This window comes from Cibotium barometz, chromosome 15 (assembly GCF_041138505.1).
Source record: "Cibotium barometz isolate CiBa-2024 chromosome 15, ASM4113850v1, whole genome shotgun sequence".
NCBI classification, from domain to species: Eukaryota; Viridiplantae; Streptophyta; class Polypodiopsida; order Cyatheales; family Cibotiaceae; genus Cibotium; species Cibotium barometz.
Genome location: NC_141060.1, coordinates 18,780,027 through 18,924,205, shown reverse-complemented (window position 1 = coordinate 18,924,205; position 144,179 = coordinate 18,780,027). Strand labels below are relative to the sequence as shown.

General features: G+C 43.5%; 3 protein-coding genes and 1 pseudogene across 5 annotated transcripts; all 4 read left to right on the top strand.

The window, feature by feature from the left end:
• Positions 1-41,244: 41,244 nt before the first annotated feature.
• LOC147631025 (uncharacterized) lies at positions 41,245-101,114 on the top strand. Of its 3 annotated transcripts, XM_086809357.1 has the most exons (14): positions 41,245-41,386; positions 41,888-41,973; positions 42,210-42,334; positions 42,587-42,659; positions 81,432-81,489; positions 81,608-81,747; positions 81,827-81,926; positions 99,027-99,098; positions 99,236-99,352; positions 99,444-99,799; positions 99,888-99,969; positions 100,063-100,254; positions 100,338-100,388; positions 100,709-101,114. In XM_086809357.1, exons 2-13 carry the CDS (start codon positions 41,924-41,926, stop codon positions 100,341-100,343), a joined length of 1,371 nt encoding a protein of 456 aa, XP_086665483.1. In that variant the 5' UTR covers positions 41,245-41,386; positions 41,888-41,923; the 3' UTR covers positions 100,344-100,388; positions 100,709-101,114. The 3 variants fall into 3 exon arrangements, with proteins under 3 accessions (XP_086665483.1, XP_086665482.1, XP_086665484.1); XM_086809356.1 differs by lacking the exon at positions 100,709-101,114 and having other exon boundaries at positions 100,338-100,551; XM_086809358.1 differs by lacking the exons at positions 41,888-41,973; positions 100,709-101,114 and having other exon boundaries at positions 41,294-41,386; positions 100,338-100,551.
• On the top strand, positions 47,082-50,652 carry LOC147631027 (uncharacterized; annotated as a pseudogene).
• Positions 77,249-80,631, top strand: LOC147631026 (uncharacterized). The gene is made up of 2 exons (XM_086809017.1): positions 77,249-78,113; positions 78,221-80,631. Exons 1-2 carry the CDS (start codon positions 77,934-77,936, stop codon positions 78,683-78,685), a joined length of 645 nt encoding a protein of 214 aa, XP_086665143.1. The 5' UTR covers positions 77,249-77,933; the 3' UTR covers positions 78,686-80,631.
• Positions 101,115-139,923: 38,809 nt separating the features above from the next.
• LOC147631024 (bidirectional sugar transporter SWEET5-like) lies at positions 139,924-142,030 on the top strand. The gene is made up of 6 exons (XM_086809132.1): positions 139,924-139,972; positions 140,344-140,380; positions 140,642-140,858; positions 141,035-141,196; positions 141,339-141,458; positions 141,650-142,030. The coding sequence occupies exons 1-6, from the start codon at positions 139,924-139,926 to the stop codon at positions 142,028-142,030; spliced, it is 966 nt and encodes a 321-aa protein (XP_086665258.1).
• Positions 142,031-144,179: the final 2,149 nt, after the last annotated feature.

The window sequence follows — 144,179 nt, the reverse complement described above, 5'->3', positions numbered from 1 at the left end:
CTCTAGCTAGGGAGAGCCCTTACGACGACTAGTGAGCACCTTCCCTTTTTTACTTTGCAACAATGACTTTGGATGCACTATGCTTCTATGACTGTAGTTGACCATTTGGGTCATCTATTTTGCTTTTGTGTGCTTTTGTTTATTTTGGCATTTGCAATGGACTCTGGATATGTATCTTTGGCATTTTTTGGGCCTTGCCTTGTTATGTTATGTGACCTTGGTTTTTAAAAGCATCTCTGTCTCTTTTTTGCCTTCTCATGCAGTGTGCATATTAGTTTAAGCTAGTGCATCTTCCATGCATTGATGATTACTTATTTCATCTTTTTTTTAAAGTACTTTGAAAGTGTATTCTAAGGCTATGGCTAGACAAATGATGGGGGATGCAAGATATGAGTAGCGGAGTCGAGACTGTCATCGACAAACAATCCATATTTGTGGATGATGAGTGTAGCTCTGAGTAGTATTGTGTGGCAATGTAGCTTTTGTGTTTGAGAGTGTTCTTTTGTCTCCGTTGTTTTGCACGTTGTAACCTGTATGAACTAAATTCTCTCTCTCTCTCTCTCTCTCTCTCTCTCTCTCTCTCTCTCTCTCTCTCTCTCTCTCTCTCTCTCTCTCTCTCTCTCTCTCTCTCTCAAACACACACACACACACACACACACACACACACACATAAAAGTCTGGCAATCATTTTTATATGAGATACAATCGGCCAAATGGAATGTACACTCTGTTTAAAATGACGGGGTTTGCTTAGACTCTGTCTCACTTCATTCCCACCCACTCGTTGTTTGGTATGCCTCGATATACATGAATCACCAAGGTGAAAGCAAGATCCACTAATATCTAACCCAATCAGAATCACCAAAAGCATATAGCTGAATATCACCTCGCTTAGTATACATAAAGCCAAGGGACTGAGTGCCATGTAGTAGTAAGTATTTGGATACTTGCTTCTAGTAGCCTACCAATGCTTATTTTTGAGACTGTGAATAAACCTACTCAACTGGGAGACCCCAAATTGAATGTCAGGTCTTGTATTACACAAATAGATGAGGCATCTAATAGCTTGATAAGTGATGCATCAAATGGTTCACCTACATCCTGGAGAGTAAGCCTAGCACTTGTCTCTATACTGGTGTAGCAAAACAGGCTTACAATCTTCAACAAACCCAAATTTTTCATCTCAAATGACACATGTAATTCATCCTTGAAGTCTAAAATCTTTTCCTCTCATTAGGGTCTATAAAAAGTAACATGTTATCAATACATAAAATGATGACCAAAAAACAATCTTTACTTCTCTTTACATAGAGGGTACTCTCAGTTGGATTGTTTAAAAACCATTTGCAACCAAGTATGCATTTATCTTCTCATACAATCATGCTATGGGAGCTTGCTTAAGGCCATATAAAGCTTTTCTTAACCTACATACTTTAGATTCCCACAACTTCTCAACAAAACCATGAGGTTGAGATACGTACACCCCGTCATGTAAGTCACCATTTAAGAAGGGAGTCTTGATATCCATTCCAACCATGATGCGCTACTAATGTAATAATACATCTAATTATAGTCATATGAGATGTGGGTGTAAAGGTCTCATCATAATCTATGCCCTTCTCCTGCACATAACCCTTTACAACAAGCCTGACCTTATAATGGTCACAACACTACCATCGACTTTACGCTTAAGTTTATAAACCCACTTTGTACCAATGGCCTTTTTACCATAAGGCAAATCTGCTAAATACTAAGTTGTACTCATCTTACATGCATCTAATGATCATTTTCCTATGCTTTCTGGCAATGAGAGCATATACTAGCAATGAGAGCATGATCCATAAAAGAATAAGATGCATGATCAGAACCTGCACGTGTCATGCTAGGTAAAGGAGTAGCTAATTTGCTATCCCACAATGTCAGCGCTAGACATTTTGGCATACTCTTGGATGTCTATCATTTCCTCATCCACTCCATCATCCACATAATTGCCTCATTAATAGGCTGATCTGTGTGCTAAAATTCAAGTTGGTTTTCAACCAGTATGGACTAATTTATAGCACCTTTTTGAGCATTCATTTACTCCACATATGGCCAGCATTGTACAAAGGTACAAGTGTATCAAAGATGTGTGAGCATACATTTTGTTGTATCAAAGATGTGTGAGCATACATTTTGTTGTTTTTTACATAAAAGCATGGATTGAACTCAGTTCTCAACAAAGACATCTATACTCGCCAAATTCACTTTGTAGTTGAATGGTAGACTCTATACCCTTTGCTTTCTGAGCTGTACCACAAAAATGAATTTACTGCCTTATCATTTAGCTTATTGTGTTGTTGCGCAAGCATAAGAGCATACGCAAGATAACTAAAAACATGCGAATGAGCCACAAAGGGCTTTCTGCCATTCCAAACTTCATAAGGGGTAATTATCTACAAGACCTTGATGGGGAATCTATTTAGCACATAAGTGGCACATAGGAGATAATTATCTACAAGGCCTTGATGGAGAATTTGTTTAGCACATAAGTGGCACACATAACTGCCTCCAACCAAAAAACATGAGATAAATCTTGGCTACCCAGCATTGTACAAAGGTAGAAGTGTATCAAAGATGTGTGAGCATACATTTTGTTGTTTTTTACACAAAAACATGGTTTGAACTTAGTTCTCAACAAAGACAACACCTCACCAAAATTCACTTTGTAGTCAGATGGTAGAGTCTATACCCTTTGCTTTCTGAGCTGTGTCCCACAAAAAATGCATTTTACTGCCTTATCATCTAGCTTATTGTGTTGTTGCTCAGGCATAAGAGCATAAGCAAGATAACTAAAAACATGCAAACGAGCCACAAAGGGCTTTCTGCCATTCCAAGCTTCATAAGGGGTAATTATCTACAAGACCTTGATGGGGCACATAAGTGGCACATAGGAGATAATTATCTACAAGGCCTTGGTGGATAATTTGTTTAGCACATAAGTGGCACACATAATTGCCTCCAACCAAAAAACATGAGACAAATCTTAGCCTTTTACCATGCAATGTGCCCTCTCCATGAAAGATATGTTCTTTCTCTCAACCACACCATTTTGCTGAGGTGTATAAGGTATTGTGTATTGATGTTTTATGCCTCTTTCAGCCATATATACATAAAACGCCTTTGACATATACTCCTCCCCTTCATCTTTACAAAGGGTTCCAACTTTATATGCACATACATTTTCAGCCATAGAAACAAAGATCTAAAGGATATAAAAACCTCTAACTTTATCTTTGGATACTCCCAGGTGTGCATGTTAATAAAATTCATAAAGTAGAGATGCCCCCAATCAATGGTGTCCTCATAGGCCCACATACATCTTTTTGTATAAATTGTAATTTTTGGATAGTCCTAATTGATCCATATTTTAGGAATGATACTCATTGCATGTTGCCTAAAATACACCCCTCACATACATGTTTGGCAGGGGCCTCAAGCTTTTTAACTCTGACACCATCTCTTGTATTTTAAGGTGCAACAAACTGCCAAATTTCAAGTGACCAAAGCAAGCATGCCATAGCAGTTTTGCCAATATTTCTCTTCTTACAAGAGTACTATAGCCTTCTCATCAAAATTAAGGGCATTGGGGTTACCCTTCATCATAAGCTTAAGTGTAGATACAAAACATTGGCGTGAATTCGATAAAGCTATGAGAAAAATAGTAAGGCTAGGCCTCATCAATACATGCTAGCTACTCCCTAGAGATATTTAATCCTTGTGAGGAACTCATCCATTACATCTCCCTTATTAATATGCTTAGACTCTAACTACTTATGCGAGTAGGCCACTCGTGCCTCTTTGCTATGGTCCTTGTAAAGCTTAGCAAGCACATCCCAAGCATGCTTCACAATTTTACATGAGAAAATTATGAGGAATAATGCTTCTTTTCATTGAAAGTTCCACTGATGCATGGGCATGTGCATCCCTGCTATCCCACTTGACTTATTTTGTTGTGCGACGTGCGAAGGCAAATGCCACAGTTACATCACAACTTGTGTCACCATCCAAAGTACCTATATTATGCTATTATGATGGCAAGGTAAGGCATGTGTCAATGCCAATAAACAACATTCCAAATCCATTTAGCACAACTAACATAGCATCATATAGCACCACAACACCGTCAAGTTTATCCTCAATGAAAAGCATCTCAAATACATCATTGCCTACAATTTTAGCCTATAAATATCTGAATGCAACTGATATGGCTACCCCAGTAGATCACTGATGATGAAAGAAATCTATAGAGTGTATGAAAAATTAGAGAGTGTAAAGTGTGAAAATGATACTTATACATGGTGTTGCACAATAGGGTGCAATTAGGGTCAACTGAAAGCTGGACAACAAGCTTTGTATGAGAGATATGGTCTCTCTAACCAGCAAGAAGAAACCATTGCATGGATGGTTAGTGACCTTGTATTGGGCCAAGAAGGAATCAAGTTCCTCAAGGATGAAATTTGGAAACTTACAGTAGAAATAAGGCTTATGAAGCCTCAAGGAGGAAATTTGGAAACTTGCAATAGAAAGAAGGATTATGAAGCCTTAGAAAGCTCAAGGGAGATGCTAAGGTCCTCAATAGAGTTGAAGAAGTAACCATTTCAAAGTGAGAACAATGGAGACCTCAATAGAGTTAAAGAAGTAACCATTTCAAAGTGAGCGCAATGGGGAGCTCACCATGTTGATGGCTAAGTAAGCCTCGAGGAGGAGGTTTACTTATGTCAAGAAGAGGAAAGCAACTCTACACCATTGGCATCAAATAAGACATCAACTCACAAATCTACAACTCTAAAGAGAGACCAAACATGGGAAATTCAAGCTTGGAATTAGGTGAGGTAGTAAGATAGTAGGCAATAAATTTGTGGGGTATGAAAAGGCACATGAGAGGCACCATAGCAAACTAACTCTCATAGGGAGAGAGGGGATCAGTGTGTGGTAGCGTATAGCTGCTAGATACAAGAAATTGAAGATGACAATAGCTACATCACCACCATAGTGAAAGAGACGTGTGGGCAAGCCAAAATGACAAGAGGCAATAGTAAATAGCTAGGCACAACATGGAGCATGTAGATAGGTGGTATAATCAATCTCCAGTACACACACTAAACACATCTCACAGCCAATGCACTCCACACCAATAGCGATATCGACAACCTTGTGACACTAGCCTCCAGAGTCCCGTGACTCCAGTGATTAACAGTAGCAGTGGTATTAAGAAGGACCTTTACAATAAAAGTGTCATCATTAACAACAATAGAGAGAGCTAGAAATAATTGCTTAGGCATGCTTAGAGAAGAGAGGCGACAATTGCAACAACACCGATGCCACCTAGAGAAGAACCGATAACACTTAGAGATAGTGCAAGAATAGGTTCCAGAGGAATTGCATAAAGAAACCTGAGCAAATGCAGAGTAGTGCTCGTCTTGATAGTGAATCTCCATAGTGTGTAGAAGTAGCCACGTCAACAACCCATTAGCCTTTCAAGATAAGGGTGCAGTTTCAAAACCTAAGGTTGAAAATTGTCCATTCATGCTACATCAATTTCCCTATTAAGCCTCCATTCACACACTTTAAAGCATTTATACACACGCATTTTTTGGTTTCTTAAAGCCATGTGGAGCCTGTTGTGATGTGTGCAAGAGACACAAAAGGTATTGACATAGCCATGTTGAGCTACAAGGGTGACCATGAGTGTCACAAGGGTGACCATGAGTGTCACAAGGTTTATTTTGTATATATATGAGGGTGCCCTACCCGGGACACAAAGAGCCTTAAAATGCATGTGTACTCTCACCCAATTTATGGGTGTCCTTTGCCTAAGCCTATGGGAGCTCAAAATAAATGTAATTATGGTGTGCATTGAGTTGTTCATACATGGGCAATGCACTTTGTGGGTTGTTTTCTTTTCTAGGCACATGGATGTCTAAAAAGCACTTGGGTGGCTCTGCCCTAGCAAAATGGTGCTCATAAAATGAACTTGAGTGTCTGCACTGAGTAGAACACTCAGTGTAGACACATGCACACGCACTAAGTAGAACACTCCAATGTAACATTGAGGGGGAGTGTTGAAAGATGACTTTGGCACAATGCCAAATTATCGTGGGTGTGTGTTTGGTTAATTTATTGAATAGTGGTCCAAGTGTGAGTACACACTCTTCGCTTAAGAGGGGGTGTTAAAATATATTATTTGGTTGTGTGTGAACACACCTTAGAGGTGCAAGATGTTATCTTGTGTGTTACGGAAATATAAGAATGCTACATGAGATATTGTGGTCCACGTGTGAGTACACACCCTTCGCTTAAGAGGGGGCAAGCACACACCCTTAACTTAAGAGGGGGCAAGCACACACCCTTAACTTAAGAGGGGGTGTTGAAATATGTAAGCTTGATTTATTTGGTTAAGTGTGTGAACACACCTTAGAGGTCCAAGATATTATCTTGTGTGTTGTGAAAAGATAAGAATGCCACATGAAATATTGTGTAAAATAGTGAGAGCCACATGAAAGAATGTGGTTAGGGGATTGCCACATAAGATATTGTAAGAATGGTGAGAGCCACATGAAAGAATATGGACAAGGGATTGCCACATGGCATATGACACATGTTAAGGAGATTGGACCCTAGAGCGTTAGAAATACACCAAAATATCATGTGACATTGGTGGAGATATGGACATATGGTTCTATAGTCTAAGGGACAACCATAGCATATGAAATAGTCTTTTGGGTTGCACTCCATTCTAGGCAATGGGTGCTCTTTTTAATGCACTTTTGGATTAGGTAGATGGGATTATCCCTTAATCATCTTTAATCACTTTTGTTACAAGCCTATAAATAGGTTGAATACCATTAAATGAATATATGAGATTTGTCTCTCCCCTCACTACATTTCAAATTTTTTGAGCTCTTGCTTTCTCTCTTTCTCTCATTCACCATGGATTCCAACATGGTATTAGAGCCATGATCTATTTGTGATAAACTCCAAAAAGCCTAGTTATGGAGCTTGCAAGTTTGTTACCTCTTCACCCCCAGCCAATGGAGAGATGATTTCTCCTCCCACTCTTCATCATTGTCCATTCTATAACTTCAAGCCTTTACCCAACTCCTAGGCATACCTACCATGGAACATCAATTTGAAGGAAGCAAAATCACATTGCTAGAAGGAAGTTGATCAAAATGAATCAACATTTTTGAATGCAAAAGAATCCCTTTGAATTCGTTTGAATTACATGAAGAGTATCTTAACCTAGCTGGTAGGTATCAAGAAACCCATTGAGAAAGATGTTATCATAGCAGCTATTTTAAAAAGTCTCCCTCAAGAAGAATATAGTAGCATTATTACTATTCTTACCATGTACCTACATTGATGGATGTTGAAGCATCTTTACTAGAAGACTGGCAAAGCATCTCAGAAGGAGCATTTTTCAACAAAGGTGGATTCAAGAAGTTTGGTTTAAAAGCTTCCTTCAAAGGCGCACATCTAAAAAGGGATCCTTCTATATGAAGTCCTATAATTTCTGTGGAAAAATAGGGCATGAAAAGAGAGATTGTTTCTTCATAAACAAAGCAAAGAAGGCACTTCTTTTGCAGAGCAGCAGGTGATATGAATCAAGTGACAAAGAAGTTGAGGAGAAAGAAGCAGTGACCCCAGCAAAAGCCAACTTTGCTCAAGATGATTAGGCTTTCTAGAACAGCTAGACCAAGCCCACCTGTGGTGGTCACCCCTCTATCCTAAGTGAAATGTAATCATAGCTAGATGTCTAGCATCTGTCATCATTGAATGGACTTGTAAAACCACTATGAGTAAGACCTACGAGCACTAGGATGGTCATCATAAACAATATTGTAAACAGTAACTAGAGCTAGCTTTGGCATCATAGTAGCCATGGATATTTTGTTAAGGGAGGGTGTTAGAAATACACCAAAATATTATGTGACATGAGGGATATGGGCATATGGTTCTATGGCCTAAGGAACATCCATAACATATGAAATAGTCTTTTGGGTTGCACTCCATTCTAGGAAATGGGTGCTCTTTTAATGCACTTTTAGATTAGGTAGATGGGATTATCCCTTAATCATCTTTTAATCAATTTTGTTACAAGCCTATAAATAGGTTGGCTACCATTGAATAAATATATGAGATTTGTCTCGCCACCCTCTACATTGCAATTGTGTTAGGCTCTTACTTTCTCTCTCTCATTCACCATGGATTCACTATCTATATTAGAAGCCTCTCATTCTATGGTTTACAACACATTACAATATAGATTGAGTTGAGTGTGCCTGTTATCTTGCATTAGTGTGCTAATTATCATTATAGATTTTATTGATTAAATTTTAAGCCTCCTCAAGTACATGATAATCATGTAATTAGACCAGGCTTAGCACATTCTCAAATTCTTAATATATGTGTGTCATTATCTATGTTAGCAATATTTTTGCATGTGTCGAAGCATTTCACGTGCATTTTGGGGCTCGTTCGCATGTGTGCCATATGCAATTAACATGATGACCTTGTATGAGTAAGTACCTTTGTCCTTACCATGGAAAGAAAGGCAGGTCAATGGTTTCAATCACTAAAACCAGAAGATAAGGCTCACTTTGACTCCCTGAAGACTACTTGCACAATTGGGTACTCCTGCTAGGGAGTGTGATGGAACCCAATTGATTAACTTTACCATGTCAAGTAGTAAGAGAAAGAATCAATTAAAGACTATATCAACATAGTGAGATACCTTCACTCACAATGCTTGGACGGTGATAAGTTCTTGGAATAGTTAACTAGAAGATTCCTAGAGGGAATCCTCAATTCAACCTTCATAACGCCTTGTACTCAGAACAACATAAGAACTTTGAGCTATGTTATAGAAGTGCTATGAACTTTGGCACATCTAAAGCACCCTTTGAATTTTAAAGGGTCCATTCACACATAGACTCTGAGGTTGTTCAAGTTATAATTTTCTTCAAAAATATGTTCATATGGGTTTGCTACCCGGCTTCGACCAAAAAGCATTGTATTTGTTTCACCCACGTATATGAGGGAAACCGTGCCCAAGCCTGCGTTCTCAAAACAAGATGTGTATTCACTTATTGGTATGAGGGTTGCCCTACCCGAGCTCACCAAGAAGCTCAAAATGGTTTTGTAATAGTGTGCATGAGCAATGCACGTGCGAGGTGCATGCACATAGAAGTTTGGGCTGGTTCACACCCAAACTTCTATGTTCAAATCAGACTCAGTGGTTCCGCTGTGAGTAAGTCATCTCAAATTGGACTTCGGTGTCTAAGATGGTAAACACATGCACACACGTTCATTGGCTAACCCTCCAATTTTGCATTGAGGGAGAGTGTTGAGAGGTAGCAATTACGGTTGTGCAATGCTACACTGATATGGATGATGGGTGAGTTGTGGAATACCTCGATTAACACAGGGGGTGTTGAGATATGTAATCTTGGTGTTATGTGTATGTGTGAACACACCCTAGAGGTGCAAGATATTGTGGTAAGGTAAGAATGCCACACGTGATATTGTATGGTGTGTGAGTGTTGACCAAAAGAGTGGAAAAGGGAGTGCCACATGGATGATGATGTGTAAAGTGGGATAAGGCTAGAAGGCCTATATCATTGTATGGTTCATTGTGAATGTAATAGAGATCTTTTGTTAAGTGTGCAATCTCTCTCTCTCTCTCTCTCTCTCTCTCTCTCTCTCTAGTGTGGTATAACCCACCTTAATCTTGTGTCTATCACCATGATCAATCCCATATTAGGATTGTTAACATTGTATCAGAGCTTGGGTGGGCTCTTGGTCATGGGTGGTGAATATCTATGTATAGTTTTCTTGTTTATAAGGTTATTTGATTAAGCATTATTTTCAATTTATTATGAAAAATAATTATGCATGCTCATCATTATGGATTGTATTTGGAGTCTTGGAAGCTACTCATAGAAAGTTAGAGATTATGGTACTGCCCAAAGGAAGCTAAAAATAGAAGTATGAAGGCTATGGAGTCTTCGGTGTCAAAAAGGAAGCTACCAAGGAGACAAAGGTGTCTCAAGAAGGTTGGTTTTGTGAGTTTTGCCTCATGAATTTTTGGAAAAGGGTTGCTATGTTGGGATTTGTGAATCCTATGGTTCTTTGCACTTGGGCAAAGAGCATGTGTGGAGGTGCATGCTTGTCAAGATGATGGCAAGTGAGATGGTGGACTCAATGGAGTTCACATGTATATGCATCAAGAAGAGGATGCACTTGTGAATGTTGCTCAAGGAGATGAGCAAAGTGGTGGAAGTTGTGAGAACTTTCATATGTGTATGCACCTATGGTTTCTAAAATGGAGATATTGATGGCTGTTGGAACTCATGGAAGAGGTTTGTGGAGGCAGTTTTGCAGCATGAAGAGATTGAGCGCTCAAATATCTCATGGAGTTGAAGAAGAGGGTAGCCATATGGAGTAGACAAGGATTGTTTAGAGAGAATATGAGGAGCCTTGAGTAGCAGAATCGTATAGTGTAGATGGAATCGTTGGGCAAGCCAAAGATAGAGCTAACAAGTCTGTTCATCGAAGCAAGGGGAGCACTGGTGACTTTATGCAATCGTTGCCAAGAAATGTGATCTCACGACACAAGGCTAGAGCTACCAGAGAGGCATTGTTGGTAGGAAATATCATCACAGTAAAGGGAGAGAGACAAACATCATTAGCAATAGCTGCCGTCAATCCAAGGTGTGAACGTTGAGAATGGCTCCATGGAAGAGTTGTGGCAAGCTCGTTAGCAGGCTGTAGTAGAGAAAAGCCTTGGAAGGTAGTAGAACTAGCAAAGGGACGAGCAGGTTGATGAGTGGCTAAAGCAAGCAAAGGAGCAACAGAGCTTCATAGCAGCTATAGACATGGGAGAGCCTATGGAATTTGGCGCAGCAAAATACACATGAAGAGGTTTGATAAGGGTAGCACAGTAGCCAAATGAGCAGCAAGCCATGGAAATATAGTCGCACAACAAAGAGAAAGGGTGGAAGAAAGCTGTTGGAGCATCTCCGTCATCATACGGCAGGGTAACAAGTTATTATTATAGAAAAGGCTTGAGCAAAGTCGATTGCAGGCAAGTAGAGAAGGTGATGTGTGGCATCATGAAAAAGAAGGGCTAAAGCAATAGATGCTGCAAATTGGAAGCTCACCATGGGAGCTATAGAAAAGGAGTAGCATGGGTGAAGACGAGTCAGTGGTCCAATTATTGTTGCAGTTGAATAACTAATCGAGGGGTGGTTACTAGTGCAAACAATCATGGAATGTAGCTAGAATATGGATGGGTTGCAGAAATAAGCCTAGCACCGCACAACGCGTTCAATGAGCTAGCTCTTTTTAAATATATTTTTTTTAAATCACTTCTTGAGATAAAGTTTTTTTGAAAACCTTAGAATTAAGGGTCCATTCACACACAGACTCTAAGGTTGTTCAAGTTGTTATTTTCTTCAAAGATATGTTCACACATATGGGTTCGTTACTCCGGCTTCGGCCAAAAGGCATTGTATTTACTTCACCCATGTATATGAGGGCAACCATTCCCAAGCCTGCGTGCTCAAAACGAGATGTGTATTCACTCATTAGTATGAGGGTTGCCCTGTCCAAGCTCACCAAGAAGCTCAAAATGGTTTTATTATAGTGTGCATGAGCGATGCACGTGCAAGATGAATGTGCATGGGTTGGTTCCCACCCAAACTTCTATGTTCAAATTGGACTCAGTGGTTCCGCTATAAGTGAGTCAACTTAAACTGGACTTCGGTGTCTAAGATGGTAGACATGCACACACACATTCATTGGCTAACACTCCAATTTTGCATTGACGGGGAGCATTGAGAGGTAGCGATTACGGTTGTGCAATGCTACAATGATATGGGTGAAGGGTGAGTTATGGAACACCTCGATTAATAGGGGGTGTTGAGAGATGGAATCTCGGTGTTGTGTGTATGTGTAAACGCACCCTAGAGGTGCAAGATATTGTGGTAAGATAAGAATGCCACATGCAATATTGTATGGCGTGTGAGTGTTGACCAAAAGAGTGGAAAAGGGAGTGCCACATGGATGATGATGTGTAAAGTGGGATAAGGTAGAAGGCCTATATTATTATATGGTTCATTATGAATGTAATAGAGATCTTGTGTTGTTGTTGAGTGTGCAATCCCTCTCTCTCTCTCTCTCTCTCTCTCTCTCTCTCTCTCTCTCTCTCTCTCTCGGATTTTTTAGTGTGGTATAACCCACCTTAATCTTATGCTTAATATTGTGTCTATCACCATGATCAATCCTATATTAGGATTGCTAACATGGTATCAGAGCTTGGGTGGGCTCTTGGTCATGGTGATATATCTATGTATAGTTTTCTTGTTTATAAGGTTATTTGATTAAGCATTATTTTCAATTTATTATGAAAAAAAATTATGCACGCTTATCATTATGGATTGCATTTGAAGTCTTGGAAGCTGCTCATAGAGAGTTAGAGATTATGGTGCTGCAGTTTTTAGTGTTGTATAACCCACCTTAATCTTATGCTTAGTCTTGTGTCTATCACTATGATCAATCCTATATTAGGATTGTTAACATGCTATCAGAGCTTGGGTGGGCTCTTGGTCATGGATATCTATGTATAGTTTTCTTCTTTATTATAAGATTACTTGATTAAGAATTATTTTCAGTTTATTATGAAAAATAATTATGCACACTTATCATTATGGATTGCATTTGGAGTCTTGGAAGTTGCTTATAGAGAGTGGGAGATTATGGTGCTGCCAAAGAAGCTACAAATGGATATTTCAACAAGTATGAAGGCTTTGGAGTCTTTGGTGTCAACAAGGAAGCTACTAAGGAGACAAGAAGGTTGGTTTTGTGAGTTTTGCCTCATGAATTTTTGGAAAAGGTTTGCTATGTTGGGATTTGTGAATCCTATGGTTCTTTGCACTTGGGAAAAGAGCATGTGTGGAGGTGTATGCTTGTCAAGATGATGGCAAGTGAGATGGTGGAGTCAATGGAGTTCACAGGTATGTGCATCAAGAAGAGGATGTACTTGTGAATGTTGCTCAAGGAGATGAGCAAAGTGGTGGAAGTTGTGGGAACTTTCATATGTGTATGCACCTATGGTTTGTCAATGGGAAAAACTTGACAAAGCACCCTTGAAGTTTGTATGCAAAGAAGTAGCATGCAAGTTTAGAACCCAATGTAGCCATATTGATTATTGTTGGAACTCATGGAAGAGGTTTGTGGAGGCAGTTTTGTAGCATGAAGAGATTGAGGGCACAAATATCTCATGGAGCTCAAGAAGAGGGAGGCCATATGGAGTAGACAAGGGTTGTTAGAGAGAATATGAGGAGCCTTGAGTAGCCTTGGAAGGTAATAGAACTAGCAAAGGGACGAGCAGGTTGATGAGTGGCTAAAGCAAACAAAGGAGCAACAGAGCTTCATAGTAGTTATGGATGTGGGATATTAAAAACTAAGGTCATGTAAAAGGGTAGGAGAAAGGTGTGTGTGTGAATGGACTTATGGTCCACTAGCTCACCTATTTAAAGGCAAAGCTAGAAGGCAGTTGAATGTGCAAAAGCCAAGTTATGTGTCTAAGCAACTTAATAAGCAAGATCTCTTCTTGTATTTTGGGGTCTCTCTCCTCCACATGTTTGAATCTTGTATTTTGGGGTCTCTCTCCTCCACATGTTTAAATCTAGCATGAGCACCACGTTTTCTCAACATGGTATCTAGAGCTTGGGTAGATTAGGTCTCATATTGTGTGGTGTAGGCTAGGTCTCTTTCTATCACTTTTTGTGGATCTAAACCCCCTGCCAATGGAGGAGCTCTAGCAGCTTTTGGAGGCCGTATTTTGGCTTGCTCTCAACTAGGAAGTTCAAGAGGACATCTGGCTGCTTCATTTCGTACCACTAATTGTGCGGTTCTCCCTCAAATCACTGCAGCATTCTCTGTTCAACCCGACGTAGTCTTTTTGCTGTCCTCCTCAATTCGTACACTCATTCGCCATGTGTAGGCAATTGGGGGCTTTGAGGGCTTAGGGCTTTTGAATCCCATAGTCTTAAGACTCTCCTACTTGAGTTTCAGCCCATGAGGAGCAGTAACGCGGCAGTTGCCCACTGTGGTAGCCATTGAAGCTTCCATTAAAGCTTCAAATTCAAGTGTTTTTTTAGCACTAATCTTCTCTTCTTGGCTCTAAATCTCTTAAATGCTTCTTGAAAGTGTTTTTGCTCTAGATCCTCTGATGTTGTTGGCATACACCATGAGGTGTTCATAAGTCTCATTCATCAAACTTCATCAAGCTTCATCAAAGTGTTACCATATTATAGTAGTGATGTGTGTGAACACACTTAGGACCGCCGGGGCACTTTTTCCCTCACTAGGAGGTTTTTTCCCCCGTGCATTGTATATACGCCCATTATCTTCTAGGGCTTGTTATCTTTCATTTTTGGCACTCATAATATACTACTGTGTTGTGCTCAAGCTCCCTCATCTTCTTGAAGTTGTGTGTGCATTCCTGCAACCCTAATTCCAACAATTGGTATCAGAGCAGGCTTCCTCCTCCCGGGCAGCATCACCGGCACCTGCCGCTTCATCTCCTCCGATTGCGACGAGGTTTCACGAGCGTCTGCAGGTTAGTATATGCTGTGGGTGAGCCCGTAGGGCTCGGTCGTTTCAGAATTTTGATCTGAGGTCATTTCGCCCTCCGTTTTTGCATTCCAAGTACTGCGCAGGCAAAATCGTCCTACTGTGCAGATTTTCTGTCAAGATTGAAATCTGCAGGACAGGTTCCCATTCGTCTGTTTTGGGCTGTGCTACATAGCACAGGTCAATTTTATACAGTTTTCCTCTTACAGACAGCATTTACATCTAGTAGTACAGTCATTGGCCATGGCTGACAACAATGATGTATTCCGCATGTTGGCTGCTGAGGATAAGTTGGATGGCACCAACTATCCATTGTGGGCATATATGATGCGACATGTATTGGTAGCAAAGGGGTTATGGAACATTGTGCAGGGTATTGATGCACGTCCTATTGTGGCTGGGAATGCTGCAAACACATCAGAAACAGGTACTGTTGATGATGGTGCAGGCACAAGTGATGTAGCAGCTGTTCGAGAACCACCACTTTCAGCAGAGCAGATTCGTTGGGATGGTAGAGATGCGCAGGCTCATGCCTTGATTGCGCTGTCTGTCAAACGTACCATTATCCCACATATTCGCTCCTGCAGGACTTCTAAGGATGCTTGGGATGTACTTGCCACATTGTATCAGGCAAGAAATGAGGCTCGTGTTGCTTATCTCCGAAAACAGTTGGAGAGTGAGCATATGAACGAAGGTGATTCTATGGATAGCTTTTTGACAAAGATCAAGGATTTCAAAGAGCAGCTCATTTCTGCAGATGAAATCCTGTCAGACAGTTCACTTGTGCAGACTGTTTTGAATGGTCTACCAGATTCTTATCAGGGTTTTGCTTCCACTCTTCGCTTGATGATGAAAGGCAATCCCAATGCCTTATCATTTGAGGAGTTAGTTTCTGTTTTGCTGCAAGAAGACCAGTCAAGGCAAAACAGGAATATTATGCGTGTCGCAGATCAAGCTTTCGTTGCTAGTCAGAGAAGCGGAAAAGGTAAAGCTGGCTTTTCTTCTAGTAAGCAGAAATCTGCAAATGCTGCGCAACCAAAGAAGGAAGACAAAGATGAGAAGAAGGGTGACAAACAGAAGACATTTTGCAAGTACTGTAAGGGAAATGATCATGTCATCAAAGCGTGTCCTAAGCTGGCTGCGAAAGAGGCTAAGAAGAAAGAGGCTGGTATGGCTGTTGCAGATGCCTCTCCTTCTAACAATGAATCTGCTAATGTTGTGCTAGATACAGAATGGGCATTCAATGCGCAGTGCAGTTATGACCCATCTTTGCATGACACATGTATGTCTGCAGTAGATTCAGATGTATGGTACTTTGACAGTGGTGCCACTAAGCATATCACCTCGCAGCGCAGTTTATTCACTTTCCTTGAGTCTGCTCCCACAGGGAATACTGTCACTTGTGCCAATAACTCCTCTTATCCCGTTGAAGGAGTTGGACAGATTGTGCTGAATGTTGCAAATGGCAACACCTTTACACTTTTTGATGCATTGTATGTGCCAGGGATCAAAAAGAATCTGCTGTCAGTCTCCGCATTTGCCAAAACAGGTTTGGTTGTAAAATTTGTGGATGACAGATGTACTGTTCATGATCTCTCTTGTGGTGACATCATTGTAGCATCTGGTTCACTATGTCGAGGGCTGTATAAGCTCAATATGGATGGCAAATGTGTAGAGGATTCAGCATGTGCTATTATGGATACGCAGGCTATTTCAAATGCAAAACTGTGGCATGCACGTTTTGGTCATCTGAATTTTGCAAGTTTGCTGCGCCTGCAGAAATCTGAAATGGTATCTTCTTTGCCTAAGCTTGAGGCACCTGTCAAGCATGTTTGTGAGGGCTGCATATTGGGTAAAATGCAGCGTGCTTCCTTTCCCAAAGATGGATCAGTGAGAGCTGAACGCAGATTGCAGCTTGTTCACAGTGATGTTTGTGGTCCCATGCAAACTCCATCATTTGGAAACTACCTTTACTTCGTGACTTTCATTGATGATTTTACCAGGCATGCATGGGTATATCCTTTGAAGGCAAAGTCCGAAGTGTTTTTGTGCTTCAAACAGTTTTTGGTTATGGCTGAAAATGTGTCAGAAAGTAAGATGGGCACCCTCCGTTCAGATCGAGGGGGGGAGTATATGTCTTCAGAATTTAATGCATTTCTGGCTGAGCGTGGGATAAAACACCAATGTACAGTGCCGTATACACCACAGCAAAATGGTGTGGCTGAGAGAAAAAACAGGTCTCTCATGGAAATGGCAAGATGTATGGTTAAGAGTCAAAGTCTACCACATGGTTTTTGGCTTGAGGCTGTCATGTGTGCCACTTATGTACTAAACAGGTGTCCCACCAAAGCATTACAGGTTGTCACTCCATATGAGGCTTGGCATGGCCGCAAGCCATCTGTTGGCCATTTACGTGTTTTTGGTTGCCTGGCATATGCATTAGAAGAGAAATTCTTTTATTCTAAAAGGATAATTCCTACTAAATTGGATTTATGCATGGAAAGATGCATAAATGTATTTTTGTTGGATATAGTGCTGAGAGCAAAGGCTATCGTTTGTATCATCCACAGACAAAGCGCATTTTGGTTAGCCGTGATGTTGTATTTGTGGAAGATGCAGTTCAGCCCTTGGTTTCATGTACTAAGGAGACAGATATCAGCTCACGTGATGTCTATGATACATTGTTGCCTCTTTTCAGTGGTGCACAGTCAAGTGCAATACCTCATGAGGCAGTTTTTCAGCCTATGCAGGTTTTAAATGATGGCACAGATCAGCCTATATCTGATGCAGATGTGCATGATGCACTTGAGGATGAGAGACAAGAGATTGAGGGCTCTAGAAACATGCCTAGATGGCTGGTGCAGACTTTGCGTGACAGCAAGTTGGATGCCCCTTTGTCTAGTCGCACTCGTTCTGGCTCTCATGGTGCCTCTTATGCGTCAGATTGTTATGCATTGGCTGTTTCTAGTATGTGCGATGAAAGTGAGCCTGTTTCATTTGATGAGGCACAAAGTTCAGAAAATTGGATGGCTGCTATGCAAGCAGAATATGATGCTATTATGAAGAATGGTACATGGTCTTTATGTGACTTGCCCCCTGGCAAGAAGGCCATTGGCACTAAGTGGGTTTACAAATTGAAGCGTAAGCCTGATGGCACAGTGGATCGCCATAAGGCTAGGCTTGTTGCAAAAGGTTATGCTCAAGAGAAGGGCATTGATTTTGATGAGACTTTTGCTCCCACATGTCGTATGACCACTGTTCGTAGCATCTGTGCATTAGCAGCTCATAATGGTTGGAATGTACATCAGCTGGACATAAAGACTGCGTTCTTAAATGGAGATTTGCATGAGGAGGTGTATGTATCGCAGCCTCGTGGTTTTGTTCAAAGAGGGCAGGAAAACAAAGTGTGCAGGTTAAAAAGGGCTTTATATGGTTTAAAACAAGCTCCACGAGCTTGGTATGAAAAAATACATGCATATTTGACTGCACATGGGTTTCAGAATAGTCCAACAGAAAGCACTTTGTATGCTAAACGTGTGGATGGTGTACATCTAATCATTGCTCTCTATGTCGATGACATGCTGCTCACAGGACCAAATGAGAGTCATATTGCTGATTTTAAGGCTGATTTGAATGCCTCTTTTGAGATGTCAGATTTGGGGCATTTGCATCATTATTTGGGGATACAATTTAAGCAGTGTGATGGAGGTATTGCTTTGTGTCAAACAAAGTATATTGAAACATTGTTGCGGAGATTTGGCCTTGAAGACTGCAAGCCTATTGCTACTCCAATGGAGACAGGTTTGAAGTTGAGTCTTCATGATGCTGGAGATCACTTTGATGTCACACTCTATCAGACAGCTGTTGGTTGCCTCATTTATGTATGCATTACGAGGCCAGACATTCAGTTTGCAGTCTCACAGGTGAGCAGATTTATGCATAGCCCAGGCATTAAGCATTGGCAGGCAGTGAAGCGTATCTTTCGCTATTTGAGTGGTACTCGACATCTTGGGTTGTTTTATCCCAAGGGGGGATCATTGCCGCCAGATTTACATGCTTTTTCAGATTCTGACTGGGCTGGTTGTTATGACACACGCGTGTCCACGAGTGGTTTTTGCTTCATGCTTGGAAGCTCATGCATATCATGGTTGAGCAAGAAGCAGCCTACTGTGGCCACTTCTAGTTGTGAAGCTGAGTACAGGGCAGCTTTCACAGCTACGGTTGAGTGTGTGTGGCTCAGACGCCTTATGGCTGATTTGGGTGTTGGGCAGCCATCTGCCACCACCATCTTCACTGACAGTCAGAGCGCATTGGCAGTTGCGCGGAACCCAGTGTTCCATGCTCGTACGAAGCACATTGAGGTGCACTACCATTATGTCAGGGAGAGACTCTCTGCAGGAGAGATCAGTTTGGCTTATGTGCCAACACAGGATAACCTTGCAGACCTTTTCACAAAGGCTCTGCCTAGTGAGAAGTTCGAAGCTTTTCGCAAAGCTTTGGGCTTACTCCCTTTTGTGGATTCGTCCACATAGCTAGACACTTCCCTATACATGAGTGCTAGCTCTTGTTCACCGCATCACTCCAGGGGGGATTTGTTACCATATTATAGTAGTGATGTGTGTGAACACACTTAGGACCGCCGGGGCACTTTTTCCCTCACTAGGAGGTTTTTTCCCCCGTGCATTGTATATACGCCCATTATCTTCTAGGGCTTGTTATCTTTCATTTTTGGCACTCATAATATACTACTGTGTTGTGCTCAAGCTCCCTCATCTTCTTGAAGTTGTGTGTGCATTCCTGCAACCCTAATTCCAACACAAAGTGCTCAACATTCCCAAGTGTGCTTATTAGCACTAAAAGTGTTGCTAAACACTATTGGTGGGTGTAGCCATCAGCAAAGGGGAGCCTCTCGACATTACGGAGTGTTTCTAAACACTAAGAGTGTTCTTAAACACTAATGGTAAATCTAATCACCAATGCAAGTGTCATTAGATGCTAAAAATGTGCTCTTAAGCACTAATAGTGTTGCTAAACACTAATGGTGAGCTTAATCACCAAAGAAAGTGTTCTTTGACACTAATGAAGCTCATCTCCATCAGAATTAGTGGTTGGGAACAAACCCTAAGTGCTAAACCATAAGCTTCATCAACTTAATCTCTTTTTTATGCAACATCCTTGGCTCTATTAAGGGTTGTTGCACTCTCATAAGCCATTCTCTTTCTACTTAAGCCAAAACATCACAAATTTTCTGGTTTTCTTCTTCATAAATCAGCCCATTACACTCTTGTAATCTCCCGCCAATACCCAATGTCCAAGGAAAACACCCAAATTAAGAAGTTCTCATGAGAGGACTTCCACACTTGGCAAGTTCTTGTCAAGTACAAGATGATGTCCAAAGGTTTTTGGCCATTCATCTCCGGCACTAATTTATTAATCGAACCAAGGCTGAAGATATTGAAGATGATGAGAGGGCACAAGCCATCATCATGCTCCATCTTGATGAGGCTCTTATTTACCATGTGGACCAGCTTCCGACTGGAAAGGAGAAATGGGATGAGCTTGACAAGCTCTATGGAGCTCGTGATGGTAAGAATTTCAAGATCTCACTTAAAATTGAAATTTTCAACTTGGAGCTCAAAGAGGGAGATGGCATTGGAGCCTTTATCTCTCACTTGAAGGGCCTTATGGCTCAACTTGCATCAGTGAATACGAGAATGGATGAAGATGATGTAGTGGTTGTTTTGTTAAAAGCAGTCAAGAAAGTGTACCCCACCTTAGTCACCACCCTGAAGAACATACCTAATCCCACCCTTAAAGGAGTCATTCAATCTTGTCTTGATGAAGAAAAGAGGCAAAAGGGAGGAGCTGAATCTTCAAATGCATTGACTTCATTGAATATCGAACAAGCTTTGTCACATCAAGTGAGCAAAGTAAGGTGTACCCATTGCAAAAAGGTAGGTCATTTGGCAAATAATTGTTGGATCAAATATCCCAACAAGATGAAATGTAACAAGTGTAAACAAACGGAGCATATCACTTCTAAATGTCCTAAACAAAGAGTCAGAGGAGGCTAACTTTGCATCAGCCTCTAACTCCACTGAGAAATTGTTTTAAATCTCAATGTAACAACGCCTATATTCCTAACCTTGTACGCCTAATGTTGTAAAGGCAACCTATGTCCAATACCACCTATTCCAATTTTTCTCATAGTTGGTATTGAGGGGGGGTATTAAAAGACTAAAGGTCATGTAAAAGGGTAGGAGAAGGGTGTGTGTGTGAATGAACTTATGGTCCACTAGCTCACCTATTTAAAGGCAAAGCTAGAAGGCATTTGAATGTACAAAAGCCAAGTTGTATGTCTAAGCAACTTAATAAGCAAGATCTCTTCTTGTATTTTGGGGTCTCTCTCCTCCACATGTTTGAATCTAGCATGAGCACCATGTTTTCTCAACATGCGAGAGCCTATGGAATTTGGCGCAACAAAATACACATGAAGAGGTTTAATAAGGGTAACACGGTAGCTAAATGAGCAACAGGTCGTGGAAATACAGTCGCAACAAAAAGAAAGGGTGGAAGAAAGCTGTTGGACCAGCTACATCATCATACGGCAGCGTAACAAGTTAATATTATAGAAAAGGCATGAGCAAAGTCGACAGCAACAGGCAGGCAGCTAGAGGAGGTGAAGTGTGGCATCATGAAAAAGAAGGGCTAAAGTAGTAGATGTTGCAAATTGGAAGGTCACCATGGGAGCTACAGAAAACGAGTAGCGCGGGTGAAGACAAGTCAGTGGTCCAATTCTTTCTTGTTTGCAGCCAACTAATTGAGCCAGGGGTAGTTACTAGTGTGAACCATCTTGGCGTGTAGCTGGAATCTAGATGGGTTGCAAAAATAAGCCTGGCACCTCACAACGCATTCAATGAGCTAACTCTATTTTAAAAATAAATTAAAATCACTTCTCTATAAGGTTTTTTAAAAACCTTAGAATTAAGGGTCCATTCACACATAGACTCTAAGGTTGTTCAAGTTGTAATTTTCTTCAAAGATATGTTCACACATATGGGTTTGATGCCCGGCTTCGACCAAAAGGCATTGTGTTTATTTCACCCATGTATATGAGGGCAACCATGCCCAAGCCCTGCGAGATGTGTATTCACCCATCGATATGAGGGTTGCCCTGCCCGAGCTCACCAAGAAGCTCAAAATGGTTTTGTAATAGTGTGCATGAGCGATGCACATGCAAGGTGCATGCACATGGGTTGGTTCCCACCCAAACTTCTATGTTCAATCGGGACTCAATGGTTTCGTTTGTGAGTGAGTCGACTCAAACTGGACTTCAGTGTCTAAGATGGTAGACACATGCACACACGTTCATTGGCTAACACTCTAATTTTGCATTGAGGGGGCTTGTTGAGAGGTAGCGATTGCGGTTGTGCAATGCTACAATGATATGGGTGATGGGCGAGTTCAATTAAGAGGGGTGGTTAAGAGATGTAATCTCAATGTTGTGTGTATGTGTGAACGCAACCTAGAGGTGCAAGATATTGTTGGTAAGATAAGAATGCCACATGTGATATTGTATGGTGTGTGAATGTTGACCAAAAGAGTGGAAAAGGGAGTGCCACATGGAGGATAATGTGTGAAGTGGGGTAAGGCTAGAAGGCTTATATCATTGTATGGTTCATTGTTGGGAATGTAATAGAGATCTTGTGTTGAGTGTGCAATCTCTCTCTCTCTCTCTCTCTCATGGAGTTTTTAGTGTGGTATAACCCACCTTAATCTTATGCTTAATCTTGTGTCTATCACCAATCCCATATTAGGATAGTTAACATATATATAACCGCGGTGCAATCAAATAGGGGGAGGCACATCAATGCTCTAGGACCTCATATGCCATTATAGTGTGATCACACTGGAAGGGACCTCACCCCGAGTGGCAGAGTGTCCCATCAAGAAGGCTATGGCAGTTGACCAGCCAACCCACAGCCTTTAGTACCACCTTAATCTTATGCTTAATCTTGTGTCTATCACCAATCCCATATTAGGATAGTTAACATATATATAACCGCAGTGCAATCAAATAGGGGGAGGCACATCAATGCTCTAGGACCTCGTATGCCATTATAGTGCGATCACACTAGAAGGGACCTCACCCCGAGTGGCAGAGTGTCCCATCAAGAAGGCTATGGCAGTTGACTAGCCAACCCACAGCCTTTAGTACCACTCTGCATAGGATGTGGCATTGACCACATGTATAAGGATTTCCCATTCAGAGCATCCAATCCAAGTTGAACCCATGAGCACAAACCAAGTACAAGCCTTAATTTGCTAAGCATCAAGGATGGGTTGTAAACGGTTCCTCTCAATGTTGTGACTAGAATTTAGAATAGAAGAAGAGCCACTATACACAAAGCCAGAGAGGTTTCAGTTCCAGTACTCAAAGGGCACATGGCCCAAGCCCTACCGGTTGATAAAGTTTTGGAACAGGCTAAAGTTTCCCTTAAAACGAGGAGATGAAGTACCAAAAAGATAGGACAATGGGAAGACTATGTGATAGTCAGTGAGGACAATGGGCAGACTATGTGACAATATGTGAGGACAATAGGTGAGGACAATGGGCAAACTATGTGTGACAGTCCAGAGGGATCAGTTGAGGACATAGTTTCCAACATATCTTCATCCTCTTCAGAGGAGGAATTAAATCATCAGCCCTGCCACCCAGAGACCTAGAGGAGCTAGTCATAGACCCTAGCAATCTACCAAAGAAGCTTTGTAGAGTATCCCAATTCTATTGAGAGAAAAAGTAGGCTCAAAGCTCTTCATCCTCTTTAGAGGAGATATTAAATGCCTAGCTCTACCAGAGACGTAGAGAAACTAGTCACAGACCTTAGCAACCTACCAAAGAAGCTTGTAGAGTATCCCAATCCTATCGAGAAAAAAAGCAAGCTTGAAGTAGCCCAGGAACTTGTAAGATCATGCCAAGCAAAAATCGAGGCTAAACCTCCAATATTCCCCACTATTGGAGTGGATGCCACTATAGAATCCAGTTTCACCTTGCTCAAGAGAAGACCACGGAAGGAACCAATCTGCCCCATGATCTAAGAAAACTCAGAATAGGGTTTAGGGGATGAGGACAAAATCTTTGAGGACATGGCCTCCAAACTCTTGGGTGGGGGATTGTAGATTACCACACTCGAAGGGGCCTATACATATTCTATACACTATTACCAGCCTCAAAAGCTATGTAAAAGATAATGGACAAACACCTAGAGACATTGTTGGACTCTCTGTCTTCCTTTCTCCATGAGTGCAAATTTCGGTTGGTTCCTTACTTCAAGGAAGTCCAAGCCTATGCAAGGCCTTAAAGGATTCGATGGATGGTAAGTTAAAAGCAAGAATGGAAGAACATCCGATTCAAGACTCCTCAGATAAGTCATAGGAACTCGCTAAACAAGAGGCAATTCACACCAAGCCTTTCCAAGGTACCCAGTGAACAAGCTAGGCCACTACTTTGAAAGTGACAACATGAATTCCATCCTCCTTGTAAAATATAAGAATAGCCAAGTCCGCGATCTCAAACAGAGGGGTCGAGGTCAACATCATTACCAAGAAGTGCTAGGAAAAGTGGGGGCAACGATCACTTAACACTACCAGCTGATAGTCAAGCTCGCTCTAATGGAGCCATTGCAAAACCCATGGGGCTATTGAGAAACCTAAGAATTAAAACTTTTGACCTAAGTTTTTGCCACTCTTTTGTGGTGATGAACTTTTCTCAATAGCCTAATTCTTACAACTATATCCTAGGCCGACCCTTCATTAGAGAGATCCAAATGGTCCATGATTGGGACATCGACAACATCTACGTTTGAAAAAAAACTTTTCTCAGTAGCCTAATTCTTTTGACTACATCCTAGGCTGACCCTCCATGCCGACCCTCCATGAGAGAGACCCAAATGGTCCATGATTGGGACTTCAACAACATCTATGTTTTAAAAAAGGAATGAAAACCTCAAAGTGAACCTACAAACCTTTTGTTGAAGACTCCATAACCACGAGTAACACTATTGAGCTAAACATGTGCCAAATCACAAAACATTAGATGAATGTGAGAGTTCAGATTTTGCCTCACTTCCAAAGCCAGACTTAGAAAGTTAGATGCACATCCTTACAACAACTCTGGACATCCTCCCGCAACGAGAACATGCACAAGATATTCCATGGTAGATGGCAAGGAAATCGCTTCCGTATATAAGCACTACAACAATGCAACATGCACCAGAATTTTAAGGTGGTATCTATGACCAAGAGGTGGTAGCTTGGGACACAAAAAGATTAAAAAAGGGTGACCTATATCTTTTCCAAGTAGGGAAAGAAGATCATGGTCTTTGATACGTCGAAGCCATAGGCTCCCATGTAGACTTCTACTACTATCACTTGGCAAAAGGAGAGAGATGGACCCATAGTATCTAATGAGTCTATAAAACTCTCTCGCTTTGCAAAGAAGGGCCAAAAAACCTTAGCAGAAGCTAAGCACACCTTGAAGACCTTAGGTAGATGCCTTAGCATTTTAAAACATATAATGTGGGTGACCGCTTTATACACTTTGAGAAGGCAAAGAGAACACTTGATGGGCAGTCTGGAACATCTTATGATGGGAATGGCAGAGGTTAAAGAGGTCAACCTAGTAGTGCTTGACGAGGATCCCAAACCTATATACATTAGGAAGAAACTATCTCCTAAATAAGAAAAAGACCTCGTTGACCTACTCACTAAACTCCAAGATTGCTTTGCTTGGAAATATACTGACATGAAGGACGTACCCCCAGAGGTGGTCAAGCACATAATTCCCATTGTGGAAGAAGCATGGCTTTCAAGGCATAGGGCCTACCAGATAAATCTAAAGTACTCTCATGGAACACCTCCACAAGCTCAAACTCAAAGGCGTGGTTGTGCTTCCCACTTAGGGCCTTAACCTCACCACTTGTTTCTGCTTTTTCTCTTCTTAATACCCATCTTAGCACAGGCACTGTCCATGATGCCACCAGTGTCGGTGCTGACCTAACCCTGGCCCTCATCACCGTCGATGTGGTTTGAGAGGCCTTGCACTTGCCCTAGGCTACAAAAACATACCACAAGCTAAGTAGCACACAGGGCATGGTCCACGACATTATTAGAGCCCCGGTCAATAAGGAGACGGCATCAAGTGGGAGGATATCACCCGTTAGGACCATCACACCCCTGCTCGCACCCTTACCATGCTAACAAATATGCACCGGACAGATAGGTATAACCGCTACAACCTCTCCCTTGTTGCCTGCCTCCAACAAGGTCATTGGTTGACCACTTTCACCCCATGAGCTCCACAGTATTTGTGCCAACCTAGCCTGGCAAGTTTGGGGCCGCTACGATCATTACCAAAGTCCTCATCTACACCGTGGGTTGGGAAGAGCTCCTTGAACCATACAATTACCAAAATGTTGCCACCCCAAGCAGGCCCCCTCCGCTAACCCCAATTGTTCCTTCCCCCTATGGACTCTCCGAACCATAAGAAGCAAAAGCTGGGACCAGGAGGCCACTTGCAAGGGAGACTTTTGTAAATTTTTTAGAAACTAACCTTATGGATAACCCCACTAGGTGCAAACCCAATGCCAAACAAACAAAACCATGCTAGAAGCCCCCATTTAGTGGCCGTTCCCAAAGCTCTATCACTCTTGCCATGCGAATGTCCCCAAAAGTGCTAAGAGAGTAGTCCACTTCTTTAAAAGTGGGCACTTTTTCATATCTCATAAGGCACATAACATTATGGAGTTACATCGCTAGATCCGGAAAGTTAACCTATCCTCCACTGAAAGTTTTTCATAGGCCCTTTTCCAGACACAGGGCCGCCTTCTAAATTTCCCAACTACCTTCTCCTCACTTTCTCAAAATGTGGCAGGGAACATGACAGCCTATATGGCTTAGTAAATTGTTGCGATGCTAAAATCCAACCTCGCCCCCTAGAGACCCAAAAGAATGTGACCATTACCCTCAATGTGACAGATTACAGTTGTAGGCCCTAGAGGCTGCAACTCCATGATCACCCAAGTGCGTTTGAGCTGCAACTCCATGATCACCCAAGCGCGTTTGAGCTAGAAGTGCTTCACACAAAGGTCAAAGAAGGGGCTTGAGCTGTCAGAGCCCAAACCTAAGAAGAGCTCACCCAAGCCATCGCCACACTTTAGAGAGCTAAGAAAATGGCATACATCCTCCAACAACTTGTGGGATGAAGTCCACAACCATATGTTTGAGCACTATAAGGACTCAAAGGGCACTAGATGCCAAGGATACCACCATTGCTCAGCTGGAGAAACTTTTATCAAACCTCAAGGCTACACCCCAACATGAGCAGGTCATTAGTGGCCACCGAGAAGAAGGTGGACTGCTTGTTGATAGACACGACCACTGACCTCCTCAACCTCGCCATCCCTCCCCTTAGCTACAACACCGCACCCTCCAACTTTACCTCCTCCAACACAACATATTCCTCAAGACGAGGGGATCCCCGCCACCACTTTCTCCACCATACTCTCCAAGATCTCTTCTGCCTCCCACACCTCCCTCGCCATGCTCTACTTCCAAAACTCTATCTCCCTCACTGAGCCCTTCACCATCATCTTCCACTTCCCTCACCACATCCCCGAGTTCATCCGCACGGTGTTGGAAACAACTCGTTTTTTGGGCAAATCTCTGTTTTGACACAAGAGAGTGAGGGGGGGTAGGGCCAAGGAGCACGGAAAGTGAGAGAGGGAGGAGGGTGACTTATCGGTGGGGTGAGGAGAGAGGGAGGAGGGTGACTTATCGGTGGGGTGAGGAGAGAGGGGGGGTGGGGGTGGTCGGTGAGAGGGGGGACATGGGTGAGTGCCATGAGGGGGGGGAGTGAAGGGTGGGGTCGGCTGAGGGAGGGACGGGTGAGGGGGAGAGAGAGGTGTTTTTTTTTAAATTTATTTTTGGGGGTGGTGCAAAGCGTGTGGGATCACAAAGAGAGGGGGAAGAGAGGGGGGCTAGGGGGTCGTAAAGGAGAGGAGGAACGAGGGGGGGGAGGGGGGTTGACGGCGGTGAGGAGGGGGTGGCTACACCCGAGAGGGAGGGAGAGGGGGGTGACGGGTGAGGGGGGGGAGGTGACGATGAGGAGGGTTGACAGTGGGGAGGGGGGGCTGCACCCGAGAGGGAGGGAGAGGGGGGTGACGGGTGAGGGGGGGAGTGGGGCTAGGGCGCAAGAGGGAAGGGGGTTAGGGCAACGGTGAGGAGGAAGGGGGGGTGATGGCAAGTGAGGGTGATGCGAGGGGGGTGAGGAAAGAGGGGTTGATGGGGTGGGGTGCACACCGAGGTGGGCAAAAAAAAGGAGGGGTAGTGATTGAGAGAAGGGGGGCTGCAGGGGAGTGAGGGGCCATGAGATGAGAGAGACGAAGGGGGAGAGAAGAGAAGGGGAGTGGGGTGGCGGCGGTGACCCACAAAGGGGGGAGAAGAGAGGGGGAGTGGGGTGTGAGGTCTGAGGTAGGGGGGGTTGGTTGGTGGGGTGAGGGAGTGAGGGGGTGGTCGGTGTGGGGAGTGAAGAGAGGGGGTGTGGGGTGTGAGGTAGGGGGGTTTGGTCGGTGGGTTGAGGAAGTGAGGGGGTGGTAGGTGGGGAGTGAAGTGAGGGGGTTGGGTGAGAGCGAGAGAGGCTTTTTTTCTTCTTCTTTTCAAAAAAAGAAACAAAAAATATGATGAGGGGGGCCTTTTTTGTTTTAATTTATTTTTGTTTAATAATGGAAAAAATACTAAGAGGGGGATTTTTTTTCCGATGAGAAGGGGGGTTTGTCAGTGAGAGGGGGTGGGGAGTAAGAGCAAGTTGTGCAAAAGGGAGAGAGAGAGAGAGAGAGGGAGGGAGATGAGGGGGGGAGTGTCGGCGGTGAGGAGGAAGAAATGTTTTTTGTTTTTGTTTTTTGTTTGTTTAATGGACAAAATTACTCAGAGGGGGGATTTTTTTTCTTGAGAGAGGCGGAGACCCAATACTTGGCACTTCACGAATAGTAGAGTAAGGTGAGGCAAGTGTTCTGTCACTCGAACCACCACCCTTGGTCGCCCAGATCTTCAAAAACCTGCTTTATGAAAGGCAAGGGAAACCCATCTTTGATTGTGCACTGATCGAGGGGTTTGAAGTCTACACAGATCCTGATCTTGTTGGGCTTCTTTTTGGAATCACCACTACCTGCCTCTTCCATCTTGTCCAGCTCCTTCTTCCCCACTTTGGAATATTTTAGATTCATGTGGTAGATGCCCTTCCTAACCGGCCAACTACCTTCTTTTAGTGGAATGCTGTGAGTGCAAATGACTGGATCTATCCCTAGGAGATCCTTGTAGGTCCATGCAAACACCTCTTGGTGATCTCTAAAAAAAGTTGGCAATTCTCTGAAGAGTGGAAGAGTCCTCCCAGACCCAAGCTGCCATGAAGATGGGGCGTGGCTCCTCTATTGTGCCCAAGTTTAGCTCTCTCACCTCCTCGTGGTACGTGGTGGGTGGAAGAGAAGCGGTGCTGAGTGTTGGTTGATGGAGAGATAAGGGATCATGGGCTAGGTGATGTCCAGAGGGAAATCACCAATGCGTTCCTCCATCCAGCCAACAGGTATCTCTTCGACTAGCAAGGCTTCCTCTCTAGTCTTGAGGTGCTCTGTGCCCACCGCTCCTTGTTGTGAGTGCATCTAGGAGAAGTTATAGGTGCCTCTAATGATTGCTCTTGAGAGACCTTACAAGGTTGAGAAAACTCAGGTTCCCCTAGACCTATGAGCTCTATCTCTTCATGTTGAGGCATTGGTGCAGAAGAGGAGGCCAGAGTGAGCAAGAATTCTGTCCAATCCCGTACTACTGCTTCTTCTGAAAGCTCTTCTTCTTGGGACACCTCTTGAATGGGGTCTGGCCACCACTATGTCCACCATATTGCATTGGAACCCCTCCTAGGAATTTAACCAATTCCATAGAGGTTCTACCGCCTCTCCTTCTGAGCCGAATGGATCCCAAGCCTCATCCACCATTGGTCATCCTTGCCATTCCTCCTACTCTTCCTTGTCACACTGGATCCTTCCTCCCAAATGGGAATCATGCCATGTAGGGCAGTGCCCCTTGCACTCTCATCGAGGCCTTTTTCCAAGGGCAAGGTCACTGTCCCCCTTGGGTTAGCGATATGCAAGTTGTCTCGGCCCCAATCATGGATCACCTGAGCTGCCCTCAACCAAGGCCTTCCGATGAAGCTATAGGCCCCTCTAGCTGGTGGGAGGTCTAACACCACAAAATTCATTTCAAATACTAATCCCTCAAAAGTGATAGTCCCAAGGGCATCACTTCTCTCTGGTTTGCCACTCGGATGGCAAAGGGAGCTGGCTCAGTAATGTGGAGACCTAAGACTTGCCTAGTAGCTTCAAGCATGATGTTAACACCAGAACCACCATCCACAATGGTCCCTGCAATTTGAGTTCCTCCCACGGAGACTATCACCCTTGGGCTTCAGTGATCGACCACTCCTGGAGGCAGTGAGGCATACCCTTGCTTGCTGCTTGGGCCATCGCCCACTACTACTAGATGTGGCTTCACCCCTAGTTACGTTCAAATCCATCCACCAATGCTAGACCAAGCCTAGCAGTTGCTCTCCTATTTCCTAGCTCAAACCACATAATTGAGGAAGGGTGATTTCCACCTTTGCTGCTACCAACACTTCCTCCCAACTTAAATTACTAACCTTGGGTTCGGTAGACCTGTCACCCGCCGCCTTTGAAGGTATGGTGGTTGGGGAATGACCAAGGTAGGCGCTGCTTCCTTCTTCATGGGTGGTGTTCGAATGAATTCCTCCACGGTCGCCTTATAAGCTTGTTCCATAGTGGATGGGTAAATTGCACCATCAAGAGGTGGAGTTGGTGTCTTTAGGGCTCCTTGGGACCGAGTGATGGCCGTCGCCACTCCAGTGGGAGGTGGCACCATTGCCACTATCGGAGTGCCAACCTTGGGAGATGGCACCACAGCTGCCACCATGTTAACCAATGGGGTTCTAGGATAATCCTGGGTGCAGTGGTCTCGGCTCTTCAGGCAATGGAGGCATGGGGGCGAGCCCTATGGTATAGTGCATTGAGCTTGCATGTGGCCGCTCCCCCCACAACGGTAGCATATAAGAGGGCGGGTGGGGTTGTTGGGAGGACGGCGACTGGCAAACCGTTGGTTAGTAGGCCGAGCCCCATACATGTTGTTAGCGGCCAGAGATACTGGAGGAACTGTCGCATAAACCACCAGGGGTGGCTTTTGATAGACTTGGGGTGTTTGTGTGGGACTCGCACGGGTGTGAGGTACGGCTGATAGGTTGGGAGAGTGCCTGCTTGATATGGGATTTGCATAGGCACGGGGTTGTATGTTAGGGTTGCTTTGGGATGAGGGGTATTGGTGTATGCTATCGTGGCTACTTGAGCTCCGTGTGCTGAGATGATGTGGCCTGGGGCAGTGGAGGGGTTTGTACAAAAATAGCCATGGGGGATCTTGGGGTAGCCGAGCGACCAAAACTTTAGCCCTTGTGAGACAAGTTGGGCCACTGACTCCCCCACCTTCATGGAGAGTTGGTTGAGCTCTTGAGTAATGAGGTCGAAGTAGTTCCCCCGGCCGAAAGGTAGCCAAAAATTGTAGCCTGAGAGTGGCCCAATCAAGGAAGTGGTTGACGGGAAATTGACTGTACCACCAGTCGGCACTTTCTTCCAACATTGTCAGGAACAAGACCAAGCGTGCATCATCTCGGTTGAGACCTCTTGAGTCACACATAGTGAGAGGAACCAGCATCTTCAATGATGGTACCTTTGAAGGTTGGTAGTTTAATTTGCACGTGGTTAAGGACAATAGCCAATGGCTCTGGCCCTAGAGCAGCCATAGGGTTAGAAGAAGAAGATGCTGAGGGAAGAGTAAGGGAACGAGGAAGAACCCTACGATGACTAGTTTGAAGAGGAGAATGAAGGGGTGAATTACCTCTAGAAGCTCTAGTCAACACTCCTCTCACCACGATCAAAAAATCACCAAAAAATATAAAGAAAAGTTTTTGAGACTATCCTTGACCTCTAGGAGAGTCCCATCATGATTGCCAAATTTTGTCTTAATTGTGGATGACTCTGCCGGTCCTCGCTAGGGAACTCGAGGACTACTAACACAAACACTAGGGTTGGGGAAAAGGGAGTGTGGATCCTCTCAGGGAAGTATACTTGCCAAGAATGAGTTGACCTCACAGGCTAGACATGCAAGACCTATGCTCTACACTGTCTACCGTGCTCTCTGACCACCACCTAGCACCACAGTATCCCACGGCCTCACACTCACACCACACCACTGACCACTCACACACCTCGCTCTACTAAATATTTGTAGACTATGCTATCTACTTGTTCACTCTTCTTCTTGCATAGCTTTACAGCTATAGGAGATCTAGACTAGAGTCCATAAAACAACATAAATGGATCAAATCTAGTCATGAACAGCAAAAAAACATATTCCAAAGGTGAGAGGTACTCCTCTCCACTAGATTATTCATCTATGCACACCATAACCTCACTGGGTTCTCACTTTAATTACCATCAATACACAGATGGTTTACCTCACTCTTACTTAGAGTGATATTTAACCTTTGAAGATTTTCCTTCAAAGATGATTATCAAACTTTCTATCTCTCCCCACTATATCTGCGGGTAGGCCATATAGTTTATAGAGATGTTTGATAAAGAGCCTAGCAAAAGCGCAGATGTTTTTGCATCTTTTAGTTGGAAGAAACTTTGTCAACCTATTTACTCTTCCCTTCAAGAAGAGTTTTCGTCTACAAAAATGGTTCAACAAGTTGTAAACAAGTGGTTGTGTGTGTAGACCATATGGTCATCTACGCATGTAACTTCCCTAAGTACTACGACAAGGAAAATAAGACACACAACACATATTTTCCTCAACTACTACGACCAAGGAAACATGCAACACGTGTTTCATTTGGAACTCCAAAGCATAGTTTGCCACTTGCAACTATGAAAGATGTCAATAAAACACAAATTGATACTAAGGCATTGATAACATCATGCCTTTAGTATACACTAGAAGTTCTCAAATCATCACAAACTTCATATGAATGCACTCCAACATTCAAGGAATCCTTTGCATATTTTACGACATCAAAGATGTTTTTCTCTTGCAGTTAGAATCCACATGGATTTTAATTCAACAAATTTGCACAACTATTACAAGTCTTTAGCAAATTGTTATATAATGTGGTAAAGTACAATTGACCTTACACATAGTCTAAGGAAAGCTACACTTTCCTCTCTACAAAAGTTCTTGCATTCTTCAAAGAGCAGTTTACACATCTTGCAAACAAAGATGATTTTCACATAGACAGTGTCTATGTGATGTATAATGTCTATGCACTACTAGAAAATCAAGAGACGTGCACCAATGAGAGTGCCACTCCCAGCCCACGAGTAGATACTTGTGTATCCACATGTCTACTCCCATAACCAACTTGATTGCTTTGGCAATACATATCTATGTCTCTACGGCCAACCATGTCTCTAAGGAAATATTTATGGGCTATCTATTGGTCACATCTAAAAGCTAATAGCACTATCCACCAGACACACTACAAGTGTGGTATCGCTAGACACCTCTACTAGGTGAAACAATATTGTAAACCATTTTAATTATGGGAAATGATTTACTATAAAGCAATAAATGAGAAATTATTTATCACTTACCTAGTTTGTATATGTACATATGCTACGATATGTGGATTAGGTATGCCTCTAACACACCTTGCACTGATAGACAAACAAAATCAATCTCTCTACTTTTAGACTGCTTTGACATGAATAACACAACATCCAATTTATGCTCAATGCCAATATGAATAACACAACATCCAATTTCTGCTCAATGCCAATATGAATAACACAACATCCAATTTATGCTCAATGCCAATATGAAGTGTGATGTATAATATTTCTTTGTTGCTCCTCATTACAGTGGTAATGCACCACCTTCCCGTAGGTGGTAATATACTACCCAACTGTAATCGATGACCAACAAAGAATAATGGTCCTCGTATGCACTTCATAAACATATTACAAAACACAAATATGTACAAGTTTGCTTTTCTTGGCAAAATAAAGAGGAACGACATCCACTTTACTTTGTCTATCAAAACGTCAAATCGAGGGAAAGATTTGGTTGAGTAACTTCGTACTCCTTTATGAGAAACTCTGTACCCATGAACATACTTTTCTCAAGTTGGAATATTTATATAGCCATCTTTTACAAGATTCTTGAGCCACTTCATACGAAGTGGCTCAAGAAGAATGACCTAAAACCTTCGTCGCTCTATGGCACAAAGTTTGGGGCATTCCAGCACCCAATTTTTGTTGATCCAATAACATCTAATCAACAACTATGTTAATCTCTGAACTCTATGGTTTAGTATCTAGTTATGAGTCCTCCTAGGCCATGATAGTAGCCGTACACTCAACTTTCAATGTGAATAAAAATAGCAAAAGAACTTGCCCCAAATATTTTGTGGATCCACCTCATGAACATCTGCCATGCCTGAGCATAACGTGAAAACAATTTCACGCATACTCAAATACACACTAAAGACTCTTTCCAATTTGGTTTAGCACCAAATTGACAAGGTTAAGGCTTTATCTAGAATCACAAGCACCTAAGGTATGTGACTTTCCATAAAATTTGAACTCAACACCCAATATCGATTTAAAATATACGATCGCTTTTTCCTCCGATAAGTCTTATCACCCCCATTTGACACAAGGTCAAGTGGGCATGAAGGATCCACCCCTGAGCACTCCGTCTCAGTACATAATCCAAGAGATTCGTCTAATTGCCTGTAAAAACCTCGGCTAATCTCTCAAGATAAGCACACCTTTCTAGCAAAGGGAGGCAATGACTGTTTTTTAAAGTGCGTGTACATACAACAATACCATGCGTGAATATAAAACGATCAAGATAAGTATTGAGCACTCTGTACTAGTATCAAGATCAAGATTTAAATGTTATCACTTCGAATAACACCAAATCTACTCTCATTTACCTTTCATCTCTTTGAATCATCTTAAACATGGCCAGACATGTTAGGATACTCCACTAAGCTCTCTAGCTTAGAATTCCTAACAAACACAGTCATGGTTTTCAAGACTATGTTGGATCCGATAACAACAAGAAACCATGCTCGTATGGAGTGAAGTACTTCTCACTTTACTAAGCAGTAAAACCCTCCTTTTATACTGGTAAAAATTTACTCATTTCCCAGTTCCTTATAGCTAAGGTTCTACAAGGACAAGAACTCTGCAAAACTAAATATCCCAAGTAAAATAAGAATTTACTTTCCTTTTGATGAAAGTCATTCCATACTTCCATGATTTGTATTGTAGTAGCAACCAAACATACATATAGTCGAGTCTACGCTCCTTGAATATTGTAGGGCATCCCCCACATATCACAACCATCCATATAATACTAGTTTTCGTGCTCACCAATGGTTCTATAGCATTCTCAAACTAAAACCACTTTGTCAGCACTAGTGTTTGATCGTGGCTATGCTATCAGAGCTTCTCCGAACTCTATCATTGGATTTCTTCCCAACAAAGGCTATTAAGTGAGTTTCAAAGCTCAATCTTGTCCAAACACTTGATCACACTACGGAATAAGTATACCAACATTTGATCACTACGAAACAAGCGTATAAACAACCAAAGAGTCAACCTCTGTGCATGAATCTTAGTGTCCCGTACCACTACGACCACCATGAACTTCATGAACATATGACGTCCCATTCCATAAAAATGAGCATGAAGTTCAGTATGAGACATAAGTCAATTCTCATCACACCCCAAAATGCAAGACAAAAATGGGCAATGGATTGATAGGTGCATCATTCCGACAATAGAAATTAATGCCTATGCCTTGATGATCATCCTGCCGTGCTTATTCCGCCGATGGTGAAGGCTGCTCAGCGATCTGACGGGTTTGCTACCGTTCATTTGCTGTGTGGCGTCGGTCAAGACGGGGTGTTGATCAGTGCTCGGTGCTGCCTACGCTCTCTGCCGATCGGTAGTTTTGTTGCTTCTTGTCGTGTGTTGCCTGTGCCTAGTCGAAAGCGAGTTGTCGCTGTTCACCCTACCATGAGTGTGTGCACTAAAGCTCCATCCTTCTCTCTATGTGTTCAATTCACACACCTAAAAAAGAATTGCTTCTTGTCCTTCTTTGATTTACTGATGCACCCTTGCTTACTTGTTGGAGCTTCAACACACACAAATACACATTTCCTCCACAATCAAAGCATTCTACACACAAAACTCCCTTTTTGCAAAATAGTGAAATAGGAAAAGAGAGAACAATTAAACAAATTGGACATGGCTTATCTGTTTCGAAGCTTGTTCATGCTAGGAGAAGCGAGAGAGAGACCACACACGAGAGAGAGAAACGATTCTCTGCTCTGATACCCATGTTACGTCGTCGTAGATGCTACCATGGCCGAGAGGGCTACGAGCTCATAGTCACCACCCAACCATAGAGGAATGTGGATAAGTGTCCACATTGTCGAGCTTGTATAGTGGCATGCCTGCCCACACTAGCCCAGCTGCCCCCACGATTCTTCAACCTAGGCACCTCACTCTTAAACCCCTGTCTTGTCAAGCTCTATCGCCGCTCTACAGAGACTCATGCATGCCGTACAGACTACGTGACACTCTCATGCTTTCACTCACCATGGCATAAAAGTAGAGGTTGAGCTTTCCACAACTCTCATGCTTTCACTCACCATGGCATAAAAGTAGAGGTTGAGCTTTCCACAACTCTCTCTCTCTCTCTCTCTCTCTCTCTCTCTCTCTCTCTCTCTCTCTCTCTCTCTCTGCTCCCCACCCATTTGTAAAGCTCCATTGTGGTAGCAACAAAGGAGACAAGGTTGAGGACCCTAGCTCTCCACAACAGTTACTCTACCAAGAGTGGCTTGAGGTGCGAACCGATATGACCCTTGCATTCTCCTCTCCTTCTCTCTTTCTTGTAAGGCTTGAGTGTTCTCTCCCGTGAACAACAATGAATAAGGGGGTTTACATATATGAGTGTAAGGCTTGAGTGTTCTCTCCCTTTATTCGTTGTTGTTCTCTCCCATTGAACAATAATGAGTAAGGGGGTTTATACATATGAGCGCTACTCAAGGAGGGGAGCCTGTGTTGACTTCCCATCCAAGACCCCTAGGATTATTCCTAAGATGCCATCCAAGCATGAATCATGAAACTAAGATTTGAGAGGTGGCGCTCACCCACAATTGTTTACACATAGAGGGTAATACCTTCCCCCCCTTCTCTCTCTCTCTCTCTCTCTCTCTCTCTCTCTCTCTCTCTCTCACACACACACACACACACACACACACACACACACACACACACACACATCTATCACAAAAAATTAAAATTTTCCCTCTGCACACAAACACAAAACACACATTTCACATTGTATTAGCTATTATTAATGGTAAAGTATGCCTTGGTTAAAAACCACATGAGTGGCTGCAATTTGGGGACATTCACACTACAACGAAAACCCCAAAAACATGCATTCAATGAGTTGCATGCAACCTCTGCAATCATATATTTGGTATATGTGACTACCGACTACATGTGTCAGGTATTCTAGCTATGGTCGGTTGGGGTTATGACTTTGAGCCGCCCACCGGTGTCAGGTACTCTACATACAGCAATGTTGGATATGGCGCTTTGTGAGTAAGGTCTCTAAGCATGGAGATGGCGCGCCGACGATGTGACTTTATGACGGCAATTGGAAAACCACTTGGCTAGACCTATATATGGAGCCTGGAAGGTGAGTGTATGCTCACTTAGCCCATACGTATCTGGTGTTTCTTTAGTTATGTCTATGGTTGTTGTTGCAACTACTGGGAACTCCTCTCAAGTAGCATATATAAATGCCTTTGAAATTACTTATGCCGATTTTTCATAATACTCAGTTCATGTATTTGTAAAGAACCTCTTGGCTTTGTACATGATGCTAATGAGACTCGTATATTGAATATTATGTTTACAAAAATCCTATCCAAGATTTTGCATGTGTGATTTCTCGACATTAATCACTTGGTTTTTACTCGTTGAATACATAATGTTGCATGCCATGTATCCTTGAAGGCTGGTTTCTCTATAGTATACGATAATTGATGGCCAAATACATTGATGCTTGTGTCTGCAACTCATGGGCTACTCGGCCATGCATGATATATTGGGTCAATGACGTTGTTAAGACCCATATCGTGCAAGGCGCAATATTTGAATTCTTGATAGATTCCTATCATTGGTTTCTCTAAGTTTGATATTCTGCACCTTGTAAGGGTTTCGATATGATTAATAAGGTTTTTTTGGGCATATACAATAATTTATGGGTTCCCCAAACTTCCAGACAAATTGATCACAATATAATTTCTGGATATTGATCTACTGGTTTTTGCTAGTTTATAAGGTTGCGCATTAGTCCTTGAAGGCCTATTTCACTATTGGATAGACTAATGATTGATCTACTGGTTTTTGCTAGTTTATAAGGTTGCACATTAGTCCTTGAAGGCCTATTTCACTATTGGATAGACTAATGATTGGCCAAGTACATTGAAGGCCTATTTCACTATTGGATAGACTAATGATTGGCCAAGTACATTGATGGCTTTTATGCTTGTGTCTGCAACTCAGACTACTCGACTATGCATGATATATTGGGTCAATGACGTTGTTGGACTCATAGACTGCATATGCATTATACGGGTTATTGATGTCTCACATAGGAGTAATAAGGTGCAGTATCTGATTTTTTGACAAGTTTCTTATCATCGGTTTCTTTGAGTTCACTATTCTGCACCTTTTAAGGTTTTGATGTGAATTTTTTAGCATATATAATAATTTACGGATGCTCCAAAATCACATGGAGATTGAATACCGGTTTAATATTATCTCTCTGTGTGGGGTTGATGGTATATAAACATAACCTCATGCTGTAAAAAATGCATGCATTCACGCTGTTGAAAATGTTAACAGCACTGTAAAAAATGCATGCATTCACAAAGCTTTTTTGGTATCTTTCTGAAGTGTTGCAGGACATCTCCTATCAGAATCATTTAGGTTATGGTAGATTTTTTTTTTGAGACGGATATACATAACATACTCTAGTTTCTGATGATACCATAGGATTATGATACTAAGATTACTATGCAGGTTCATAGTCATTAATCTTTGCATATTGATGGGACCTCTATTAAACATCATGTTTATAGTCTCTAACATACTCTAGTTTCTAATGATACCATAGGATTATGATACTAAGATTACTATGCAGGTTCATAGTCATTAATCTTTGCATATTGATGGGACCTCTATTAAACATCATGTTTATAGTCTCTAACATGCTGATGGTATATAATCTTGAGCCACAATGCATTGGGTTAATACCATGATTGCATATTGTCAACCTAGCCTGTGTTTATCTGGTTGGCGGGGACATATATAGAGGATAGCTCCCGGGGGTCTAAACCAGAAATATGAATTATAATGTTTCAAACCTATATAAAGGTCCAGTACACATGGCTTTGTAGAAATATCGCTGATCTTTTACAGTCAACTTACTTTTCATATTTGGTCTATGAATATATATAAAAAGAGAGAATGAATACCCATCATGAAACCAATGAAAGTAGATTTGGGATGGTCCTCTTAGCTATCACTATATGCACATTCATGGTCTATGAACAAAAGGATACAGTTCTTATTCTATGTACCTTGGGCTAGGACTATGTCTACAAACCTTGCCTATACATAGAAAATATATACCTATGTGTGACGGGGTAACTGACCCTATTATAGCATAAAATTGAGGCTATTTGGAGTGACATCTATAACACGTGATAGGTCCTAAGACACCTGTAATACACATACGGGCTAAGACACCTGTAATACACGTGATAGGTCCTAAGACACCTGTAATACACATACGGGCTAATGAGTTGTTTGTCTGTTTGGATGGATGCAGGCAACATGATCTATTCTCTCAAAATATCTTTGGGTTTATGCTCTACGCCAAATGTTTTCAAATAATGAAGTCATTGGCTCCACTTACTTGTAGCATGATTATTGTATACAAATCTGCTGTTATATAATCATGTTTATTATACATTTTGATTGGTCAAGTTGGATAAGGTTCTTGGATTTTTCTAACTGCTGTTGTAGAAGACTGAAAGCACACACACACACACACCCACCCACCCACCCACCCACCCACACCCCCACTCACACACCTACCCACCTACGCACGCACACACACACACACACACACAGAGGTAGTCATAAGGCAATAACCTTAATAATCAAACCCAATACATCACTAGTGCTTATGGTATCAAAAAAATGGAAATCCTTCATCACAAGTGTTCGAGTTTATGCAAAGCTTTGATGAAAAGCATGCATGTTGCCAACATAACCATTGTGCGCAACGTGTCTAAAATGACTCACATGATAATGGACCAAGATGGTATCTCTCTCTTGACTCGAATGACCATGTAACATCAAATCACTACTAGTTGCCATCTTAGCCCTTAATCACAATGATATGATAATTTGGTAATGCGCATTTGCACTCCTTGTAATCACCACTTTAGGGCTTAGATGTAACATCATACATGACATTCTGCTAAAAATGTTGCCAACCATAAAGGAAAAATGGATGTGGCCTTTTCGTCCCTTGATATTAATTATTTAGTATCAACCACACTGCCATTGCGGCTATGAGAAAGTAGGGAAAAAGGAGGCGGCCCACAATATTATCTGGTTTTGATAATGACCTTTGGTACATTTCTCTTTAAATGAATTAAAGGTGACGTGTAGGAAGCTTTAAAGGCTTAACTAATCTTTGCAAATTATAGAAAGATGGTTAAGTTTAAAGCTGACACAAACTCTTGGACCCAAACTATAGAAAGATGGTTAAGTTCAATAGCTGACACAAACTCTAGGACTGCAGGCTAATAAAGCAAACTTGAAGGCACTTATGTAAGTGCCTTCAAGTAGTCAACAATGTTTTTAAAATATGAACCTTATGATCAAAAAATGGATTAAAAAACTAACATCTAAGATTGATTTGTGTTGAACATAAAGATTTGACAAGAAAAAACCCACCAACTCCCCAATGAGTGCTATGTATAGCAGGACTATTAAAGCAATTGATGAGGAAAAATTGCAGCATTACTAACTTTTAAGGTCATATCCACGGGTGTTGTGGTGGGTTGGTTAAAAGAGAATGAAGATCCTGAGTTCAACCACTACCCACAACACCCCTGTGAGCCTGTCATTTTTTTTCAATATACTGCAACACCCTGGCAAAGATCCTGGGTTCAACCCTTGCTTCCTACTAGTCTCGTGGAGTTGGAGGCTAAACCCCTAGGTTCATGGAAAATTATTTGGATGTGAGAGGACCATAATTCTTAAATAGAATATATATAGCGATAAATCATATATATAATAAATGACAGATAGTGGGGAAGGTAATTTATAATCTTAAGGAGCCGCTGAAGAGCCAAGAAGTTGCTTAAGCAGACACCGCCAGCATCAAGTTGTCAAGCTCGCCATGACTTTGTGGCTGTCAGGTTTCCCGATTTCGCCCTCTTCATGCTTTCTCGTGTTGCCGCCAATTTGTATTTTTAAAATTTTTGGGAATGATCCCCCGCACCCCCTTCTCCTTCTCCTTCCCCTCCTCCTCCCCCCCCCCCTCCCCCCCCCCCGCCCAACAGACACACACACACACAGAAGGACTCGATTTGGTTTTGGATAAATAGCATACAGAATCCTTTTTTTCCTTGTTATTAAAAATCAAATTTGCTCAAAAAGCATCCGTACGGTTTACTTGCACGGCAAGGTGCCTGCGCAGACTTGGCCGTGCAACTTTCATGTACGGCAAAGCACATAAACAGGCCTGGCCGTGCAACTTGCCTGTACGGCAAACATCATGCTCACTGCACATTCCGCTTGTACGGCAAGGTAATCGTACAGGCTTGCTTTACCACTGATCTACATGTGTGTGTCTGCGCGCGTGCGTGTATTTTTTTAGAGCTTGCTTGATTGTTTTGACAGATATATTTGGTTTGCAGCTTAAAAATTCTTTTTTTTTGTGATTACGGGACAACATGGCGGGCATGGGAGGGCTGGTGGGAGGAAGTGCTCTCGATGAGGAATTGTGAGTGTATTGAATGCATTGTAGGATGTGTGAATATGTTGTGGTGGGCACCCCTTGTAGGTTTGCGTTTGTGTATGGATGACATATCCTTTGTTTGCATCCAAAATTGAATTGAAAAGATGCACATAAAGTGTGTGTGGATGTGCTTCTGCTGTTGTCGATCTGTCGCCATAGTATACTTGTCATTGTCTTAGTTTTCTTTTTGAAACATACGCCACCTTTTGTTCCCAACACAGGAAAAACAGTGATGTGGTTAGGTTGCGGGGTCTTCCTTTCAGTGCTACAGAATCGGAGATTGAGGAGTTTTTCAAAGGATTGGAGCTTGGTCCTGACGGCGTGGTCATCTGTGTTAATTTTCAAGGTTTGCTTTTTGTTCACAAAGAGTCTTAACAGACATCTCCCCTGCCCATCGGACTGGTAGTGGTTGGACAAGGGAGATCCGCCGCCCATGGGTGAGATCTTGCCTTTTCACTAGTGGGGTTTACAAAACCTTCAAACTGTACCCTTGACTAAATAAGAAACGTGTTAATTTAAGGTGTGTTATTGAGTTTGTGAAGTGATTTAGCACTCAACACATCCATTGATTACATTACGGGCTTTACTTAATCTGCAGGACGGTCAACCGGTCAAGCTTATGTACAGTTTGCATCTGTAGAGGTTGCAGATAAGGCGCTTGATCGCAACAGGTGAGCTGATTGTGTGTATACAAGAAGGTGTTGTTTAATAATGAAGATCTCACAACCAGATTTAGCTTTTAAGACTCAAAAAATTGCTAGTTCATGGACTATTGTAGAGGGACTGGCTAGCTCACCACCCATATTGGGAGCATCCCCAAGCCTGAGGCTAGACAAACAATCCTCACGCATGTCCTGGTGTCCCATCCCACCATCCAGGTGTAAGGCTCAAGGTAGACTAAGGCCTGCATCGGGTCCTTGACTCCCTGTGTCACGACCCACCATCAAAGAACCTAATCCTCACTTGTATACATTCTGGGTGACAGTGTCCTTAATTTTAAGGTTACTCTACCTTTAGTAATTTACTAGTACTCATTTAGTATTAATTATCCCACAATTTAGCTATGGATTAACCAGAGTCTAACCTCACCAGTGTTTCCAGTCTAGTTATGTCTTTTGGGATTGTGGGCAGAGTGTGAATAATGTTCAACTGAATTGCGCTTACAGGTTTTACTGGAGGGGTGGGTGACCCCTCTGTTAAGCAGATAACACTGATGATTTTACCCGGAATTAGTGCAATTGATGGTTGTAGACAGAAAGCCCCAAATTTTTGATGCTGCATGAGCCCCAAATTCGATGTGCAGAAGGCCCACTTAACTTTTTTTTTTTGTGGATCGTGGCCCTTTTGGGAGGGGCTACGTTATTTTTGGAGGGGGGGCTTCTTTTGGAAGAAGTCGGCTGCATGCTGAGTTCTCTCTCTCTCTCTCTCTCTCTCTCTCTCTCTCTCTCTCTCGTGACTGCTGGACTACACGTGGGCTGGGCTGTGGAGAATCGATAGGTCTGGACTGCACGTGAAAAGTGCAGGGCGGACAGTTTGCAGGTGGTGCACAACTCAACAGCTCTCCCTCTGTGCAACAGGTTGGCGGCCAGGACTGCCGGACAGGAGGCACAGCCGACAGGTTTCTATCTCTTTCTCTCTTTCTCTCGCTGGGGGAAGGCGATAGAAGGTCTGTAGGTTTCTCTCTCTCTCTTTCTCTCCAGGATCATTGACTTCAAGGACCAGCGTTGCCTGGGCCTCTTCCTGCTTGAGCTCCACAGACACAGGGACACCACCTTGAGACATAGGCCCCAGCCACCCCGCCCCCTCCCTCGACTGCCAACCATCACCAGTTTCTTCCGGACCCAGGAGGTGGAGGACACCGATATAGTGGATCTTGTGGACCCTCCACGAGCTGCTTTGGACCTACCTCGCCCGAGAGGAGTTACCTCGGACCAAGCCTCTGCACTCCAGTGTGCCCGACGCCCTCAACCCCCCTGCTGGCCACGATTACCTCATCAGCTCCAGATCTAGGACATGCTCCACCGCCATCGAGCTACCTTTCCAGGTGACATAGTTGAGGGGGACCTCTCGGCCATACTCGTCAGCCCCATGCTTGACATTTTGGAGAGTGGTATACCATCTACTCGGAGCTGATGTTGCTCCCATGTTTTTATGTTCTTAGTTTCCATGACGAGTTTCCATGGACAGTTTTTAATCACCCCAGTGAGATAGCTATATTTATGTTTTCATTCTGTTTTACTTTCCATTCTATGATGAGATATGCCATGGACATTATTGTATCACTTTGGTCTCATAGGCCCATTGGGTCTTTAGTAGACGCTTAATATATCTCTCTCTTTGCGAGCAGATGGGGCTGCAGGAAGTGCATAACTGAGTCTCTCTTTTCGTTGGCTTGAGGCCATCTTGGAGGTGTTCTACTAGCCCTTGTGAGAGGAAGGGTTTGGCAGTTTGGAGGGTGGAAACAGGGCAAGCTTTTGGGCTGTTTTGGAAGAGTCTACGGGTTGATGTATGGCTGTGTTTTTGGCTATGTGCTTGGGCCAATTGGCTGCATATTCAAGGCCTTGTGGATGTTCTTTCTTGGCAGATTAGAGGTGCAGAACAGTGTGGTGTTTTGAGCACAGGGCTGAGTGAAACCTCTATGTCGAGAGGACCAGAGGACTGGCAGTTTGAACATGCATATGTATACCAACTTTCCCAAGGGGGTGAGCTCGTGGTTGTCTCGTGAAAAGTCGTCGCTGAAAATTTCAGCAAGATGTCTGATCAAGAGGATGACTATGACTATGATGAAGAGGAAGAGCAGGAGACCACTCTTGAGAGGACGGAATCTGAGGATGTACTTGTAGGAGAACAAGCTGCAGGCAGATGCACGTTATGAGGATGTAATGCAGCCAGAAGATATGCTAAGTAACGAGGAAGAGGAAGCCCAATTTAAAGCCCGATTGGCAAGGGCAGTGGATGTTCTCATGAAGCTCACACAAAGTGAGGAGTTTGCTGAGTTTATGAGGACCGCTTCTGAGCCTAAGAAGAAGAAGAAGAAGGTGCGTTCTAGGAACCCACCTCAAGGCAACAATAGTGCTATCCCACAGGATCCTGTTTATGGACAGTTTTCCAACATGCAGAACACTTATGGTGTTAACCCACAAAATTCCTTTTTCGGGCAGCCACCTATTCCACATCGATCTTTGCATCCAGGCTATTTTGGCGGTGGTTCCGTGTTCCAATCCATGACTGAGGGTTATCCTCAAGGAGGCATGGGAATGCAAGGGAATTTTGGTGCTAGTTTTTAGCCTGGTATGCAAGGCAACATGTATGGTGCTATGCAGCCTGAAATGCAAGGGAATATGTATGGGGGCATGCAACCCGGAATGCAAGGAAACATGTATGGGGGCATGCAGCCCGGTATGCATAGTGGCATGTTTGGAAACATGGGAGGATCAGCAGGATTGCATGATATGCAAGGTGTGGGAACTGGCAATGTTGACCCTAGTATGGGCATAAATGTAAGGGGTAGCAATCTTGTGAAGCCACTTCCTTACGATAATCTAACATCTATGGGTAAGGCGAAGGATTATAAGGAAGGCGGAGTTGTAGTGAAATTTGACACATTCAGTGGGGCCAAAGACAAGCTCAAGGCTCTTACCTTTTTACAGCAATTTGATGTTGCTTTTCTGGTGGAAATTACATAGTGTCCTCGAAAGTGAGAAAAGCTGTGACTCTTCTCAAGGGCAATGCATTGCAGTGGTGGTTCACTCTTCTTTTGCAGGGCATAGCACCATCTACTTGGATACAATTTAAACAGGTGTTCTCTTTCGTGTGGCTCACATCTATGTTTGAGGTGGATGTAATGACAGCGTGGCCCAAGTTGGATGTATCGAAGTGTGAGAATCTTGAGAATTATAACAAGAAGTTTTGGGAAGCTTTACTCCGAGTTACTTCTTATCGTGCAGTGTCATTGTCTGAGCAGGTTGAGAAGTATTGTTGTGGGTTGCCCAAGGAATTGCGTGACTATTGCATTAAGATTCGAGTAACAAATATGTAGTAGATGATAGAGAATGCCATGATGGCAAATGCATTACTCACTTGGGTTTCAACTAGATTTAAGGGAAGCAAAAGCACTGGCAAGAAAATTGAGAAGTCAGGGCATGCATCTCGGGATGCAACAGTGGATGCAGCGAAGCGGCGTAAAATGTTACCAATGCCTAAGAGAACTCTTGAGGAGAAGCAGGCTTTGTTGAATGCCGAGAAATGCTTTTTTTGTACCGAAGAGGAACATATTTTTCAATTGTTCTACTTTGACAGTAAAAGGGAGTCCAAGACTAAGAAAGCAAAGCCTTCTGCAGGGTTAGTTCCTGATCTTGTTGGGGAACAGCCAAGTGGTGAGGATACAGAGTTGTGCAGAGCATGGGGCAAAGTTAGAGATCAGACCGCTTTGATTTTCTTTGACACAGGTGCTAGAGCCAACTTTATCTCACCAGATTTGGCTGGCAAATTGGGGATCTGTGTAGAGGAGATGGGGCCTATGTATGAGGCTAGTATGGCTTGTCTTGGGTATGTAGAACCCGTTACCCCTATCATTGGGAAGTGGAGGCTTCATGTGTAGGGTTATGTGGACAGTGAGGAGTTTTATATCATGCCACTTGATGGGTGTGATGTTTTGTTGGGTATGCCATGGTGTCATAGAGTACATGCGGTGGTGGATACGTATAACAGGAAGATTACTTTGATTCATAGAGGGAAAGAGCATATTTTGGATGTAAAGCTTAAAGAGGAATCTATTCCTATTGTATTGACTTCGGCCATTTCATTAGTAATGAAAAAGCATCTTTCCACGTACTTGGTTTTTGTTAAGGATGCCAAAGATGATGAAACTCAATCTAATTTGTTTATGTTAGATAAAGACAGGACCGATTTCCTATTAAGTACCAAGATTGCTTTTCCGAGTCATTGCCAAGAGAGCTTCCTCCGGAAAGGCTAGAAGATCTTGCTATTGATCTTATTCCGGGGAGTACCCCACCAAATAGACCGCCATACCGTGTTAGTGCAGCCCAACAAGAGGAAATCACGAGCCAGGTACAAGAGTTGTTGAAAAGGGGCTAATTCAGCCAAGCTCCTCATCTTTTTGCTCACCTGTGCTCTTGGTGCAAAAGAAAGATAGTCTTGGTGCATGTGCATATTTTACAGGGCGTTGAACAAGAACACCATCAAGAATCGATTCCCTATTCCAAGGATCGATGACATTTTGGACCGCTTACAGGGCTCTATAGTCTTTAGTCGGATAGACTTGGAAAGCGGGTATCATCAGATATGCATTAGACCCGAGGATGTGCATAAGACAACATTTCGGACCACCTTTGGGCTATATAAGTTCTTGGTCATTTTACCTAGTGTCCATGACCTTTGGAAAATCCTTCTTAAAGATGTTGATGTGCCTACAGACACGAGTTGGGTCTTAAAAGACTATGTAGAAGTAGTTCCCGTCTTGAAATTCTTAAACTCCTCTCAGAGCTTGGTTGAAAAGTCGTCTCCTTTGTCACGTGCACACCAGTCAGGTGTACAGTGACATGGCATCATTCTATGGCATCATTAGCATCATCAGGAGTCATCAGGCATTATTCAGGCATTTATGCAATTTTATAGGCATTTTTACAGGCATTTATGGGGCAGCCGACAGCATATGTGGACATGGCATCTGGCCGACAGCCCTTATGCTGGCCGACCAGCAGCATGCTTGCATATATATACAGGCGCCTCTCCATTCAGCCAACCAAGCTCATCATTCAAGCATTCAGCAGTGTGTTCTCCAACGCATCTCCTCCAGGAAGCATTGGGAGCAGCATAATCAGCAAACGCATCATCCTCAGCATCATAATCAGCAAACGCATCATCCTCAGCATCATCATCAGCAAACGCATTCAGTTCAGCCCATCAGATCTGCAAACGCATCTGCGTTTCATCATCAGGTCAGCATTCAGCATCTGTTCCAAAGCCTCCCTTCGGCGTTTCCTTCCCAGGAGACAAGGGAAAGAGTGGACAGCAGTTCATCCCGCATATTCAGCATATAGGCAGCATATTCAGCAGTATAGATCCATTTGGATCTCATTGTAACCGCATTCTTCATATAATATAGCTGCATTGCATTGACACATATTTGTCTATCTCTTGAACATCATTAAGTGCAGTTTAGTTAGACTAAGGTTGTGATTACTACGGTCTTAACCTCTCACATGTCACATTGGTATCAGAGCGTTACAGGGTAACCAGCCTTAGAGCATGTTTAGTTCATCAGTCATTCAGTCAGATATCATTTTTATCGCTTCCGCACAGTTAAACCCAGTCCTCAAAATCTTGCAAGCCACCCTTAGGGATTTTCCCTTAGGTCTGCATCAGTAACCCATCCATCTGCATTCTTGCACAGCATATAGGGTTGCACATGGCTTGCATAACAGACATCTTAGCCGTCCATCTTGCATCTGCAAGGCATACATGTTACCCATGAACTCTCAGGGAAGAAAGACATCCATCATCAAAGGAGGACATAAGTTTGGGCTTCAACTGGCAGCAGCAGGGGGTTTCTCTTCCACAGAAGACGGAAGTTTGCTCCAACATCGCCTCAGGAGGTTCAGAGCTTCAGGTATGACGGAGATGGTAGGTGTAAGGTTTCCAGAGGCAGGTCAGGGTGACTCAGGTATTTGCCATTCAGTTCCCGCAGTACATGGAGTCTTGGCTCAAAGGATTCCACTCCTGCAGACGGCCTCAGTCCCAGCAGAAGACAGAAGGGGGCAGTGGCTCGGAGGAGAAGGATCACAGAGGAGTCGAAGGTTGCCAGGTTTATCACCCAGCAACAGTTTAGCAGCGGGGAATGTCACGTGCACACCAGTCAGGTGTACAGTGACATGGCATCATTCTATGGCATCATTAGCATCATCAGGAGTCATCAGGCATTATTCAGGCATTTATGCAATTTTATAGGCATTTTTACAGGCATTTATGGGGCAGCCGACAGCATATGTGGACATGGCATCTGGCTGACAGCCCTTATGCTGGCCGACCAGCAGCATGCTTGCATATATATACAGGCGCCTCTCCATTCAGCCAAACAAGCTCATCATTCAAGCATTCAGCAGTGTGTTCTCCAACGCATCTCCTCCAGGAAGCATTGGGAGCAGCATAATCAGCAAACGCACCATCCTCAGCATCATCATCAGCAAACGCATCATCCTCAGCATCATCATCAGCAAACGCATTCAGTTCAGCCCATCAGATCTGCAAACGCATCTGCGTTTCATCATCAGGTCAGCATTCAGCATTTGTTCCAAAGCCTCCCTTCAGCGTTTCCTTCCCAGGAGACAAGTGAAAGAGTGGACAACAGTTCATCCCGCATATTCAGCATATAGGCAGCATATTCAGCAGTATAGATCCATTTGGATCTCATTGTAACCGCATTCTTCATATAATATAGCTGCATTGCATTGACACATATCTGTCTATCTCTTAAACATCATTAAGTGCAGTTTAGTTAGACTAAGGTTGTGATTACTACAGTCTTAACCTCTCACATGTCACATCCTTTATGCCTACAAACCTTCGACTTCACGACCTTATACACACCAAACTAGACTTGGAAGACTTACGTGTAAGGATTAGATCCCTTATGATGAAAGTTTTTGTCTATAGATTAGAAAAGGCTAGATGCAAGGCTTTATTAGTAGAAAAGTTAGCTTTGCATTTTGATTTTTCTTGGTTAAAAAGTAAAAATCAAGATGTAGATAAGAGAAAGAAAAGATTCACCAAAATTGTAGACAAAGATGACATTTGTACTTGGTTAGATTTTCTCCTAGATAACCTTTATATATCCTTAGGCGACTCTTTATTTAAGCAAGCAATTGGTATTCCCATGGGTACCAATTGTGTTGTCTTTCTTGCTAATTTTTATCTTTTTACTTATGAGTTTGATTTTATGGAATGCCTTAATACTTGTCCAGTCTTTCTTCACAAACTTTGTAATGTGAGAGGTTTTGTAGATGACCTCTTCGTTCTCAACATTCCTTCCTTTCAAGAGTATTTGTATATCAGTCCAAATTCTTTAGGTGGAGGGATCTATCCCAAGGAATTTTGCGAACTTAACCGCACCTTGAATAGTGATAGTTGTGCTTTTTTAAACCTTAAGATCACTCAATCATCTTCAGGCTTCATAGTAGATATTTATGATAAACGCTTACAACCTGAATATGCTAACTTAAAGATCATTCCGATGCCACACTTTTCTTCCAATATTTTTGATTCAGCTAAGTATGGTGTTATTTGCTCTCAACTTTTTAGATTCTCCTCTTTGCTCTACTAAATTTGCCTTTATCTCTCAATCATGCCATCTTATTTTGCTGCTTAATCGAAAAAGGTTATAGTTTCAATAAGATTTTGAAAAAGGTTCGTTCTTTCGTGAATCATAGTAAGTTTATCTTTGGTATTTCAGCTTTTGGAATGTTTAAAATGATAAGGTGTAAGTTTTATAGAAGTGGGGAGCTGAAAAGCCCACTTAATTCATAATTCAATGCTCTTTTTTGTAAAAGTGGCTTGTTCTAGCTTAGAGTGGGGTTTGTTGTTTTAACTTAGAGTAGGCCTTGTTTAGTCTTTTCTTTCTCGCTCTAGCTTAATATAGACTTAGTTTGGTTCTTTCCTATGTTTTGTGATTGTTTGTTATTATACCTTAGAGCAGACTTTGAGTGCTAATCTCTATCATGGTTGAGTATGCCCATCACCTCCGGAGAGTGATAGAAACTCAGTTCGTTGGTTTTATAAAGCATGTTCTTTTGGACTAACCTTATACAAACCTGCACCTACACTTGGGCACTGATGACGTGAGTAGGGATGTCATAGCTTATTGTCCACGCTATGCATGATAGAGTTGATGAACCTATACTTCATGTTCGGATAGACATTGGAGTTAATGGTTGCACTTTTGAGTCGAAGTCTTTTTTAAGGTTAGCTTAATGTTTCGTTTTGGTTCCTAGTACTTTAGGTCTAGATTTTACAGTTCTCTGTTTTGCTATTTTGTTTTTTGTTTTTTTTTTTTCCCGAGAAAAGATCCTTTCATTAGTTATATAAAAAACGCCCGTAGGGCTACAAAAGATCTCTCCTGCTCATAAGAGAAACAGAGCAGTGAATACAGCAAGGCAGCCCGGGAGACTCTCCCTAGGTGCTGCAAAATACAAGCATGAGTACTAAGGACTGAGGGGCTAAATCATACAATAGGGGGGGGGGGGGAAATAGCCAAACAGGTGGCCTGTAATGCCAACGGGGGAATCCTGTGTGTAAGGTGTAGAAGGGGCCGCCGCCAGGTGGTGTGAAAGGCCTGGCGCCGCAAGATCGCCTCCTCTGAGTCACCCCGGATGCGGTCATACTGTCCTCGCAGGGTGTGGATCAACTCCTGCCAAATCCCCCGAACAGTCTCTCCTGGTGGCTCCAGTCTCCCCTCAAAGGCCGTGAAACACCGGGCCCTCCAGGTGAACCAGATGGTGAGGCTGCTGAGGAGCTCCCATCGTAAATCCCTCTCGTGTCTAGCTGGCGGACGAGAAATCCGGTGCCGGAACCAGGCGAGGCTGGCCCCTAATGAATCTGATGGCGTGACTGTCCTGCTCCATCTCATAGCCCATAGCAGGCCCTGACGAAGTCGACCAAGCAGCGGCACCCCACGTAAACATACCCTCTGGAGAGAGGGGGGCCAGAATACGCAGCATCCGCAGCCAAATCTGCTGCGCCTGAGGGCAATCCCAAAGGCAATGTCTCTGTGTCTCCATAGGGTGGCCGCATCAGATGTAGGCCGCCGGAAGACCGCTGTAAACAAGCCAGGTGCCAACTGCTGAGCCCCTGTGGGCGACCAGCCCCACTGGAAAGTCGAGATCCTGCGGGCCTAACGACTAGCCCAGAGCCGAGCCCAGAAATCCTCTAGGAACTCCTGTGAGAGTCCCTGTAGCCGCCAATGCCCCGCTGCAGCAGCCGGAGAGACCACCCTCCTCGCTGTCAAAATATGTCTCCCTAGCCGAACAGTATACTGGAAAAAGGTGATCTCTGTGGCCTCAAGGGATGCATAAGGATCAAGCCACTCGTACTCCCCAGGGTCCCACTGTAACCGGGTCAAGGGGCGCTGAAACCGATCCTGTCAAGTGGGAAAGACTCCGTTGGACACCCACACGCTTAATAGCACAACTTTAAAACCACAAATTTGAAATGGACAACTTAATACAACTTGAAATTTGAATGACATGAAATGGAAAGATGGACACCAGCACTGGGGCCGGAACGGGCCGACCCCCCCCTCAATATATGATATATTTATTGGGAGTATTTAATAAATACAATGCTCCATGGGTTCCAAGAACCAGATAATGTCCATGTACATATGAAAACAGTACCAAACAAATAGGCTCGAATTTCGATGTAAAAGCTCGAAGCAGAACGACCACTAGTGTGGTCCAATCGCTACGGTCCTGTGCTTTCACTGGACTCCGCAGAGAGCGCCTCACTGGTGTTCCGAGACCACGCACAAACAGGTGCTCTCGTACTAACGCCTGGCTCTCCCGATCTCAGCACCTTTGGACCGAGGTTCGCCAATATAGCTTGGACAACCCGGCACCGAACGGGTGTTGGCCGAGCGGGATGAATCCTTTATCAGATTTAAACATAAAATACTTTTTCAAATCAGAAAATCACTTACTTGTAGATGGTTGATAGAAAACCAATACTTGTGGTGTTTGTGTAGAATATGAAGCCACCCTTGTTGAAGAAAGAGTTGCCTCGTGTAGAACTAACAAGACAAGCACCACCACAAGAAACCACAGCCGCCTGCTGTGAAAGAAGAAGCATCCACTTGCAAGGGAGGAATACAACAGCAGAAAGAGAAGTATGTGTAGTTGCCTGCTGTGGGTAGGCGCAACCACCTGATGAAGATTCAGCCGCCTGAGAGGATGAGAGAAGCAGCCACTAGGAAGCGCCTGGCTGCAAAGAGCCGGCTGGCTGTAGGAATAGAAGCGTAGCCCTCAAAAGGTGGCAGCTGTTGTGCAGGGTAGGCAGCCGCCTGTTGGAGAGGAAGGAGGGAGTAGTTTGCAGCCTGCAGGTAACACCAGCGCAGAGTAGAGGGCAGCGCAGCCTGCTGGTGTACTTTCGCCTGAGGGAGAAGCCACCTGCAGTCAGTGCTGGCTGGAAGTGCAGCCACTTGAAGTAGTGCAGTCGCAGCCAACAGCAGCAAGTACTGCAGCAGTCGCCTTCATGAAGAGCGTGCGCCAGGAGGAGAGATGGTCGCCGGTTGGTAAATAAAACACTTGAAGGAAGCGATTATGTTTCTTACGCTTGAAGGAGAGAAACGATTGATCCCCTACGCTTCATGGATGAAGCCTTTTTTAATAAAATTAATGTGGAGTTAACTTTGGTGATACCCACGCATGCATGTGGGGGAACTAGTGGGGGTAGGTGACCATGCCCACCCCCACATTCACTTAAAAGTGGGGCTGCCCACCTTGGCCCCTAAGTGGGTGCCCACTTTTAAATAAATGTGAACACCTAACCTTATAAATTAAAGGGTTAGAATATAAAACATTAAAACAAGAAGTGCGACATACTTACCACCTGTTCACATGCACCAAAACTCGTCAGAATACAGAGCAGACTTCACGACTCACTGGCAGGCGTCCCCGCTCAGTAAGTAACACGTCAAGCAGGCAAACACACAAATACATGTCATGCGAAAACAGTTTCAAACATGCAAAATATGTGTGCATGTGCAAATAGTAACATGGACATATCTCCCGTTCATGGAACAAGTACAAAATATCTGTCGGCACAAAACTGGCACGACATAAAAACATAAAAACCTGGTCTTCCTATGGAGTGACAGTCCCATAGGTAAGACACAGTTCCAGGCACGAGTATCCCTATGGTGTGATAGTCCCATAGGCAAAACACGGCACGAATACTGGCTCTTCCATGGGGTGACAATCCCATGGGTCGAACACAGTCCAGGTCATACACGGGTGGCACTGGTCTGGCTCCCGTCCATATGACACCATCCTGCTAACACACGGGTGGCACCAGTCTGGCTCCCGTCCATGTAAGCAAAATACTGGCCTCTTCACACGAGACACTGGCCTGGCCTCAAGTGAACGAGACGCAAAAACTGGAGATGGACCAAATGGTCGGCCAATTGGTGACATCCCCCCGGGCTTCTAAAGAGTTGACCTCAACTGAAAAGCCTCAAGATATGCCTGCAACAATTGCGGATAATCTGCAAAATAATCCTCATTTACCCACTTAGCATCTATAGGCAAATAATTCTTAAACTTCACAAGGTATCTCCTGGAAAGCTTTCCTGCAGGTAGCTTTCTCTCCTTGTGAAAAACAATCTGTTCTGGCTGGAGGATCTCCTCAAGCTCTTCAATTTCTGGCGGATCTTCTGTGACAGGCTCATCAGGATCTGGCCCCACATATTTCCGAAATAGACTCACATGAAAAGCATTGTGAATCTTCGAATGACTAGGTAAAGCAAGCCTGTAGGACACTTCATTGATCTTGTGAATCACCTTGAAGGGTCCATAATAGCGAGGAGAAAGCTTAGGATATGAGCCTTCTCGTCCTGGCCTCTTCCGAAGCCTAGCCTTCTCAAATTTCAGCAATACCCAATCACCTTCTTTGACTTCCATGTCCCTTCTATGCTTGTCAGCAGCCATTTTATGCTTATCCTAAGATCTTGCAATGGCTGTCCGCACCTGACCAAAGGCAACATCCAAGTCACGAACATATTCATCAGCTGCAAAAATCTCATCCTTTGTACGAAGGATGGGTGGCAAGACTAATGTGCCATAAATAATCTCAAACGGAGCCTTTCCTGTGGAAGCATGGATTGTATTGTTGTAGGCAAACTCAACAAGTGGAAGATACTTCTCCCATGCACTCTTTTGATCTGCCACATAACACTTCAACAAATCCAATACGGCCGAATTTGCAGTTTCACTTTGGCCATCCGTTTGGGGATGATAAGCTGATGAAAACTCAAGTTTGGTACCTATATTATCAAACAAAGCCCTCCAAAATAGGCTTGTAGTCCTGGGATCTCTATCCCCAACAATGGATTTAGGCATACCATGATGCTTGAAAATATTAGCAAGAAAAAGCTTTACCATATGATCAGCTTTGATGGTTTTCTTGACGGGCAAGAAATGAGCTTGCTTGCTAAACCTGTCCACAATAGTCCAAATAGCATCATTCCCATGCTGGGATCTAGGCAAATCCATAATAAAACCCATCGTGATACTTTCCCAAGGTTGCGAGGGAATAGGCAATGGCTGAAGCAAACCTGGAGATTTTTGCCTGTCAAATTTCACCTTTTGGCAAGTAATACATGCACGGACATAAGCCTCAATGTCTTTACGCATGCTTGGCCAAAAGAAATACCTTTCAATCATTCGAGTAGTAGGCATAATACCTCGATGACCAGCATATGGTGGAGCGTGACATTCGCCCATAACCTTTGGACGCAAATCCTTCACCACACATAGGCAATTATCCTTCATTAGATAACCCTCGTTGATAACATAAGAGGCATGTGAATGACCAGCCATCAAATCAGTCCATATATGGCAAAAATCAGCATCCAAATGATACAAATCTCTCATAGCAGATAGATCTCCATGAGAGGCCACTGAGACTGCAGCAACATAAGGCCTCCTAGATAGTGCATCGGCCACCACATTTTTCTTTCCTGGAGTATGCACAATCTGAAAATGAAACATGGAAAGAAAGTTTGCCATTCTCATTTGCTTCTCTGAAAGCTTGGTTTGAGATAGAAAGTATCTCAAGCTTTGATGGACTACAAATTCAGCCCCAAGAAGGTAGTGTTTCCAAATCTTTAAGGCGTGAATTACAGCCAAGAGCTCTTTCTCATAGATATCCATATGAAGCTCAGCATCATGCAAACGACGGCTCTCGTATGCAATTGCATGCCCTTCTTGATTTAGGACAGCTCTTATGCAATCACCACAAGCATCACATTCAACCACGAATGACTTGTGCAAGTCAGGAACAATCAATACTGGACCACATATGATCGCATGCTTGAGCTGCAAGAAAGCATCATGTTCCTTTGAAGTCCATTTGAAAGCAGTTTTCTTCTTCCTGAGACATCATTACAGGCTCAGACAGCTCAGAGGGGGGATGACAGAAATAGATTACTACATTTTTTTAGAGATGCACCCCACTCCCAGCCCCTACACAGCAGGGAATTATTCTCGAGAGAGCAGAGACACTTAGAGCCCGCAGGAGACAGAGGACACCTGGCTTTCGGACATCACGCCTATACCAGAGAGAGACGACAGATATCAGAGCTGAGTTTCACAGAGAGGGTGCGGAGCGACTGGCTCGCTTCAGAGCAGACCCAGGCATGTTCTGCAGGGAGCTGTGGACACCCCCTTCATTGATGTATACCATTCTATGCCCCCAGTATGGTACTTGATGGAGCTAGGTAGGTTGCATATCATGATTGTATACTCCATGCATATAGCTTTGCATTCTCCTAGTAGTAGAGCTCCCCCACTCATTGTACTTATTGCACACCCAGATTTAGCTTTTTTAGTTCAGTACTTTTTCATTTTGTTGGGATGACATAGGATACCCCACACAGGTACACTGATTTGTCTCATAGGCCGAGTTCGGTCTTTTGGAAGACGTTAATAAAATCTTTCTTTCTCTCTCTCTCTCTCTCTCTCTCTCTCTCTCTCTCTCTCTCTCTGCTAGTCGCTTCGCCGGCGTTGATCTGCTGTGCTCGCACTCTGCACTCTGCACCCTGCCCCCTAGTCCCTTCGCCTCCCTAATCCCACCCACCCTTCGTCAGGCCCCCAAGGCAGCAACATAACTCTCTCTCTCTCTCTTCCAACCAGGCATCTCACTATGGTAGATATCCAGGCCATCCGGCAGAGACCCATGCTAGAGCTCCTAGGATGATTGCGACTCCAGCCATATACTGGTTTCATTTCATTTCTCTCTCTCTCTCTCTCTCTCTACTGCATGCCTGTGGGAAGCGCTGCAGAGTAATCTTGAGGAATGACTCCGAGTCTCCAAGAGAAGCTCGAGGCCCTCGAGACGGCAATTAAGGCACTAAAAGGAGAACGAGAAGACATCCGATTCCAACCTCAATGAGGTGGAGAACAAATTACACTGCACATCATGGCCCTCGAAGCACGGGTCACGGGCATTGAACGAGAGAACACGGCACTCAAGGAGGAGGTGAGTGCATTGAAAGTGGAACTAGTAGCCGTCAAGAACACCGAGAAGGAAGAAGGGGAGATCAATGACAACACTCTCACGGCCATCAAAGAAGAGATCTCCAAGGAGATCACAAAGGACATGGAGGGAAAACTCGAAGCCAAGTAGTCAGGATGGGTTGAAGTGGTGAAGAAGAACATCCGTAAAGAAGTGAGGGAGGAGACTCAAAGGGAAGAACACCAAATGATTCACACCACCATTGAGGAGGAGAAGATGAGGCATGCCCACCGCCTCAACATTCGAGTCACAAGACACCTGACTCCACTCCCAAGAAAGATGGACAGCTTCTATGCATGAAGCTTGGCTACAGGGAAGAGGACCCCCTCCCCTTCACCAAAGCATGGTGACCCGGAAAAGACTCAACACGCAAGCGAGCCCTCATTCTACAGTTTGCAGGAGAGACGGAGAGGGTCACCTTCATGAGGAAGAGGGTGATTCTACGAGGATTATAGGGAGATCCCCATCTATTTGGATGACGACCTTACAAGAATGCAAATAGAACACAGGAAAACAGGTGTGCCAAGAGTCCTACAGGCCCGGAAAGAGGGCAAGAGAGCATTCTATCGCGATGGCCGTGTCATCATCGATGGCAAGGCCACTGATTAGCGCTAGGCGGCCTATGGGACATCAGCTATGGAGGATCCAGATTCACAGATACACATAGCAGTTTGGAACTGCAATGGAGCACTTTGGACACATCCTGGGAGGATGGAGGAGGTCATGGAGGGACGGGACATCATACTACTTACAGAGACGCACCAGAGCCCAGAGAGGGGGCTACCCAAAGTAGAGGGCTATCAGTGGGAGTTTACATACAGGGCGACCACACGGCAGAGCACATCGAGAGGATCTGGAGGTATAGCGGTGCTCTTCAAGCGAGAGCTAGAGGAGCGCCTACAAGTGGTAGCACGTGACCAAGAGGCTAGATACATGTGGATTAAGACTGCAGCTCTCAGCAGACAGGGTGTTATACATTGCTCTATGCTACTTCTCTCCTAGAGGATCGAGATATGCCATGACAGCAGAGGAGGAGAGTAGAGGGGAGGAGGAGGACACAGGGCCATTGGGAGAGTCACCATATGCAGCCTTTTTAGATGGGATCATACACTACTCCAACCTGGGGGAAGTCCTTATGGGGGACTTCAATGCACGAACACAGAGCCGACAGTGCGGCATTTATGATTTCGAGCACCCCGAGGTGATGCACACACTAGAGGTGGAGGACACGGGAGCTTGCAGGGTGTCAGAGGACATGGGGCCGGATAACACCAGATATGGTCATCACTTACTTGAGCTAGGAGCGTGACACCATCTCGTTATTTATAACGGGATGAGACAGTGGCAGGATTCAAGAGCAGTGATGTGCTTTCCACGATTAGGGGGGGGGGTGGGTGGGTGGTAGCACAGTGGACTACATCATGGGGTCCATGGAGACCACACAGGCAGTGACATCTTTCACCATCCCCCCTTGTCCTATTGGTGCAGATCACATGTATCTCTTACTGTCACTGTCACTGGCGAGCTCCACACCAGCACCCACACAGGCATCGCATACAACTTTCTACTTCACCCATGACTTGGCAGACATATATGAGCATCATGAATATGACGGGCTATTCCAGATGGATCTCCTGTCACCTCTAGACACACTCACCACCCAGTTGTCATCTCTACTACATACGGCTGCCACCTGCAGCTTCCCCCATCATACACACATTGCACACACAGATAGATCTGGGAGCATGCCCCAGAATCGGTGGTATGATGATGAGTGCAGAGAGCTATATAGACACCTCCGTGCCCAAAGAGCACTGGGGACCATTACACAGAGACAAGCGAGCCGACAGATGAGGACCCTCACACGCCGTAAGAGGCGTGCATATGAGGAGGCACAGTACTGGGATATATACCATTTACTCATGAGTAGAGATGCAGCCATTGCATGGCGCAGGATGAGAGCGCCTTGCCCTCGTACCCCGATTGAGGATCCACACACATGGCACACATGCAAAGAGCCTCTTACCCGCCCTACCACCTCTACTTTCTTTACCGCCTCGATGGTAGAGAGAGCTATCCGCCGGTTACAACATGGGAGATCGGCTGACCACATAGGTATACAGAGTGAGCATCTTATTTATGCAGAGTGACACACTGGGACCCTTTGTTGCTCACCTCTTTAATAGGGCACTAGTGGAGGGCCTACCAGCTGAGTGGACTATGCACACCATCGTGCCTCTCCACAAAGCGGGAGACATGCTAGACCCCATCAACTACAGGACTATCATGATTGGTCATACATTGGCCAAACTTATTGGCGCAGTGCTCGAGGCAGAGTTGAGCTCATATGCAGAGAAGGAGGGACTGCGAGCACCGGGGTAGGCTGGATTCCGACGAGCTTTCTCCACTACTGACCATATATTCACTCTGAGATGTATGATTGACCAGGCTAGGGCGCGGGAGAAGAGATTATACTGCTGCTTTGTGGATTTCCACAAGGCATTTGACACGGTGCCACGAGAGAGACTCTTCCAACGCCTACAGTCATTGGGATCCCATCAGAGATGATTTGGGGCATCTATGCTTTATATGAGGAGGTCCTCGGGCGCATACGATGCCCCGAGGGGCTATCTGATGTTATTGCTAGCACCATAGGTGTGAAGCAAGGATGCCCACTCTCTCCTACACTATTTGGGCTATACATCGATGAGGTGGCTGACTTCATTGGTCACGGTGGTGGGGACGGGGTAGACATCTTAGGTACCACAGTCCACATTATGCTATATGCAGATGATATTATTTTGGTCTTTGAGTCGCGGATGGGACTACAACACCATCTCCATGCACTCGATGACTTTTGCACATAGAGGGGGCTTATAGTGAACCTTGGGAAAACCAAGGCCATGATTTTTCACACCTCAGGGCCGGTTCGACGACAGGCCATCTTCACACTAGCAGGAGGACAGGTAGAGGTGGTAGACTCATATGTGTACGTGGGGATTACATTTACGACTCTGCCATGAAGATTTACTATGGCACAGTCAGCCAGGGATAGACTCACAGCTCTGGCCATGCTAGAGAGACAATGTCACCAGGCACACTTCCAGGAGCCCCCCACGAAGGGGTGGTTATTTGACACACTAGTCACCCTTGCTTTGATGTATGCTGTAGTAGTATGGGAACCTGGGCTCGCCACCTCCACATGGTCTCAGATAGAGAGGCCTCAGATTCTCATGCTCTCACGGATGATCCGCAACAAACCCTCCATCCCACATGACATTGTCCGGACGGAGTTTGCTGCACCTCCTATTCTAGTAGAGGCCCTCTTCTAGACGATTTGCTTCGTACAGAGGATCAGAGATATGCCATCAGATCGACTCTCACATGGAGCTTTTGACGCGTCTAGGCAGCTTGCAGAGAGTGGAGATAGGAGATCATGGTATTCACAGATGATACAGTGGCTCACTCAGCATGGTCTCGACATATATCACCTGCCACCTTTCCAGTATGATATACATGCACCACATATCCATCTCTCTCACAGTGAGAGGAACAGAGTCCTTCGGCAGGATTTATGGCAGCGATACACTCAAGGGACTTGGATTACACCCAGTCAGCCTCTACCGCCGAAGATGCTATACTACAGAGATCAGTTTATGTGTATCTTAGCGGATGGATTCATACAGAGACTTGGATACATGGATGTGTACATGCCACACAGTGCCCGAGTGGCGATTGGCCAACTCAGAGTGTCATCACACCAGCTTGAGATTGAGGCAGGTAGGGCAGCATGGATCCCCAGAGCAGAGAGGATATGCAGACTATGCCAGGAGGAGGTTGAGAGTGAGGAACATTATGTATGCAGATGCAGAGCATATAGTGTCATTAGAGAGAGATACACCACCATCTTCAGTGGACATCCCTCACTCCGCCAGATCATGGAGTCCACAGACCAGCGCAGACTTGGCCAGTTCTTGTTAGAGAGACAGCGCCACAGAGAGACACTGATAGGGACTCATACCACAGGGAGAGGTGGGCGACAGCTCTAGCTCACTGATTTCTTCTAGAGATCTATCCCAGTGCCTACCCTGACACAGGAGGGGGTTACACTTCAGCGCACTGCGGACCTCCGAGCCAAACGGAGATCGAGAGCACCAGGCTACCAGACTCCCAGACTACATCAGAGGGAGATCACAGAGATATGGGCTCGACATCAGCACCATATCCAGGAGCGGCTAGCTCACTTACACTCACACCCGGAGATCATGCTCCGAGGTATTTTTGCTTCGCCATCGCCTAAGTATCACATATGACACCCCCATTATGGTACTGGTTGGAGCTAGACAGATCTGCATTGCATTCTTGTATACCCTATGCATATAGGTTGCATACTGAGCCTCTAGCAATAGTGCTCCATCCATCACACCCCCCCACTAGCTGAGTACTTTCATACTTTATTTCATGTTCATTTTGTCCTTTTTTTTCTGGACATCCAGAAGACATTGACAGTTGTACATTGATTTGTCTCATAGGTCGAGTTCGGCCTCTAGTAGACGTTAATACAGCTTTCTTTCTTTCTTTCTCTCTCTCTCTCTCTCTCTCTCTCTCTGGCGACTGTTGGACTGCATGTGGGCTGGGCTGTGGAGAATCGGCAGGTTCTGACTGCATGTGAAAAGCGCAGGGCGGACAGTTGCAAGCTGCGCACAACTCAACAGCTCTCCCTCTGTGCAACAGGTCGGTGGTTAGGACTTCAGGACAGGAGGCACAGCTGATGATATCATTCTTTTGTCGGATACTCGGACAGGGCTACAAAGGCATCTACAGGCTCTGGATACTTTCTGTGCGGAGCGAGGACTCACAGTGAACCTTGGGAAAACCAAGGTTATGGTCTTTCATACATCAGCAGGAGTCAGATGCCAGACTATCCTTACACTAGCCCGGGGACAGGTAGAGGTGGTGGGCTCATATGTATACCTTGGGGTCACATTTACCAGCTCATCAGGGAGATTCTCTATGGCACAGGCAGCCAGAGACAGTGACACGAGGGTACGCAGCACTAGCAATTTTGGAACGCTAGTGTCACCAGGCACACTTCCAGGAGCCCCGTACTAAGGGGTGGCTATTTGATACACTAGTTACTCCAGCATTGATGTATGCAGCAACAGTATGGGCACCAGGTTTGGCTACATTCTCATGGACACAGATAGAGCGCCCTCAGATTTTGATGCTCTCACGGATGATCCACAGCAAACCTTCAGTACCACATGATATCCTTCGAGCGGAGTTTGCTGTACCACCTATGTTAGTAGAGGCCATGTTCGAGACTATATCTTTTATACACAGGATGCCCCACTAAATCGGGTATCTCGGGCTGCTTTTGAGGCATCCAGACAGCTTGCTGAGGAGGGACATACCTGGTCATGGTACTCCTAGGGGTGGTACAGTGGATATCATCACACAGGATTGATATTGACAGATTACCACCCTTACAGTATGACCTAGCTGCACCACACAGACGCCTCTCTCAGACAGAGAGGAACAGAGTCATGAGACATGACATTTGGCAGGGCACATACAGGAGACTTGGCTATCTCCTAGTCAGCCACTCCCGAGACGAAGATGCTCTACTACAGAGACCACTTCTTGAGCACCTCCACAGACGGCTTCATCTAGCGACCACGATACTTGGAGGTCCACCTATCACATGGAGCCAGAGTAGCCATTGGGCGACCGAGGGTCTCATCACACCAACTAGAGATCGAGACTCCTCGAGCAGAGCGCATTTGTAGATTATGCCAGACGGGGGTAGAGACAGAGGAGCATTTTGTTTGCCAATGTGGTGCTTTGCAGGAGATCAGGGCATGCTATCCTGAGGTTTTTAGAGGGACCACATCACTTAGACAGATCTGGGAGAGATCGGACCAGAGACAGCTAGGCAGACTACTACTAGCACTACAGAGACACAGGGAGATCTTACTTCAGACACCCGCACATCATAGCGGAGGAAGACAGTCCCAGTTGACTGACTTCTTCCAGAGATTGGCACCAGTAGCCCAGCCACATACATTGGGAGTGACATCTCAGCGAGCGGAGGAGATTCGAGCTAGGCAACGACCCAGACTAGCCGGCTACCAGACACCACGGCTACACCACAGAGAGATCGCGGCCATCCGGTCTCGACACCAACAGGAGGTCGAGGAGCAGCTGGCACATTTTCGCTCTGATCCAGGACGCATGTTCCAGACATTTACGGCATCCTCAGATCGGATGTATGACATATTATACCCAGACTATGGGACTGGATGGAGTTAGGAGTAGATAACATATCATACTTGTATCACCCCTTCAGCATATAGAGATGCATTAGTAGCCCTAGTACTCCATCCACATCCTCTCGTTTGTACACCACCATTGAGTCCCCTATGGTCGTGTTGTCATACTTGTACATTTTATTCTCACTCCACATTTTCCTCTGATGACTAGAGGAACATCATTGTACTACTTGTTTGTCTCATAGGCCAATTTTGGCCTTTTCCAGACGTTAATATATCTTTCTCTCTTTCTTTCTTTCTTTCTCTCTCAGCCACACACATTGGGAGTGACATCTCAGCGAGCGGAGGAGATTCGAGCTAGGCGACGACCCAGACTAGCCGGCTACCAGACACCACGGCTACGCCACAGAGAGATCGCGGCCATCCGGTCTCGACACCAGCAGGAGGTCGCGGAGCAGCTGGCACATTTTCGCTCTGATCCAGGACGCATGTTCCAGACATTTACGGCATCCTCAGATCGGATGTATGACATATTGTACCCAGACTATGGGACTGGATGGAGTTAGGAGTAGATAACATATCATACTTGTATCACCCCTTCAACATATAGAGATGCATTAGTAGCCCTAGTACTCCATCCACACCCTCTCGTTTGTACACCACCATTGAGTCCCCTATGGTCGTGTTGTCATACTTGTACATTTTATTCTCACTCCACATTTTCCTCTTGATGACTGGAGGAACATCATTGTACTACTTGTTTGTCTCATAGGCCAATTTTGGCCTTTTGCAGACGTTAATATATCTTTCTTTCTTTCTTTCTTTCTTTCTTTCTCTCTCAGCCACACACATTGGGAGTGACATCTCAGCGAGCGGAGGAGATTCGAGCTAGGCGACGACCTAGACTAGCCGGCTACCAGACACCACGGCTACGCCACAGAGAGATCGCGGCCATCCGGTCTCGACACCAGCAGGAGGTCGAGGAGCAGCTGGCACATTTTCGCTCTGATCCAGGACGCATGTTCCAGACATTTACGGCATCCTCAGATCGGATGTATGACATATTGTACCCAGACTATGGGACTTTATGGAGTTAGGAGTAGATAACATATCATACTTGTATCACCCCTTCAACATATAGAGATGCATTAGTAGCCCTAGTACTCCATCCACACCCTCTCGTTTGTACACCACCATTGAGTCCCCTATGGTCGTGTTGTCACTTGTACATTTTATTCTCACTCCACATTTTCCTCTTGATGACTGGAGGATCATCATTGTACTACTTGTTTGTCTCATAGGCCAATTTTGGCCTTTTGCAGACGTTAATATCTCTCTCTCTCTCTCTCTCTCTCTCTCTCTCTCTCTCTCTCTCTCTCTCTCTCTCTCTCTCTCTCTCTCTCTCTCTCTGTGTGCGCCCCCTCCCGCTTCCCCCTTCGCTGCCTGCTTGTGCCCCCCCCCCCTCTCTCTCTCTCCCCCGCTGCGCCCCCTCCCGCTTCCCGCTGCGCTCCCCCCCTCCCGCTGCGCCCCCCCTCCCGCTGCCTGCCTGTGCCTCCCCCCCCCCCCCCCGCTGCCCGCCTATCCCCCTCCCGCTGCCTGCATGCGCCCCCCCTTCGCTCTCCCTCCCGCTGCCTGCCCTTCGCCCCTCCCTCCTGCGCCCCCCCCTCACGTTGCCTGCCCTTCGCTCTCTCTTTGCCCTCCCCCCCGTTTCTCTCTCCTGCACATCTCTCCCTCCCATCCTCCCCGCCTGTGCGCCTTCTTGCCTGCCTGCACCCCGCCTTTTGACCTCTCTCTCTCTATCTCTCTCTCTCTCTCTCTCCTTCTTTCCCTCTCTCCCTTCCTTCATCCTCCCCCTTTCCTTGCCTGTGAACCCCGATCACCATCCCTGGGCCCTAATGGGGACTTGAACCCCCCACCCTATTTCATCCATTTCTTCTCTCTCTCCCACATATTTACTTGCTCCTTTCAAACATTCCCTCCCTCTACAATGGGAGGGTTTGTAGATGACAAAATCAGCCAGCTTCATCATATCCTTAGGGATCTTATCAAGGACCAGAAGAAGACATTGGACAGCACCATCACCGCCATCAAGAAGGACTTATTGACGCGCATGGGGAAGCTGGAGGCCGAAGCGGAAATATGGAAGGAAGAGGAGCTTACCATGCAAGAGGAGTGGGAGAAGGAAAAGCTCGCCATGCAGGAGGAAATCAACCTTTTGAAGGGCGAAGTGGCATCCTTACGCGATTGTCCACGGGAGGAAGGAGAGACTCTTGAGGTGAACAAAGAGGCAATCAAAGAAGAGATCACCAAAACCCTCACCCACACAATCGAGGGAAAAATGGAGGCGGCCCGCGAAGGATGGGTAGAAGTGATGAAGAAGAACATCAAAAAGGAGGTGCAAGAAGATGTACAAGTGATGAAGAAGAACATCAAGGAGGAGGTACAAGAAGATGCACACATGATGCAGTCTACTCTTGATGAAGAGAAGATGCGACGGATCCGGTGCCTCAACATCCGAGTCACAGGGATACCAGAGAGCACTGCCTCCACGCCCGAGATTGACGGGCGGAACCTATGTACCAAGCTGGGACTAAAGGAGGATGAGCTGCTCCCATTCACTAGAGTATGGAGGACAACCCCAAAGGACTCCACCAAAGGCAAGGCCTTAGTGCTACAGTTCTCGGACGAGGAGAGTAGGATGAGCTTTATGAGAAGACGGGCTATCTTGAGGAGCTTGCCAGGGGACCCCATCTACTTCGATGATGACCTCACATGGATGCAGCTGGAGTACAGAAGATTATGCATGCCGAAGATCAAGGCGGCACGCAAAGAAGGGAAGAAGGCACATTATAGGGATGGTCACATCTACATTGATGGGAAGAGGGTCGAATAGCGCCATCTGGCCTATGAGACACGGAGGAAACAACATGAAGACAAAGAGATACACATAGCAGTCTGGAACTGTAATGGAGTCCTATGGACACATCCAGGGAGACTTGAGGAGGTGATGGAGGGCCGGGATATCATCTTGATGACAGAGACACATGAGAGCCTGGAGAGGGGCTTACCACTGGTTGAGGGTTATCAGTGGGAGTCAGCTCACCGACAGGGGATGAGACAGGCCACCTCCCGAGGTTCAGGAGGTATTGCAGTGCTTTTCAGACATGGGTTACATGAGCATGTTCGAGTCGTAGCACGAGACTCGGAGGCGAGATACATGTGGATTAGCTTACGCCTCTCAGAGACCAGATAGATTTATATCGCCCTTTGCTACTTTCCTCCGAAGGGGTCGCGGTTTGCCACCACCGAGGAGCCGGGTGGAGGAGAGGCTAGTGAGTCTCCATACTCTGTCTTATCTGAGGAGATCTTACACTATTCGACACTGGGAGAAGTCTTCTTGATGGGGGACTTCAATGCACGGACTCAGAGCAGACACTGCGAGATCTATGACTTTGAGGATCCCTTGAGACTAGAGCCGCTAGCTACAGAGGATACAAGGACCACTCCGATCTCCGCTGACGGAGGAGCTGACAACACTGGATATGGGCAACATTTGCTGGAGCTTGGGGCCCGACACCATCTCGTTATTTATAACGGGATGACTCAGTGGCCAGATTCAGGTGGGTTGACTTGCTTTCCAGTGGGAGGCGGCAGTAGTACAGTGGACTATGTGATGGGATCCCGGGAGGTAGCAGATATGGTGTCTCACTTCACCGTACCACCATGCCCCATTGGGGCGGATCATACATACCTATCCCTCACTTTCAAGAGCTTACTGGAGACCCACCCACCCATCATACAGCCACCTCCACTATTTTCCACTTCACTCAGGACCTAGCTGATTTGTACGACTATCATGTTCACGATCAGCTATTTGCCTTAGATCCATCGGCACCCATGGCTATGCTCACCTCCGAGCTCTCACATGTACTGCACTCTGCAGCCGCGAGGAGTTTTCCATACCACATACAGACAGGACAGCCACCTACATCTGGGAGCATACCCCAGAACCGATGGTATGATGATGAGTGCAGAAACCTTTATCACAGTCTCCGAGTGCGGAGGGCTCGCGGGGAGATCAGCTAGAGGCAGGCAGGCAGGAGGATGCATACTCACCTGCCGTAAGCGGCGAGCTTATGAGGAGGCTCAGTACTGGGACACACATTACATGCTCATGAGCAGAGATGCTGCTGCTGCTGCTTGGAGGAGACTCCGAGAGCCTCGTCCTCCCACACCTATTACCGATCCTCAGACCTGGCAGACATATGCAGAGAGACTTTATGATGTGCTTGCACAGCCCCCTATACCACAGCCCACAGAGCCATGCTCCACAGTCTCCACCTTCTTCACCCCACCTATGGTTAGGAGGGCCATATGCCGACTCCAACATGGACGGGCGACAGATCATACAGGATTACAGGGAGAGCATCTCATCTATGCTATTGATACATTGGCACCATTTCTTGCTCATCTCTTCAACAGAGCTCTGTCAGAGGGGTTTCCGGCTGAGTGGACGATGCACACTATTGTGCCGATCCATAAAGTGGGAGATGTACTAAACCTCGGGAACTACAGGACCATCATGATTGGCCATATATTGGCCAAACTATACGGGGCAGTTTTGGAGGCAGAGCTGAGCACTCATGCAGAGGTTGGGGGATGAGAGCAGCAGGCGAGGCAGGCTTCCGACGAGCCTTCTCTACCATCGACCACATTTTTACATTGAGGTGCCTGATTGATCAGGCCAAGGCACGGAGGCAACGGCTCTATTGTTGCTTTGTGGATTTCCGCAAGGCATTTGATACTGTGCCCAGAGAGCGCCTCTTTCGGCGACTACAGACACTAGACATACCTTTAGACATGATGTGGGGCATATACAGGCTATATGAGCAGGTCTTTGGGAGAGTCCGATGCCCAGGAGGCTTGTCCGACACAGTTGCTAACACCATTGGTGTGAAGCAGGGGTGCCCGCTCTCCCCCACGCTCTTTGGGCTCTATATTGATGAGGTGGTCGATTACATCTCACAGGGAGGAGGCTCTGGGGTTGAGCTATCAGGTATTACTGTCCATGTTATGCTTTATGCTGATGACATCGTCTTGGTATCCGACACGTAGGTTGGGCTTCAAAGACACCTTGTGGCTCTTGATGACTTCTGCGCACAGCAGGGTCTCACAGTGAACCTTGGGAAAACCAAGGTTATGATCTTCCACACCTCACCCGCAGTCACACTGCTCTCACATTAGCAGGAGGGTGGGTGGAGGTGGTGAGTCTTATGTTTACCTTGGCATCACATTTACTAGCTCAGCTGGACGCTTCTCCATGGCTGTGGCAGTCCGAGACAGAGTGACCCGGGGGTATGCAGCTCTTGCTGGTCTTGAGCGTCAGTGTCATCAGGCACATTTTTAGGAACCCCGCACGAAGGGGTGGCTCTTTGATACATTAGTGACACCAGCCTTGATGTATGCAGCAGCGGTTTGGGCACCAGGGCTTGCAGCCTCCACATGGGTACAGCTGGAGAGACCACAGATCTTGATGCTCTCGAGGATGATACGCAGCAAACCATCCGTCCCGCACGACATTGTTCGAGCTGAGTTTGTTGCACCACCTATGGCAGTGGAGGCATTGTTCCAGACGATCTCCTTTATATACAGGATGAGGGAGATGCCCACAGAGAGATTATCCCGCCGAGCTTTTGAGGCATCCAGACAGTTGGCCGAGGCTGGACACACTGGATCTTGGTATGCACAGGTGCTAGAGTGGTTCTCACATCATGGGATAGACATTGAGCGGTTGCCACCTTTTCAGTTTGATCAGTCTGCTCCACGGGGTTACCTCTCTCTCAATGAGAGGAACAGAGTGATGAGACAGGACATATGGCAGCACTACATACAGGAGACATGGACAGCACGAGAGAGCCCACTACCACCGAAGATGCTGTATTACAGAGACCACTTTATGAGCATCTCAGGGGATGGGTTTATACATCGACCGCGGTACATGGATGTATACATGCCACACAGCTCTCGCGTTGCTATTGGACAGCTACGAGTCTCATCACATCAACTAGAGATAGAGGCTGGGAGAGCGGCTTGGGTTCCCAGAGCTGAGCGGATATGCAGATTGTGCTGCGAGGAGGTGGAGACTGAGGATCACTTTGTATGTAGATGTAGAGCCCACCAGGGGGTCAGAGATAGATATGCAGGATTGTTTGAGGAGCTCTCTTCACTACATCAGTTGATGGAGGCCTCGGACCAGTGACAGTTCTCTCTTTCTCCTGCCTTGCTCATGGCGTGAAGCTGTGCAGCAGCCCCCCCCCCCCCCCCCTTCTGTTCGCGCTGCGCGCTGGTGGCCCTTTGCCGTGCTGCGCCCCTGCTGCTTCCCCTCCGCCTCCCTTGATTGCCCGCGCTGCCCTGTGTGTCGTGCTGCGCCTGTTCGTACAGTCGTGCTGCTCTGTGCGCTGCGCTGCCTTTCACCTGTGCGCTTTCTTTCTGCCTTGCTCATGGCGTGAAGCTGTGCAGGCCCCCCCCCATCCCATGTTTGCGCTGCGCGCTGGTGGCCCTTTGCCGCGCTGCACTCCTGCTGCTTCCCCTCCGCCTCCCTTGATCTGCGCGCTGCTCTATGCTCGCGCACTGCGTGTCAGCCTTCCCTTTTCCCACCCACCCTTGCTCAGGCCCCCAAGGCAGCAACCAGGGGGAAATAGCACAATGAACCTACAGGAGCTGGAGGCATACATCAAGACAATGGAGGACAACACCAAGAAATTACTGGGCGAACAAAAGAAGGTGCTGGACAGGGTTCTGAACCAACATGAAAAACAGTTGGAAGGCCTCCGCAAGGAGATACAGGGAAAGAACAACAGGATTGAAGAACTGACAGCCCAAGTGAACCACCAGGAAGAGGTGGTTCAGATGTTGAAAGAGACCCAGCTACAACAAACAGGAATGCCAGAAGCTGCCCCAATAATAGGGGAACTCCGGGCAGAAATGGAAGCCCTAAAGGTTATGGTCAAGGACCATACAGTGGAGGAAGGGGAACTGAATATTCAGGAGAGTTTAAGGAGTGACTTGGAGCAGTTGAAAGCTGCGAGTGATAAGCTGCAGACCACTAAGAAAGGTTGGGTGGAGGTGGTGAAGAAACACAAACCCCCACAGAGCATCATACATGAGACTCTCTAGGAGGAGAAATGCAGGAAGGATAGGGCCCTCCATGTGCGAGTACGGGGGCTGCAGGCGGGGGCTTCCCCAAAGGAGGATGCCATGACACTTTGCCAAATGCTAGGAGTGGACAGGACTGCCCCCCCCTTTGCAGATACATGGAGGGCAGGAAAGGATATGACACGAGAGCGACCCCTCATCATTAGATTCCCTGATGCCACCAGCAGACAGGCCTTCTTAGACAGGCGGGCTGCCCTCAAGGGCACACAGGTGTACATGGGAGATGATCTCACTCTAGCATAGGTGGCACACCGGCGTGAGGCGATGGTGACTGTTCATGAGGCTCGTAGAGCAGGCAAGTGGGCTATCTACAGAGATGGTAGAGTCATTATCACTGAGCGCCGTCCCAAATAGGGACGCGGGGTCTATGAGACCAAACACCTGGGGTTGGCAGTATGGATCTGCAATGGCATGCTGTGGTCGAATCCAGGAGGCTTGAGAGAGATTCTCACAGGCAGGGATGCCAAACACCTGGGGTTGGCAGTATGGATCTGCAATGGCATGCTGTGGTCGAATCCAGGAGGCTTGAGAGAGATTCTCACAGGCAGGGATGCCATTTTTTTATACAGAGACTCATCACAGCCGTGAGAGGGGCTTACCATACATAGTCGGGTATGAGTGGGAGTCAGCTTTTCGAGCCGAGACCCGCACATCAGGAGGAGTACGTGGCTCTGGGGGGGGGGGGGGGGGGGGGGGGGTAGTTGTCCTAGTGATAGAGTCATCCACATTGCTGTGTGTTATTTTGCACCACGCCACTCCCCTTACGTTGCACAGCATGGCCAGTCTCACCGCACTTACCATTATATGAGGATATCATGGAGTTTTCACAGTTGGGGGAAGTCCTGCTCCAGTATTTCAACGCCAGGACGGGAAGTCAGCAGGTCCCACTACTCGATCTAGACGACCCTATCAGACTACAGGAGCTGGACATCACTGACACAGGGCTGCAGCGATCATCACAGGACCGTGAGGAGGTCCCAGTGTACGGGAGATATTTCTTAGAGCTGGGAGCTGCACATGGTCTCGTTGTCTATAACGGGATGTTCCGATGGCCCTCCTCCGACGCCCTCACCTCCTTCCCTCGCTCAGGAGGTACTAGCATTGTGGACTACCTTATGGGATCTCTGGCTTTGGTACACCTTAACCCCGACTTCTCCATTCCGCCACCCCCTTTTGAAGCTGACCATGCCTACCTCTCTTTCACTCTTACCCCCCCCCACCACCCCCCCCCCCCCCCCCATCTCACATTACACTCAGGTCCTCTTTGATCATGAGCTTGACCTTGTTTACTCCAACCACATCTACCGCCAACTCCAGGATGTGGAACGTACTGTCCCCCTATCCACCCTCACAACACAACTCACTACCATACTCCACACATCCACCACAGCTTCTTTCATCTGCACACGGCGGTCTACCGCCAAGCCACCTTGTGGTTCCATGCCCCAGAACTGTTGGTATGATGACGAATGTTGGGCCACACGCTCCCGTCTTAAGCATGAGGTATGGATTGGGCAAATCACGAAGCCCCAAGCGCAACAGATTTCTCAACGACTCACCCGACGCAAGAAACGAGAGTTCTATGCTCGGAAAGAGGATGAGTTATACTGACTTTTCTTAGGGCCGAACTGCAAAGAGGCATGGAGGAAACTCCGAGAACATCGCCCTCCCACACCTATCACCTGCCCAGACACATGGCACTCCTATGCACACTCCCTCATATCGCCCATCAGCCACCCCTACCCCCACCACCAGACCCCCGTCCCACTACCTCCACCTTCTTCACAAAGGGCATGGTCCTCAAGGCCATTCGTAGACTACGCAATGGGTGAGCCCAAGATCATGAGGGACTCACTGCCGAGTACATCTTGCGTGCCCATGATACCCTAGCGCCCCTACTAGCCTACATGTTCAATAGAGCCCTTTGTGAAGGATTTCCACCCTCTTGGTCCACCAACACCATCACCCCCATCCTCAAAGCCGGAGATCCACTTGATCCTAATAACTACAGGACGATCATGATTGGCCGCACATTGGCCAAACTCTATGGATCAGTGCTAGAGGCGGAGCTCAGTTCATTTGCAGAGAGCCAGGGATGCAGAGCCTCGGGACAGGCTGGCTTTCGGAGGAGCTACTCTACCCTTGACCACATCTTCACCCTCCGTGCCATCATTGAGGAGGGTAGAGCACGACACCAGAGGATTTACTGCTGCTTTGTGGATTTCCGCAAAGCTTTTGATACTGTACCCCGAGCCCGCCTTTTACACCGCCTACAGGAGATCGAAGTCCCATCTGACATGGTTTGGAGCATCATCGCCCTCTATGAGTCCGTCACCGGATGAGTGAGAGCCCCAGGAGGTACATCACAGGAGATTTCCAGCACTATTGGGGTGAAACAGGGCTGCCCTCTATCACCCACTCTTTTCGGCCTCTACATTGATGAGATCTCGAGCTTCACTGATGGATTAGGCGGGGCTTGTCCGACACTGGCAGGCATATTGATCCCCATACTACTTTATGCAGATGACATCGTCCTCCTCTCAGACTCAGCCGAAGGGCTTCAGAGACAGTTGGATGCCTTACATGACTTTTGCACTCAGCAGGACTTCTATTAGCCTTGGTAAAACCAAGGTAATGGTCTTCAATACCTGTTGCCCCGTCACATCCAGATTGAGCTTCACATATAGAGGGGATCATGTGGAGATTGTCTCATCCTATGTCTACCTTGGTGTCACTTTCAGTGGCCCACGCTCTACCATGGTTCCCGCAGCACATGCCAGAGTGACGCGGGGATATGTAGCCTTGAGCTTACTTGAGCGGTAGTGCTTCCAGACACATTTTTAGGGGCCCAGGACGAAGGGCTAGCTTTTTGACATGCTCGTCACACCATGTATGGAGCAGCTTTCTGGGGGCTAGATTTATCCGATGAGGATTGGCAACGAGTTGAGAGGCCCCAGGTCATGATGTTCTCCCGTATGATCCGAAACAAACCATTAGTCCCAGACCAGATTATCCAGGTAGAGTTTGCTGCAGCCTCGATGGTAGTGGAGGCACTCTTCCAGACAGTCACATACCTCCATCGCATCAGTCACAAGGATCCCCACAGGTACCCGAGGCTTGCCCTGGAGTCCTCCAGACAGCTAGCACTTGAGGGGCATTTTGGAGTATGGTATGCACTAGTTTCCACTTGGTTCTCAGTATATGGGCTTTGCATGGACCGCCTACCCCGCCTTTAGTACAGTTTGGACTCCCCTTTTTTCCGGCTGTCTCACGAGGATACCAACCAGGTTATCCGGTCAGATCTTCTTAGCCTCTACACACATTGCACATGGATCACACCCCCGGAGCTCTCCACGAAGATGCACTTTTACAGAGACCACTTCCTCACACTCACTGAGGATGGATTCATCCAGCACTCGGGCTACTTGAGTGTTCACATTTCCCATGCCATGCGGATTGCGATTGGCCGGATACACACCGCCTCAGAGTGGACACAGGTAGAGCTGAGCGCATCTTCAGAGCCGGGAAGCTCGTACGGACACCCAGAGAGGAGAGGATCTGCCAACTATGCCACACAGAGGTTGAGACGGAGGAGCATTACATATGCCGCTCCCCACTATACTATGAGATCCGCGTGAGGTTTCACTGTCTATTTCGTGAGGGATTCGGTCCACTCTCCAGGATCATTGACTTCCACGACCAGCATTGCCTGGGCCTCTTCCTGCTTGAGCTCCGCAGACAGGCCCCAGCCACCCCGTCCCCTCCCTCAACAGCCAACCATCACCAGTTTCTTCCGGACCCAGGAGGTGGAGGACACCGACACAGTGGATCTTGTGGACCCTCCACGAGCTGCTCTGGACCTACCTCGCTCGAGAGGAGTTACCTTGGACCGAGCCTGTGCACTCCAGCGTGCCCGACGCCCTCGACCCCCCCGTCGGCCACGATCACCTCATCTGCTCTAGATCTAGGACATGCTCCACTGCCATTGAGCTACCTTTCCACGTGACATAGCTGAGGGAGACCTCTCGGCCATACTCGTCAGCCCCATGCTTGACATTTTGGAGAGTGGTATACCATCTACTCGGAGCTGAGGTTGCTCCCATGTTTTTATGTTCTCAGTATTCCATGACGAGTTTCCATGGACAGTTTTGTATCACCCTAGTGAGATAGCTATAACCCCTCCTCACCCCAAACCTCTTGCATTCACTACCTTTATGCGCTCTTCCATGACTACGTCCTCTTCCATGAGCTGCCCTCAGCCACCTTGCCCTCTCCAATTTGTCACGGTCACCAAAGCTTTTTTCTGCATCTACACCATCCGCTCATATCCCTGTGGACATCTTCTCCATGACGCCATCCACACCAAGTGTAGGCACTTCCAGGATCAGTACCGGAATCTCACGGTTCTTAGTTCTGTTTACCGAGCGTAGGCTTCCTCACGTGCCTATCCAACAGTTCCTCAACACTCTCCGTGCATCTAATGCCGGTCCCTCCACGTCCCGTCGACAACGTCCGCGGGTACTGCGGCACCCCTATTCTCCTCGGTCCTGTCCTCAATCCACCATAGCTGGTGGACTGTCACCTCCCACCCCCCGCAAGCACCGCCCCTCTGCCCGTAGGGGCCTCTCCAGTCACCTTTGGTGTATTCTCCACCTCCGACACCACCTCCATTGCCTTTGCTTCTTGGCTCTCCAGCCTACCGATGCCGCCTTGCAATCAGAATCGGGGACCGGAGCCATAGACAGACACTTTAAACACCAGACAGAGCTTTGAAACATAGTGGAATAACCATAAATAATATAAAAACACCGTATTGAGACAGAACGGCTGGCTCCCCATAGGAACTTCTTTATTCAGATAGAAGCTTTTTACAAGAAACCAAGGTGTGGTTGCATACAGCACCAAGCACTGGCAAACTCTTACTCCAGATGCAAAAGGCAAAACAGCCCTAAAAGCTGTCCAAAAACGGTCTCTAAAACAGTCCCAACCCTGCCCGCTGTACAGTCAGAACTGTGAGAGAAAACCACCCGCTGCTGTCACACGTGTAGGGAAGTACGGCTGCTGTATGGATGCTGTATGGCTGCTGTACACCAGCATACAGTTATCGGCCAGCTCAGAGATGGAAGAAAGAGAGAGAGGACAATAGCTGCTGTATGGCCAGGAGACAAAAGCAATTCGGCTGTATACTGTACGGCCAGCGCAGGAAAACACCACCAACGGTCTGCTGTACGATCAGTGCTGAGAGGGAAAGAAGCTGCTGCCGACCAGAAAAGATGTGAGCGTATGGCTATGCTTGACGATGATCATAGCCCTACCCCTTCCTTGCTTTTATACAGGTGACCAGCCCTATTTTTGGCCTTGTGCTTTTCCTTTTTGCCAAAAGTAGCTGATACACCAGCTTTTCAGCTTTTTCCCAACTTGTTGCTCAAGTTTGAGCTAGATGCCTCTTTCTGTCCAAGGATCCATGCCCATATTAATAATTAGCTCGACCAAATTTTAATAATGTATGAACACACTGGCTTATAAACCTTATAAGTCGCTTAAAAATCCCATGCTGCTCATGCTTTGTAGCCATCTTTCAGGCCAACCTTTGCCAGTAAATGCTTCAGCTTTCTTATGTGGAAAAATCCCTGTTCTCACCTTGGTTTTGGCTTGCCCCAAAACATTGATCAAGACTCGGTTCCTCTAGATGTTCGGGAAAGCCTTGAAATGTGGAGGCGAAAGCGTTTGGCCATTCCCGAAGAGGAAGTATCTACAGCAATGGGTGGTCAAGAGCATGAAGCTGGTTCAAGTCAAGCAGCAGCAGCAAAGAGGGCCAGAGGCAGAGACACAGGATCAGATTTCTCCTCTACCTCAGTGTCGGGTGTGCATGCAAGGAGGACTCCTTTGCCAGGTGATGTATCACATTCACAAGACACCCCTCCGATAAATACTGTACAAAGGGCTAGCATCCAAGCAGGATTTCAAAAGCAAGCAATTGCAGAGGCAACTAGGGAGCTCACCCGGATGTTCATACGGTGTGCCATTCCCTTTCATGTGGCCAAGACAAATCAATGGAGGAAGACCATGAGGGCCATCAGCCGCATTGGATGCGAGTGGGATGGCCCTACATCTGAGGCTCTGCGGCGGACACGAGAGCTAAAGCGGGAAAAATCATGCATAGAAGTGCAGCTACAGCCCTTGAAGGAAACATGGAAAAAGTATGGCTGCACTGTATTGTGTGATGGGTGGTCAGATGTACGCAGGAGAAATGTATACAATGTTTTGGTGTCATGCTGCAAAGGCACTATGTTTTTGAAAGCCATTGATGCCTCCCTCCCAGGTCTCACAGTTACAGGTGCATTTATTTGGACACTAAGTCTATGGGCTCTATGCTAGAGGATGAATTTCTAGCCATTGTGTGGACCCCTTGTGCATCACATAGCCTCGACTTATTGATTGAGGACATAGGTCAAATACAATGGGTTGAAGCCATCTTTCGCACCGGATGAAGCATGGTGAAGTTTGTGAAGAAGAGGCCAAAAGTCTTGAGCATGTATCGGGCCTACAGCACTCTTGAGCTATTGCAGCCTGCAGCCACCAGATTTGCATACATGTTCATTGTGCTTGAGAGACTCCTGCGAGTCCGCAGAGAGTTGGTACGCACTGTCTACTCAAATGAATGGCTAGAGTGGGATGAGAGAGAGAGCCCCAAGGCAAGAGCTTTTGTGCGTGATGTCATGAGAGAGGAGTGGTGGGTAGAGGTTGAGGGGTTGATCAAAACTCTCAACCCCATCTACACAGTGTTACGCATTACAAACATGGAGGGCAGTACTCTAGGCCTTTTATACGAGTACATGGACAAGATTGGGGAGGCTCTCAACAAGCAAGACTACTTGAGAGCAGAGCAGTAAGTCTCCTCAGTCATGGCTACCCTTGCTTTACTTCTTATCTTTATTTTACTCTTGAGTCTTTACATTGGTCTCGACTCTTGACTCTTGTTTTTTGTCCTTTTTTATCTTATGGTTTGATCTCTAAAGGGTTGATGAAATCAAGGTTGTGTGGAATCGGCGATGGGATTGGTTTCACAGGCCGATTCATGCAGTAGCACATGTATTGCATCCTTTGTGGCGAGATGAGGAGCAATACGAGAACGAGGAGCTAGAAGAAGGCTTCATGACATACATCAGGAACTTGACATCTGGTAATGTGCACATGCTGAAATGTATAGAGGATGATCTCTTGGCCTTTTGCAACCAGACAGGGAGCTTTGGTCGAGAGACTGCAAAGCTTCGAGAGACTCAGCTACAGCCTGTCTCATGGTGGGAGAAGTATGGAAATTGTGCTCCCACGCTGGTAATTCACTACCCTTAACTACAGTTTACATAGTACACTGTACAATGTGCATCTTTCTTGTTTCCACTTAGTTCTAATTTCTAATTGTATGTGCATTTCAATAACAGAAATGCATCGCCATTCGAGTGCTCTCACAGGATTGCAGTTCGGGTCCATGTGAGAGGAATTGGAGCACTTGGGCCCTCTTCCATACAAAGAAGAGGAATAGGCTGAGTACCGCTCAGCTGGAGCGGTTGGTGTTTTGTCATTGCAACCTCCAGCTCCTTGAGAGGAATGCCCGACATCCGGAGCCTTCGCAGGTGAATGTGGATAAGATCGACATCAGGAGGGAGAGGTTCATCCCAGAGATCCCACGGAATGAGCGTGATATGTACACCTTGCTTTATGAGGAGTTGACAGTGCCGAGCCACAACACCCGCTGCCCCACCCATTCTCAGAGGCAGAGGGGGGGATCCATCGCTTCCACTTCAGCGACCACGATCCTACCATTTCTTCATCTGAGCCCGACTCTCATGAGTCGGAGGATGACTCCTCCATGGATGATCTTGATGAGTGATTTTTGGAGCACTTAGCTCTAGGATTTTGTCATGCCAACAGCTGCTGCCAGCCACATGGATATTTTTTGATCTTGTTTTGTATTTACTATAGTCTATACATATGGATTATGGATGATGGATGATGGATGATGGATCTTGTTTTGTATTGACTCTTTTGAGGCTTGAGCCTTGAGCCTACAGTTGTCATTTCTGAATTTTGATCTATCATTTGAGTCTTTGACATTGAACTTGAGCAAAGATGTATTTTTCAAGCTTTTGTAATGTTTTTATTAATTATATATGTATGTATTAAACCCTAAAACCGAAACTCCGTTTCCCCGTTTCTTCCCGAAGGCCGAAACTCCGAAACTCTGTTTCCCGCCGTACTCCGCACCCCCGTTTCCGAAACTCGTGGAAACTATGGATGGAATGCACTTCAATTTACACAACAACTTCCCACACCCGCAACCAGGCGGCCCATTTCAATGCCATCCAACACACTCTTCAATCTTCTCTTGGTGGCCTCTCCATCCCCCTCACCAGGCGCCACTCTGAGTGGCACTACCATCTCCCAAGGATTGTCCTCTGTTGAGCACTCCAGTCCTCGCGTGCCCCCGCCATCTAGAGGGCTCTAGTGCAGTCATCTCATCGCTCCTACAGTATTTGGTTTTGTTTTTTGGGACAATGTCTTCATCATTGTACATACCATTATTATATGGAGATTTCTTTTTCATGTTCAGTTCTTATAACTTTTTACATTGTGCGGTGGTCTCTTCCAACCTCTTCCACTGCTTGGCTTGTGTTACCTCCCCTCTCCTTGACAACCCCTTCTCGTTGCATTCACTAGGACGGTGAATCCATTAATATCATCAACGTTTTATCTTCAGCTCATGGGACAGCAGCCCTCTCTGCTACACTTCAGCACATCAGTGTTTTATCTTCAGTTTACACTTCGGGACAGCAGCCCACTCTCTGCTACACAGTACAACACCTCAGCGTTTTATCATCAGTACATATATTGGGACAACAACCCACTCTCTGCTACAACACACCATCGTATTTCTTCTACTGTTTACCACAGGACAGCAGCCCTCTTTGCTCACCATCTCACCTCATCGGGACGGCAGCGCTCTTTGCTTATCTTCACCATCGACACCACTCAGGCTGACAGCCCTCTCTGCTCCTCTCCGTCACTCAGGTATTGCAACACCCTTGTCACGAGAGCTTGCGCCACCACCACTTGGGACAGCAGCCCTCTCTGCTCCCGTCAGGTATTGTAGCACCCTTGTCACCAAAGCTTGCGGACGGTAGCCCTCTTTGCTCAGGTACCATAGCACCCTTGTCACCAGAGTCTTGCATCCCTTCTGGCGCTCACTACCACCTCGAAGTGCCTTTGCATCCACCGACACAAGCCTTCGACACTGACTACCTCACGGAGTGCCTTTGCCTCACATCGACGTGAGCCTTCGTCACCGACCGTGCTTCAACTCCGACATTGTCTTTGCTTCTGCACTGGTCTACTACTCAGAGTCACCTATAATCAGAAGGCTCTTGTACGTATGTTCACTCACCATTATTTATAGACTCACTTACCTTTTTCATGCTATGTTGTTTTGCTTTGATCTCTCGTACATCTGGTCCTTTCGTCATTTTGCCCTCACACATTGAGCATAGTGTCTTGCCAGTGTGTGCGAGTACTGGTATAGCCGCTAGAGGCATACTGCCACAGAGTGAAAACATCCATGCCTTCTGACTTGCAGAATTTTCTTCCCAGCTTGTTCATTCTCGTAGGCATAAGCCTGCCGGTATTGATTGATCCCTAATAGGTTTAGCAGATCTTGCTGCTTGGCACACTAGGTGCTTGACAATTGCAAAAGGGGCCATGGAGAAAATTAGCAAAGATCCCCAAATTGAGTTTGGGGAAATTTTTCAAGCAAAATTAGCAATGTAGGTCCAAATTACAGATTTTGGTGAGTGTGAGTGGAAGAACCTTAGGGTGCCCAAAACAGCTGTGCATGGGCCACAAGTGGGGAGAGCCTTGCTATGGTTGTAAAGCCCCTTATAAAAGTGGAGTCAGGGTTAAAAAGGCCCTAATTATGGCCATGACTAGGACAACCAACAGAAGGGGGATTAAAAAAAATGCTTATACCCCCCCTGCCCCTCCGTCCCTCATACATCAGAATAAAAAAGTTAGGAAAGCTGCAAGTCCCCATACTATCAAGAGCTACTTGCATGAAAGATCTTCCTAGATGGTTTGAAATAACTCGCTTTCTTTATAATGTGCATACTACACATAACAAAAATCATAACTATGAAATTGTTTGTTTTGAATGTTTATGCATTAAGCATAATAATATAACCTATCTTTTATGCAAAACTCATAATGTTGAATTTGTAGCCAGTAATTATGAAAGAAATTAGCCTTACTTCACTTATCAAGGGGGCAATTTCTGATTGCAAAACTGCATATACATGAAAGGCAAATAATTCCTAGCAATGTCCATGCCTTGAAAATAGTCAGTCTTTCAAATCAAGACCCGTCTGTTCTAGTAGTTGAGATGATCTTCTATGGCCAAGCATACCCCTCTTTATTGTTGAGGTTGTGGCATGTTGTCAAATGGTGTGTCTGAATGTGTTCTCCCCCCTTTTTGCACCTTTTAGAACTTGGTGGAAGAAAGGATTGAACTTTTTTATTGGGTAAAGCAAGACATTTGTAACATGCACCTGTAATAGGAAGAACATGGTGTAAGAGTTGTGAAATTCTCTTAATGTGTGTGCTCAGGCAGCATATGGGAAGCCGCTACATAGAGGTCTTTAAGGGACATCCATCTGACATGCAGGTATTATGTGTATACACTCTGGACTTATGGTGAAGTTTTGGTATGGTGATCTATAACACTTGGTAGGAACCCTTGCCATTTTATGCTCCTATAATTGTTCTGCCCCCATCTCAAGTAGGGTGCATTGCGTATGGTTGGGCGAGGAAGTGCTAATGGGACTGGGAGTGGAAGCATCATCAACACCGGAATACCTGGATTTGCTGGAACTACCGACATGGGATACACGGGCGTCATACGCATGAGAGGCATGCCCTACAGGTGGGACATTTTTCCATGTGGTTTTACTTCTAGTTCTTTTTTTGTTCTGAAAATGATATTGTTGAAGTTTCCAATGCAGTTGCACCTCGGCCGACATCACGGTTTTTTTCAAAGGCATGCAAATTGTGCATGATGGGATATTTCTTTGTACTCATGGAGATGGTCGGCCTACTGGCGAGGTAAGTTTTCCGCAGCATAATTTGTGTCCTTTTTTTGTGAATGAGGCACTGAGAATGCATAATTGGTGCGAGTTTAACCTTTTTGAGTACTGACACATGCACACACGCACACATTATGTATCTATATGTGTGTGTGTGTGAGAGAGAGAGAGAGAGAGAGAGAGAGTTGTATTAACGTCTTCAAAAGGCCAAAATGACCTATGAGACCAAAAGGTTACATGATATCCATGAGGTACATCATCCTGGGTACAAAACAGTAATAAAGAAAGATAACAAAAATCTAGAATTGATCTACGTACATGAGCAGAGAGCTCTCATATCACCCTGATACATCCCTTATGGGCCGTTGTGACATGGTGCTCAAGGTGGTAAAACTAAGTTGGCGCGAGAAGGTCCTGCGATGATGGGAGATGATGGCTCGGATCCTCCTGTGATGGCATGGCCGTGGGCGAGGGCCATGGGGTCTAGGGCGTCGAGCTCTGCATAACTCAGTGGCTCTGTCGAGTGTCACACTTCTCGACTGAGCTCCTGCAGTAGCCCGTGGTCTGGGTATGATGGGTGGATCGACTCTCGGAGTGTTGGTATGGAAGAAGTCGGTGGGAGCTCTCTGTGCTGGTCCTTGAGCAAGTACAACTGATCTGGATCTCACTAAGGACTTCTTGTGTCTAAGGAGCTCTAGAAGAAAAAGTCCTAGGCATCTTTGATCTAGGAAGTCCATGATCCTGGAAAGTGATCCGAACCCAGGTCGGAAGAGGCAATGGAACCTCCCCTGAATCTCATAGTACACAGGGCATCGTGTAACATACCCATCTTCACTAATAAAGAAATGTCCATGTAATAGATAAATTTATGAGTTTGTATGGTAAAAAATTCAATGATTTTATTAAATGAGTCATTTCTACTTAGAATCTTCAAATTCTGAGCCCAAATTTGGAATCTGCACGCAATTTTACCCTAATATAGGATTCTACAGCATCCAAAACGGACACCGGATCAAGCTTATATGCAAATTTCAGTCATTTTTAGTTAAAAAGTGACGACCTTTAAACCTTAATAAATGCACGACTGGGCGTCCGATTGACGAACGGTCTGCACCCCAACGACCAGGAGAACCTCCCGGACAAATTTTTTTTTTGCCTCCGAGGCGGTTTAGCACGCAAATCGAGGCCGGCGCTCTAGATTTGGGAACCCCGCCCCAAAATTTGGACCGTACACACTTACTGTAACTTGGTTGAACACAATGCTAATCAATACACTTAAATACACTAAGATTTGAAGGACACTTGCTCAAATACAAGAAGTAAATTGCTGAATTGACAAGAGGCACACAATGAGCCGGAACGGCCGACCCCTTCCTTGAGTAAATTGTATTACTATTGGAGAAATTCAATACATAGTTTCACGGGCATCCATTGCCAAATCCTCCATGCCAATGCATATGAAATTCAGCATTTAGAAAACAATGGTATGTCGATGTAGATCACCAAGGAGCTGCCTTGATGCCCGGCCCGACTTCAGTGCCCATATTCTCTACCATTGGCTCTATGTTCTACCAAGCAAGGTAGCAACATCTTCAAGAGCACATAGGACAAGAGAAATACTACAGAGGGCGGCTAAACAAGGAGTCCTGCCCTTCTACTGAGTAAGTAATGACAATACATTGTCCAATTACCTTACCAGTCTTCATAGAAGTTGTTGCAAGCGGAAGCCTTCGCGGTGGAAGCGTTAGAAGTGTTGATATCTTCGATTTGCCGCAATCCTTCACAACAAAAGTCTTCAAGAGGATGAAGGGAACCTTGGGAAAGCTTCCCCTATGGTTCAACTTGAGAAAGAAAGGCTGAAATTAGGGTTTTCAGCAAAAAGACCAGAAATTACAGCAAAAATGAGAGCTGTTTTGCTGAATTTCAGTCATTGGGAGTGAGTAGGAGAGTGATTAGCACTTGGAAACACTCTTGGAAGCTTGGAAAACACCCTTGCAAGTTGGGTATGGCTATGGAGAGCTTGGAAATGGAGAGAAATGGTGGAAAAACAGAGTTTTCAGCCTCCAAAAATCGTCATGAAGAGAAAACACGAATTTCTCTTAATAAGTAAGTGAATTGGGGTCCAATCAAGTGAAGGGACATGGGGAGATGCCCAGTTATGAGTAAACGGGGAGGATCAGGTCTTGGACATTGAGTCTTGTCCGCCTCGGGATTTCAGTGAGTGTGAACTTGGAAGAGGTCATAATTTATAAGTGACTTTTGGGCGCCCAAACTTTAATGAAATGGGAACGCACTCACTTATAAATATTGACCAAGTCCTAAGGGCTATTTGAGCCTAGATCGGGAAATACTTACCACCTGTTCACATGCCACACAACCATGTCAGCAGACAATCACACGCACGGTTCACGGGCGGGCGTCCCCTTACCCGGAACTTCACATAGGTCATGCAGGCATGAAAACAGCATGCAATTTCATTTGCAGGTAAGCACATAAAGATGCTATGCAATGCAGCATTGGCATGAGCAATTTTCGTTCATGAAACCATATAAGACCAAGCGTTTCCACGCAAGTATACGCAATACCAGACCCAGTGGAAAGCCAATCCTCCATGCGTTTCCGGGCATGTACACAAAGGCACAAGTCCCAGCGGAAAGCCAAGTCCTCCAGGCGTTTTCGGGCATGTACACAAAGGCACAAGTCCCAACGGAATATCATATCCAACTATACAGCATGACACGTGTCAATCACCTGCATAGGCATATTCCATAAGCCATGGACACTAATCCAATATGTACATAGTGTGAAAGCAAGAGTGAACCATTCGGGTGGCCAAATGGTGACATCCCCCCCCTCTTCTAAACAGTTGTCCGCAACTGAAATGCATCCAAATATGTCTGAAGCACATGCGGGCAAGCTTTGAAGAACTCTTCATGTACCCATTTAGCATCAATGGGAAGATAGTTCTTAAACTTCACAAGGTAATGCCTCACAACTTTGCCTGCAGCAAGCTTGCGTTTCTTGTGATACACAATCTGTTCTGGTTGCAAGATCTCCTCAAGCTCATCCACTTGTGGTGGATCCTCAATGACCATTTCACTGGGCTCCGGCCCTACATACTTTCGAAGGAGACTCACATGAAAAGCATTGTGTATGTGCCAATGACTAGGTAATGCCAATCTGAAAGCCACTTCATTGATCTTCTCGATCACTCGAAAAGGTCCATAGTACCTGGTTGCAAGCTTAGGATATGCACCCTCTTTGCCAGGCCTCTTTGCAAGTCTTGCTTTCTCAAATTTCAGCAATACCCAATCATTCTCTTTAACATCCAATTGCCTTCTATGCTTGTCGGCAGCCTTTTTATGCTTGTCTTGTGACCTTGCAATGGCTGTCCGCACGTGAGCAAACGCAATATCCAAGTCTCTTACATGCTCATCAGCTGCTGCAAATATCTCATCCTTTGTGCGAAGGATGGGTGGTAAAACCACCTTACCATAAACAATCTCAAACGGGGCCTTTCCCGTAGATGCATGCACCGTGTTGTTGTATGCAAATTCCACAAGCGGTAAGTACTTCTCCCAAGAAGACTTCTGATCCGCCACATAACATTTCAAGAGATCCAACACGGCTGAATTTGCAGCCTCACTTTGCCCATCCGTTTGAGGGTGATAAGCTGATGAGAAGTCCAATTTGGTGCCCATATTATCAAATAAGGCCCGCCAAAAGAGACTTGTAGTCCTGGGATCTCTATCCCCCACAATGGACTTCGGCATTCCATGATGTTTGAACACTTGTGCAAGATATATTTTAACCATATGCTCAGCTTTGATGGTCTTTTTGACCGGCAAGAAATGAGCTTGCTTGCTAAACCTATCCACAATTGTCCAAATTGCATCATTACCCTGTTGGGTACGTGGCAAGTCCATAATGAAATCCATTGTAATACTTTCCCATGGCTTCGTGGGAATAGGCAATGGTTGAAGCAAACCTGGTGCCTTTTGCCTATCAAATTTGACCTTTTGACAGGTGATACATGCACGTACATGTGCCTCTATGTCCTTCCGCATACCTGGCCAAAAGAAATACCGCTCAATCATGTGCGTAGTAGGCATTATGCCTCTATGACGAGCATATGGAGGAGCATGGCACTCATCCAAAACCTTTTGCCTCATGTCAGAGACCACACATAGGCAATTATCTTTCATGAGATAACCCTCTTTGATCACATATGAGGCATGTGCATGACCAGCCATCAAATCAGCCCAAATAGTGGCAAAATCAGCATCCGTATGATACAAATCACGCATGGTAGACAAGTCCCCATGAGAGGCAACCGAGATAGCTGCTACATACGGCTTTCGTGACAATGCATCGGCCACTACATTCTTCTTTCCTGGGGTGTGCAAGATCTGAAAATGAAACATAGAGAGGAAATTGGCCATCCTTATATGCTTCTCTGACAACTTAGTTTGAGTAAGAAAATACCTCAAACTCTGGTGATCTGTCTTCGCAGTGAAATCAGTCCCAAGAAGGTAATGTTTCCATATAGTAAGTGCATGAATTACACAGTAAAGCTGACGGCGAAGTTGACGCCTGCAGACAGTATGCCAGCGGGTTAATCCAGGAGGAGAAGAAAAAAAAAAAACAAAGGAAAGCTTACGTTTTTTTTTTTAGAGTTTAAAATTTTCTAAGTTTTAAAAGACCCTCCTCCAAAGTTTAAAGGTGTTTATTTTTTTTAAAGAAAAAAGAATATATATATATATATATATATATATATTTATACAAAAAAAAAACACAAAAGCAAAGCAAAAGCTAAGCCTAGCTTTTGGAGATTTTTGGCTTTTGGGAAACCTTTATAAACTCCTCAAGTAGGCTTCTTGCCACACATCTCTCAAGTTCTCAAGTTTTCAAGCTCTCAAGCTCTCAAGTTCGCTCGCACTTTCATTGTGCAAAGATCGAATTTTCTCTCCACGTACCCTCTTCACGATGTCAACTCAAGAATCGGAGTTGGAGCCCCTTGTGGAACGCGAAGGCTTGCCGGCTACGGAAGGTACTGATGCTGATCTTTTTGACGATTTTGTGTCAAAATCAGATTTCCAAGAGTTCAAAGTAGCTCTCGAAGCTTCTTCGACGGAACGTCAGGCATAAATCGCAGCCCAGATGCAAGCTTTGCAGAACTCCATCGCTCTCTTGACCACTACCCTCTCTACGTTATCGGGTATGGATACCTTGGCTTCAGCTTTAGGCTCCAACATTACTCCGGAACCGTTCGGGGGTGAGCAAAAGCAGCGAACCAAGGAGATCGTGGACACGTGGCTACATAAGTAGCAAGTTCACTTTCAGTTTCATCCATGATGGAAAGAAGATTCAATTAGCAGCAGGTTTCCTGCCCGGCAAAGCTTTGCTTTGGTGGAAGAAACTCAACCCTAAGTCAACGACTTGGGCACAATTCGAAGACGTTTTCAAGAAAGAATTCCTCAAGAAAGAGGATAATTACGATGTTGTTGCCCGGTTTTCAGCTTTGACCATGACCTCGCAGCACCTCACTTATGAGGTCTTCCTCCAGAAGTTTTGTGACTTGCAGATGAAAGCTACAAAGATGGATCCCACTACTCTTTTGGGGTTTTTCGTAGCTGGTTTACCAGACTCGTACCGATTACAGGTTAAAAATAACAAATGTAAAACATTGGACGAGGCCATTCATTCAGCTCGTATCTATGATGATACAATGGTCTCTTCCAAGTCTAAACCCGTTACCGAGCTGGGGAACAAGCATAAAAGAAAGTTCTCCGCACCTATGGCTAACTCGACTGAAGGAAAGTCTTTGGACCAACCTTAAAAGAATTCAAGTTCGACACCAGCGAAGAAGAAACGACTCCTTCGGGCTTTAAAGCTCAAGAAGGAAGGACATTGTTTTATCTGCGAAGAAAAAGGACACATGCATAATGAGTGCCCAAAGCAAAAGGGTACCAAGACAAACGTAGGACCCAAGCGAAAGGCAGCTAACCAGTTGTCTTTGACAGGTAAGTCAATTACTGTACTTTCTCGCCCTAGTACTTGTTCTGATTGTCTGTTCAACTCTAAAGTATTTGGCTTGCATGATCTTCTCCGAGTTTATGGAGAAGTGAATGGCCATAAGATTCACATTCTTTTAGACCCTGGTAGCTCACACAATTTTGTTAACTACAAACTTGTGCAGAAATTGAGTCTTGATACGACACTCAGCGACCATACCTATGAGGTACGTCTACCTGCGGGAAGACAAGTTTGGGATCGCAAGGTGGAGATGCTTCCAATCCAGATTCAGGACTACAAAGATACTCTGGAATGCTATGTTATGCATCTGGAAAATGTAGACTTGTTATTAGGGATTGAGTGGTTTAAGACTCTTGACGTCCAGATAGATTGGTCTAGTCATATTTTTTCTTTTTTCTTTTTTCCCGAGAAAAGATCCTTTCATTAGTTATATAAAAACGCCCGTAGGGCTACAAAAGAGATCTCTCCTGCTCATAAGAGAAACAGAGCAGTGAATACAACAAGGTAGCCCGGGAGACTCTCCCTAGGTGCTGCAAAATACAACCATCAGTACAAAGGACTGAGATGCTAAATCATACAATTGGGGGGGGGGGGGGGGGGGGGGGGAGCCAAATAGGTGGCCTGTAATGCCAACGGGGGGATCCCGTCTGTAAGGTGTAGAATGGGCCGCTGCGCCAGGTGGTGTGAAAGGCCTGGCGCCGCAAGATCGCCTCATCCGAGTCGCCCCGGATGCGGTCATACTGTCCTCGCAGGGTGTGGATCAACTCCTGCCAAATCCCCCGTACAGTCTCTGCTGGTGGCTCCAGTCTCCCCTCAAAGGCCGTGAAACACCGGGCCCTCCAGGTGAACCAGATGGTGAGGCTGCTGAGGAGCTCCCATCGTAAATCCCGCTCCTGTGTCCAGCGGGCGGACGAGAAATCCGGTGCCGGAACCAGGCGAGGCTGGCTCCTAATGAATCTGATGGCCTGATTGTCCTGCTCCATCTCATAGCCCATAGTAGGCCCTGACGAAGTCGACCAAGCAGCAGCACCCCACGTAAACATACCCTCTGGAGAGAGGGGGGCCAGAATACGCAGCATCCGCAGCCAAATCTGCAGCGCGCCTGAGGGCAATCCCAAAGGCAATGTCTCTGTGTCTCCATAGGGTGGCCGCATCGGACGCAGGCCGCCGGAAGACCGCTGTAAACAAGCCAGGTGCCAACTGCTGAGCCCCTGTGGGCGACCAGCCACTGGAAAGTTGAGATCCTGCGGGCATGTCGACTAGCCCAGAGCCGAGCCCAAAAATCCTCCAGGAACTCCTGTGAGAGTCCCTGTAGCCGCCAATGCCCCGCTGCAGCTGGAGAGACTATCCTCCTCGCCGTCAAAATATGCCGCCCCAGTATACTGGAAAAAGGTGATCTCTGTGGCCTCAAGGGATGCATAAGGATCATGCCACTCGTATTTCCCCGGGTCCCATTGTAGCCGGGCCAAGGGGCGCGCTGCATATGCCCATATGCGCCAATCCGGGAGCACATCTGCAGGGTCGGGGTCAATATGCCACTTCCGAGAAGTGACGGCCTTTACCCGTATCCTCTGAAAGGTGCACTCTGCAACCAAAGGCGACTCCACCTCCACTCTCTGAAGTCTGCCCTCATCCTGAATCTCATAGTAAAGGCATCTGCCATCCTCAATGCAAGCTCTGACAGCAATCAAGATCTCCAACTGTGTAAAGGCTCCCATCCACCGTGGGACCACTGGCTCGAAGGGCGTGAACCACTCCTCTGTGAGTGCCTCCTGAATATCATCCCTCATAATCAACCCCCCTCTGAAGTGACTTAGCCTCTCCACCTGGATCTCCTCTGGAAGACTGCAGAAGGCCTGCCAGTCTCCAAAGCTACGTGCTGGGCCTGCCGCTAAAGGTCCCTAGGCTAGGCGAGGCCGAGAACCCAGCATATGACCCTGCTCTGTGCGAACCGCTGGGCTCCAGATGAGCGGCTGTCTGGCCCGCTCCTCAACACAAGGAGGAGGTCGCTGAGAGAGCCCTGGTCTCAGCAGCTCCCAAGCTCTCAGGATGCTCAAAGCAAATCTGTCCTCCCATCCTCTCCTGAGGCCTGTCCTCTTCATCTCTATGAAGATCCAGCGAATCTCTGGTGCCCAAGTGCCCCCTGCTGGGGGAGCCCGAGTCTGCAGTCGCTGCAAGAGAAGCTCTTTCCAAGGCTTAGCGCCTGGAAGTAGCCCCCGAACAATAAGCTTCCCCAATAAGGCTCTACTCTGATCGACTGGATCTATAATGCCCAAACCTCCCTGAGCCAGCGGAAGTGTAATAACTGCCCATGCAACCTTTGCCCGGGCTGGCTGACCGTCCCGCCCAGGCCAAAGAAAGTTCCTGATCAGCCTCTGTACCTGGCTGATGCAAGAGCTCGAGAAGATCCAGCAAGACGTAATGTACCACATGGTCGCTAACAGCACCTGATTTGCCACCACCACCCTCCCAGCCAAGGATAGTCGAGCTGTACTCCAATACAAAAGCTTCTTCCGAATGCTCAGAAGAAGCGGGGCAATCTGTTGCTCAGGTGACAAATCTAGTCCAATCTGGCATCCCAAATACCGCACTGCTGTGCCAGGAGGAATCCATCTAAAACCGGGGTCCGGGCTCCATGCTAGAGTGGGAGCACTACTGATCCAAAAGGCCACTGTCTTGCGCCAATTGATCAATGCCCCCGAAGCTCCACTAAAAACCTGGAGCGACTGCTCTGCCCGAAGAAGATTGGCCTCCCCGTGTCGTCTGCAAACTCAGCATCGAGCAGGTTCTCTCCCCGGACTGGGAGCTGGAGTCCTCTCAAACCAACCTCCTCTGCCGTTAAATACATGCTCATAGCCTCCGCAAAGAAGAGAAAAAGAAAAGGGGCGAGGGGACACCCCTGACAGACTGATCTGGTCAGCTCAAAACTCGACCCCCGTCCTCCTGCAATCAGTATTTGGCTAGGAGCTGTGGAATACAGAGCCGCCACCCCTCTGATCCATCCTGGCTCAAAGCCCAGGCGAAGCATAGTGCCCTCTAAGAAACCCCAATCAACTCTATCGTATGCCTTCTCAAAATCGAGAAGCATCACGACCAAGTCCTCGCCAAGAAATCTAGCTCGGGCCGTCGCCTCCCAGAAAGTAAAGATGTTGTGAAGGATACTGCGCTCCTTGACGAATCCTGTCTGGGTAGCATGAATCAACTCCCCCAGGAAGGGCTGGATCCTCAAACTCAAGGCCTTTGCTAAGACCTTGTAGACAGTATTGAGGATCGTAATAGGCCTCCAATGCCGAATATCATTTGATACTCCCTCCCCCTTGGGGATAAGAAAGATCAAGCCCTCTGAAAAGCTCTGTGGCATCACCCCAGTGTCCAAAACATACTGAAAGCCCCTGCGGAGGCTTGGCCCCAAAAGGTCCCAATAGCGCATAAAAAAGGCCGGCGTTAGTCCGTCCTCCCCTGGGCAACTATGTCGCGGCAGGACCCTCGGCAAGCTCAATCTCTGAAAGAGGCGCACTGAGAACTGTACACATACGATCTGTGACCCTCCTCTGCACATGGGCCCCACACAGTCTGTCTGCATGCATCTCGATCCTCAGTGGCTGGCTCCGCTGAAAGCAAGTCTCTATAGAATGCGGTGGCAATGGCTCTGATCTCCCCGGGCTCAGTAGCTACCGATCCATCTTGTCTACCAAGCTGACGGACTCCTGCTCGAGCATAGCGGGGTCCAGTGATCTCAAAAAACTCCCCAGTCACTCTATCACCAAGTTGCGTCCACTGAGAGGCCTGGCGACGATAGTAAAACTCGTGTCTCTGCTCCTCTGCCTCTCTAACCTCCCTGCGTGCTTGGCTCAACCGTGACGCCACCCACTCACATGCAGGCTGCTGCTCCTGAAGGCGCTGTAGCGAAGCAAGGCTGCGTCTCAGCCGATGCTCCCGCTCGCGAATCTCTCCCAGCCGTGTCAAAGCTGCAGCGTGCAAAAAAGAGCTAAGCTCGATGAGACCCTGGGCACACTGGCCTGCTGCATCCTGGTCAGAGCACTGACTATCATGCCAGATCCAGATTTTTACCAACCCGGAAGACTATTATAGCTACGTAATTAGCTCGGCAGTTTATCGAGCAATTGTTTAGACTGTATGGATTACCGCAGGACATAGTCAGTGATAGGGACTCTAAGTTTACGAGTGATTTTGCATATGAATTGGATTTGCCTTCTCATGTGAAAGTTCATCCTGTATTTCATGTCCTTAGACTTAAGGAAGTACTGGGTGGAGCAGATCAGTTAGTTACTCCTCAAGAAATCATAGATGTCCAGGACATGACATTTGTTTCGCACGAACCTGAAAAGATTCTTGGATTTCGTGAACGAAGATTGCGTCATACGCTTATCACGGAATACAAGATCAAGTGGAAGAATCGTGTTGAGGAGGACGCTACATGGGAGACATTGACTTCTCTTCAGAGAGATTACCTTGGCTTTTTAGTGAGCTCAGGAGTGAGCTCTTAGAGGAAGGAGAGTATGTCATGTGCACAGTGTGTATCTACCGTGTGTTATATGTATGCAAGACTAGTTTCGAGGCTTGGGGAAGCTTGGAACTAGGCAGGCTGATTGACGAGCTGAGTTAGGGAAATACTAACGGGCGGGCACCCAAGTATGGACGGGCGGGCGGCCAAGTGTGGACGCCCGATGACCGGCCAAGAGCCTATAAAAGGGTGGCCAAGGTTAGTTATTGTATTATAGAGAGTCTCGCGAGTTTGTGAGAGCTCTATGGTCTTGGAGCTTGGATCTAGTGCAGACGTGCACCTGCTTTACGCAGCCGAGACCGGCAGCAGTCTTAAGGCCCGCGAGGGCAGCTTCGTGGGGGTATGGGACGTCGCGAGGAGGAGATTGGTCGGTACGTCATCCTAGTTAGCTCAGCTCGTGGCTCGGTGGGGACAGCCAAGACTGTGGGCTTGCCCACGGCTGTCATGGTTGGGAGGTGAGTCAGGCCTGCACCCCCTTGCTTGTTTGTTTGTTCGTTTGTTTGCAGGATTCGAGTTTCGAACCAAGATCGATCACGAGGGGATCCGTGGGGATTTGACAGCTGGAGTCTTCACGGTTGCTGCTGAGGATCAATAGTGGCCTTCTCCGCCACAATCATTACAGGTCCTCTCTGCCTTCAGTTTCTCACGGTGTGAGTCGGACTTCTTCTCAAAAGACTTCTCCGATGAAGCCTTTCCTTTGCCCTTGTTGTTACGGCCTTTCGACCGTTGGCCAGTTAAGGTCTTTGAACCTTCGCCCTGTGGAGGGTTCGAGAATCTTTCCTCATGGTCCAAGACCATGGGCACAAGCTCCTCCCACGTGATGGTGCTGAGCCTGCCCACTGGTAATCAAAAACGAGTAGAATGCTGAGTATTGAGAGGGCAAATGCGACGGCAACGTTATGGCCATGTCCTCCGATGATATCTCCTTCCCAGCTTGAAGAATCTTGCTGAAGAGCGTGGAGCTTGTCAATATGCTCCCGCATCGTCGACGACTTTGCAAGGCTCATAACCCGCATCTGTACTTTCAAGGAAATCCTCTTCATGGGCGATACCCTGTTATAAAGAGAAGCCAAATGCTGCCATATACCTCTGGCCAGCGTCATATGCTTGACATGATTGATTACCTGCGGTGTGCAGTTGAGGAAGATAAATGAGCGGACCCTGGTGTTGACACGATCCCACGACTATGCCTGTGCCTCCCGGTCCTTATTACAAATCGACGGTAACTCCCCTTCATGTGCTTACGGCCGTGGAACCCCAACAACGATGAAATCAGCAAGGTCATATGACTCGAGAATAGATTCCATCATAACTTTCCATGTTCCCGTCCAATTGACGGTCCACCGAGAACGTGGGGAGTGTTGGGATCTTCACATGTCTCTCAGCCATCTCAAGCAGATCTGCCATTGCGGGGATGTAACTGAAAAGGGTGGGTTGGTGTGGGAACAAAGAAGAACTTAATGTGCAAGTGGCTGTCCAGCAAATCAGCCCGCCTTCCTCTCACTTCTCCTCTTCCCGAACAGTCCAAGACAGTCCACCAATCAGCAACGCAACAGTCCCCCTCTTGCTCACACAACTTCCAAGAACTATCAAGAGTCTAGGGCTCTGATACCATGTCAGAATACGTAGCGGAGATGATGACAAAATCTGGAAACACTTGAGCAAGAACAGTGCAGAAAAACAGCACAAGAGAAGGAGAGAGATAGAGGCGTGTAACTCTGCACACAAGAAGATCCCGGAATACAAGATACTAGTGTGGCAAGGGCAGTGGGGCCATTTTATATGGCCCCCAAACAGCAGTCGGCCTGCTGTAGGATAGCCGACCGGAGTCCATATCTCCACGACCAGCAAAAACACCCAGTCGGCGAGGTGTGGTGAGTCGGTCAGCATTAATAATCACTCAGATGCAGTTGGCCAAGAACTAGGACCTCCTGCCACGTCAGGATGGCCCCCCAAGCCAGAGAAAAATGGGAAAAATGGGAGAAAAATACGGGGAGTTAGGAAAAATGAGAAAACACCTACAAAGGGCGGGCACACCCACAACAGAGGCCCTGGTGTCTAGGTAAAGACAGGAGAGAACTTCTAACAATTGGAGCCCTCTTTCTACAGCTGCATCATGGTCTTTGGTAGGTAGATTCTCTCCTCGTACATAATCCTTGAGGTCTCTCTTTTTTCTTTATTTTTGTTTTCATGTTGGTGTTGGAAATTTGGTGCAAAACACCCTCATACTTGTACTAAGAAATACGTTGTGGAATGAAGCTTTTCCTAAGGGGAGGGGAGGGGAGGGGGGAGGGGGGGTGGGGCGGCCAGTTCCGGCCCCAGTGACGTGTTGAGAGAGATTAGCTTTTTTCCAGTGTGATTTTCTCATTCATTTGCGAGTGTATTCAATCTAGGATCGGTACTCCTAGGTGCCTACGCCGTTACACCATCTCTATAAATTGCCCACTTTCCTACCTTACAGGCTTCAAGCACTTGCGGCATGCTCATTTTTCTATTCTCCACCTTTGTGGGAGTGAGGTCATCACGAAGATAAATTCTCACCTTTGAGGGCTGCTGTATGATCCAAGAATGCTTGCCCGTTGGTGGTGTCCTTGAATTTGAGTAGTAGTGGGTGGGCTCATGTGGTGTCCTTACCTGCTCTCGATGCCTCCATATATGGTGTGCCTTCTATGCCCATTTTCCAACAGAGTATGGTGGCGTTTGCCTTGGTAGACTCCTGTTCTTGCAGCCCAACCACCCGCACCTGCAATGCCTGAATCTCCCTTCTTTTATTCTCCTCAATTGTGTCATGAATAATAGTGGGGGTGTGTTGTGTCCTCCGTCTCTTGGTGACCTTTGTCTACTCCTTCTCAACTTCTTTCTTCACTACTGCAGCCCACCCTAGTTCAACTCCCTTTTGGTCTCTACAATGTCCTCCTGAAGCTTCACCTTGAGGTTTGCAACTTCAGAGAGGATAGAGGGACTGATTTCTCCTTCTTTCTTCTTGCAGTCCTGTATTTCTCCATTCAGCTTGGCAATCTCTTTCTCCATTCCCTCTACCTATCTAGCATGTTGTTCTTCCTCTACAAAAGACCCGAAGGGCCACTGGGACCATGAATAGTGACACCATGGGTATACAGTGCCATGAAAAAACTAAAAAAGAATGTGAAAACTGAAAACTGAAACATGTAGGGCTTCTTTGGGACCCGAATATGGCCCATGTGTACAGCTGGTAAGAGCGGATGTTGATTCAGCAGTGATGATGCGGGTGGCTGATGTGGATGCACGAGCCGTGTAGAAATCATTGATGGATTTCTTGTTATGTCTTGTTTGGGCTGGCGTCTCTCAGCATGTGCTCTCAATACTCTGTCCCTATGTTGTCTGAGCTCTATCAGGTACATCCCGAGATATCTCAGGTCCTCATACTGCAGCATCCATGCTAGTGGCCCGAAAGCCCCTCCCAGAAGAGGCAATGAAATCTCCCCCCTGTATCTCATAATATGCTGGACATCTGAACATATAGTGATCCTCATCCTTTACCTCCCCTATGGTGCTTACTTTGCACATCCGCTCCTCTCGTGGGATGTTCTCAGCTTTCCCAAACTCTACGTGGAGGCGGTGGGAGGATACTCCGAGTTGACCAATCACGATGCACATAGCATGTGACATGTGGATGTACATGTACCTCGGGATCTCAAAGAACCCATCCTTGGGGAATCTAAAAAAGTGCTCTGGTAGAACTCACATTTCGTCCCTATGTCTGATGATGACACCCAAGTCTATTAATGTCTACAAAAGACCAAAGGGTCTATGAGACCAAAAATGTTAGTGTGTCCATGAAGTGACAAAATCATGGAAATAAAATATCATAAAAAAGCTGAGCTAGAGCTGTGTGTGTGTGTGTGTGTGTGAGAGAGAGAGAGAGAGAGAGAGAGAGATGTTATTAAGGTCTATGGAAGACCTGAAGGGTCTATGAGACCGAAAATATGTTACATGTGATCCATGAGTAAACTGGATGTGAAGACAGCACGGAAAAAGATAAACTAGCCACCGAAAGAAATATACAAGGCCAACATACTACGTAGGCCCTGAAGTACAATCTAGTGGCCAGTAGAAGATCCTTGTGTGTCCGAACTCATAATATGTTGTCCTCATGGACGGAGTTTCTAGGCACAATGTCCGCTACCCATGGTAGTGCCTCTCTTTGTTGCTGAAGTGATTCCCAGATATCTGGAGCTGTTGGGTGGAGGCTCTGGGTGTTTGGGACCAGGCATGTCTGGCTCCCTGGAAGTCATGTTCGCTCTCACTTTCTGAGTGCGTAGGGTGCTCACTTGGTGGGAACATCTAGCCATGTCCTGGTCAGTTTGTCCCGACAGATCTCGCGTGGGTTGAGAGTCAGCTGGAGCTCGCTGTTGAGGGCCGGAAATTTTATTGATAGTAGATGTCTCTAAGGTATTCTGCCTCTTGGGCTGCTGCCTCGGTAGTCTGTCTCTGTGGTGCTCAACTCTAATAGGTATAGTCCCAGGCCTCTCCTATTTCTGTAATGCATCACTTGTGACAGGGGAATGAACTTGAAAAGACAGTGGTGTCTGTGTATCTCATACTAGACTGGGCATCTAGGTATGTAAATCTTCTGTGGCTCTTATCTCCTCCGAGCTACGTAGCCCACATTTACCATCAGTCCCATGGGATGCCCTCTGCTCTCCCTGTCTCAATTCAAAGGCAATGTGACAACACCCTCAGGTAACCAATGACGATCCTCATGGTGTGGGACATGTCTGTGGAGAGAACTGGGCCTCTCAATGAATCTGTCCCCAGTGCCCTTCAAGAAACACACACTATAAAATTGGAGCTTTGGGGAAATCTTGATCGGGGGTATCCATGTCCGATCTATATGAAGCCGTCAGATCCAAGCGAATGATGTGGTTGATCTCCTGTCTTGAGAGATGAAGAAAGGGGGAGTCCAGGTTGTACTCAAAGGGAGGGAGGTGGTCCATTTGTCGAAAGCCATGTGACTTGAACCAGCTGGTGGTGTATGCATACCAAGAATTGCCATGACTCCAAAGTCAACGGTGGAATGCGATCTCTATGCAATGTGTAGACATGCTTGTCGGCCTAGAACATGGCATCTATGACGAAAGGGGCCGATCCAAACTCTGTGAGTACTATGGCATGTGGCATTGATGGCCTTCTCCTGATCATGCGAGACATCCTAATTTGCAGTCTCCACTCTCCTACAGTTCTCCGCTCCCTTGTTTGGTCCCCAAAAAGATACCAGGTATATCATCGTCCGGCGAACCAAAGTATCAAAGAGCCAGCATTGGGTACTAGGTTCCTGAAAGTGAGCATGAAAACACTGTTTCTCTCTAAGCGAGCTAGAGCGGCATATCCTAACGCCAGTCATGCTTGGGTAGCCGGATGAATAGTAAAGAGCGAGCTAGTAAAAGTGATCTTCAGATATACAATATGATTTGACCTAATCAACCTCATCTCCTCTGTATGCGAAGGAATGCTTGGCAACTGCGTAGGAGGTGTTAAAAAGCATAATCTTGTTCTTCCCAAGATTTATTTTGAGTCTCTCTCATCACAAAAGGCTTACAATGCATCGAGGTGGGTTGCAATCCATCGGCTGAGTCCGAGATGAGGACTATATGATCTGCATATAAGAGGATAGGTATCACATCACGTCTGTGTGAGCAGCGAGCCTGTGCCACCCAATCGGTTGATGAAATGTATAGCCCAAAAAAGAGTCGAAGAGGGTGGACAACCTTGTTTGACCCCAATAGTGAGTGCTACCGATCTCTTTGGGAAGGCCTCTTGTGCCTGAACCTTGCCAGTCAGGGAGTCAGATAATGCCTTGACACCCTAAATCATATCAGTGCCTATCCTAGTGCTCTGTCTCTGCCTCTCTGCTAGAGTACCAATCTTTGCCTCCAATAGTGCCTCATATATCTTGGACAATGAATGGTCAATCATGATAGTTCTGCAGTTATTGAGGTCTGCAGGGTCTCCTGCTTTATGGATGGGAACAGTGGTGTTTGTGGTGCAGGAGGGAAGAAAGTCTTCACACATTGAAGATCTGTGCAAGGATAAGGAGCGAAGATGGTGAATCCATGTTTGAATTGCTCTGTGGGGAGGTCTTGGTGATCCTTGGCTCTTCTCTTATGCAGTCTCAATAGTGTTGTATAAGTAATCTTGAGTAGACTGAATCAAGGTCATGATGAAAGTGAAATGGGTGAAGGTGGATATGGGGGGGATCCCGGGTTGGTGGCAAGGGAGAGCAAGATACGGTGAAGGGTAGGTATGTGTGATCTGCTCTGAGGGATGGTGAAGTCCAGGCATTATACATGTGACAAAAAAACATTGTTGACTAGGTCAAGTAATATCATACTCTCAAATTGTACATCTCAATTTTAAGGAAGGTGGTGTGAAAGTTATCCATGCGTTTGAATCAAAAGCAATATGGATTTTGAGAGAGAGAGAGAGAGAGAGAGAGAGAGAGAGAGAGGGGGGGGGGGGGGGGGGGGCTTTGGTTGGTTGTTCGGAAGTTTGCTAAAGCGTGTCTACTTCCTTTGTTAGGCTTTTGTGGAGTTCATCAATGAAGACACTGCTTCTCGGGCCATGCAACTACACAGGGAACCTATGGGATCGGTTAGAACTCATGGCTTTCTTATGTGGCAGCATGGTGACTTTGCTTATGCTTTCAAAAGACAACAGTCTATGTGCAGCTGATGGCTGTTGTTATTTTACAAGCTCCATGAAAACTGATTGTAAAGTTGTCTGCACAGCGCTATGTAGAGCTTTTCCGAAGCACGAAAGGAGAGATGATGACAGCAGTACGGCAGCGGATGTATGGGCTTTCTCCACGCCTGGGGGGTTTCTCCAATTATGGTTCAGTAGGACAGGTCAAGATAGTCCAAAATTTCTGTTTTTGTTGTAGCCAAAGGACTATTTCACATGTCAGGTTGTAGCTAATCGTTTGTTTTGTCCGGTCAGATGCCAGGAATGATGGGCACCCTAGGATTACCTGGTTTGGGCGTAATGAACCTGGCAGCTATGCAGGCAGGGATGGGCTTGACTGGTGGTTTGCAAGGAGGGAAAGATCTCACAGAGAGTGTGTGCATAAAGATGAGGGGTCTTCCATATAATGCTCAGACGAAAGATATCATTGATTTCTTTGAAGGTTACAAAATTTCTCCAAATGGAATCCTTATCATGACTGGAGCGACTGATCGCCCAACTGGGGAGGCCTTTGTAGAGTTTGTGAGTGTGGATGAAGCACAGAGGGCCATGGAGCGGCATAAGCACAACATGGGCTCTCGCTACATTGAGCTGTTTAGGGCCACTAAGAGGTAATTGTTTTGCGTGGTCATTTCAAATTGTTGGAGGCAAAACCATGTGGTATCATGATTTTGAAGATCGTCTTCATGCGATGTTCAGTGAATGTATGCAAGCGGTGTGGGGTTTCCCGGGGTTTGGCATGATGGACCCAAGTATCCAGCTGCTCTTGCTGCAACAGCAGGTTAGCCTATCACACTCCTATGTTCTCATAGTAGAAACTTTGAGATTCATTTGAGCTGTTTTGTCACCAACATCATCATGTTATGTCTTTCAGGCTGCTATGGGAGCTTTTGGTATGGGTAGTCTAATGGGTAGACAAGGAGCCGGATCATGGGCGGATTTTGGAAACGCAGCAGCCATGGCAGCAAGCCTATATCAGAGGCAGAGCAGGTTCACGGGCTCAACAGGTGCTGCTGCTTTTGATCGTTCCTCTGGAAAAATTCAAGGTGCTCCACACAATTCTATGGTATGTCTCTCTCTCTGCATGAAATGCCAAGGTTTGTATTTGTAAACATTTGGGGATTTCTCACTGGGGATGTGTTTCTGCAGTCTTGATACTGGGCATATCGTCTATGAAGGGCACCGCGTCGTCCATGACAGGTTTCCGATCTGCCCCCTCGAATCCCAACATAGTTTTTCACTTGGAATTTAGACTGTAGGATGATATCATAGGATAAACGTTTGGGCGAGATTTTAAATTTTTTGTAAAACTTATGTTGAATATGATTCCCTTTTTTTTTTCCAACAAAATGAAGCATTTGATTGCATGGTGGCTGTGTTGTCTAACATGCTGAGCCATAGTTTTAAAAATGGTGGTAAGGATAGGGTTTACATACATAATTTCAACGAAAGGAAATCCGCAAAGCGTAACAGAAAAAAACATGAATACAAAAACATAATGTGATCATGCTATGTCATAGGGCGGGTTGCGTTCCATAGGGAGGCTCACCATGATGATGCTCACGACTTAAAAGCGATATGGCAATGTGGACTCTTTCCAATGTAGTCAGCAGGGTTGGAAAGATTAAGCAGGTTGGGATGCAAATGTCTCAACAGGGGTCGCAACAGCTCTTCCCAGGCATAAACACGAGATAGGGTTGGACCAACTATGCTTGAATTACTTAGGTGGACACCACTCCAATTTTTTCAACACAAAAATCGTTGGTTGATTACCCAAACATCAGTAGATCTGTTTCATAAGGTGTACACGTCCACGACATTCCTAGTTGAATTTCCAACGCTTATCATATAGTGAATTGACATTTTTCCTTTTATATCAATAAATATTTCTGCTTGTTACTTACTTTGACACACCACGAGATTCTTCCTATTGGATGCGTCCTTGACAGAAATAGTTTATGAAACAAGAGAATTTCTCTATTATAAGAGCTTGCCTTTGCTTTGCTCTGCTCTGTGAGAGTGTGTGCACCTCTATGTGCACACTAGAGAGAGAGAGAGAGAGAGAGAGAGAGAGAGAGAGAGAGAGAGAGATATTAACGTCTACGAGAGGCCAAAGTCGGCCTATGAGACAAAAAATAATACAACTGTGTTCTTCCGGTCATCGGAAAAAAAGAAAGAAAAGAAAAAGTGTGCATGTGTCCGGATACAACTGTGAATCATCATGGATCGGTGGAGCCCATATACAAACAATATAAGGGGGGGTGGGGATGTGGATGGAGTGCTAAGGCAAGATGCATCTCTATATGCTGAAGGGGTAGTACAAGCATGCTATGCAGATCTATGGCTAACTCCATCCAGTGCCATAAGAGGGATATAAGATATCATACATCGCCGATGCTGAGGCTGTGAATGGCGTGAACATGTACCTTGAGAGAGAGGATTATTGTCATCTGTGAGGCCAAAATGGCCTATGAGACCAAGAAGGTTAATGTGTACAATTTGTTATAGGAGATGTATATGGTCATCTCTAAGAGCCATAACAACAAAGGTGAATTCGGTAGGTCAAAATAGTTCATAGTAAGAATGACTACTATGATGAAGGACTAGTCAGCTTTTGCCATTTGTGCCTTTGATAGGGTTGCAAGTTTCTCTCTCTCTCTCTCTGTCTCTGTCTCTCTCTCTCTCTCTCTGTGTGGAATGGGGTTACATAAAAGTTTGAGAACTTATCTTTACTCGAGATAGCCTTGTTCTTGGATTAACGTGTATGGTCTAAGGGTTCCATGTATTCTAAGACGCATTGTCAAAAGGCACGCTTTCTTTTTTTGTCGTGTGAAATCATGCATAGTAGCTTGTCATTGCAAACACAAAAGCTGTATCCTGTTTCTGGAGGATGTGATGAACCCTTTTTGAAAAGCCATTTCCATTGGCTTGTGTTCATATTGACACACCTATAGAGCAAATGTTTGACAATCCATTTCACCATAAACACCAATTTTGCAAAAGTTGGGCAAAGAGGAACAATGCTTTCAAGCTCACGTCTAGAAATTGAGCACTAAGAATTGGCTATTCGACACATTCGTTATGATGTATAGTGATGCTTTGATATAGAGGGTACAATGATGTTCTCCCAAGTGCTCAAGAGTTCATTGTTGGGGGTAAAATTATTAAAGTTAAGTTTGGAGCAGTGCCCTTCGTACTTGTTGCCCTTTTTCATACGATCAATTACATCTGACATCTATATACATTTGACATATGGCATTTGAGTGCACACGAGGGACAAAGAACTTAAAGGTGGCTACATGGTTTGAGATATGATTGTAGATGGATCGATTCTCGCTTTTGAGTACAGTCAATACTTCCCCTCTTGAACAATTGCAGCATCTATTTGGATTCTACATGACCTCATAATATCAGATATTGAGATTCCTAAGCTAGCTAGGACCATAGAGGAAGAGCAACATTATTTGTAGAGGTGATTAATCACTAGAGAGAAAGAAAAGTAAGCGTGTACCCTTTGAGAAAAATATTATTATATTCAAATTGAAGAGAGGTTAGAAGCTTTTAAAGCCTTTGGGAAAATATCAATTTCACTCTTACTAACACCAAGAAATGATTCTTACTAGAATCCAAGGGGTAATGCCCTTTGCTATCAAGAAGAGCCACCTTTGCTTGTTTGGACCTTAGACATTTTGTATTTTGCAAAAAAATTGTGAACCTTAGACACAACCTTGCAACCAAGGGTAATGCTCAACCCTAGGTTATGAGATCACCTCCCCTTTATCTCATATCCCTTGACTTGGGACTAGCTTTTAGAGATACAAATGAGGTAAATTTTAACTCTCATCTAAGTTACTTAAAAAGAGAGCAATGATCGTGGATGGAAGTTTTTATAAAAGATGCTCATCTTTATGTGAATATGATTTTGTTGTGTCAGATGAAAGTTTTTAGAAAAGATGCTCATCTTTATGTGAATACGATTTTGTTGTGTCTTCTACGATCTGCATGGTGTTTGTGAATGTTTCTTCCTCTTCTTCAACTAACAAGTGTCCAAGCCTGTTGTAGTAGGTGCACTTCTATTGAACTTTTTATCCATGGTCTTCTAAAAGAAGGCCTCTTCTCCATCAGTAACATTACAATGCAATCAAAGGTGGGATATGGTAAGTCTTTTAAGATGCATCTTGTGTCCATGCCATAAAATAGAATTGCGTGCTTTTGCTCCAAACAAAGTTTTCTAAGGTGTCCATGCACATTGAGATGATGTTGCCGTTGCAATGCCATGAATGAAACAATTAAATAGTCATAGTGCAATTTTTGCCAATGCTTTATTCATCTCTACTCTTCCATGAAGAATCACTAGTGGTTTGTGCCTCACGCCCTGAACAATGTCCCCACATGAAGGTAAATTTCCCAAAAGTGAGTATTTTTTGTCAAAATTTTTTTGCTATGTGTGGTGCTCATGATGATGACCGGGGTCTTAGGCTCGTACTCTGAGACAAGTATCTATGGGTTTACAATTCAATCTTGCAAGTTTATAAGCTTAGCAATGTGGGATTAAAACATCAATCTCCTTAGATTATCACATTTAATGGAATTATTTAGCTCGTAGATGATAATATGTGATACCCTTTTACATGTGTAGTTTGAGGATATGCACAAAACTTTGTGCTGATGATTCTTTAGTCAACTTTTTAATGATTGAAATAATTTAGATTAATTTTGAACATGTTTTTATTGTGCATCTTGGAGGAGAAGTAGTGTAGATGGCCATTGTCCCTCGCCTCTATCGTCATCTTTGTCTCCACCATGTGACCGTCTCACCGTCGCGTATTCTCTGACTCCAATAGCTCTCCAATCCACCACCATCGTCACCACCATATTCTTCGACTCCACTAGCTATTGTCGCACTCTTGGATCCAAGACACCACCATATTCTCTGACACCACTGACCACCATCGTGTATACTCTGGTCGTCCTCAACATTGATGCTCTCTAAGTCTCCCCGCTCTTAGACCAACATCGACTTCTCCAATTGTTGGGCCAATCGTTGAGTCCAGTGATTGCCATGTGCACTCACGTTGTGCATGGCCACCCACCCTTGGCTAGGTGATACTCATAGCTCACACATCTCTCTCCCTTTCCAAAGGCGAGTAGAGATCTCTATAGAGTGTGATCTTCTCTTTCTTGATGGTTTGATCTTCTCTTTCCTGATGGTTTGATCTTCTCTTTCCTGATATGGAGTAATCTTTTGCTTCCCAATATTGTGGGCTTCATTCTCAACAAGGGGGATGATTCCCTCTTGCCCTCCCTTTGAGGCTCACTCTTCCATTGTAAACTTGAAGGCTACCTCCAAACTCGAGGGAAGAACTCCAAATATAGAGGACTAGAAAATAGTGGATGAAAGATTAGGAAGTGTACATAGAAGGTAGAGTTTTGGTATGTGGAGAACATTATGGTGTGGTGTGGTGATTATCATAACACACCATCTTGTATTGCAAGGGTTATTATCAAATATAGATTATGCTTGGTTAGTTAATGTGTGGAGTCTCTATATTATGCAAATTTTATGTCAGTGAGTGTGGGAGTGGGAGTGAGAGAAGCACTTCCTGAGAAAGGACCCAACCTTGTGGTGTGCTCGGCCTACCTAGAGGGGACAAGGAAGGAGTAAATCCTTAACTAGGTATACTTGTAGTGAACTCAATATATCACAATCTTGCTATGGTGACTGAGGGTGGTGGCTAGGACCGGTGGGGCATCCATAGCTACAAGAAAATTGGCGATCACAATGGGATGCTCATAGAGAGGTCAAGGAAAATAATTATCTTAAAAAAAAATGTATGAGTCTCCCTAGCGCATGCCCCCAAGGACTAATAGTCTGAGCTTCTCTTTCTCAAGGGGGATTATCCCTTCGAGGCTTACTCTAAACTTGAAGGCTCCCTCCAAACAAGAGGGAGGTGCTAAAAATATAGAGGACTAGGTAATAGTGGATGAAAGAAAGCTGGTGGTATAGCCATTTTGTCATTGATCATTTTTCTGATTGGTCAAAAGCAGTTCTTTACTAACCTCTAGCCAGGGAACTAGATACTACAAGACCCTGGCAACTACATACATCAACAATGGGTGCTTTGAGCTTCGAGATTTTCTGTGAGTGAACGATGAGAGAAACATTTATTGGAGTGGAGATCAATGTAGCAACACACACATAGATGCAACAAGCAAGCACAGATAGACGGAAGCACAACACTCAAAGTAGATTGATGAGAATGAGTGAAGTACAAGTGAAGTGACATCATAAGGTCATTTACACACACTCAAAAGAGTGTATACACACGCTTGAGGAAAAATACATCCTAAAGAGGAAAAAAGTTACCTGGGCCTTTATTAGCCTACGTCCACACATCACTACCGCATAAATAGCTACAAATTTCCCTTGTAGTAATGATGTGTGAACATGTTTAGGGATCTCGATAAATCCCGAAATGACAATAAGTCTAAACCTTTGCCAAAAGCTTCAGACTTCTCTCTTGAGAGAGCTTTTTTGAACGTATCTACCACATTATCGTGTGTGTAGAGACATAAGCCAGGCTAATCTCTCTTGTAGAGAGAGTCTCTTCCTAACATAATGATAATGCACCTCAATGTGCTTTGTGTGAGCATGAAACATTCGGTTCTAATGCACTCTGGCTTTTGTCATTGAAGATGGAGGTGGGGGACTGTTGTCCAACACCAAGATCTGCCGAAAGGCATCCTAGCCATACACACTCATTGTAAAATACTCAATATCACAGCTCAAAGTGGCCACTATCCGACTCCTTGTAGCTCGGCCATGATATACATAAATCACCAAGGTGAACGCAAAAACCACTAGTGGACACTTGTGCTTCATAACATCTAGCCCAATTGGAATCACTAAAAGCATGCAATATAACATCACCAAGGTGAAAGAAAAAGCCACTAGTGGACACTTGTGTTTCATAACATCTAGCCCAATTAGAATCATTGAAAGCATGGAGCTGAACATCACCCCCCTTTTAGCATAGAATAAGCTAGACTGAGTGCCTTGTAAGTATTTGAATACTCACTTGGCAGTTTGCTAATGCTTTCTTTTGGGATTATGTATAAACCTGCCTAACTGGTAGATCCCAAACTAAATGTCCAACCTCATATTACATAGATGAGGCATCTAACATTTTGCTGATAAAGTGATGCATTAAATGGTTCACCTGTCTCTTGGAGACTAAGCCTAGCAAATGTCTCTATTGGTGTAGCAATAAGCTTATAGTTTTCAAGACTAAACAATTTGACTAGCCTCTATATGCACTTTGACTTCAACATCATAATACCATCATGACATTGCATAAATTGTATGCCCAAATAATAATGCAACAAGCCCAAATATGTTGTCTCAAATGACACATTTAATTTAGCTTTGAAGGTTGAAATCTTCTCCTCATTACGGTCTATGAGCAGCATGTCATCACTGTATAAAATGATGACCAAATAACAATCTTTACTCCTCTTTACATAGAGGGTATTCTCAGTTGGAGTGTTGCAAAAACCATTTGCAACCAAGTATGCGTCTATCTTCTCATACAATGCTCTGGGTCCTGCCCCTTCTCAATAAAACCATAAGGATGAGATACATAAACCACCTCATGCAAGTCACCATTTAATAAGGAAATCTTGATATCCAATTGATGTACATTCTAACCATGATGCACTTCTAGTGTAATATTACACCTAATCATAGTGATATGAGGGGTGGGTGTAAATTTCTCATCATAATCTATGCCCTTCTGTTGAGCAAAAGCCTTTGCAAAAAGACAACCTTGTAGCGATTAATCCTACCATTAGCTTTACGCTTAAGTTTATAAACCCTCTTTGTACTAGTGACCTTTTTACCATAAGGAAAATCTGCTAAATGATACTAAGTATCATTTTTAAGGATTGAGTCGTAGTCATCTTGTATATCCTGCATCCCAATGATCATTTTCATGTACTTCCTCAAAAAAAAGAGGTTCCTCTTCATTGCATATACTGACAATGAGAGCATGATTCACAAAAGAATAAAATGCATGATGAGAACCTGGGTAAAAAATCCTCCATTATAGCCTTCTCAAGGGAGCTATATATGGATTTATGACCATGGACTTGTACATTGTGGTGAGGCCAATAATTCACTTAACACTAGTTCTGTAATTGGACACTAAAGTGTCCTGAGGACACTAAAGTGTCCTGAAAGTTAGCATTTTTCTTGAATTTTTGTGGGCAATCTATTAAGAGTTTTGAAATGCTTAACATCCACAGATGTTCCTCAAGACCCAAAAAAAATTGAGATTTTTTAAATTGCACTTTTCTTAGCTTTTGCAAGGCAATATTTTAATTTTCTTAGACACATGCTGATAAAACGCATGATTTTTGCTGTTTTTAAAATAGTAGTAATTTGTACATAACTTTTAGAAGGGACATAGTTTGATCATGAAACTTGGCTTGATGGAAAGCCCATGATGTAAACTAAATCTTGGAATCATCAAACGATAATTATTGGATAAATTTTTGACTCGCTAATATTGAAATGATGTTTTTTATACAGGTGGAGCATGAATTTTTCTCCTTTCATATGCAAGCTAATAATGTCAAACTTGAGGTGCACCCATGTTATATAGGGTAAATACTACTTTGTTTTGAATTTTCCAAAACTTTAGAGCCACTTTTTGGGCCTCTTCTCATACATGGCCTTTTGCGCAACCTGTTTTTAATACGTAAAATGTCTAATTATGAGCCTAATTTTGATTTTCATCAAAGGAGAAAGCTGTGTAAGTGCATTATTTGTTGTAACTATAGGTGTAGACTACTTGTGCAAGCATAGTTATGATTAGTTTTTGAAAAAAGATGATCAAATTTTGTATTTTTATTTTTTTACAGTTTTTTTAGAACTAGGCGATAAGAACCTACTTAAGTGGAGGCTAAGTTAGTGTCATACACATCAAATTATGGCTTATTTATCTCATCTTAAGCATGAAAACCAATAATCAACATTCTCATTGATAGGGCTATAATTTTTTTTAGTGGCGTGATTGAGTTTTGATAATACGCGTTACTTTTGCTGATTTTATACAACTTTTTTGGAAAAAATTCTAGGAAAGTAAAATGATTTTTTTGGTGAACTTCTACCTCCTTGGACTGATGTATGCTATCAAAATATCTTGGGAAAAATGCTATTGATATCATTGGATTTTTTTTTTGAGAGAATGATGCTTGCATATTTGGAAAAATCCTGAAAAATCCTGAAAAATGTTAATTTTCAAGACATATGCTACTTTGTTGCTTATGTACTTCCAAATAAAAAGGCATTTTATATGTTTAGCATTTTTTACATAAGCATAGGGTTATGTTCTACATGCCCAATGAAGCATTTTGGTTTTTAAAGCCTACATTAGGAGTTTGATTTTTTTTCGCAACCCCCAAAAAAGGACACTCAAGTGTCCTGTTTTGGTACCAAACTAGTGTTAACATTTTCTTTTTAAAAAGGTAGATTTAACACTTGTTGGAATTTGAAGCTTTAAATGGTCAATAAATGATGGTGCATGAGACAAAACATTTGTCTTACTTTATGTGGATTTCACACTTGTTTTGGGAATTAGAGCTTTGTATAATCACTAAATGAATGGTGGTTTGGCAAATACCCAAAGCGGTGGGGGTAGTAATTGGGTGTGTGCAACTACTAGATTTTATGTTAGCTGTTATAAGGAGAACTTCTAAAAACCTAGAAGAAAAACAAGTGGAAATCAAACTTCCAAAGGAAATAGTGGTGGAGGTGCAAATGATAGAGGAAGCATTAAAGAAAGAAGAGATTGGTGAATTAAATGAGAGTGCTGAAATAGACCCTGTGTCTAAGAAAATTGGTGGACTCTGAGAGACACTCATTAGCAAGGTGGTCATTTAGAAAATGTCCATTCGCCTCAGTTGTCCCCTTAGATTTGGATAGACAAATGGATCCACACTTGGAGATTAATGCCCACCACCCATCTTCTTTACCTAACCATGCAATTGACCTTCAACCATGCTTAACTAAATTAATCCACACTTGGGAATTTATGCCCACCACACCCATCTTCTCTACCTAACCATGCAATTGACCTTCAACCATGCTTAACCAAATGGATCCACACTTGGGTATTAATCCCCACCACCCATCTTCTCAACCTAACCTTGCAATTGACCTTCAACCACGCTTAACCGAATTAACTCATAGCATATAGAATGTGAATATCAATATATACATCTATCATAACTTTTATAAAACATTTGCAAAGCCCTAGACATCCCTACATATCACATGGCCTAAGTTTTTAGATATCAGTGAAACCACACATTTGTCATCATGTGCAACTCCACTAGTTATAAAAGTGACTTGAACTCCTCCGTACTAAATCAAAGGGTCACAAGCATGTGCTTTTCCCTAATAATTTTGACAAAGTACCTACTATGTCCTCGCTTGACTAGCATGTGCTCACTAGCACTTTGAATATTCATGCTATTTCCTTTTCATGAGAAAAAACATCAATGCCTTAAGTCTTTTGCTACTTTGAAAAAAAATGCATGTGGTACTCCAAGGAACCACTTTCAAATGCATGTATAATACATATATACAAAAGTTTTCACTATGGGCCCATGTAAAAAGTGATGACTTTTTTTCGAAAGCATAGTCACGGTATTTGTTTATTGTATCTTCTCATGCTTTGTGATGAGAAATGGCTAATAATATTCCAAGTGACTATTCCAAGTGCCTTATTTTCTCAATTTATAAAATTAATGATGTGTCTAATCAATTTATAACCTACCACTTATCTTGACCTTTTGTTTTAAAACTTAATGTGACTTTGGAAAGAAACCATGAATAAATCATTAGAAATAAAGTTAATTAAGATAGATATTGTGATTGAGCCAACCAAGTGGGCCATAAAAATGGCTCCCATCTAATTTGTAAATAATTTAAACAATAATTTTAAACACATATACAAGATGGCAAATAAACTCAAAATTTCTTAAGTATATGTTGTTAGAATGTTTAAGTGACATCGTAAGAAGTTTGGAAAAAAAATCATGTACTTACAAAATACTAAAACTTGGGTAAAAACGCTTTAGTACTTTACTTTTAAGGGTATTCATTTAGAAAATTGTGCCTTTTTTGGATGGAGGGTATATTATTATATAGATCTAAAAGAAAATTTGCATTACATTTATAGTTGCTTAAAGAGTTACCAAAGTAGAATATAGTTTCTCTTAAAGAGTTTCCAAAGTAGAAAATAGTTATATAAACAATTTCCAAAGTAAGATATGGTTTCCTATAGGTTTTCCAAAGCAAAATATAAAATTAGAACTTTGCTATTTTATAAAAATTTGACGATCATGGAAAAAAATAGGTTTGAAACATTTTAAAACTTGCTTTTGTTTTTTAATCAGTCACACCTTGTCTCGAGACTATAAGGAGTTTCTTCTAAAACTAATTTTTTTTCTATTTTAAAAAGTCTCTAGAAGATATAGAAATGTTTAAAAAAAAAAAGACATGTGGTGATAAGAAGATTTTATGTTATATTCAGGATCGAATATCTCCACATAGCTATCACGTATCATTCATTTGGGTGATTCATTTTAGGTGGTGAGAAGTAAAATCCTTTCAAAGAAATGTATTTAACTAACATAAAGTTTCAAACTTTATCGATTAGTGAAGCAAAAGTGAAAGATAGTGAAAGTGCTAAGTTGACTTCTCTCTTAAAAGATTCCTTGGATTATCACATTTAATGGAATTATTTGGCTTGTAGATAGTGGGGTCATCCATAGCTAAGAGAAAATTAGTAATTAGAGTGGGTGCTCATCGAGGTCAAGGGGGAAAAAAAAATCTTGTGTGTGTGTGTGTGTGTGTGTGTGTGGATAGTGCATGCCTCCAAGGACTAAATCTTGTGGTAGGACCCCACCCTTTGAATCTCACGGCTTGAATTAAAGAGCTCAATCAGCTTTCTATGAGCGCTCATCCCATGGGGGCAAAGGTGTTAGTAGCCTAGCTACCTCAAGACTGTGGCAACTACATGCCTCAACAACGGGTGCTTTGAGCTCCAAGCTCTTTCGTGAGCAGAAGATGAGAGAAACATTACGGCTTAGCCTCTAGTCTCCTCGGCATTTCTTCTTTGATACCCACGGTAGCGTCTGTTGTAGCTTGCTCTTCCCTTGGTGTGTTGTCCAAGCATAGGAAAGACATCAAGAGGTCTCGGCATGAGAATGGACTGATGGTCCGGGAGGCTAAAGTCAAAGGAATATGTAGGTCCAGGCATTGCAGGATGTATCAAAAGAGCAACAACAAAATATGATTAGTGGGCTCACCTTAGGGCCTTTGAATTTTGCTTCCGACACCTTGTGTCACTCTCTGCCGGAGAGTGACACAAGGTGTGGGAAGCAAAAGTCAAAGGCCCTAAGGTGAGCCCATTGATCATATCTAGTTGTTGCTCTTTTGATACATCCGGCTCCGAGTGATACAAGGTGTGGGAAGCAAACGTCAAAGGCCCTAAGGTGGAGCCCACTGATCATATCTAGTTGTTGCTCTTTTGATTCATCCTACAATGTTGGACCTACATATTGCTTCAACTAAGAAACATGAAAGACATTGTGCATAGTCCAACTTTCTGGTAACTAACTTTAAAGAGACATCACTTAACTACTATCGCAAAGCTAAAAGATATCAGATGTGAGGTATGATGGATCACTTCACACAAAAAGCAATCATGGACCTACCATGTATATAGGGTGGCAAGATATAATAGTTGTCTCATCTAGTTATTGCAATGGGCAGCTCGATCCTCTCACAAAGTGGTGAATGGATAAATAGTTTTGCAGTGCTAATCACTCTCAAGGCCACAAACATAGTGACTACCCCATGAAAGGGTACTACATTAGGAAAAATATGGACTAAAAAGAGCGCCCTCTAATACTAGTTTTGTAATAGTATAGAAAAGTGTTTGTGGACATATTTATATTCACATTACTGACCAACTTTATGGGTTTATTTGGAACACATGGATAGCGAAAATCAAACATTTCCTTTTTTAATATCATTAGGCACATAGTAAAGGAAAATTCAGATTTTTTGGAATCTCATTGGTATTCTCTAGGCTTTTCAATTTTATAAGAATTCATAGGCCAAATTATGGTCGTAATGCAGAGCTGTTTGGGCTATTTTCAGATCAAAGGCTGCTAATTGGACAATTTCTCATCGCTTTCCAAAGTTTTTGGATGTATATGGCTTCACAAACATATCTATGGTGTAATACAATCCATCTTAGGCTCAGAAATCAATTAAAAGTTTAAAATTTAGGTCTTAATCAAAATTTTAAGGTATTTAGCTATTTTGAGAATTTTTATACCTAATCAATCATAGATTAGGACCAAACCTTGCACACATGTTCTGTACAATGTTATGCTTTGATGGTGCATTTTGTGAGAGTGAATCATATATACACCTATTCTTTTAGGCACTTTGATTTAGACGAAAGTTTACAAATTTTAAACCATATTCATTACTATAGAATAAAAGACTACTTCACACATTTTTAAACATCTCATAAAGCTTTAAGTGGAATATCTAGTCATTTTATATAATAATAAATACTATTTTCATAAGTTTCTGACTAGATGATCTAAATATAAGCAAGGGTTCATATACGTTATTTTATTATCACTGCAGTTTTGAAAGTTGAGACCATCACCTTATGTTCTAACTAAATTGAAATGTTTAGATATGATTTCTTGATCGATTACTTTACTGAAGACATTGATTTATTAGTATAACTAAAGTAAATCACCATATAAGCTTACACTATTGTTGTATTTTGGGTGTTACTTGTCTTTACTTCCATTGTAAACTTGAAGGCTACCTCCAAACAAGAGGGAGGAGCTCGAAATGTAGAGGACTAGGAAATAGTGGATGCAAGTTTAGGAAGTTTCACAAGAAGGTAGAGTTTAGGCATGTGGAGAACATTATGATGTGGTGTGGTCAATTTTTTGCAGTTGTTGTTGTGGAATCCTTAGCCCAAGTCGTCCAAGCCAAGATGTGCTTAAGTCATAGGTCGAGATGTCGGAAACGAGGTGGTCAATGGTATTACTGACCGAGCAATATTCCGGTGGACCAAGGCGGTGGGGGTACTTTCGAGCAAGTGCCTACATAGATGGTATCAAACAGGTAGCAATAAAGATGGTATGCACCAATGGGCAGCTGGTGACAACAACAAAGGAGGGGAGACCCTTAGGGGGAGGTAGGGTAGGGAGTTCTAGAGGTTGGGGCCCTTATAGATAGTAGGGAGTAGGAGTTTGAGGGGGTGGGACATGTGTTTTATGGAGATATCAGGGGGTAAGATAGGGGCCAAAGGGAAATAGCTATTTAGGGGTGTTTAGATTTCCTTCTAAAAAATGATTTTTTTATTTGGGTGAAGTTTTGGGTTTTTTTTTAAAATTTCTTTGCCCTTTCTGTTTTCTTTCTCCTTTTCACATTTTAAAATTATCATTTTTAACAAGTTAAAATAGCCTCAGATGAGTTTTTATTATTTATAAAAAGTCACATTTTAGAAATATTTTTTCCCTAAAAAATAATAAAAAAGAAATTTGTTCCAAGTTTAAAAATGAGACAAGTATACTTTCCTAAAAAGTGGAATAAAAAAATGCAGAAAGCTAGAAGATCAATAAAAAAGAAGGGGGGATATATTTTCAAGAAAAAGGAAAAAAAGGGGGGGGGGGGGGGATGAGGGATTATCCGAAACAAGAGGAGTAGCTTGGGTGTGGGAGGTTATGGAGAAGAAAGTGGGGGGTTTATTTTAAAACGATTTAAGTTTCTTGGAACTAAACTAATCTGATAAGAGATAAGTTTCTTGGCCTCACACTTTAGGATTAGGCTTAATCCTAGTAGTCAATCACCTAATTTCCAAGCAAGAGGCTAAAATTGACCCTAATTAGGAGCAATTAATCACATACCAAGTAATTAGAGTCATTTTCTTGCTGAACAATTGGGATTAGTCATGATTCAAATTTAATAAATTTTAAAATTAATTAATTCAGACTAATTAAGCCTAATTAAGCCGTCTAAATTTTCAAAATTAATTAATTCAGACTAATTAAGCCTAATTAGGTCTAAATTTTCAAAGTTAGTCTCAAAAAAGGAGTAAATTACTCAAATCAATCCAAATTAGCTATGAACATAGAATTTGGCATGTGCTAAAATTGTAAAAAAACTATTATACAAAATCATCATGATGTTGACCAAGGATTTTTTTATTGTACATTGGAAGTTTATAACTTACTCCGCAAGGTGGATTGCCTAGGAGCACCAGCAAAAAATTCAAGAACATTCTAATCAAGACTAGTGCAAGAGGATATTAAAATAGAAATTTGTTGACAACACTCTGGGCATATTAAACATCACACAAGGTAATTGCTTTTGATACAAATTCAAATAGAAAAATGTTGATAACATTGAGGGCATATTAAATTGTTTTAGGAGGGTTGTGGTCCTCATGCACAAATTAAATAAAATAATGGACAAAGCTCACTCTACCTCTTTCCAAACACCATGGCTTGTGGAGAAATAAACTTGCATGAACATGAAAGAAGAGAAGATGCATGACACACACATTGGGTACAATCTCTCCGCACTTGCTTGATGGCTCATGCTTTCAAGCAAGTGTATTTAGATATATTATTTTGTGAGCCAAAAATGACTTTTACACTCCACTTTGGGCTTTGCCCCTAAAAGTGTCATGCATGAAGTAATGTGAACCATCTTTGGGCCTTGACTTTAGCAAAGTGTCATGCATGAATTAATATGGGCCATCTAGTAAAGGTAAACAAACCATTTCGATAAATATATACAAGATAATGATGGCCACCAAAAATATAATATCACCACAAATATAGTGATACCAAAATGTGCATCCAATATGCTTGGGGGGTTCACTGTATGTAAACTCTCTATATCACGTGCGTTCAAGGCCTAATTTAAAAACCCCTTATCTGTAAATTTTTCATGAATAAAACACATCATTTTTCTATTCAATCTGTAAATACCCCCTTTAAATGGTACCCTTCTGTATGCAAAAAATGTGTAAAAAATGGATTTAAAAAACCCCTTCTGTTGAACTCATGTGCTACGATTACATATTTATGAGTAACCCCCTCGAGCTAATATGCATGTAAAAAATGTGTAGCCATCATTATGTTTCCCGCACTAGCCCTTGATCTGTTATCAAAAAGACATGCACAAGATTATATCCAGTGACTATCTACTTAACATGGTGCAACCAGTACCTAGCGGTAAGTCACTGACTATGTGGTAAATAATAAAAAATAAATACCCATGAAAAATATACCACAAAAATATTTCAATAATTTTCATAATCCATAGCATGCCCCGAGGTTGGAAAGCAACTGACCTTAGTTGGTCATGTTGCTAGGAAGATGCCTCATTCGGCGAGTCAAGAAATACAACGATTAGGATGCCATCTGAATGAAGCTGTATAATCACGCGGCCTCTGCTAGCTTGAAGCTAGCCATGCCGTGGCGTTGGTGTGTGAATGCCCTTGCTTGGACACCCATTCATGTCAAAGCAGCCTATCTTGGGGCCATCTATGAGTGCTCCCCATAAGCCGACTATGCCACCCACCATGTGTACCATGTTGCTGTTGACAAAGTCCACGGCTCCGAAGCTCAACAGAGTAGGTGGCTGTGGCTGTGGCTGTGGCGCTTGCGCTGAGCCAATCATCTGTCGACCAGAGGGGATGTTTTTTAGATGCAATTCCATGTACATTAAGCTTGAAGATGAGCTTGCTATGGTGCTCATACCCCTCTAGTCCTTGAGCTAGCCCGACACCACTGGGTACATGAAGCCGGTTTGGAAGAAAGAGAAAAGGAGGTAGGCCACGAATTGCGTCCGCTCAGCGATGAAGCCTTAGAAAGCGAGCATCAGGGATGTACATACAAGAATTATCCCTACATGGCTTGAAGTGTTTAATTATACAACGCGACTTGGTGGCTTTGGAATCACGAGCATGTGACGTTGAACTCCACGTAGAAGAACAACGTGATTTGTGCAATTTGACTATGCTTGTTTCATGCTTCTACGCGCACTTCAGCCTGCACTTCACGTGCTTCCTCCAACAGAAGCCGGACTTCATCTGCCCTTCCTCCAACCATTGCTTCACGTGCTTTACCCTTTTTCATTCCATCCAACTCCGCTAGCCTTACTTCGAGCCCAAGAAGAGAAGGAAGAGTAGAGGCAGCTGGTCTTGAAGATGTGAAGTTCCCGGTCATCTTTGTTACCTCTGCTGCCCTTGCCCACGAAGAGCTAGTGGTGGAGAAGGGCATACTCTTGCCTGCCCTTACTTGCCCTCCCGCAAACTCTTCACCAGCAACAACAGCGTGACCTCGTATGGGCCTCACTAGCGTGCCAGCACCAATTGGTCCATGAGATGATGGGCGTTCTTCTAATTCCATTGCCCAACTACAAGCGACTTCTACTGTGTGTGTGAGAGCAAGAGAGGGTGTGTGTGCTTTAGAGAGAGAGAGTGTGTGTGTGTGTGTGAAAGTGTGTGTGAGAGAGAGAGAAAGCATACTATAAAAGACCGATTCAAATCCCCCGATAACACATTAGGAATTTTTTGGACCCAAAGAGGGCCTCTTGGATTAACTTTTGATTAGGAATGGACCAATAGGAAGAGGGCTGGGTGCACATTTTTGACTTTTTTGACTTTAGGAGGCCTAGGCTTTGGTTTGCTAATGGGACCTAATTACTACTTTTGTCTCCCTACCGCATGGGCCCAAACTTATAGGTCCCCCCCACCTAGAATCGCGCAGATTAAAAACCCTAAAAATTAAAAATTTTTAATTTTTTCTCAAAAGTGTGTTTTCCCTCTCAAACTTCTCCCCAACATACTCTAGGTTTGGAAAGCTCATTTTGAACCTCTTTCTTCCTCTTCTAAGCTCTCAATTGCTACAGAAACTCCATACCTCTCAAGCTCTCCCTCCTTCTCAAGCTCCCTCAGTCTCAAGCTCCCTCTCTCTCTTTCTTCCTTTTCTAAGCTCTCCATTGCCGTAGAAACTCCATCCCTCTCTCAAGCTCTCCGTCCTTCTCAAGCTCCCTCCCTCTCAATCTCCCTCTCTCTCTCTCTCTCTCTCTCTCTCAAGCACCCTCCCTCTCCATTGCTACCAGAAACTCTATCCCTCTTTAGTCTACTCGAGGTTCAGGAAGCCTATTCTCAAACTCTAACCCTCTTTTAAGCTTCCCATTGCTGCATTGAAAACCCTGAACTTTCTCTCCTCTCCACTCCTCTGTTGTAAAACAAGCTTTTCTTTTTCCTTCTTTTGTTTTCTTACCACCACCATGGCCTCTTCGAGTAATGTGAGAAGACCTAGGGAGAAGGTGGAAGAGCTTGTGCTGCATAACACAAGAGATGAGAATGGAGTTTGGCCTCCAACAAGATTCAGGATTGGGGCTTGGGTCTACATGCAGCCAAGCTCTAAGGGACCACATCGAGTGCGTCAACTGGGGAATATGCTACATCATTGGAGGGGGCAGCTACAAGGCTTCAAGCATACTAAGAAGAAAGGACTGGTTGCCATAGTGCAACATGTGTATACCCTTGGAGACCTGTACATTCAAGGCCAACGACCAACGTTTCCTTCAGATTGTCAGTGTAACATAAACACAGCTTTAACAACATGCTAATATTGGATTTTTTGTTTTAAATTTTCTTATGTCTCTCTGCAGATATTTTTCCCTCTAATTATGTTGAGGAACAACCACTCCAAAGCCTCACTGGAGTTTTCTATGCTATGCATGCATCCATTGGAGAGGCAATGTTTATATCTCAAAGCCCAAGTGATCTTGTATAGAACAATATCTTTTTCTTTTTTCACTCATATTTTGTAGATAAAAAACCAGGTTTATTTGGCAAGCTAGAAGAGATCCCCAACCCCCCTCTTAACAATCCCGAATGGCCCAAACCTGATGCTTGGACCATCTTATGCTTAAAGTTTAAGATGGTAAGTGATATCAAGACATCACTCTTTTCAAAGGCATCTAGGTTAGTAGGGCTAAATTGGTTTTGTCCTTTACATGTTTTTGTGCACATGTTCAATTCCATGCCAATGCACCAAACAAAAACAATGTATATTTGTAAGGAGGTACGGTCTGACCTCATTCAAGGATTACTAGGAGAGGGTTGGGAGGTTAATGAGGGGTCACATCAAGGTGATGTGTACAAGTGCAATGTAGTAGATTCTACAGTGTCTTTCAGGTTCTTGAAGGCACGCTCTATTTTGTACATGCGTCTGCACTACCAAAGATGGATGCAAAAGCACGGGACATGGATCCCACTTCAAGCCTCAGAAGAAGAAATTGTATCTATTGAGGTAGCTGTGATGATGCAAAATGGATGGATTGAGTGAGTGGCAACAAGCAAGCATTGGAGCCTAGCAGACCTGCGTCAACACTTTAGCATCATGGGCTTTGACAATGTGGAAGAGTCAAGTTTCAAGTTGATGAGAAGAAAGGTATATCTGATTTCACTACATGTCTAGAATTAACCCTTACACTTTCTAGTTATCGTGCCACTTTCTATATTTTTACAGATTGGGAAGCGTAAGGAGGAAACAACCATGGTCTCAGAATCATGGTAAATGGGGGACCTTGAAAGTAAGGTGCATAGCCCTACCAACACATAGTAGGCATGTGGAAGAGCTTGACGATGAACTGGGTATATGGGAAAATAGCCTCTGTTCTGATGCACGTGAGGGGAAAGAGTTTCAGGATCGAGGTGAAGGCAATGACAAGCTTTCAAGTCAACAAGGAGATGGAGATCAACATGAAGTAAATGTCACAAGAGGGGCAAAAAATGAAGACATTATAACAATTTTAGATTAGATGACATGCTTGTAATTTTGTAGCAGGCTCTTTTTTAACCAATCTTTATTTAATTGAAATCTTAATATTTTTGTAATTGGGATTTTTTTGTCTAGCGGTCTAGTGTGAAAAGGCCAAACTTTAAATTTTAACTATAAATAGCCAAAGGTGCCTTCTTTCTCATTTTCACACGCGATAGAAACCAAGCACGAGCTCACACTACCTCTTTGCATTCACATGGCTACCCACTTTGACAACTTCTATGAGTTCCTCTCCACCACCCCGTGGTGTGGGTGGCGGGCAAGAGCGAGCTCTTTGTCATGTTTGCTCGTGAAGTCGACTTTGAAAAGTTGCTCGCCCTTGGGTCCCAACATTATGAGACACAGATTGCATACATGGAGCAATACTTGGCTCCCCACTCCATCTCCTTTCTCCATTGTCCCAATGATCGATGGGTGTCTATTGAGCTGCTTAAGTACATTCAACAATATGCCCGCCCCTACATCCAGTGCCTTGAACGCTTCATCGACATCTGCATTCCCACAGGAGCTTACTGTACCTTCAATAAGCAAGAGGTGAAGAGGTTGGGGAAGGGCAATTTAGGAACTAGGTTCCTCTTGTGGCTCGCCACTTTTACGTTCCTCATCAGTGACGATGAGGATTTGGATGAGGAGGTAGAGATGCCTGCATTGCAGTTTTGGCAGGGTATTTAAGGGATGACAAGTAAAGGCAATAGGAACGAGTGCCGGTGTGGAAGAGCAGCTTGCATCAGAGCACTTTCTAGAGGGTGCACAATCTGCAGCTGAACAACCCACTGTAGTAGAAGATGCGGGGCTATCTTTCCCACACGAGGAGAGAAAGGTGCTGCTAGAGCTTGAGATTAATCTCTTTAGCACCATTGTGGTGGAAGGTGAAGAATACTTATTTTTTCATGACCTTGAAAAGGCAGCTGGCTTGAGAATGGATGAATGCTTGGGCATTATATGCACGCAATGTGAGGGGACCTTAATACGTCCAACCTTGGTCCTTACCTAGATATTGTTATATTACCCCTTGGAGAATCTATCCGCAGAGACAGTTGCTTTGGTCAAGGAAACTGTGGTTGAGACCGCGGAGCAAGCCCTAGTTCCAGAGGAGGAATTCACAACCTTACAAGACAAGCTAGAGGCTGAAAAGGATACCCTTGCTACTGGAGTGATGGAGGAGACCAAAGCACCTAAAAAGGATGAGGCTAAGTCCTCGATTGACCTCTCCGTCTCCCCCACCAGAACTTTGGCAAAAGAAGACATTGAGCAAGAGGTAATAATCGACCTTTTACAACTTAGAAACATTTGTAATTATGTATAGGAAAATATTTTGATTTTTCCTTTGATTGCAGAGGGTGGTTGAAATTGACGCATTTGCTCTGGGAGAGGCGGCGGTAGCAAAGACTAGACCAAGGTCCATGGACATGATGTTGCATTAGCGCACTATCTTGGTCGGCTTCCTGTGGATGGCATCGCCATTATCCACAGGGACTACACCCCTCAATCTGCCTTCACTCTCTTCTTTTTGAAAGCCCTCTCTAAGGTGCACTGTGTAGCCTCTATGGCACACAGAGCACCAAATGTATAGTTCTGGTTAAAAAATCCCTTACCTTCGTCGATGTTTTTGGTTCTGGATTTAGGGGTAAGCTTCTTGCTCGTATAGGTATAGCCAAAAGCATAGGCATAGAGGATCCTCAAGAAATAGCCCAATCACTCCTTGAGCACACTCTTCCCAATAACAAGAGAAGGAAGCTCAATATTGTAAGAAAGCTTTTATAAAGATGATGTATCACTTCTTATTATGAATACAATACAGTTTTTGCAAGCTTACTTTCATTAAGTATATCATTGTTTTTTCTAGTTTGTACTATGAATGTTTTTGTAAATTCATCAAAAATGACCCTGAGCCTGGTGGAGTAGTGCCAAAACAGTGCGAATTTTGAGCCTACATTGCTGTTGTAGAACCCAAATTTGCACTGAGCTTCCCCAGTCCTTTAGGAGAAATTCTAATGTATTGGATGACAAATAATGTATTTTTACACATGATTAAAGGTATTTTTATCTTGTAAATTATTATTTTTCATAATCAATGTACTCAACTTCATTAATGCATCAGAAATGATTCTGAGTGGCTGGGGGAGCAGTGCCAGAATAGTGCGAATTTTGAGCTTGCACCGTTGTTGTAGAGCCCAACTTCACACTGTTCTGGCATGCCCTCTAGGAGAAATTCTAATGTATTGGATGACAAATAATGTAATTTTACACATGATTAAAGGTATTTTTATCTTATAAATTACTATTTTTTTATAATCAATGTACTCAACTTCATTATAAATGCATGAGAAATGATCCTGAGTGGCTAGAGGAGCAGTGCCAGAACAGTGCGAATTTTGAGCCTGCACCGTCGATGTAGAGCCTAAATTCGTAGTGTTCTGGCATAGCTTTCCCAGTCCTCCAGGAGTAATTTTGATGCATTGGATGACAAACAATGTAATTTTACACATGATTAAAGGTGTTTTTATCTTATAAACTATTGTTTCTCACAATTAGTGTACTCAACTTCATTATAAATGCATCAGAAATGATCCTGAGTGGCTAGGGGAGCAGTGCTAGAATAGAAATGATCCTGAGTGGCTAGGGGAGCATCAGAAATGATCCTAAGTGGCTAGGAGAGAAGTGCCAGAACAGTGTAAATTTTGAGCTTGCATCGCCACTGTGCAGATTCTACATTCGCACTATTCTGGCATAGCTTCCCTAGTCCTCCAGGAGCAATTCTGATGCATTGGATGATAAACACTATATTTCTACACATGATTAAAGGTGTTTTTATCTTGTAAACTACTATTTTTCACAATTAGTGTGCTCAACTTCATTATAAATGCATCAGAAAACGATCTTGAGTGGTTAGGGGAGAAGTGCTAGAACAGTGCGAATTTTGAGCCTACATCGCCGTTGCAGAGGCCAAATTTGCACTGTTCTGGCACAGCTTTCTCAGTTCTCTCAGGAGCATTTTTGATGCCTTGTGTGACAAACTGGCACATGATAGACACTCCATGTTGAACAAACATGATAGACACTCCATGTTGAACAAACATGATGACACCGAGACATTGTAAGAGAAACTTAAAATTTCAATTATCAGAAGGTTACAAATGAAAGCCAGATAGGCTTGTTACAAAGGGGGGTTTGAAACAAAAGAGTTGCTTCAAAAAGAAGGTTAACATCTAAGATCTCTAGATCGTGTCTCGCTCGCCTTGAATGCGTCAAGCTAGTTGCATGTCCTTGGCAGATATGGTAATCCTCTTTGCATGTATTGCAAGGAGGTTGGTGTCTTCAAAAAGCCCAACAAGGTAAGCCTCGGAGGCTTCTTGCAATGTTTCAAGGGCAATCCCCTGCACATGGAACTCTGTTCTATATCGTTGGAGAATCTCCTTCACTGTGCAAGCAAAAGGGGTTCTTCTTATCAGCAACTCAGTGTTCCTCTGATAAATTTTGATTTCTAGTAGAGCCCTATGTCCTTGGAGCTCTCTGTGTTCTGTTGGTGCGTTGGCGAGGTTGGGACTTCCTTCGCTTGAAGAGCTTGACCTTTCTATGCTTGCGCGCACTTGCAGAAACCTTCTCTTGGTATCACTCATAGTCTGAATCCTGTACTTGTGTATCAAGTTCCTCCCGGGTAGGTAGGGGACCTTGTCTTGGTAGTAGGGTCTTGCCACCTATGGTGCTGCGCAATGTAGAAATGTTTTCACAAACCCAGTCGAACTGCTCATCATCAGCCTCTCTATCTTGATCTCTGGGGTGGCTATATTGTGGGGTCTTCTTCACGCGCTTGCTCCCACTAGAAGGGCCTGCATGTGTGTGCGTTGGTGTTACTGTGGGAGGAGGGTTGACTCTGGTGATCCCATTGGGCATGTCCTAGAATCCAAGGGGTCACTCTCTTCTGTGGTGTCGTCACGGTATGTGGTCGTTGGGTGCCTTGCACTGTGTTTTATGAAGGCATGGTAACACGTGCGGTGTTCTTTGTGCGTGCGATATCCATGTACGACTATGCCTATTGTGCTAACGTGGTGATGTGCTGGTGTCCTTACGTGGGTGCCTACGTAGATCTTGAGCTCAAGCTCTCTAAAAAAGTGAAATGAAAATGAAGTGAGAGAAGAAACTATTAAGGGAGAAAAAACCCTAACTAAACTTATTTTCTTTGCCTTATTACATCTAGATTTATGCTGGTGCATGCACAACCCAACGCCTCCCTTCTCTCCTCATTCGTGCACGCCAAGCACCATGCCTATGGGGAGCATTAGTCTGTAACCATTCAAGCCGAGCATGACTTTTTGTAGCCTTGCGTGCCTCTTGTGCAAGTTTAGATTGTTGGGTCCGCTCCCTGACTAATACCCTTCCAAAGGTTGTGCAATAAAACCAGTTGAACATCTCTTGTAGATAGTTTGTACATGTTCCTCCTGCAGAAGCTCCACCTCCATGTCTTGTATTTTTGAAATAAACCCCTCTTGCTTTATAATGTGATTTCTCCATCCCTTGGGTACTCCACATGTCGAGTGATCCATACTTGTTCATGAAATACGCACCATGTGCATAAACTATGTGCTGTACACATGACAATAGAATTTAATTAGAGAAAGTCCAGGTTAAAACACCAATTTATTTTTTTATTGTACAACTTACCATATAGTGTGTTACTTTATTCTCTCCCCAAGCACCTAGCACACTTTTGGTGAATTCTATGATATGTTGTTGGAATGATGCTCGTTCTTGGGCAGTTGTGCTACTTTGATTCATAATGTGAACCATGTTATTGAAATTTATCCAAAGCTGTTTGCGCATATTTACAAGAGCTGGCATTAAACAATCCACATTTGCGGTGATTGCACACAGGTCTCTCCAGAGTCCCCAAGTCTTCTTTGAATGCTCTATGTTTGCTGGCTTCTCCAAAAATCTCCTTGCCTTTGATCCAGTCATGGAGACCTTTTGAGCAACCTTGTATGACATACTAGAGGCCTGCTTATTCACTTCAATTTTCATGTTTTCGCCATGGCAACCCAGAGAATTCAAAAGATGCTCTAATTTACCAAGGGCTGCAGCTTTCCTCTCTTGTGTAGGCATTGTGAATGCATAATCGATATGGCACTTAAGTAATCGATCGAAGATTCTCATGAATGCATGAAGTGTGCAAAAGTGAATATTATTTAGTGGAAAATTAATGATGGGGCTCCAATTTGAATTCTTGTTTAGTTCTCCTAGCATATCAGGAGAGACATGACACCTTCCACCCATCTTGCATTGGTTGTTCCTCATCTTCATCTCATCAGTTGACTCGGTTGGATCTACTGTATCTTCCTGTTGCTTCTTCCCTTTCTTGGGACCTTTCGAGGCATCCTTCCCAATAGAACCAACCTTTTGTATACCTTTTCCATTTGTCTTTTTCTACCTAGGAATATCAATCTAAGCATTGCAGTATGGACAAGGCCATTTTGATGTCACGCCTTGAGCACAACCCATCATGCATTTAATTGTCTTCAAATCTCCCCCAAGATGCCAATCTACCTTGAAGTATCCTATGTTTTCTACATCTACTAAAATTTGACCATCAATTTGCTTTTTGATTACATCTATTATCCAGGGAGTCCTTTCAAACATCCATGTCAATACCTCATGTGTCTCCTTCGGTACCTCTCGAATGCACCAAGCCACCAAACCTCTTTCTCAGATTGCACACTAAAACTTGGTTTGGTAGTCTTTTCCCATGCACGTATCATGGCCTCATTCATGAGTGTAATGCTCATACGTTCCAGCTTTCGATCTTTCATAATTTGGCACTCATCTAGCTTGAGCACAAATGAAAATGTGCTCCCCAAAACTGCAAATAAACGGTAATTTACAATATTCAAAACAAAATAATCGTCTTTATTTTCTATTGAAAAATATGAATAGTAGCAATTACAAGCTCTCACCTCTTCTGGTGAAAGACCATAGAACTTCACCATAGCTTGTTGTAATCTCTCAATATGAACAAAGATGTTATTGTAAACATCATAGTGAAATTCTGTACTTGTTGTCTTGATTTTCTTTCTGCTCGACCTTATGCCTAATGTTAGTGTGCCCTCAACGTGATAAAACTGTCCTATAGCTCGTTGCACATCATCATTATTGATACGCTTGACATTGCAAATCACCTTTGAGTGTAAGAAATAAAGTGCCAGTGATTCCTTGTCTTAGAAATGCATCTTTTATAACCTGACGGATTGCTTGGTACCCTTTCATGCTGATTCAGCCGCATCACAAGCATGTTGAATTAATGAAGAATCGATGGAAGTGGTAATCTCGCTCACCACATTGCTGACAACAGCTTGGCGTATTTTAGGACGATGAGGGTCAGTAGTAATAATTGAGAGAATATCCTTGGTATTCAGAATGGCTTTGACCAAATCCTTCCACCCTCTTCGTTAGAACTACACACCTAGACTTGCAAAAAATTCTTGGCAGAACACAAATCACGACTATTTTGTTTAAATCATTGAGTGCATAATGAAAGTTTATGTTACTTACTTTGTTGTACGAATCCTTTTCTTCTATGCTCCACCTTTAAACGCAAGAGATTCTATACCAACCAATGTCTTTTTGCATTTACGAGCACCATTTGGTGTTGCTTTGAGTCATTTGATATGTTCCTCTAGCCTTTGAATCTTTGCATCGTTCTCCACATTCTCTACGAGGATCTCTTTCATTTTATCTGATGATGTTTTAAGTCCTTCTTGACATTGTAAAAGGCTTGCAATTGAGATTGGAGAATATGGGTTTGCCAAGCTCCACTTGTAGTCAATCTTCTGCAGTATCCTAACAAGCCAAGCTCTCCTTCACCAACAAATTGCATAAAAGATGATAAATCGCGAAAAGGAGGGTTTGCTCTTAATGGAGGGTCAGTTGGATAGAGACGCCCACCATCAACCCAAAGATCTACATTTTTCTCCTTAGCTATCCTACGAGCTTGGACAGATTGTGCATCAGTAGGATGGGCTTTTTTAGAGTTGCCATACTCTTCAGGAATACAAATGTGTAAATCAACCTTCCGTTTTCTAGCTTCACAAGGGGCTACACACACGGCTTACAAAAGGCTCCATAGCTAAGCAGAGGAAGAAGAAAAAGCAGAGAGATCCTCAGAGGGAGAGAGAGAGAGAGAGAGAGAGAGAGAGAGAGAGAGAGAGAGAGAGAGAGAGAGAGAGAGAGAGACTGTTAAAACTTTATTGTTGGAGGTTTAACACACAAATCTGTTTTTCTAAGTAGAAAATGATATTTTTGATATAGAAATATACTAACATGGAGTTTTTCATCAATAAATTACATTTATGAGAAAAATTAAAAAATAATAATTTTTGGGGTCCCCACGATTTCGGGGATCTCATGGATGTAGTAGTTCTTGACAGTTAGTTATGTTTATGGGGTTGTGGGGACCTGACAGTTAGTTATGGATGTACTGGCTCCTGACAGGCTTCTACGTGACCCTTGAATTACAAGCTTTTTGGAGGAAAAAAATTATTTTCATCATACATATTGGTTGGGTGGTGTTTTTTTCACCTCAAAATGTAAAAATAAAATTTTTTAACTTTTTGGGACCCACCTAAATACGAGAATGTTTTGCTGATGTGGAAGGGAGATATGGTGGGAGTTAATGAGAAAGGAGATTTCAAACTGATAAGAAAGATTCAATTTGTAGAGAGTGAAGATAAAAAATTCATACATATTGGTTGGGTGGTGTTTTTTCCACCTCAAAATGTAAAAAAATAAAAAAAATAAAAATTTTCACTTTTTGAGGCCCACCTAAATACGTGTTTTGCTGATGTGGAAGGGAGATATGGTGGGAGTTAATGAGAAAGGAGATTTCAAATTGACAAGAAAGTTCAATTTGTAGAGAGTGAAGATAAAAAATTCAAAAAGTAAGAGAAAAGTCAAAAAGTAAGAGAGTATGAGAATATTCCCTTTAAAAAGTGAAACTAGGGGGGTATGGCTGATGTGGCAAGGCAAAAAATAGGGGTCATCATAGCCTTTGTCTCCCTTAAGCCCAGCTTTTTAAGCTCTAATTCCTTAAAATTAGGAATCCTTAGGAGGCCCTTTTTGGGTCCAAAAATTTCCTGATGAAAGAACTCCCCAAATCACCGTGAAAACCTTCTTTGGACGTTGCAAACTTTAATTATAGTGCAACTTACCACGACGTGATGGAGGTGACGTAGGTGGACTATGAGAGTTACAATGTCTCGAACTTGCTCAAGAAAGTGTCCCTAGCTAGGGGTATCATGGTGGCTATTGACTCGAAGGGATTCAGGCCCTGACAAAAGTGCTTAACTCTAGGCCAGATAACTTAATACATCAAGCACTGCCAAAGGCTAGTCTGGCAAAGCAAGATGCAAAGACTAGCAAAGTGCGCTTGGGGCCAAAGGCTGGTCTAGCAAAGTAAGATGTAGACAAAGGCAGGTGCTTGGAACTACGTTCGCGGGCGCATTAAATCCAGGCCTTCGCCTCCTTTACACTGACAACATGCCACATGAGAAAATGCCCTTCTTTTTGTAAATTGTGATACATAAGTTTTTATTGTAGGGGTGTGAGGTTTAACTTCAAAAGTATATATGTTTTAATTGTAACAATTATTTTGTTAGCATCCACATATGGCTCCAAATATCTGTATTAAACATAACAATTATTTTGCTAGCATCCGCATATGGCTCCAAATATATGTATTAAATGTAACAAGGAATGGCTAACTAGCGGGTCCACAAACACAAAGCCATGGCCTTGGAATATAGCCTATCAAATTATTACCACGATAGCATAATTTGAATAAGGTCTTGAACCTTAACGGGGTTCATGCATGGTGGTGATGGTTGGTAATTGGTTTCCTTTCAACCACCTCTTCCTCTTCATGCATGCAACACACTCCTTCCTTCTAGCAATCGTGTGCTTTTTTGTGTTTGAGATCTTGCAATTCTTTTCTATTGAAGATAGATGAAGATGAAGGCAATGATTCATATGTATATTTGCACGTTTTGAGAGGTTACAAGTTTTTGTTTATGATGAGCGAAATCGAAATGTTTTAATTCTCATTTAATTGGAAGAAATCGAAGCTATAGCGTAGGTTTTTTCCCATCATGTTCTCGGGAAGATAAAATGTCCCTTCTAAACACCGCCTTGTGGTTATCTGGATTCCTATAATAAACAAAGAGTGTGAACTACTCTATGTCAATCTGGCTTTTTGCAATGCACATGTGAAGGGTTTCAAAAATGAAAGAGCAAGAACCTAGCATACATGCCGTGCAAAGCACTTATACTTCATGTGCTTGTGGGTTCTAGGCTTGGATTCAGTGGCTCATGAGTTCAGGTACCATGCAATACTCACTAAGGTGGAGTTGTTTCAGGCCCTTAGTGATAGAACATGCAATGTGCCTACATGAGAGGCAGATGTTTTTGGTGTCTCTTTTTGATGGGTTGAAATATAGCACCTCGACCTATTGTGAAACTTTTTGTTGTGAGCTTCAAATTTTGTGTTGAAAAGATTATATACTAAGACTTGTTTCAATTTTATTTTATTTACAATTTACATCTTCATGTTATACATGCACATATATATATGGTGAGTAAGGGCAAAGGTAATCAAACTAATACTCGTGAATTGTGTATACCTTCCCCCCGATCTAGATTCATCACTACCACCCCAAAAGAGGAAAAAAAAGATATAAAAAAAGGGTTTGTCCACAATGTCTCCATTAAGATCTCCATTGAAATTTGGGGCATCCACAAAGAAGAAAACAACAAAAGTGTCACAGAAGAAAGGAAAGGCTAAAGTGAAGTCTATTGAAATGGAGTCCAATTTAGCTAAAGAATCCATGGAGACCAACAAGTCACAACCAGAGCCTAAGGAGTAGAAAAATATTGAGAAGAAGAGATTTTGTTCTCACTCTTTGTATCTAGCTAGCTTGTATAGATACCCTTGAATATATATATATATTTCAGATTACTGTATATTGAGTTTTGTCTTTTGTTTAACATTAATCATGTTTTCTTATATCTTAAATATAAGAAGGTGGAATGACTATTGAGTTCATTTTCTTATCCTGTGTCTTAAATATAACAATATTAAATCCTAAAGACAAGATAAATGTGAGCAAAATTATCTTGTATTAAGAACTAAACTTTAAGATTATAGGGGGAACAAACATTTCATACAAGTGAAAGTATTTTCAGATCTTCTTCCCAACGTAAACTGTTGAGAATCATGGATTGAGCTTTCCTAACTACACATCCTAATAACAAGACATTTACCTAATCATAAACTAATCTTACACTAATCACAATGCTAAACTAAGGTGGATAGAATTGAAAGAAACTCATCATGAGTGTGTGCAAATTAAGGTTTAGATTCAAGTTCAGTTAGGTTACAAGATGAAAACTTGTACTCATAAAAAGATTTGAGATATTTTGCTTTGTAAATGTCCTCCTTTATATGAGGAGAGTACAACTTGGCATTTCTCTTGCATGTGGGATAATTCTCACTTGATGATGTGGCTTCTCACACTCACTCCATATTTTCCTTGTGCTCTTTGGTACCACATTTCTCAACACTCCCCCTTGGTGCCAAATCTTTGGACTACTCAAGGTGGTCGGGATGTTGGTTACATAATGTTGTTTGAATTTTTCCTTTCTACATTCCCCTATGTGCTATGAGCAACTTTGGCACTTCCCTCCCTTAATGTTACTTTGGCTCTTAGGTGAGGGATAAATTTCTAGCTTGGGTACATCATCGGTCCAAGAGGCTAGTTACAAGCACTTTTTGTAGGAAGTAGGATTTACAATTTTTTGGTAGTGGCTTCTTTGATGTGGACTAGATGTAATTTCCCATTTATGCTTGTCACACATGCTTGCATACTCATGTGGTTGCGGCATTTTTACAAAGATTGTAATTTTCTTTTTCACACACACTAGCGTGCTCATTTGGCCGCTTATAAGAGTGACAATTTTTTTATGAGAACAATTTTTTATCATCGATGAAGATTGCATTGGTGATTTTTGTGCCAACACACATGTCGATGATGATGTCGGTGTCAAAGAATGTGCTCCACATGATGCCGATGATATCCATGTTGGTGCATCCCATCGAAATGATGCATTACAATCCATGAAAAGGGGGTTATTTTTATATTTTTTCTAAAAGAAAAGCCGTATCTCTTTGTATTTGTGGTGCTGCAGTGCTGCTCGTTGTGGCGACTTTTGATCGGAGCAGGAGCTAGCCCGTGCCTTGCAATTGCTTTGCTGCAATGACCACTAAAACGGTGGTCTCTCTATCCAACTCTGCGCTCTCTGTTGGGACTTGGGGTTGCCATTTTGCCATCGTCGAGATGGCCACATTAGGTGCCTTTAAGGTGTTAGTAGCCCTCATCTCTCTCTCTCTCTCTCTCTCTCTCTCTCTGAGCTTAGCTCCTTTGCGCCTACATGAAGAGTGTCTCTCTCTCTCTCTCTCTCTCTCTCTCTCTCTCTCTCTCTCTCTCTGTGCTACGCTGCACTGGAAATATAAGACACCAAATTCTTCTTCCTTTTGCTTGGGTTGTTATGTGCTTATTTTCTTGCTGGCAATAATGGCTGCTATTTCTGGTGGTGATGGCTTTGCAACTCCCACCACCACTGCTATTGTTGCCGATGGAGAGTTCCTTTCCTCTGGTGTCTATAATGGACTGAAGCTTCTTAGCAATGGCAAGCCGCCCTTACGATGTGCTCAATGGTGGCTTTGGAATCTCGTGAATGGGTTCTTTGTAGAGGCGTGTCTAGTCTCCTTCTCCTCCTATTGCTGTGCACCTACTAGGAGAGACCGACTCACTAGCAAGCTTCAACGCTATTTAGTTGTCTTCTCACTAATGCTCTACTGAAGATTAGGAAAAATGTGAAATCCTGAATAGAAGCCACTTAAAAAGGAAACTCTCTAATCTTAATGTGTGAGACCCTAATATTGCATGGAGTCCCCTAATGACCTCCTAATCTCTTCATGATGATGCATAAAAAATGAGAGAAATGCTAATCCTCCTAAACTTTATCATTTGATAATCATCTTCAGCTATCTCAACATGGTATCAGAGCCCGATCCATGATTATGTAAGCCTCTTCTTCAGCTATCTCAACATGGTATCAGAGCCCAATCCATGATTATGTAAGCCTCTTCTTTGCCTTTTTATCGTGTGAGGGCCTTTGCCTAATGGTTGCCTTTTCATCATTTTCAACACACCTTAGTCATCTTTAACATTGTGAAGAATGCATGATGAAATGGCATTACGAGTGCTGGACCATTGTCTTGAAATTGTTTGATGATGAATAGAGGAGAGGATGATGCACAAAGACAATGAGAAAGAGGTGCAATTGATGGTAGACTAGAGAATTTGAAATGCATTTACTTAAATGTATCGCTCATTGTGGGGGGAACCTAAATTTCAAATTTTATTTTTTGAAGTACTGACATTTGGTATGTGGAGGTAGGTCCTTGAAGTTGGAACCCCTAGAAATAGCCGTGCCGTATTACAATAAAGTGGTGATAACCCACTAAATAGCCAAAACTAATGAAGTTAGTGAAAAGTAGATATGACACCGAATGTCATATTTGTGGTTGAATGTCACATTATTATTGGTCCAAAGCTTAATCCAAATCTGGTACAAGTGATTAAAATGCAACCCTTTTTTTAACATTTTTGGCCCTAATGAAGTGGAAGCTGAGAGTAGCCAACTAATATGAAAGGAGTTGTGTATACGTAAGTGAGGTGTGATGTTCAATCTAAAAGCATTGTCATTGATTTTCTTGAGAATCTTAAAAAGCCCATAAAAAAGTGGAGCAAGTTTAAGCTTGGGGTGCTTTTCAATGCTCTTAACTCTTTATTTTTCGATTCTTAACCAAATAATGTCATTCTCTTAAAATTGCATAGGTCTTTGCTTCTTGTTTACTTATTTTGTATATCTTTCTTGAGCTTTTTTAATAGATTGAGTCACTTCAGCCAAAATTTGGGTATGGTCAAGGGAAAAATGGTTTGGCGCTAGAACTTGTGTTCTGATTCTAGAAGTCAAAGATAACTTTGAAGAGTGCCTTTCCTGTGGAGTGGGTGGTATTGCTATAAGAAAATTGTAAAATGTGCAAATGGCCGGGGTTTGGGGACGGGATCCCTCGAGGCGACAGTATGAGGAATATTCTCTAGAATATTCCCTCGGATACCAGGTCCATCATTAGTGGGCGATGGTCGGGAGTCCGCATTCTTGATACGTGGGCGGTGACCGTGTCTATGCAATGTAACCGCCCTCGTTGTATATACGCGTCTACTACACTACCTACAGTTCTATACATGGACATGGTTTGCATGAGCTAAGGCATCCTATGGTTGTGAGTATCCACCCCCTTCTACACCTTGTATATACTCCATCCAGAGTTTGTTTAGATCGCCATCTAAGCTCTACTTCAGAGCGCACGGGTGGACAACACCATCACTTGTATCTCTTTGGTATAATCAAAATTTTAAATTCTCTCCGTTGTGTATCTATTGCATTGTCTATTGTGCTTTGTCTTGCTATCTCTTTCCGCTGTGCCATATTCTTATAGTTTCCACATGCGAAGAGCATGTAATACGGCTAAAAGTTCCTTATCATAGGTGCTATAGTTAAGTTTAGAGGGTTTTAGTTTACGATGGTCATCATGTATTGAAACGGCTCCTATACTAGATCCACGAGCATCACTGACAACTAGGAAAAATTTTCTAGTAAAGTCAGGTAATTGTAGGATTGGGGTGTGAGTTAAGAGATATTTGAGACGGTCAAAGGACTTTTGTTGACTGTCACCCTAACGAAAAACAATTTTATTTTTCAACAATAATGTCAATGGTAATGCAATGAGAGAAAAGTTTCGCACAAATTTTCTATAAAAGCTTGAAAGTCCGAGAAAAGATCTCACATCATGTACACTCTTGGGAGTTGACCAATTCCTAATAGTTGCTATCTTCTTAGGGTTAACAAGAATGCCATGAGTGGAAACAATGTTTCCAAAATATTCAATTTCACTTTGAAAGAAAGAGCTTTTGTCAGGATTTGTATACAAATGGTTCTCTTTAAGAAGTTTAAAAACAATTCTTAAAAGGTTTTCGTGTTCTTTTTTGGAGTGACTAAAAATAAAAATGTCACAAAAAAAGACAAATCACAAAATCTTAATGGTTCAAAAAGATTCTATGCATCATGCGAACAAATGTGGCCGGTGCATTTGTAAGCCCAAAGGGTATTACTAAAAATTCATAGTGACCAAATTGAGTGTGAAATACAGTTTTATAAATATCAATGGGGTCTATATGCACTTAATGATAACCTGATTTTAAATCTATCTTGCTAAAAACACAATCATCTCTTAATTTGTCAAGCAAATCGTCTACTCTAGAAATAGAATAACGATTTTTGACAGTCACTTTATTTAATGCACAATAATCGCGTGTACACATGCGATACTTCTTTTGAACTACCAAGATTGGTGCTCCAAATGGTGAACTACTAGCTCGTATCAATCCTTTATCTAGTAATTCTATAATTTGGTGTTGAATTTCTTGCTGTTTGCAAAGGTTTTTATTTATAAGGTTCACGATATGGTGGTTGACTTCTTGGTAAAAGCTCTATTTTATGGTCCTCGGGGCGAGAAGGAGGTAAGTGAGGGGAATAGTCATCAACAAAACAATCATGAAAGGAATGAATAAAGTGTTGTTGATGTGGGGTGAGTGTTGTTGATGTGGGGTGAGTGTTTGATTTACTTTCTCTACCTCAGTCACATAAATCATGTATTCTTTATGCTCTTTTCTAAGTGCTCTTTTTGCATGTGTATGTGTAATCAATGGAAAAAGTTCAAGTGAAGAGTCACTAGAAAGAGATATCAATGTGTCATTATGTGTGAATTGCATAGTATGAGTGTTGTAATCAATGTTAGGATTGTGTTGATGATGGAATGACATTCCTAAAATGATGCCCATGGAATGTAAAGGTGCAATCAAGAAATCACAATGCTCTTTATATGACTCAATTTGAATTTTAAGATTCTTAATTTCATGAATGCCATTGTAACGAGTTCCTTGGAATGTAGATTTTACTTTATATGTAGAGGGAGATGTGTGTAGTTGTAATTTCCTTACAAGATTTTTTGAAATAAAATCGAACCGTCCCGTCATAATGCAAAACACAAACTTGATGACCATCGATATAACCTTGCATGCATAATAATGAATGGATAGATTGAGGAATACTTGGAGGGTTGTTTAATTCTTGATTAACCTCATCATGAAGAGTGTCCGCCATCCATTCTGGAATGGTGTCATCATTGACCTCACGAGCTTCTTCTTTGATGTGGTGGACTGAGGCGGTTGGTTTCTTTGGAGGTGGTAACTTGGCAAAGCAATTTGTTACAATATGGCAGGCAACGATGTGACAAAGTAAGACTAGGCCTAGGTGCTTTTAGTGAGATATTGCCGGCGAGCACTATTGTGACTAGTCTTAGGGTTTAAAATTACAAAATTTGGCTTTGGAGTTTCGCCATTAAATACATTTTTAGGACGAAATGTGGGTGTGCATGAGTGTTCGCGATGTGAAATGAAAGAATTAGGTTGAACAAATCGTCTAAATGGACGATTATTACCCACCAATTTGTTAGACTAGGCCCTTGCATAGGCCTAACAAACTTGCCGATGGAGCAAAGCTTCTTCTCTGCATCATGAGCAAGAGAAATAGAGAAGAAGGTTTCACCTCTTCTTGCAAGCCTTCTTCAAGACCATCCTCATACTTTTGTTACAAAGTGTCATCATGCACATCTTCTAGCATGCGAAGATGTAATAATGTTTGCCAAAAACACTAGATGATCATCTACTACTAGAGAATCATTGGTCCGTGCACGCTTCTCATGCTCCAATAAGGATTCCGTGTGCATGTAGCATTGTTGCTCTTCTTGGAGTTGAGCTCGGATCAAAGAAAGTCTTTGATTGAGTGTGGGATCAAGAAGTGGAGAATTGGTGAAGCCATGAGCATATGCTTCAATTTTTTACTTTTGCACTGCAAAATAAAGATTTAAAGGCGTTGTTGATGAAACAAGAGGGCTGATTTGAGAGGGAAATTGTTCATGGAGAGGCCGACATTCACAAGCACATTGTTTATGAAGCTTGCAAATCACTTTGCACATGAATTAATAATGATTTTTTATTGCTATTCAAAATAAAATAGGGATGTAGTAGCTCAAAACGAAAGGATTGATGAGATGAAGGGGGGAGGTGGGTTTATGAAAAAGTGGGAGGGTGAATGAGGAGAGGGAAGAAGGAAAATGACAAATTCCATAAGCTAAAACATGGGAAGTTGGAAGAGGGGCATATATAGTGTGTTGGTTTCATTTGCATGTATCCAAGAGGTGAAAGAGAAGAGAGATAACTTGTGGGCTTTACTCACTTGCTCCTACTAAAATGACCCTGATCCTCTACAGGGCCTTGGGCCTTGGGTGGGGCCTTTGTGCTAGGATGTACCTGGCTACCGTCAGGTGTGCCCGATTTTGTAGGTTGGGCGGCACACACCGTGTTTGCACAGCATGCCTTTGGGATGTTTCTTTGCATAGCAGGTCGCACGCTTACCGAGGATTGATTTTTTTTTTGCTCGACAGCTGACACGATTACCAAGGACTGATCGTTGTGCAGCACTTTTGGATGTGGGTCTAGCTTTGGTACCACTATTGCAGGAGGGTTGTGGTCATGCATAAATTTAATAAAATAATGGATAAAGCTCACTCTACCTCTCTAAGAACACCATAGCTTATTGAGAATAGACTTGCATAAACATGAAAGAAGAGAAGATGCATGACACACACATTGGGTATAATCTCCCCCAACTTGCTTGATGGCTCACGCTTTCAAGCAAGTGTATTTAGATATATTATTTTGTGAGCGAAAAATGACTTTTACACTCCACTTTAGGCCTTGCCCCTAAACTTTAGGAAAGTGTCGTGCATGAAGTAATGTGAACCATCTATGGGCCTTGACTTTAGCAAAGTGTCATGCATGAATTAATATGGGCCATCTGCTAAGGGTAAACAAACCATTTGAATAAATATGTACCTATAAGAAATGTGCATAATAAATATGTGTGCCACCATTTTATGTACAAGATAATGATGGGGCCACCAAGCCACTACATAAAATGTCACATAAATAGAAACGATCACCAAAAATATAATATTGCCATGAACATAGTGATGCCAAAATGTGGATCCAATATGCACACCAAAAATGTGTAACCATCATCATGCCAACCGCACTAGCCTTGCCCCACTGATCTGTTATAAAAAACACATGCATAAGATTATATCGAGTGACAATCTACCAACATGGTGCGACGAGTACGTGGCGGTAAGTCATTGACCATGTGGAAAACTATAAAAAATAAATATCCATGAAAAATATACCACAAAAATATTTCAATAATTTCCATAATCCATAACATAAATATCATACAAGGTAATTACTCTTGATACTTCTTTTGATTTGGCTTTTGGGTTGGAAGCAGTGGTGCCTCTCAACTTTTAGATACCAAGTAGCGGTGTAGAGGAATAGATTCACTAGGTGGAACAAATAGGTTAATAAAAAACTAGCAAACATCACTTTGATCAAAGTCTAAAAATTAAAGAAGGTAACCTTGTTCTTTTTTATCTCTCTTGTGTTGGCCTAAAGAAGAAGCCAAATCTTAAGGCTTCTTGGTTTATATCATTCTAAGTGCAACATATGTACACCAAGGTTATCATCAACAATCTTATGGATCTGAGTGGGGTAAGATATTCTCATCAAAAAAGCATGAAAATTATTAAGTCTATCATATACTAGGATTTATAATGCATTAAAAACAAGTTTTCAAAATAGATAAGTGTGTGTGTAAATTGGTGTGTGCACATGACACAATAGCCCAAGTGGAAGTAGACATCCAGAAAAACTATGACATATGATCACAAGATTTGGTGTAGATTCACTAGTTCCTAGTAACAGTTAATTACCATATGATCACAAAATTTGGTGTACTAGTTTCCTAGTAATGGTTAATTACCGGTGTATTTTTAATTCCTACCATCAAAGTAGAAATTCGCCTAATCCATGCTTTACTATTCCTTTATCACTATTTTTATATACCACTACAAACACTCACTTTTCCTTTCACTATGCTAACTATAGAATTACCTTATTATGCTTTTTGTAGAACCTTTACATCCTATATAGAAGGTTGCATGGAATAGTGTCAAATTTACCAAGTGTAATAAATCATTCGGGTATGAAAACATGTTCTAAGTTAAGTAATCGAACCTTGATTGGTTCAAAGATGGGCCTAATGATTGATAAAAATCGTAGTTTTAAGAATAACAATGAATGAAGTAAAGTAAAATATAAAAGGCTATAGTTAACATCTTTTTATTTTGATAAGTGAAAATAAATAGATATTAATATCTTTTGTTTTGACAAGTAAAGATCATTGCCTTTATTTGTGCTTTAATGATCTATTTTAACATTTGAAAAACATATTTCAAGTCAACATAGAAGTTTAAAGAGTCTGATTGTTCAATAAACATGGAGGTTTTTCTTTTATTCGAGAGTAAAAAAAATCATTAATATCTTTTATTTTGATAAGTAAAGATTATTTCCTTTTTGTATTGTTCTTTGTTCTTTAATGATCTATTTTAACATTTGAAAAACATATTTCAAGTCAACGTAGGAGTTTAAAGAGCCTATTGTTCAACAAACATGAAGTTTTTTTAAAAAACTAGAGATGTTGTCAAGAGTAATCTAGCTTGGAAGAGTATTCCATGGCTCTTAGCATCTTGCAATTGTGATTCTCTTTGTCTCTACTTGAACCGTTTTTTTATGTACAGTACTAAAAGGACACATTGAAACTTCCATATAAATGGTACTTGAGCACACTTGATGCATGCATAGAAAAACATATCATACACGATCTGATACATCTCACTTTATGAATGTTAATACGTTTAAATAGATTGTTTACCCACCTAAATGGAATGGTGGTGTTCTAGTGGATGAAGAAGGAAATTGTATGCTTATAATAGCTTATGGGTGGATGCATCCCACTTTTCATGTTGGCTTCAAATGTACGATGGGCATTTTCCTAGTCCTTGAGAGCTTTTCTCAATTCCAAAAAGGTGGAAATCCCAATTCCAAAAGGGTGGGAGGATTTCCAAGCAAGTTACCTTGAATCAGTAGAGGTTCATTAGAGTGAAAGAAGCTGGGGTATGGGGAATAGAATCAAGTGTGAATCCCAAGGTCAGTTTTAGAACTCTGAGAGAGAACATTCCAGGTCTTAAACAAAGGAGAAGAAGGGTTTGAAAACGTGCTCATGTGAGGGAGAGGGTGTGTTGGCTGTCTTCCAAAGGAGGCAAATAAAAAAGTGGGTATGAAGGGGTTGTTAATGATAAAGGAGGGGATGGTTAAGTGGGAGTTTTTTTATAATGGGGGGAGAGAGGAGAGAGGAGAGAGGAGAGAGTGTGTGTGATTCGTGTGGAAGAGAGGAGGGTTTGCGACAAGGAGTGCGTGGTGGCGCGTGTCAACTTTCGTTGAATTGTGAGTAGAAGCCTGCATAGGTTTACATTTAAATTTAAATTAAACTCCCTCAATTTTCCTTTTTGTCCACGCTATTGCAAACGAGTGTTATTTTAAGCGAAATTTATCATTCTAAAATTCTCAAAAGGGAATGATATCCTAGTTATCTAATATACATATTTTATATTCTATCTCACCTAAAACGCTCTAATATAATTCGAGAGGGAAAAAAAAAGATATCCCAGTTTTATTTTCTTTCGAGAAATACTTTAGTTAATCTTGGGTAAGAAATCTGCAAATTTCTAACTCTCTCTACACATGGGGTGGCTATTTAAAAAAAAAACGCTGATTATTCTAATGTACTAGTGTAGAAGAAACCGAACAGATACAATTAAATATGAACTTTTTTGACTTTAAAAAAAAGAATATTTTTGGTAAATAATTTTGAACCGGTGGTGACACGTCAGGATGGAAGATTTACTGTACGGGGATCTGCGTACACGTGACCAGTGTCCACGTCAGCTTCTTTTCTCCTCCAATCACGCTGCGCCGACCGTATAGATGTTTGTGTCCATGTTTTTTTCTTGGGTGCGTGTGGGTGCGTGTGGGTGTGCGTGTGTTCCATGTTATACCCTATCGAGGGAGGCATATTTGCAACATTTTATTATGATTTTTTTCTTATTATATTAATAAGAAAAAAATATGATTTTTTTTCTTATCATATTAATAATATGATTTTTTTCTTATTATATTATTAATATTATTAATGCCTAAAAAATTAATCAATCCACAATGCACATTTTTTTAACGTTAAAATTTGTATTAAAAATATCAATGCACATTTCCGAATAAATTATTCATAATACAAGTATAAAGCGTTCTCAATTCAAATATATTATTACAAATTTACTCAACCTAGACGAAATGCCACCCGCACCACCTAGGCTTACCTTTTGATAGATGCATCATTTTAATTTTTGAAGTTCAAAATTAAGCTATTATATATATATTATATATTTTAAAGTAGGTTCTATATATAGACTTCATTAGGCATTGCATCTTGCATTTTAAATGACTTCAGAGCTTTAGGAGCTTTCTTGCTTGTCTAACACTTGCTTGTTGGGGACAAGTACTCACACTCCTCCTCCACAATGGCCTTCATCCACAACAATACTGCAATTCAAGTGCTAGGCCTTCTAGGTGATTTTAGTTTGCTAAGTTTGATTAGAGTTTGTTAATTCTGATCATGATTTGCAAGTTTAATTAAGATTTGTTCAACCACCCAGCTTCACTAGAGTTGGTTAAATTTGATCATGATTTGTAAGCTTAATTAGGATTTGCTAAATCAGCCACCCCCCACAAAAAAAAAAAAACACCCTCCTCCCCTCTCCAGCTTGATTAGAGTTGGTTAAATTGTAAGTTTAATTAGGATTTGTTAAATCAGCCACCCCACCCCACCCTCCCCCTTCTTCTCTTCTCGATCGGTTTAGAGAAGATCCATTATTGTACTATGAACACGCTTTGTTTAAGCTTTAATCAACTGATTATGGTGTTAATTGGTGTGAATACAGGCAATATTGCATCGTCAACGTTCTTCTTATCCTCAGCGTAAGTGCTTCCAGTGATGAAGGTCTTCTAGTAGCTAAGCTTGCATAGTGTTCATGAGATCAGTAATAAGGGGACAATTAAGGCTAAACTTGCATGGTGTGAGAGTAATTAGAGAATAACTACAGCAAAGGTGTAGTGTATGGAGAGCAATGTGCTACAAACATATACTAGATTTAATAAAGGATTGTGCAGCTGAACTAGATCAATCAGTATTCTACTCATACTAAAACTACATTGATTAATATACTTTGATGTTATCAGGCCGACGGTAATTAACATGGTTAAGACAAAATCAACCGGAGGATTAACGGGAGATCTTTACGTGCTCAAGCTGTTCAACTGCTCATTATGGATGTTTTATGCACTTCCTATGGTCCGGCCTCATGCACTATGGGTTCTTGTAACCAACACGTTTGGCTGCGCTTTTTCAATCATGTACATTATCCCATATTGCTACTACTCTTCCAAGAACCAACGAGTAAGTTCACCAGTAACTGTTTTAATTAAGCTATACACATTAAGTCACCTTCATTAAGCTATAAACATTAATTAACTTAGTGTAACCACAACTATCAAGCCATTTTATTGTCTTGTAATCACCATTTTATCTTGATTACTCATCCCTCTAATCTTTTTTTGTTTTGGCAAAACCAGATTAGCCTCCTTTGGAAGCTTGGAGTGGTTATTTGTGGATTAGCATCCATGGTGGTCTGCATACTCTTAGTGCTGAGTACCCGTGACAAGAGGATAATGGTAGTAGGCATTTTATGTGGAGTGATTAGTAGTGGCATGCACTTGGCCCTTCTATCTCAAACGGTAAGTTAATCAATTCACCATTTCAAATACAAGTTCAAATACCACCAATATTAAATTAGGTCTTGTTTAGTGTGTATAATTAGAGATTATGCAATATTAATGGATCTCCATGTGTGATGATATCATTATTCCACTTGTGTAGAGAGATGCTATCAAGTCTAAGGATGCAAAATACTTGCACCCAAACTCCTCCATTGCAGCCTTTCTCAAGGGGGCTATATGGACAGCATATGGATTTGTAACCATGGACTTGTACATTGTGGTGAGACTAATAATTCACTTAACATTTTTTGTGTGTGGAAGAGGTAGATTTAACACTTGTTGGAATTTCAAGCTTTAAATGGTCACTAAATGATGGTGCATAAGATAAATCATTTGTCTTACTTTATGTGGATTTCACACTTGTTGGAAATTAGATCTTTGTATACTCACTAATTAATGGTTGTTTTGCAGGTACCTAATGCGGTGGGGGTAGTAATTGGGTGTGTGCAAGTACTACTAGCTTTTATGCTAGCTTTTATGAGGAGAACTTCTAAAAAACTAGAAGAAAAACAAGTAGAAATTGGACTTCCAAAGGAAATAGTGGTGGAGGTGCAAATTATAGAGGAAGCATCAAAGAAAGAAGAGATTGGTGATACAAATGAGAGTGTTGAAATAGAGCCCTCTCTAAGAAAATCGGCAGACTCTGAGAGACGCTCGTCTGCAAGGTGGTCATTTAGAAAAGGTCCATTCACTTTAGTTGTCCCCTTAGATTTGGATGGACAAATGGATCCACATTTGGGCATTAATGCCCACCACCAATCCTCTCTACCTAACCATGCAATTGACCTTTAACCATGCTTACCCAACTTAACTCATTAACATATAGAATGTGAGTATAAATCTATACATCTACCATAACTTTCATAAAACATTTGCAAAGCCCTAGACATCCCTACATATCACATGCCCTACCTATAATCTAGTTTTTAAATATGTTCATAATCATGTGCCACTCCACTAGTTATAAAAGCGACTTGAACTCCTCCATACTAAATCAAAGGGCCACTACCATGTGCTTTGCCCTAAGAATTTTGACAAAGCACCTAAGAATTTTGACAAAGCACCTACTATGTCGCTTGACTAGCATGTGCTCACTAACACTAGCATAGGAATACTCTTGATATTTCCTTTTCATGAGAAAAAACATCAATGCCTCAAGTCCCTTGCTACTTTGAAAAAAAATTGTGAGACTCCAAGGAATCACTTTCAAATGTATGTACAATACATATATACAAAAGTCATCACTATGGGCCCATGTAATAAGTGAACACTTTGGAAGGTTTTTGGAAACCATAATTGCGGTATTTGTTTATTGTATCTTCCTAGGCTTTGTAATGAGAAATGGCCAATAATATTCCAAGTGCCTTATTTTATCATGCCACAATCTTATAACATTCTTAATGATGATGGGTCTAATTAAGTTATAACCTATCACTTGTCTTGAATTTTGTTCTAAAACTTAATGATGACTTTGCACATACACCATGAATAAATCATTAGTAATAAAGTTTTCATATAGTCAAATTGTTCTTTATTAAAAATTGAGCACTTTAGTGCACATTAGGTGATAGCTAAAGTGAAAGATAAAATAAATACATTTTCATATAGATGTTCTCTTTGGGCCATGAAACTTAACATGCGTAAGTCTAAAGTTAATTAAGATAAATATTGTGACTGAGCCAACAAAGTGGGCCATAAAAATGGCTCCCATCTAATTTGTAAATAATTTGAGCAATAATTTTAAACATATAGAACGGCAAATAAACTCAAAAATCCACCATGAAATTTCTTAGGTATATGTTGTTAGAATGTTTAAGTGACAATGTGTACGTGACATCGTAAGAAGTTTGGAAAGACAAATCATGTAGTAACAAGTTGTAAATTTTAAAAATATGAAAACTTGGTTAAAAATCATGTACTTACAAGCTGTAAATTTTAAAAATACTAAAACTTGGTTAAAAACGCTATAATAGCCTTACTTTTAAGGATGTTATTTAGGAAATTTTATATTTTCTAGATGGAGGGTATATTATTATATGAAATTTTGCATCACATTTGTAGTTGCTTAAATAGTTACCAAAGTAGAATATAGTTGCTTAAAGAGTTTCCAAAGTAAAAGATAGTTACTTAACGAGTTTTCACAGTAAAATATAGTTTCTTATAGATTTTCCAAAGTAAAATAAAAAATAGAACTTTTCTTTTTTATAGAAAGTGCCTAATTTTGGAAACCATGGAAGAAAATAGGTTTGAAACATTTTAGAGCTTGCTTTTGTTTTTCAATCAGCCACATATTGTCTTGAGACTATAAGGAATTTCTTCTAGAACTTAAAATGAGTTTTCTATTTTAGAAAAAAGTCTCTAAAAGAAACATAAATGGTTTTTTTTTAAAACAAGACGTGTGCTGAAGCTGATGCTAATATAAGATAAGAAGATTTTATGTTATATTTAGGATTGAATATATCCACATAGCTATTAGGTACCATTCATTTATGTGAGAAGCAAAATCCTTTCAAAGAAATGCATTTAACTAACATAAAGTTTCAAACTTTACCAACAATTAGTGAAGCAAAGTGAAAGATAGTGAAAGTGCTAAATTGACTTCTCTCTTAAAGACTTCTTGGATTATCACACTATTTACCTTGTAAATGATAATATGTGATGTTAACATCGGGCGCTTGTTCTAGTGGTTAAAGGGGGTGGCTTGTAGCTTGGAGGTACTAGGTTTGATCCCCGGCTAGACACCCGATTATTACTTTGCCCTCACTTTGTAGAGGATATGAGGGTCCTCACGGAGTATGTTGCTCCCTTATAGTAGTCGCCAATTTGAAAAAAAAAAAGAGATAATATGTGATGGCCCTTTGTAGTTTGAAGATATATACAAAAAAACAAAACTTTGTGCTCATGATTCTCTAGTCAACTTCTTTATGATTGAAATAATTTA

Excerpts from the sequence above, each read along its gene's own strand:
- LOC147631026 (XM_086809017.1), top strand. The coding sequence starts at position 77,934 with ATGACATACATCAGGAACTTGACATCTGGTAATGTGCACATGCTGAAA. Across the intron at positions 78,114-78,220 it reads GAAATTGTGCTCCCACGCTG|AAATGCATCGCCATTCGAGT; the intron begins GTAATTCACTAC and ends TTTCAATAACAG.
- LOC147631025 (XM_086809357.1), top strand. The coding sequence starts at position 41,924 with ATGGCGGGCATGGGAGGGCTGGTGGGAGGAAGTGCTCTCGATGAGGAA. Across the intron at positions 42,335-42,586 it reads CATCTGTGTTAATTTTCAAG|GACGGTCAACCGGTCAAGCT; the intron begins GTTTGCTTTTTG and ends CTTAATCTGCAG. Across the intron at positions 99,353-99,443 it reads ATTATGGTTCAGTAGGACAG|ATGCCAGGAATGATGGGCAC; the intron begins GTCAAGATAGTC and ends TTGTCCGGTCAG.
- LOC147631024 (XM_086809132.1), top strand. The coding sequence starts at position 139,924 with ATGGCCTTCATCCACAACAATACTGCAATTCAAGTGCTAGGCCTTCTA. Across the intron at positions 140,381-140,641 it reads ACGTTCTTCTTATCCTCAGC|GCCGACGGTAATTAACATGG; the intron begins GTAAGTGCTTCC and ends TGATGTTATCAG. Across the intron at positions 141,197-141,338 it reads TGGCCCTTCTATCTCAAACG|AGAGATGCTATCAAGTCTAA; the intron begins GTAAGTTAATCA and ends CCACTTGTGTAG.